The 144,179-nt window shown below is 39.9% G+C and overlaps 1 protein-coding gene across 5 annotated transcripts; it reads right to left on the reverse strand.

Annotated features, from left to right (window-relative positions):
- Window positions 1-18,068: 18,068 nt before the first annotated feature.
- Window positions 18,069-112,064, reverse strand: LOC124717089 (calcium-transporting ATPase sarcoplasmic/endoplasmic reticulum type). Of its 5 annotated transcripts, XR_007005708.1 has the most exons (21): window positions 111,851-112,064; window positions 108,412-108,598; window positions 80,500-80,517; window positions 54,984-55,066; window positions 52,905-53,009; window positions 52,215-52,353; window positions 50,882-51,024; window positions 49,497-49,587; window positions 48,560-48,732; window positions 48,193-48,416; window positions 46,640-47,147; window positions 40,690-40,974; window positions 39,616-39,828; window positions 39,290-39,510; window positions 37,872-38,007; window positions 36,941-37,093; window positions 34,456-34,589; window positions 34,254-34,371; window positions 31,022-31,139; window positions 21,800-21,864; window positions 19,428-19,902 (listed from the first exon to the last, which is right to left on the reverse strand). XR_007005708.1 is itself a non-coding variant. In XM_047243808.1 (20 exons), the coding sequence occupies exons 2-20, from the start codon at window positions 108,527-108,529 to the stop codon at window positions 19,336-19,338; spliced, it is 3,015 nt and encodes a 1,004-aa protein (XP_047099764.1). In that variant the 5' UTR covers window positions 108,530-108,598; window positions 111,851-112,064; the 3' UTR covers window positions 18,069-19,335. The 5 variants fall into 5 exon arrangements, 4 of the variants coding, with proteins under 4 accessions (XP_047099764.1, XP_047099773.1, XP_047099751.1 ...); XM_047243808.1 differs by lacking the exons at window positions 19,428-19,902; window positions 21,800-21,864 and adding an exon at window positions 18,069-19,370; XM_047243817.1 differs by lacking the exon at window positions 21,800-21,864.
- Window positions 112,065-144,179: the final 32,115 nt, after the last annotated feature.

Below are 144,179 nucleotides of genomic sequence, written 5' to 3' on the forward strand. Positions count from 1 at the left end.
GAGACAGTCACTATCTTCAGCCAAGTCTTGATGGTCTTGCACAGGGTTTCTTGAGAGACAGTCGGCATCTTGGTGTTTTCTTCCACTTTTGTACGCTATGGTAATGCCATACTCTTGAAGATGTAGTGCCCACCTGGTGAGTCGTCCTGTTGGAACCTTAAGACCTGTCAACCAACAAAGTGAGTGATGGTCTGTAACAACTGTGAATGGCCTTCCATAGAGATACTGTTGAAATTTGCACATGGCCCAGATCACAGCAAGACATTCTCTTTCTGTAGTTGAGTAGTTTCTCTCAGGTTTTGTAAGTGCCCTAGAAGCATATGCTCTAACCTTCTCTTTTCCATCCGAAACTTGCACCAGAACAGCATCGATCCCATACCCACTGGCACCTGTGTGTAGTTCTGTAGGTGCTCTCTCATCATACAGACTAAGTACAGGGTCAGTCAGCAGAGCTTTTCACAGCAGATTGGAAGAATCTTGTCGAGCACCACCCCAGATAAACTTAGCACCAGCTCTTAACAACTGTTGGAATGGCCTGGCTTTGATACAAAAGTCTTTGATAAAACGACAGGAACAAGAACATAATCTGAGGAAGCTTCTCGCATTCCTAATACTTTTAAGAATAGGAAATTCCGTTATAGATCTCATCTTTTCTGGGTCTGGCCGCATACCTTCATTTGACACAAGATGTCCAAGTATTTTGATTTCTTTTGCTCCAAAGAGACACTTTCTTGGATTAAGTTTCAGTCCGCCTTGTTGGAGACACTTACGCACAGACCTCAGTCTTTTTATGTGTTCATCAAATGTCTCTGAGAACACTATAATGGCATCTAAATAACGAAGACACATCGTCCACATCAGGTGACTTTGAAGATTATCCATCATCGATTCAAAAGTTGCTGGCGCATTACACAAACCAAACAGCATTACCTTAAACTCATACAGGCCCTCAGGGGCAATGAATGCAGTTTTCTCATGATCAGCCTCACCTATTTTGATTTGCCAGTGTCCTGAGTACATCAGACAACCTAGTGTATCGTCAATTTGTGGAAGAGGGTAAATGTCCTTTTTAGTTATCTTATTAAGCTTCCTGTAATCAACACAAAAGTGCCAACTGCCATCCATCTTCCTGATGAGAAGCACTGGTGACGACCATGAGCTCTGTAAAGGCTGAATGTCATTCTTCATCATTTTCTCTATCGCGTTGTGAATTGTTTGACGTTCCGTTGCTGATGCACGGTTTGCTGCTCTCTGGCTTATTGGTTGATGGTCTCCAGTGCTAATACAGTGCTTCGCCTTCAATTTGTCTAATTTGCACTTTACGTGTGGATTGAAGCATCCAGAGAACTCTTGAAGAATGGCAAGTAGCTTTTTCTGTTGTTGCTTAGTGAGATCTGGTGATAGTCGAGCTAGAAGATCTTGTCTCATAGTGGTAGCACTAATTTCGCTCACGGACTTGGCATGGGAGGTTTCTTTGATGCTCAGCTATTCTGCAATTAATGACTCAGCATTTGCTACACACAAGCAACTTGGAAGGATTTGTGGTTCTCGGCAACAGTTAACTATCCACAATTCACTGAATCCTTTCTTAAACGAGTCAACAGAGACTGGGATGACCAAGTTATTCTTCAATGGTATGCTTCTCTTACATTCAACTAGAAGATCCATGGGTTGATGCATGGCATGGCATGGCATATGACAGTTACCTTCCTAGTGCTGACTGCAGGAATGATCACCTCATCCAGCACACACAGTCTCCACAGTGCATCTTCCTGTCCACAGTATCTCATCTCGATTAGCATAATCTTCGAGCAACCACAGTCTATAATTGCCGAGAATGACGTCATGACTACACTCTTGTAAGACAATGAATTCTAAGGGCTGTGTATGGCCACTTACACCTACATGAATGACACATCTTCCTGCAGGTTTTACGATTTTACACTTTTCCCATTAGCCACCTTCAGCAGAGATGTTTTGCTGTCGCCGAATACGGTTTTCTGCAACTGGTGACGGTACTTCTCCAAAATAACTGAATATGATGCTCAAGAGTCCACAAGAGATTGGGTAGATCAGCCATTCATGAGGATATCGACGTTGTTTCCTATCATTTTTGTAGTGATCGATGGCAGAGGATTTTTTCCTTCGGTGGACTCACCTCCAAGGAAAGTCGCACCCTTTAGTTTTCCAGATTGCAGTGGTTAGGTGAGCAACCAGAGCTTCTAAACAGTGATGGAGACCTTAATCGGCACGTTGGGGAGCGTCCTCTCCAGTGGCTAGCTTGCAGCGATGGTGACCTATGTCATCCTGCATTCACATCTTCTTGTTCATCTTCATCCTGGAGTTGGCGTCGGCTAAGATCGGTCTGCTGTCTTCTGGTGCACGCGTCATCAAATATCTGCTGCTTTTCTCAACAATAGTACACCACATGTCCCAGTCATCCACTGTGGAAACATACTGGTTGGTTATCCTGGGTCCTCCAGATGTCAGTCTTCCTTGTTGCCCAAACAGGCTCCTCACGCGGCATTGTGAGAATGTAACTTTGCCTGGGTCTTGACTTTTTTACCATTTTAAAGGGAAATGAAGGACGAGAGATTGGGTTCAATATCTGTTCCAGTTTCTCCCTTATGACCTCTTGAAGTGTCTCGGTTTTTTGCTCGCCGTGCAATCCAAGTGCCTTCTGAACTTCCTCTCTCACTATGTGATGAAGAACACTTGTGAAATCAGTTTCTTCCTTAATCACAGCCATCAATACAACATTTGGAAGCTGTTCAAACTTCTTGCATGTAATTCATTTTTGATGCATTGTCTCAATATACTGGAACCATTTTATGAAGTTGTCTGCTGTCGAAACCTCCTTCAGGAGTAGGGCTTGATACATGTCCTCAGCAACACCCTTCATGAGATGTACAACCTTATCTTCCTCCTTCATTCTAGGATCCACTATTTTACACAGCTCCAAGGTGTCCTGAATGTAGGATGCTGTAGTTTCTCCTGGACACTGTGCCCTTCACTGTAATTTATCTTCAGCCTTGCACTTCTGTCATCGGGTGTCGCCGAAATACTTGCATAGTTCTGCCTGGAATACTTCCCAGCTTGTGAACTTGGCAGTGCCCTCCAAGTAGAAAAATACATTAGCCAAACATACGGTGTCATCCCCATTTCTCAAATTTGGCTAAACGCTCATATATCTTCAGCCACTTGTTTGGATCTTGGCCATTGTCACCAGAGAACCCAGAAGGATGTCTCATGTGGTGGCACACAGTTACTGTCATTGTAACATCCTCTTCTTCTTCTGTCTCCAATAGATTGCGATCTGCTGAATATGGCTTAAAATCAGGTTTCTTGCCACGTAAACGGTGGCTCTGTCGTGGCCTGATGGGAGCCACTGTGTTATCAATAATGTGTGCCATGACAAGTTCCAATACTCAGCGCCTTCACCAGAATGATTTCACATAGAAGAAGTGTAATTAGATGGATGATGAACACTAACTTCACTTAATGAAGGTTTATTCAGCACTTGCACATACAAGAGCGCGGGGCAAGCTGCTTCTGGCCAGAACACATACAATATATATACAGGTACAGAACATTCCAGTACAATGATTCTTGACATTTGTGGATACTTCTAGAATGTACTCAAACTGAATATAGAAATTAAAATTTTACAGTTCAGGTGAATTTTGAACTCACGAGCCTCCATACAACAGTCTAGTATCATAACCACTACACCATGGTTTCTGCAACAATGTTTCTAATCTTAACCCTATGTGAGTGATATGTAGGGGATTGTAGGAAATTCCTAGTCATCATTTAAAGCCAGTTCTTTCAACTTTGTTAACAGACTTCCTCGGGATATTTTACATCTATCTTCAAGAGCATTCAAGTTCAGTTCCTCCAGTATCTCTGTAACACTCTCCCACTTCCTTCAATATCTCTGTTGACACTCTGCCATGGATCAAACAAATCTGTGACCATTAATGCTGCCCTTTTCTGTATACATTCAATATTCTCCGTTAGACCTATTTGGTAGGGGTCTCATAAACTTGAGCAATATTCTAAGATGGGGGTGCACGAGTGATTTGTAAGCAATTTCCTTTGTAAACTAATTGCATTTCCTCAATATTCTATCAATAAATGAAGTCTACCACTTGCTTTACCCACAACTGAGCCTATGTGATCATTCCATTTCATATCGTTAGTGTGTTCTTTCTTTTCTTCTTTGTTTTGCTGGTGCCTTGTCCCGTGGTTTCACAGGGTCGGCACGGTTAGGAATGGATTTGGCAAGGTTAGATTGAAGGGGTGGCCAGATGCCTTTCCTGCCGCTACCTCTTACCCCCCAGGACAGAATTAGTGTACCCCCAGCTGTCTGTGTCTAGCGTAATCCATGGAATAGCGTGAACATGGTCAAATGTCTGCGAGTCGTGTAACTGAGGTGGATCGTTGCGACCAGCCCAGTATTCACCTAGCAGGGTGTGGAAAACTGTCTAAAAACCACATCCAGGGTGGCCCACACACCGGCCGCCATCGGTAATCCGCTGGGCGGATTCGATCCAGGGCCGGCGCACCTACCCGAGTCCAGGAAGCAGCGCATTAGCGCTCTCGGCTAACCTGGTGGGTGCTATCGCTACAGAGTGTTACACCCAGGTATTTGTATGAGTTGGCTGATTACAACAGTGAATCATTGATATTATGGTCATAAGATATTATGTTTTTTCATTTTGTGAAGTGCACAATTTTACATTTCTCAACATGTAAAGCAAGTTGCCAATCTTTGCACCACTTTGAAATCTTATCAAGACCTGACAGAATGTTTATGCAGCTTCTTTCAGACAATACTTTATTATAGATAACTGCATCATCTGCAAAAGGTATGAGGTTTCTATTAATATTGTCTGCAAGGTCATTGATATACAAGAACGGCAAGGGTCTCAACATACTTCCCTGGGGCACACCTGAAGTTACTTCTACATCTGACTACGACTCTCCATCCAAGATAACATGCTGCATTCTCCCTCCCAAAAAGTCCTCAATTCAGTGACAAATTTCACTTAATACCCCGTATGGTCATACTTCTGACAATAGGTGTAGGTGTGATACTGAATCAAATGCTTTTCAGAAACCTAGAAATACTGCATCTACCTTACTGCCTTGATGCAAAGCTTATTGTATGTCATGTGAGAAAAGTTTGAGTAGGGTTTCACATGTTCAATGTTTTCGAAAGCCATGCCAGCTGGCTCTGAGAAGGGCATTTGAGCTCAAGACACTACAACAAATCAATGTCAAGGATAATGGACAGTAGTTTTGTGGATCACTTCTACTACCCTCCTTGTAGATGGGTATGACCTGTCTTTTTTTTGCCAAGAACTGAACACAGCTTTTTGTTCAACGGATCTATGATACATTATAATTAGAAGAGGGGCTAACTCAGCTGCAGATTCAGTACACAATCTGAGAGGGATTCCATCAGACCTTGGAGCTTTGTTCAGTTTTAACAATTTCAGCTGTTTCTCAACACCACTGACAATTATTTCATTCACTTTTTCAGTGGTGTGAGGATTAAATTGGGGCAATTCTCCTGTGTTTTCCTTTGCATAGGAGTATTTGAAAACAGAGTTAGGCTTTTCAGCTTCTGATTTGCTAACCTCAATTTCAGTTCCTTTCCCATTTGCTAGGGACTGTACACTAACTTTGATGCCACCTACATTCTTTACATACACCCAGAGGATTTCTTTGGGATTTGTGAAAATATCATTTGATAATATTCTGCTACAGTAGTCACTGAAGACATCATGCATAGCTCACTTGACAACCAAACAAATTTCATTCGGCATTTCTCTATCTATAGCTTTATGCTTTGTTTTACACATATTATGCAGTAATCTCTATTTCCAGAATGAGATTTTCACTCTGCAGCGGAGTGTGCGCTGATATGAAACTTCCTGGCAGATTAAAACTGTGTGCCCGACCGAGACTCGAACTCGGGACCTTTGCCTTTCCCGGGCAAGTGCTCTACCATCTGAGCTACCGAAAAACGACTCACGCCCGGTCCTCACAGCTTTACTTCTGCCAGTATCTCATCTCCTACCTTCCAAACTTTACAGAAGCTCTCCTGCTCTCAGTTTCTTTAGAAGTTTGTTTACAGTGATTGTATATACCAGTTTTGATGTGGACATCTTCAAAGACGTCAAGTCTATTTGTTGCCATTAGATCCAATATATTTCCATCATGAGTGGGGTTCCTTATGGTATGTTCTAGTAGTTTTCAGAGAAGACATTTAGTAATGTTTAACAGGATATCTTATGCCCACCACTAACAAAACTGATATTGTCCTGATTAATTGTTGGATGATTAAAGTCTCCAATAATGATTGTAGTATGATTGGGGAATTTATGTACAAGTGAACAGAGAGAGCTTTTCTTTAAAGTTTTCGGTTACATTAGCAGATGAGTCTGGAGGGCGACAGAAGGATCCAATTATCATTTTATGCCCACTGAGTCTTGCCCAAGCAATCTCACATTCAGCTTTAGTTTCTATCTCAGCAGATCTGAGTTTCTTGTCTACTATGACAAACAGACCACCTCCATTCATCATTTGGCTACGCTTTCGATATACACTTAGATTTTCCCCAGAAATCCCACTACTATCAACTACAGGTTTCAATCAGCTTTCTGTTCCTAGTATTATGTGAGCTTCACTGTTTTTCAGGAGCACTTTCAACTCTGGCACTTTGTTGTGAACACTTCAATATTTTATCATTAGAATTTTAATACTGTCACCTTTGGGAAGAATTTCTTTCGATATTACACTGATAATTCTGAGTTTCCTATAGCTATATTATCTGGATTGGATGGAGAGTCACCTTATCTAAAAAATCCTTGTGTACCACATACACAGTCAACTACCTGAGTGTGATGCATAGTGATGTGCTTTGATGGGTAGTGCACACCTGACCCATATAGGGGAACCCTACATTTCTCAACCCTATGGCGCGAGTCCAAGACTTCACAGCCTAGCTTGTCACAGAGCCTTCAAAGTCTCTGGCTCAGTCCTTCCACTCAATTCAGAACCAAAGGGCCATGATCAGTTCAAATTGTGAGCTTCATTGAAACTCCATGCACAAGGCTAGTCTCCTGAACCTTCTCTGCTAGTTGCTGGAATGGTTCCATGTATGACCTTTGGGACCAGATGACAGGTATCACTTGTTCCAACATGCGCCACAATCTGCAGTTGGTTGCACCATATTCCCTCAATGGATGCTGGAATACCCTCTTCAACTGTTGAATGAGACGCCTAGGCAAGAACAATGAATGTATCACCTGGTGTCCTCTCCTGTCCCTTGCTGTCATTTCCCTAAGGGGTACTATCATTTGCCATACATTTGAGCTGTTGACAATTAATAGACTCCTATCCTTTTGTGTTTGCCTCCTCTTGATGCTGGACAAAACAGGTTTCCCCAAAAGAGGTGAAGTGTTTGTAAAAACTATTACGATTTAATGAACTCTACAGAATTTAGTCATTGAGCTCAGACAAAACGTGTTGAATACAACTGCATTTTGACTCCTCAAGGTTAAAATTCAAATTTTATTGGACGTCATATTCACAGAAATCTCTATACTTTTACTGATCATGGTTGAGACACATAAACTTTATCTAAAAGCCGTACACTTATACTGGTTTTCAAGGGCCTTAAATTCATTATCAGTTGTATGTAAAATAAATTCCAAAATTTATGTGGCATCCACCTGCTGTTCACCACAGTACATAAAGGTTATAATCACGTATGATGTTACAAGTGTGAGGGTTCTGCTGCAGTTTTCGGCTCAGGTTTTCTCTGGACTTTGCCTGAATATGGGAGCAAACATATTAAATAAGATCCTGAGTGTTGACAAAGTAATCCAGACTTTAACAATAGGCTATGATCTTTAATAACTTGCGTAGACTTGATCAGACTTGTAACTAATTAATGAGGTGTGGCTATGCAAAAGCAAGACAAAAGATAATGTTTGTTTTGTAAATCCACCCTTGAATGATAATCAAAGTAATTCAGTCAAACAGTTCCCTTGTCATGAATACTACATAATCAATTACAATAGCTAAGTGACTAATATTAACGGTACCAGTTTTTGGTAACAACTTAAATGAATAACATGTAGCCAAAAAGTGGAATCCGCATTACTCTAATTAACAGTGCCTTCACCATTTGCGCGATCTATGTAATTATCTTTCAATAAAAATGTGAGGGTGAACTCTTGTGCCTAATTAAATAATTTTGAAGGGGCATGATAATAACAATGTCAAATGATATTCCTACATGTGCATTGCCATATAACAGCAACTAATATTATTTCAGTTAAAATTTTTACAAATTTATGTCAATTCTAAGGAATTAAAAGCAAAAAACTATGTTGCAAAGTCTTGGAAAAAGCAGTATCTTTAATATGCTGATATTATACCAATCTTTGTTCTCTGTTTGTCGTACCTCAGAAATATGTGATACTAGTTCTGGCATCAACGCAATGCAGATGTAAGTTGCACTAGATGTATCTTCTTATCACTAATAAATAGAATAATACATTTTAAGCATGTTTTATTCTGTGAAATGACAAAATTCTGTCCTCATTTTAATTAAATCGGGCTATTAATCTCTAACTGTTTACATTAAGTTGAAAGAAGTTGATTTGGTGATGCTATGATTGAGCACCATAACTGCTCTATTGTTAGTCATTTTAGTATTAAAAAGTGAAGCTTTTATGATAATTCAAAGTTTGATCACCTTTTTACAAAATAACTTCTTTTGTATGAATATTAACTACTTACTTGGTCACTCACCACCATGTGCACTGTTAACCAACAACAGCCTTTTGGCCTGAAGTTAATTTCCATTCAGTATATCAGTCAACTGATATAATTTCTTTTGGCATAAATATGATAATTTCAATTACAAATGAGAATAATTGCACTTCCCATTTTTATCGCCTTTGAAGTGGATCTTTTTGTATGATACTGTATGATAGCTTATAATCTGGAAAATTAATCAGTTTAAATGAATGGAGCCACTTCACATGTTCAGAATAACTCGTATTTTTATTGTGTGTTGAATAAACATCAGGTAAAGCTACCAGTACCCGAACTGTAAACCTAGTATTGTTTATATTATTTAAAGAACCAATTTATTACATAGGATTATTCCAGGCAGCAAACACCTTGTATGATATCCCAAATTAAATATACAGGCATAACATTGCAAAGCACTATGAAGTGGAATGAGCATGTAAGGATTGTAGTAGGGAAGGCGAATGGTCGACATTGTTTGGGAGAGTTTTAGGAAAGTTGGTTCATCTGTAAAGGAGTCTGCATCTAGGACACTAGTGCAACGGGTTCATTTAGTACTGTTCGATTTTTTGGGATCAACACCTTGTTGGATTAAATGAAGACATTGAAGCAATTCAGAAGCTGGCTGCTAGACCTGCTACTGGTTGATTTGAACAACACACATGTATTACAGAGATGCTTGGGAACTAAAATGGAATCACTGAAGCAAAGGCAACATTCTTTTTGAGGAGCATTTTTGAGAACATTTAGAGAACCAGCCATCTGAAGCTGGCTGCAAAACGATTCTACTGCCGCCAATGTACATTTCTTGTAAGGACCATTGTGATAAGATCAGAGAGATTAGAGCTCGTACGGAGGCATATAGTCAGATGTTTTTGCCTCGCTTTATTTACAAATGGAACAGCAAAGGAAATGACTAGTAGTGGTTCAGAGTACCTTCTGCCATGCACCATACAGTGGCTTACAGAGTATATGTAGATGTAGATTGCTGTGGAGGAAAACACCAAAAATCGGGTGAGTAGTTACAACTTGTAAGTTAAAGTTTATTCTACCTTGTTAAAATTTGCTACTTTGTGATATACACCTGTACAAAAAATGTTGGTTGTAGAGTTTTGTACTTTAAATATTGACTGTCATTATAACAACTGGAATATCACAAGAGGAAATAAATGTGTATTGGTCTCTGTAGGCTCTTATAATTGTGACTGATTATGAATTAGTGCAAACATTGAAAGATGAACAAAGCTAGGAAAAAAACAAGGAATTAGGAATCTACCAGCCAGTGCAAAATAAGGAGACATTGAATGGGAAATTGTCTACAAAATGACAAATTTGTAATTTTAGCAAATCTATTTTTCTTCACGGGTGTATTCTGTATTCCTGTAATAAATTATAAATTTTAACAGTGAGAGAGTTTTAAAAACGTGCTGTGTTACTAGACAGTTGAAAGGATAAGAACAATTCAAATGGCTCTGAGCACTATGGGACTTAACATCTTAGGTCATCAGTCCCCTAGAACTTAAACTACTTAAACCTAACTAACTTAAGGACATCACACACATCCATGCCCGAGGCAGGATTCGAACCTGCGACCGTAGCAGCCCCATGGTCCCGGACTGTAGCGCCTACAATCGCACGGCCACCGCGGCCGGCAAGAACAATTCAGTTAAGCAGATAAAGTTGGGCAACCACTCCACTTGTGATGAAATTACTTTCCTTACAAGACCCTTTAAGGAACACAAAGACTACTACTATCCGAACAGTAATAAATTTGATGCCAATGAATTTCACTATCTGGAAGTGGTTATTCAAATTCTAATGCAACATTGTGCTTTCTACTACTGGGTAAAACATGGAAGTCAACTACTAGGATCAAAGGCCATTCTACCGATAGAAAGGCCAATTCTAAGAGTTGAGAGATCTCAAAGAAACCACTGTATTTTTTAAAAATTGGGTGGGATGTCATTCATTTTGTATTTACTATTCAAAAATGGGGACATAAATGCTCATAGTCTTGTTGTCTAGCTAATCCTAATAATAGCTGTTTACTTACACCTGCAAAATTATAAATTAAAGAAGTAGTCAAACAGAATTTGTCATTAATAGTAAGCTTTTGAATAATTTAGATGGGGTCTTTGTCTGTGAATGTAAACTGACACCACCAAAATTTCTGAAATGTGTTGTTGCCATATAGTCTGAATTACTGCACTGCTGGCCACCGTAAATGCAACACCCTGAAGGAAGCATCCGAATCAAGTGAAATTTACACCATGGGTTTGCAGCGATGAGATATGCAACTGATTAGAATTTCAGTGCAGACGCACATCATGCACGCCTGTGGCGCCACCTCATAGCGCAATTTAAGGCTTGGCGATTTCGACGAGTGTACGTTCGGCACGTGTGTTTTTTACCTTGTGGTTGTTTCACAAGACGATCAGTTATGCCTCGTACACAACAGCGAACATCGTTTGATCAAGTATTCGAGTTCGACAGAGGAAGGATAGTGGCTAACCGAGATTGTGGATTATCATACAGAGAAATCGCTAGTCGTGTTGGACGAAACCAAACAACTGTAATGCGGATATGTGACCGTTGGATGCAGGAGGGTACGACGGACTGACGTGGTCGATCGCATTCACCACGGTGCACCACTGCACGTGCTGATAGGCAAATTGTGCGCATGGCAGTGACGGTTCGCTCAGTGACATCCCGAACCATAGCACAGCACATTGCGTCTGTAACGCATCATCCAGTGTCTGCGCGTACCATTCGACGCCGTTTACAGCAGAGTGGTCTGTCCGCAAGACGTCCATTGCTTCGTCTACCATTGACGCAGAACCACAGACGTCTCCGTCGCCAATGGTGTGACGACAGACGAATGTGGATGGCAGAATGGAATGACATTGTCTTTACTGACGAGGCACGCTTCTGTCTGCAGCACCATGATGGTCGGATTCCAGTGTGGAGACACCGTGGAGAGAGGATGCTGGACAGTTGCATTATGCACCGCCACACTGGTCTTGCACTGGGTATTATGGTATGGGGCGGTATTGGATATTACTCTCGCACGCCTCTAGTACGCATTGCCAGTACTTTAAATAGCCGGCGCTACATATCCGAGGTGCTGGAGCCAGTTGTCCTTCCTTACCTTCAGGGCTCGGCCACAGCCATATTTCAACAGGATAATGCGCGACCAGACGTGGCACGCATTGCCCAAAGGTTCTTCGTCAATAACCAGATTGAATTGCTTCCCTGGCCGGCTCGCTCTCCGGATCTTTCGCCGATAGAAAACATGTGGTCCATGGTTGCTCAACGAGTGACCCAGATTACATCCCCAGCTGCCACACCGGATGATCTTTGGCAACGTGTGGAAGCTGCTTGGGCTGCTGTACCACAAGAACACATCCAACGTCTCTTTGACTCAATGCCGAGATGTGTGGCAGCGGTGATCTCCAACAATGGCGGCTACTCTGGCTACTGATTGTGGCAGGAACCACATGTCACAGACGTCTGTAAACGTAATCATTTGATACTTGGTCAACATGTTATCTACAAAATAAATTATGTTGTGCTACCTCTTGTCTTTCTTGGTGTTGCATTTACGGTGGCCAGCAGCGTATGTGCACGCTTTTGCATTAGCCCTCGGTTCCTTGATCCTCAATTACTACGAGTCAGAATTTAGGACGCTGGTGTTTTTTCATTTGCCACTGCCAACCATTGTAATCAGATATTGTAGCATGGGTACAGAAGTAGTTTTAAGCACACTGGACAAAATAAGTCACCCCAAGGGGATATCACACTAGTACCATGCAACACCACCTCTGATCCTAGTAACAGCCTCTGTTCAGCTAGGAAGAATGTCCACAAGTCTCTTCAGATATGCCATGTCCTGCTGAAGCCACTCATTCGTAATTAGATTGTGTAGAATTATCAAATTGTGGTGATGCTGAGACCTACATTTCATACTCTGTTCCATATAACCCTTGGTATTTTCTATGGGATTGAGTGATTTAGTGGGACAGTGGAGGTATAATAATGTGTCTGGGTATTTATTAAGCCAGCCCTGTGAACGTGGTTGTCATCATTGTGGAAGACTGGAGTGTCCAAAGTATACTCATCATGAAGATATAATCTGTTATGCTCTTCACAGTGATCTGCAGAGTATAACTGTAAATGTTGCTAGAATTAAGTGCAACACTTGGTCTCTAAGAATGTTGAATAAACAGTCTGGTTCTTTCTCACAACTACCTGAATGAGGGGTCCCACGTCATGAAATATAAAAAACCACAGAATCACCTCTGGCTTTCAAAATAATGGGACACAGCAATTGGTCATCCTTTTCTCTCGAGTTTTATTAAGCAAATTTAGATTTCAGCTAGTGCCTAGCCATTACCAATGTGCTATTTCATAGTATCAATGCTTGTCCTAGTATGTCAGTCCCCTGTTCTTTGGGTATCTGTCACAGTTTATTCAAGACTACTCCGAGTCGTTGAGTGCATCCACATTCTTAATGTAATGTAACCTGACCACCTCTGGCCCACTACAGCCTCCACACACTGTGGGTTAAATGCCTCATTGGGCTGTCTGTGAAAGCTAATGCTTTTCATCATTTGAATGAAATTTCAATTCTTTGGGCCACACTACATGCTTTAAGACAGCTACCGTTCAATTTGTTTATTGTTTGGGTCACTGAAGGAGTTCATCATTATGTGCCACTGTGGGCAATGACCTTCTGCAAGGTATCAGACTCCAAATCTCCACTACCTGCAGTTCCTTTCACAAAGAAACTGGTTGAAATGCAGCTGCAATCACTGACAGGAGCCGTTCCTATTGTGTTTGAAACCAACTGTAAAGTATGACACTTTCCTCAAGTCACTACTGGTTAGGAATTTTTTTAATGATATTAGCCTTAAGTTATGTGACAAAGCTGCACATGATACACCATTCCTTGTACACACACTGGACAGTCTGCATTCATACACCAACAAATAGCACAACTTCATCCATGGTGTGGTCAAGGGCATTACAGAAATGATAACTAAAAATTATAACGTCTTTCCGCCATCCTGTACAGTCTCCACATCAACTCCTCTTACTGCACTGATTCCATACAACTGACTGACACATACAGGTACACTGTACTTCACTACAATGACTTATGTCAGCAGCAGAGGGTCATTTGGCTGCCTGGTACTTGTTCTACACAACATACAGTGGTCCAAAATGATCAGTGTGCTCTTTTAAGGGTGTGACTAGTATATTATTTGGAAAGCTTATGTATATTGCAGAAACTTCTAGCATTATTGAATATGTGAATGTATAAGGAAATTCTGGTTGAGTGTTACTTATGTCTTAGAAGCATAAAGCATAAGCGGCATTGATGCTTTGGCTACCCTGCGTATGAAATGCGGAGTTTTTGCACTCGATATTTCTCCTCATCCTATGAGGGTATAACTGTGGAGTGGAGTCTACTTGCTAAATTCATCCATTCTCCTCTTAGAAGACCTCCAACTATGTTATGCCACATCCAAGAATGATTTGAAGAGGAAAAAATATACCTTTTACTGTTCCTGTTAAATGTGAAGTGTACCACGGCATAAACAATAATTATTGCTCTTGAAATAGTGAAGCAAATCCTGCACCCCATTGTAAAGTCTGGGACATATTTCATATGATATATTTGCCTTATAAATAGAAATGGTTCAAATGGCTCTGAGCACTATGGGACTTAACAGCTGTGGTCATCAGTCCCCTAGAACTTAGAACTACTTAAACCTAACTAACCTAAGGACACCATACACATCCATGCCCGAGGCAGGATTCGAACCTGCGACCGTAGCAGTCGCGCGGTTATAAATAGAAAGTTCAGTTCTGAGAAAAGTACTAGATGTTACTTTGTATATCACAATGATGAAGTTTCTTTGCACTAAAATCAAAGACACTTGTTTCATTTTTAAACAACATTTGCTGAAACTCATTAATAACATGCATACAAAACAATTTTAACAATTATGATTATATAAGCCTTACACATGAGTGCAACAAAATGCCTATATGGAAATAATTCTTACAAAACATGTCTAAAACATAAGTATCATTTTGGAAAAACTTCATAAAAATATTTTTTGAAACAAAAATTTATTTTTACAAGAAAGACCATTTCTTAAACTATTTTTCTACATACCTGCCACCATTCTTCAGACATTTTTCATAGCAGGAAACTAACTCTTATGCCCTGTTCATAGAAAGATACTGCTGATGAAGGCAGCTACTGCTGAACATTTTTTACATTGTCATCACTGTCAAAATGACATTTCAAGTTTAAGAACAAGTGGTGATCAGGTACAGGTAATGATCGAACTGCTCCCAACTCAATTGTTGAACAAGATTGGGGATGTGTGTTTTCATGAAGCAACACAATGCCCTGACTGAGCATTCCATGCCTTTCAATATGGTTCAAATGACTCTGAGCGCTATGGGACTTAACTTCTGAGGTCATCAGTCCCCTAGAACTTAGAACTACTTAAACCTAACTAACCTAAGGACATCACAAACATCCATGCCCCAGGCAGGATTCGAACCTGCGACCGTACCGCTCGGACACTCAAGCCGTCCATGCCTTTCATTTTGAAAGTTGCACTGAAGAAGTATTGTACCACGCTGGGGAGGAAATCAATCAGCAGTAGCTATTTTCACTGGTGCATCTTTCTCTGAAGAGGTCATAGAGAAATTGGTTTCCAGCTATTACAAATGTCTGAACAGTGGTGGAAACTATATACAAAAATAGTTAAGAAATGCTCTTTCTTGCAAAAATAAATTTTGGTTTAAAAAAAGGATTTTTATGATTTTTTTCCAAAACAGTATTTTGTTTCCAGAGGGGCCTCATAAAGTATCACAATCGTCCAAGCCCCATAGGATTGCCACTGAAGTATAGCTACACTACAATCCAGAAGAGAATGTTTGTCACTGTCCAGCAGTAACCATGATGCAGCATCTGGAGAAATAGTAAATTTCACACACATCACAGTTTCTGGCTGCTGGCACTGGCCCCAGCAGACAGAGTGTGTGGTCATGTGTGTGAGAGTTTCATCTGCGCGCACGTGTGTGTGTGTGTGTGTGTGTGTGTGTGTGTGTGTTTGTGTTTTTTTTTTTTTTTTTTTTTTGAAAGCTTAACTGTCTACCAGTCTTTTCATTGTGCCTGTCTGCAACTCACCACCACCTCTATGTGGTGAGTAGCGATCTATCCTATTCATGTATTATAATCCCATCCCAGCCATTCCATTGTTTGATACCTTAATCTTCATTAGTTTTGGAACTGAATATTACAACACAAATTTTGTGGCATGCATATTTTTAACTAAATAAGATCTCATTTACTTGAAAGGTACAAGAGTGTTGAGTTGGATGGTATTCTCTAAACTGCACGAGATTTCTGTGAGGCAGCTGCTTGTGATCTTCAGTGTCTCACCTGAAGTTGGTGAACAGTTTCCTCATGGAAATATTGTGCAGTTTAAACAATACCATCTGACAGAATGCCTGTGTACCTTTTAAGAAGTTATTACATTGGGAAAGCCTCAAACAGCACATCAAGTTCTCTTTTCAACATTCCTGGTACACTAACACGTTTAGCTAAATGCTATTCAGATACGCATTATTTGCATGTTCTGAGGATGTTAGGCATTTGGTGCAGGTTTCCTCTTTCAGGAGCACTTGAGCAAAATAATTAAAAAAGACAGAAATGTGGAGGGAGTGGAGGTCACTCAGAAGAATAAGAGAGAGGCAGCATCTGCAAAGTTTAGTTTGAGAATGAAATTAGGAAGTCTAAGAACTTGGACACACAACACCAAAGAAAACATGGATAGGCTATTAAAAGGATCACAGATTATAATGATCCAAAAATAAATACAGCAAAACCTATGAATGGCAAAAGATAAATACAAATCTCAAAGAAAACATTGGATAAAAAGGAAATGAGTCCTTTTTAATTATTATTAGCAGCTTTACTATGGGTTTTTAATGAAACGTAACTATTACACATGAGGAGACACTTTTCTGCTTAAGTTTCACAACCTTTTTTTATTTTACACAACTGACTTTTCAGGTCCCAGGTCCAAATTATTGCTTCAGGATAAATACTGTATTTGAAACAGCAACACACCTAAAAACAGGTTTGGATCTTGAGGAAGCCAGATGTGTGAAGTATTTTTCTTGCACAATATAGCTAATGATAAAAATTGCAAATGCAGAATAGCTGATGATTCAAAGTTGCATTGATCAAAGAATGAAATGAAAAACTGCCAGGCAAGGAAAGGCTAATACTGAAAATGAGAACAAAAATAGGAGTTAATGAAGAATGGGGCTAACATAAACATATACTTCTGGAGCAACTCTACAGAGATCGGTAGAGGATTCTTCATTCCAGTATTAACTATTCTCCATCCTATATGTTTTAAAATGGAGGAGGGAAAAAAATGGAAAATCTGATATCACAATTCTTCCAATTCCCATTTAAGTATCGTGAGTACCTGTTATCCTTGTATAACCTAGACTGATTTGTAACAATATTAGCATTGTGTCGCTGAATCCCTTACATCGTACTTCAAGCTTATTTGATATGGACCTCGAAAACACTGGGTTGTGTCCTATAAGAAATGCAAGATAGGGCACCTTGGGGGCAGGGTTAGAAACTGGAAGAGGGAAGGAAAGAAACAGAAAAACTACAGAAGAATCAAGCACACATCTAACAATCTAAGCTGGGACAGGACATGCTGGACTTCCAGAGTGGTGTTCTGGCATGCTTCAACTTTCCTTTCTTCACTACCTTGCCTATATTTTAATTCTCTTGTGTGCTTCAGACAAGGAGCCTTATTGTGAGAGCTGAAGCTTTCAGCAAATGATATTGAATAATATTATTAAAAGAGCGAATGAATCAGTGCATCTCCATTGAAAAAGGTCACTGCTTAGTAACAAGCACATTTTGCATTTTAACCTTCCAAAACTTCCTTTAAATTAGCAGATAATTCTCTTATAATACTCCATTTCAAAATCCAATTGATTAGTATAGTGCTTACTATGGATAACATAGCTTAGCTCAGTCAACAGCAGTGATTTATACATACTGACCTTCTGTGTTGAATCCCTGGAATGAAGTTTTTTCTGCTGTTGGGATGCATGTGTACCATTATATTAAATGGATACGGTACACGGGACAATACAATAAAAAAACTCAAGAGTCTTTATCACTATTATATTTTTTGGATTTTATTGTACAAAACATGAAAATCTCAATGTCACATTATCAAAATGTAACAAAGGGAAACAGACTTTCCATATGATAAAGAATAGTGCGGGTTCTGTCCAGCAGTTTCTTTAACAAGATGAACAAATATTTGTGGAGTGAAGAATGGACAGTATGGGCGAGAAAAATAAACACACTTGTTCCCTAAAATAGTAAAATGGATGATATTTAATGGTTCAATGACATATTTATGATTGTACATAAGTCTTACCTCCCACACATCATCCAACAAGATTTATACTGACACACTCATTCACTCAAAAAAGTGTATACATGTTTGTTATATTTATATACAATATGTCCAACCAGCAGCATGAATACTAATGTAAGTAATGATATGTAAAAATCTGACAACAGTTTGTGTGGTGGTTTTCCCACTCTTATGAAGTTTGCAGTCCACTACAGGCATCTGTGATTCTCGCCCATAGACCAAATTAGCACGAAACTCCACAGGTACTTCGTTCTGGTATAAGTTTACACAATTCATCTTTGGTTTCAAAATATATTTCAGTATTTGTTTATTTACAAACTTTGTTTCTCTGAATTTATACAACCTTAAACACATTAACCCTCCTTTTAAAAAGAACGGTTTTATGATTCATTCACACCATCACAGATTCCAGACGTAGTCTTCGTATGGATTACTTCGTGCAATACAAGGAAGATAATGGAGAATTATTATTTCATCTTCTTCGTGTTGCTGCATTTTCTTCTCTTTGTACAAAATTACACAAAAACCATGGCAGAAGTAATAGGACAATCAGGAAAGTGGCTTCCACGAATGTGACTATGAAATTATGTGAGCGAGCCTGTCCAGGGCTCTCTCACTCTGCACCACCCTTTATGCTCAGTATTTCACTTGTAACTGATGCCGAGGACTGAGAACAACAGGAAGAATGTATAAATTGAATACACAGACAGTGAACCATGTTAGTGTTGTTCCCACAATTAATTGAGGCAGAGCGGATATTAGCATGGTGACTTGAGAAAGCAAATTAGTTTCACAATTACGGAATATTAGTACAGAAACAGAAGAATTAATATGCTGTACTTCCGACATGGTTATAACTTGAGTATGATGGTGAAGGGTTTCCAAAAAAAAATTGTTTTATAATCTACAATGAATATGCTTGTTACAGATCTCTTTAGCAGAAAGCACTGTTTTGCTTAAAGCATGTTTAGACGCTGTATGCACTGCGAATTTAATAGGCCCACTTGTCTACAACAACTTCACCAACTGCAAAAAAATACAGAAATTAAAAGAGTTAGTAAATTTTCTACAAGATATATTAAATTTGAAGGTTTAAGCTAATCATGTATTATGCAAAACTTACAACTAACTATAAGCCATATTATGAAATATTTCAAGTGCAAAAACAAAGCTGTTCTACTCAAGTCATTTTGCTATATTCTTAGCTGCAGCTGCTGCTGAATGCTGAGAAAAGCAAATGCTATTAACAGTTGATAAGAGTATCTACTGCAAAAGCGGAGTAATGGAGAAAATATTAGCTGCAGTTGATTTTTGCTGGCAACACAGAGAGATGCAATTTGAAGAAAGAAATTACATAATATTAATATTCAACAGCATCTCGGGAAACTACTGAAGAGCTTTACAAATGGGAACAACATATCTGGAATATTTTCACTTTCAGTTTCTTATTTTTTGAGGGTTGGTTTTATTTTTTGTGTTTTCATTTGCCAGTGATTTCCATTTTATAGCACTGTTTTACTTAAATCTCACCACTTGTCAGCTACTGCATCTGGGGTTGCTGCGGAACAAGAAAAGTGAATTCTTGAAATGTGCGCAATACAAAGACAAATGAAAATAATTAACACATTACAGATGAATTAGTGACAGTATGACAGAAGCATGATGCTATACACCGACATTAACTGTACAATATGCCTGCTACAGTGATGCAAATCTCCGAAATAATGCCTTTTAGTCATTTTTAAGCGATTAATTTGTTTATATACCCATTACAAGACAAGGTTTACATTCATTTCAAATGGCAAGACACATTTCAAAAGTACATAAACGTAATGAACCACTAGGGGTTGAAACATGAAACTTTCATCTAATACAAAGATGGGTGGTAGGGAGGGGAAAGCTTGTGCTAATCACATGTCACAACTGGCAATAAAAATATGCAGTTGCAGTTACTACTCATACTTTGTGTAAAACATGATAAATGCTATGAGTTTAAAAGTACTAAGAGTTATTTCAGTGTGTTTCTCTCTGTCTGATTTTTAAGAACAAGAAATGAAAGTTGTCATGTTAACACAGGAATAAGAGCAACTGCAGTGTACAGGTCACACAAATTTTAAATTACATCTCAGATAAGCAACAAAGACTTGATCCAAATCTTACTTTTTAGTACAAATATGCAACAATTTTGCCATTTCTCCTTTGGCACACAGCAACACTGCAGTCAGTATCCTGCTTTTAACTTTTATGTAGCACACTGAGACACTGTGTGTGTGTGTGGGGGGGGGGGGGGGGGGGGGAGGGGGGGGGGGGGAGCAGTTATTACGTATACCTAGTGAAATGTGCGCCATTTGATGATGATGTAAGCATAAAGTTGTTTTGAGTATACAAATTACATGCAAAAATGTGATAGTTGCTATTCTTGTTGTCTATAATACATACAACAGCAAGAGTGTTCATACAAATGCATATTAACTAAAATAAGGTTTTCTGCTTGAAACTTTTACTTTAAGATTTCCATGTGAAAGAAGCTTGCATTTATACAGCATTAGTTACAAGAGCTCCTCACTGTTTAACTACAACTCCGAATCATGTTCCTCATGCTTCTAAGCACAAATGTAAAAAATATGACCTTTTTAAACCATTCATCTGTTAATGACACAAACACTAGATTATCTTTGTACATTACTTAGTGTGCAGCAGTAGCAGCATCATAATTAATAAGCACCTGTGTATTATCCCCTGTCACTTAAACCCAATCTTGTACTAGTATTACAAATACCATTTCTCTGCAGTGCTAATAACTGGAATATCCATTACTCTAGCCCATTATTTGCTGAATTATTTTTACATGTGTAAACATGAGTACAACATACTCCATGCAGTGTGTAACAAATTTTGTTATGCTGAATCAACTTCACAGTGCTGCTCTTAATGAAAAGAATTATTTGTATCTACGAAATAATAATATCAAAACTTCCTTGAATAATAGCTGTCTAACTACCTGAACAAGAACTAACAGTGAGAGAAGTTAATGTTCTAAATATATATACCAAACAACAACATAGAAAGCATAATCGAAATCACATAGTAGTACTGAATTAATAGTTCTCTCTCATAGGAACTGCATATTACTTTATGAGGAAAACTGTAAACAGAAAATCAACACCAGTAGTGAGTTATTTTTAATCATATAACACTAAACTATTTCTTCATACACACAAGCTCATTTTCAGTTTAAATGGTCATTGTTTCCATCTCCTCATCCAAGTAAATGCAGATCCCGCTTGAAACAATTATTCCATATTCTTGCAGCCATCACCTGCAGACTGGAAACTGTGCAAAGAAAGCAGTTAGCAGAGTACATAGTACACAATCAAATGAAAATGTTATTTTCCACAGAGCAGACCAGGACGCAGCTGTACAAAACTGGAAACATAAAGGTTGTCTATACTCACACAAGGTTCCATATGAAGGCACTGGGGTGATGAATTTGGGTTAAACTCCTTAGTTTAATGGAGCACTGAATAATGTGGAAAAAAAGAATAATTTTAATTAGAAGAAATTTGGGAAATGAATTATTTTTTAGAGGTAGGTTAAGAATGAAAGAAGAGGCTGGAAGATGGGTTAAGACAGTAGGATGGTACAGAAATTGTGTGTTTGCTTAGGAAGGAAGCTAGGGTATCATAGGAATACACATGACAGTATGTACAGTACAATGGTCTACACTGTAATCATGGATAAACAGACTTTGCATTCTGCTTAAGTAAGTATACCTATCAAGGGTCTCAATTTATGGGGAAGAAAATTGCAATTCATTACACATGACACAAACTAACACCAAATAAAAAAGTAAATGGGAGACAGTCAATATTAAATTTTGTTGTCACAAAAGCACATAGAATACTTCACAAAAATAAAGAAATGATAAACTTACTGTTCTGTCGGTTGAACTTGTTTAAAGTTGAGTTCTCTCTAGTGCCTTAGAACTATGTATTTCTCTAAAATGCATGCTAGGGTGATAAATCAAGGAAATTCTTCAAAAAATTGTCAAACCAATACATGATTCATACTGCTAGTGCTTGTGTTAGTCTATCAGTACCCCTAAAATAAAAGCATGTATCAGTGCCCCAAAAATAAAAACGAACTCTCTGTGAAACTTCAAGATTTATGCATACGTGTTCCAACTATATTCATGTATATGATGTGTTATCCATGAAAAATGTCTTGATAGTTTTCCAATATAGAGCTGGTCAGATAAAATAAAGATTACTGGAGGAAACAGATATATGAACAATGTATAGTCACGTAATTGTTGTTGTTATTATTATTACCATCATTTGAGTTTGGCTGTTACATTACACTAACTCTCTCAGACATTCAGAATATGGTAAGATCATTTTTTAATTCAAGAAAGTTAATTTCTCAGCTTGTATCTTTCTTCCCCAAAGCAAATCTGTGTGTATCAAAACTTGAATAATTCATATTTTATGTTTATACATTAATCTGCTTGTCCATCTGCAGCAAAATACAACAGTTTCTATTCACGATTAAGTAGAACTCATAAATTATGTGATCTGAAATTTGAATATTTGAAGACATTCTCTAAAAATATAATAGTAGCACATTACAGATGTCATGGGCTGGAGTTCACATAGGATGTCCAAAGAGAACATTGAACAAACAAGTGTGAAAGTTAAGATAGTAAGGTTTCATGCAGAAGTATGATTCTACTTAGACTGGCATGTACAAGGTTGTTCTGAAGCACATTCATTTCTGGAAAATGAAAAAAATCAACAGCATTGTCAGTCTGTATACATCATACGACCACATCAGAAAATGGAACACCTGATTAGGACTGCCGTTAGTGCTGTGAGCAGAGAGAAGGCACCATGGATGAGTAACTTCGCTATGTTGAGGCATCATGTGCCATCCACAGTACAATGGAGAGCCATTGGCAGACTGGAAGCATGTGACGCCCATTGAGGTGGTCAGATAAACCACTGTACTTCTGTCTTATCAAAAATTGCGATTAATTTATGTATGACATATCTGTGCACAAAAGACTTCATTTAAGAGCACTACATGTCAGAAGACTAGTCATGTGGATACCCATTACAATTTACCACAGGACAACATTTTGCAGAAAGCATGCCAACATTTACTCTGGAATGTTTGTCTTTCAATGTGATAGAAAATATATTTCAATTTGGTAATAAAAAAGCTCCAGAAGACACTCAAGATGGTGATGTCCATCTGAAGTGGCATCTGATGTGTATGACAAATACAAAGTTTCTCTGTAGTTCAGATTACACATTAACTACAGCAAGTGGTTGGATGAAACAGTTTACAGGTGGGCAGATGGCAAAGGGAATGCCAGCTCCAAAGAGTAAAGGGGGAATGTATTGTGCTGTTTAATGAAAGATTTGGATTAGTCACTGATTGTTCTGTTACAGGTCTCTTACACAACTGTGTGATATCTATTTAAACCCCTAAGTGTCACTGAAGTACTGACACTGTTTCAACTACCCCCAAAGACAAAGAACATGACCTCTGTTTACATTTTTCCCTTATTTCAGAGACTGTTCAGATATTTGAAACTCAACTAAAAATGTCATCTCAATAGTAAGCTATGCACTAAGATGTTGAAATGGAAAGTCACAAAAATTTTATCTATTTTTGAAACAGTCTCCAGAAGAACTAGTGCCGAATCGTTCAAGTTTTATGTTACAAGCATTCTAAAAATATGCATAAATAGCACATAACATCAAAAATGCTATGATCTGTAGCATGACTCACCTGGTTTAAATTATTATTTATAATATATTAAGACACTCACCTGTTTTATGAATGATATTTTATTCTGAGAAGGCAATGAGTAACTCCAAAACTCAGTGATGTCATATAAAGCTGGTCCTGTATTGCCGTTTGATGACAACTTGGGCCGTGTAACATTCAACACCTTTTAACTAAATATATTTGTGGGAAAGGGAAATTACTGCATTACCATGAAATAGGGCACATAAATTGAACAAACATGCAGCTTTAAAGGACTAGTAAAAGTGAGCTGGTGTAATTAGTATAGAGGATCAAAAACTGCTGTTTCCAGTGGATTTTTAGGTTCTCTCGTGATATACTCACTAAAAATCGTTCAGTTTTTTTTTTTTTTTTTTTTTTTTTTTTTAATAAGATCCTTTCTGAACAAGGTCAGAATTACTATTAGAAGAAGTATAACTTCAGTAAGCCAGGTAGACAGTCACCCACCCACCCACCCTCCCACTCACACACTACTTGTTTCTGGGCAGGTTTCTGCAGAGTAAATTACAGTTTCAAAGATAATTTCACAACAGCAAACATTAAAAATTTCGAAATTGATAGCAACAGCACCTTCCCCTAGAAAAAGTTGTAATAGGTTTGTTAAAAACCATAGTAATTATACAGCAGCCTGTTTCTGAATCACAGGCAATCTCCTACTTGCAGAGAAGCCACACCAATATTGGGGACACTTTCTTCATTTTTAAACTGTAACAAGATTAAAAAGTCATTTTTTAATAAATTCAGTATTTTCTGGAAATAACTATTCTGACACCCTACTCTCTCTATAATAAACATATGATGTTTTGGCATTATGATCTAATCATGACATTTTAATGGTGCAGAAAGGTAATATATAACTACTATTTTGCTGTATTTACTAGGCATCAACACACAAATTTTTGAAACAGTACATCTCATTCTACACACAATGTATCCCTTAAGTTTTCTTTGATAATTTAAAACAGATGACAAACATTTTCATGGTTTGTTGATATCTGTGGATTACATAACAGAGAACTCCCAGGAAACATTCACAGCTGCAGGCCAGTACTGCACCTACTATTAAAGTTGTGTCAATAGTCAGGTGCTTGTGTTTGCCTTTGATGTGCAACTCAACGCTTGTACCTCAAAATACAAGCATAATGATACAACTATGCTGTTTCTCTTAATATCACCCACTTATACAGTCTTTTGTTTTGCAAATTTATACATGCTATCTGAATTTTAAAAAAAATTCTATTCCTTCAATATACCGACTATTTGATAAACTATGATGAGATTAACCCATATTCCGATATCATCAAGTTTTTGCAACCCTTAATATTTTGAGCATGTGTATGTATTTTACGGTTAGCTCTTATAAGATGCTTCTCAAATTTTTTGCTAAAATGTTCACAGGTTCCTCCTGAATGGTTCAGTTTTATGTAAAAATTGGTTGTGTGACATTTGGGGTCAGTAGGATAAAGGGAAAGGGTTGTCCTGGGCCTTCAGAACTGGAAAATTAGGGAAAAAATAAAACCATCAACTTCACAAAATATTATTTCTCTTTTATTACTTGATATAGACCTGTTGTTTACTTCATCTAAATTAACTGATTGCATTCTTATCTCGTAGCTCACATCTGTTGAATTACATCAAGGGTCAATGAACACAGGACATGGAGAGAGAGAGAGAGAGAGAGAGAGAGAGAGAGAGAGAGAGAGAGAGAGAGAGAGGGCACTGAAAGTTGTTGCTTTTCACAAACAAAAGTGATTCACCCCAGCCTTCTCACACTTTTGTGGGAATGTAACAATAGTGGCATAAGCAATGTTTTCGTCTTCATGTCTTTTACAGGAGATAACTTGTTTACTTAGGTATTACAGTCTTTTGTTGTGTCTATCTGGGATGCAACATCTCCACTATGTGGTGAAGAAATTATTCTTTTCATAATATTGTCACTATTCCATTCTGGATTTTCCACTGTTTGATCTTTCTTAGGTACTATACACATGAAACAAATGGAGGTGAACAATCATCTGTCAAACAAACATTTAAAATTTGCAAATGTGTAAGTTAACTGTACATCAAAGTACCTCACTGCGTGTGTGAAAAGTGATGATTTTTTTGGAGAAAGTATGCATCTGTAACAGGGGCTGTGAAACTGCATACCAAAATTACAAGCTCTGTATCAACAATGGAAGCAACTGCGAAATTATGCTGGATGGTCACTGGAGGTTCATAAACAAACAGAAACTTGCAGACATAGCACATGGTAAGTTATGAAGTTCATTACTATGCAGATGCTAGATTTTCATCAGTTAACACCTGGAAAAAGGGCCAAAGTTGATGCATGGAACTGATCACCAGTTATTTGAGAAAGCGAGTGAGCAGAAACAGCCATGAAGAGGAAAGAATGAAATGAACATGTGATTCAGCATTCAGTAACATATATGTATGTACTTTTGACATACATCTTATACACAAATGTATTTGAAAATGAAAGGGAAAAAACCACTTGTTTTGGTCATTTAACAGAAAATAGGAGGTATTAGTTTTTGACAACTCAATCAAATGCAGGCACTTTTAGAGGTGTGTGTGTGTGTGTGTGTGTGTGTGTGTGTGTGTGTGTGTGTGTGTGTGTGTGTGTGTGTGTGTTCTGACTGAAAAGCTTTTTGATAAAGACCTCTTGTATTTATTTTGCAGGCATACATTAGATGTAATTATTTTCAGAAATGTTTCATGGAAAGATGGGCTGTGAACACACAGCTCTCACTATATCAATCTTGGGGGAAGTCTGTCTGCAAGCGGTGTTAACGAAATCTCAACCAGAGTTTAGCAGGAAATGGTCAAGCAACATGTGGTGAAAACTGACATGAATGAATCTCAGATTCTGTTTGAGATATTTTCAAAAAACAGCAGCCTAGAAAAGATTATACTAAATTTCTAGAACTGCAGAGTCTCTTGTTGAAGCTTCATTTCATGAAGTATCTTTCCATGACCCAGGAAATATTCATTAAGCAAGATTTTTATTGCTTGAAAACATTTACATTCTGTATCATGGTATATGCCAGAACATCACATTTGAATTTCAGTATCCTTTCAAAACTTTTTAAATATTCTGTTGGTGATCACGATGTCTCTAATGTGAATCAAAAATGAAAATTGTCAGAGCATTGAAAGGATTCATGTAAGAATCAATTAAATCCCAAAAGTTAACAATAATATGACTGAACAGTATATTTTTAATAAAATATGCAACAGAGACATGTGTACAAGGACAGTGTTTCTAGCTACAGAAAGTGGTCTTACGAATGCTGGCCATTGATATTAACAAAATATGATAAAAAGTCTAAGGAAAGATATATTCCTAAATGAAAATCTGCCATCAGACAGCGCCCAAGGTTTATAAAAGCACAAATAATCAGATAGAATCTGGAAACTGCACAGAGTACTGAGCATTTAAAAAACTCAAATATTTCTTAACATTCATCTCTCACTGGAACCTATATTACCCCATACATTTTTATAGTCACATTTCCGATTTTTTAGCCAATAAAATACATATGATAACTGGAAAATTTAAGTGTTTTTTCTTCAAATTCCCTTTGACATAAGTTATTTTTCTACTCTGTAGTGTGAGGAATGTTTTAAAGAACTGCATTAAAATTTGGTAAGGGATGTTGCAGTTCATGCTTATAATTCTACAGGAATAATGAAATGTGTTAAGTAATGTTTTAAAATAATTCAGGATTACATTCAAGTACATGCTTTTTGTTAAAAACTGTGGCAAAAATGATTCACTTCCAGTAATCATATTCTAACTGTATCAGAACCAAATAATTATCAGCTTGAGTTACAATAAAATTGTATTTTTATTGTAATCAAGATCGTTGAAAGTTTTCTTGGCCAATTAAATATTACCACTTGCAACTCGGAGAGAATACAATTTGTAAAACGAATTAAAAGTCCAAATTACATTGTAAGTGTGATGAAAATAGCAGAGAGAAACATACAAGATGCTAGTAATGTAGTAAGTTAGAAGTCTCATACTACACGACAGAATAACTTTTAGAATACAATTCAAATGAAAACCTGCCGAAGACATTTAGATAGGAAGAGAAATTAATTCGTATGGAAGCCCAAGGTAGGCTATAATATAGAAACTGTTGTGTTACCATCTTTTGGTAGCACAAAATCTAAACTTTAAGGAAAACACCAAGGACCAATTAACAGACAGGACTCATAGTATCGAAAATTGACTGCTTCCTCCACTTGATCAGTTCTACAATGAAATGTAAAAGGAAGCTATGATACAATTAACTGCTCAACTTTAGAAAATGAGAACTGTCTTAGACTGGACAGGGGAAGGGGAAGAAAGAGAGAGATGCTGGTTATAATTGTGCTACCTGGTTTTTGGTGGTGATCAAAATTTATCTGTGTGTACAGCATTTTAATGCCGTGTAATTCATTCAACTAATCCCCAAGACTGATACCAAATTCTACTGAGGAATTACTGTAGTAAGCTCTAGTGAGGCAGCAAATATAACAGGCATCAACTTCGAAAAACAGAGAGGAGGAGAAATGTTATATTGAATTGATGGAAATTGCCTACAGCATCACGTATGTTTCTCAGTACCATTTGAATTATTAAGGAGTTCTTTCTTAAGGCAGTGATCATTTTTGCATGGATATTAAAAGGAATGGGAATAGGCACAAAACTAATATAAGGCATTCATCAAACACAACACATTTAAAATATCTGTTTATTAGTAACAGTTTCTTTGTAACAAGGTTCACAATTACATTATGAAATATGTACATGGCATTGGATTCCAATTTCTGATAATTTGTCAACTCGTGTACGGTACACACCAGTTCGAAATGAAGGGAACATACAAACGACAATAAGTCATTTTGCTCTTATGTATACTACTTACAGAAACCATCATACACAACTGGAAGAGATGGAAATGCAACATACTCTACCCATTTAAATTCTCCTTTTTTTCAGTAAAGTAGTTTGTGAGCAGACTGATCACATTTTTAGGACAGGGTCCAGGACACCTCGATCACAAGAATTAATACTATGTTGTCTAGCAAATCCTTTCAAGGACTGCAGATTTAATGTCTTTCTCACACAGATACACACAAAAATCATACTTACAAAAGTCCGAGTCTTGCCCGATGATCAACACCCAAATAACAACCACCTAAACACTTCTTTTCTGATTTCATAAATAATTTAATCATCATGCAGCATAAATAAATTTTGTCTTTCCAAAATTCATAATTCACACTCAAATCACTTGTTACCTGCATTTTTTGGGAGATAAATTGCAAAGAAAACTCAAAATTGATTTTAATATTACCATTTTGTTGCGCTTTAAAAAATCACCATGCACAATAATTAACTGTTCATTAACGTTAAAAGCAAAACAATTTTTTTTTCTTGTAGCACTCAGTCCATACTAGTCTTCAATATAGGAAGAAGTGCCATAGGATTAGCAGGTTTCAGGTGCCGCATGCAAAGGTAAAGGACGCAGAACAAATCAAGCAGCAGTCTGTATTTGCCCCATAACTTAAGTGCTTCTTGCAGGTGGGAAAGATGGTTGTGGATGAAAGCAATAAAACAGGCAAAATGAAGTTTATATGCTGAGGCTTTTGAAAGATCCATGTAGACTTATGCACTTTTACTTTTTGACTTCTTGACCCAAACTAATAAATTCTTGTTCCAATTTGACCTCGATATACCTGCATCATGAAGTAAACAATGATCTCTTGATATAAAACATAAAAGTTATTACTTACTAAATATAAGGCACGGATTTAAACAATGTGTTGACGTAGATTTGCTTTACATAGGTAACCAAGTGACTGATGATCTCCCAATTATTCTAATATTTCCTTTTTTTAAAAAATAACTGCTGCTTCTCAGATACAAACATGAGAAATAAAGTACCCTCTAAGACAATTTCTAAATAAATAAATAATTCTTCATCAGCCAAATCTTATAACTACACAATAAATAAAATTATACTGCAGCACTGATAAGACTATTCACAACGTGTCACGAGATTCTTGGCAACTTAGCAATCAGTGCAATGTTAGTTACCAACTTAAGACCATAAAAAAACTAGGAAGCTCGTTACTGTGCTTATACATACAGATCAAAACAAACGCTCACCACCCTTTCCTGAACAGTAATTATTGTCACAGGTTTAAACCAAGTTCACATATCTGATCCCATTCTTTAAGTACTGCACATAACTTAGCACAAATTAAGAGCTTACAGCAACCTTTTTAAAAAATGGGGAAGCATCCAGATGTAAAAAATACTCTTTCCACAAAAAAGATGCTTGGGTTTTAAAAAAGGCACATATCTACAGTTACAAAAAAAATCCATTACACTTGACAAATGCAACGGGGACAATGTATCAAAAACGCACTTCAGCGATGTCACTACACACTGTACAAAATAACCTACAAAATTCTGGGCTTTTGTACTGTTCACTGTAAGGGCAAAAATGCATTGATCCCAGCTGATTTCACTCTGAGCTTTCAAACTCAGTGGCACAATCTACAGCACACGCTTTCTCCCTAATCTCTTCATCCCCCAACAGCGCAATGGACAATAAACATATTCACTCGACTTCCACCATTTTTCAAAATAACACAGTGAATCACTTTTGCATTCTACATGTCACATGCTTTGTAAATTAGTGTTCAAGCAATCCATGGTGTTGGGGGTAAAGTTGAATAAAAGGGTTTTGGATAGTTAAAAATCAATCACTCAATGGATTTTTAAATCGGGGATATATATAACAAACCAAAGAACACCCCCCACATAAGAACAATCCAGTGCATGGTTAAGAAGGGGTTCTCACCATCTGTGAACTTTCTGGCGACAAACTTGAGCATTTCATCAAGAAGAACGACTGGAATGGAAAACTTCAATACTGTTATCCACTCTTCAACTGACAGTGGCGTCACCTGGAAGACAGTCTAAGAGAAAAAAAAAATTATATATTTAGTGAGTATTTCAATTATATTGATAAATACAGTACATATTTACTGTAGATTTTAATAGTTTTCTTCAATTAAAAAACAACCAACTTGGGTTTGTTCTGAGCTACATAATCTAGATACATAAACTCTGTATCATAATTTTCAACATCATTAATTGTTTCATTAGTTTTCAAACAATTGATTCCATGATTATATTATGCAGTTATGAACTTAATTACTGTTTTCAAGGCAAAATGTTTCCACTACTTTTTTTTTTAAGTCTATGACCCTGCAAAACATTTCCTTGCTGTTTAATTTCTATCAAGTGAAAACCTGTAACATTGTTCCTATGGTTCCCTTGTCTTATATTAGAAGATCTCTTGGCAAAGAAATACAAATTATCTGCGCAGCCAACTCCCCTCTGTTTTTTAACTGCATAAATTAAGAAACAGGATGAGCAGATATTTGTAACTCCACTTGTATTCTGCTTTCTTCAATTTCCACCTGCAGTACGGAATATTGCTTTTGGGTAATTAAACAAGACTTAAATGTATTTTCAGATGGCAGAAGAAAGAGAGCAATCAGATATCTATTAGGATTAGCACCCACCAGGTTCTACAGAAAGTACTTTAAAAGTCTCAGTATGCTAGAGAAAATTTGGAAAAATTCAATATGAGATATGATGTGCACAATACCAGTAACATTTACTTATAGAACTGGCCTTCCTCAAGACTTATTTTAAGCCCTAATAACAATAACTATTTACAAAGGGAAGTTGTCACTAAATTAACATTCCAAGCTCATACAATATCACCAGGGCTCATTTGAGGACATTTTTCCGAACAAGTGACACAATTTGGTGACCCTCCCTCGCGAATTTGTTGCCTTTCATTAGGCTCCTGGTTATCTAACATTGTGAAAAGGGGTTGTGTTTTCTTTTTAAAAATAAGTTATACAGCGGCATTCATCGCAATAGAAATAAATTCTTGAATATTACTGCAATGCTAAATATTACAAGAAAAAATTCGTTTCCATTTCTTGAGACTGAAAACGTTTTCAGTGGAAGCAGAAAGAACTAGAAGTATTACATTGTTATAGCTTTGATAAAAATGTTCTGCTTATTAAACTGAGTGGAAAAAGTGAAAATATAAAATTCCTGTATCTTTTCTTTTCTTTTCTTTTAGCAAAGGGACTTTTTAATTATATAGGTCACAACTTATTTCTCTGACATCAAAAAGTGATAAATACACAAATCTTTTAAATTTATACTGATCTATTCCAATGTCCAGGTTGTAGGTTTTGCAGGAAGAAAACTAATCACTATCTTGTAACACATTAAGTGCTTAAGTATTATTGTACTTCTTGTAGAGGTAGGCCCTGGGTGAAATTTCAGCCCTCTTAAACGAAAATTTAATCAGAAAGTTTACATCTCAAATACACTTATACTAACGAGTACAATATTTCAAACTGAAGTCAGTGGCAGCTCGTATTCACACTATCACAATTATTTTGTAAATAGCTAGTTTGCTGACTCATGTTTACTCTAACCACGCTTCTATTGTTGTATACTTTCACTCATTTCAGTTTTCATTACTAATGATACACCCTATTTACAAATTTTGCACTTGGGCATGATAGGCACACCAAACAGCTGCTTGTATTGTTTGGGCCTTAAACTGTCTCTGCCTATCATGCATATATGCCTAAATTATAATGAATTCAATTCAAATGAATTCCTAGAAACAGATCATTATACATTTTTCCTCAGTGATTAAGAAAACCTTTTGCTTCTTACATAAGCCTGTTATTTTCTGTGACCATGTGTGTAACTCATTATTGTATAAAACTTGACCTACAGTTTATAAACTCTAATGAAGCCAATTCTATGAAAAATACTGAAAGGTGAATAAGCATTCCAGTTCTTTCCACCACTGATATCAAATCATTCGTGTCAATCTGGTTCTTGGATTTCTTTCTAATCTAACTAACTGAGATGAGGATAATCAAAGTGGAGAAGAAAACAGTAATTACTGTGAAGTTTATGCAGTCAAATGCTTTTCAGAGTGTCAATAAAAGGGAAATTTCACTTTTGGTAGAAACTTGATGCGATTCCTCCTATTGTTAAAAACCTCATCTAATTTTTTCTCCAAAGTCTATATTTTTGCTTCATTACACTTCATTACACCTCCATCCGCACTTATCTCTTTACCCAGTATTTTTATAGATCATTATTTTTATTAGCCACTCAAGATTTCTTAGGTTACCATTTCCTCTTAGATAACATTGCTGCCTACAATCTCCTTGTTTCATCTGCGCTAAAGAAGAGTGTCATGCCAATGGACCTCCTGGGTCAGTACTTTGTCTTTCATTCTCCCCAGCTTGTGCCCCATCCTGTATTACATGCTTAAATTCCTTGTGCTTCAAGTTGCACTTCGTCAAAACTATTTGCAATCACTACCGATGCCAGATACACAGCAGTTGTAATTGCAGTTTAGTTCTTGCGATTTTGCTTCACTATGATTTAGTGCAGCCTAAATCTTTCCAATTTTGCAGATGTATTTCCTTCCTGGGACAACTAATAATGTGTGCATTGTTAAACATTAGTCCTATTTTGCATATCCTCAGTTAATTTCACCTGCTGCAGCGGAGGCGATGTGCATCTCAGAATAGCTTTTAAGTCTCACAGCATCATAACACTATCTTAGTCTTTTGTCAACTTCAGCAGTTATTCCATTTCCTCTCCACTTCATCTGGATGGTGGACAATGTCTCTTCTCACTGATTTGCAATTACTTCTCTCAGTTAATGCAAAAAGCTTTTAGTGCCCCAACTCAAACTACTCTTGGCAGTTTACTGTTCTTGCTCTATCCATGAACAATAAGCTATGATTAAGGATAATGTGAGTAACCCTGTCACTTCTAAGCAATAACACCTATGTGGGCCACTATCATCACTTGAAAGCCCTGCCCACCTTTACAACCTCTTATTTCCACAACAATGACATTATGGTAACTGCTAGAATTATTAGTAGTCATGGTAGTTAATCCACTTCATTATTAGGAACAAAGGGTTTTTATTTTATAAACATATGCTAAATATTTATCATACTTACAGACAAAATTTCAACGTAAAGAATGACGAAGTGAAGCGTAAAAGACAGGGCCATGGAAGCCATCAGCCAAATGTTGGACCATGGAGGCATTACGACTAGGGACTGGTTCTCTGATAAACTGCAATTCAAGTAAAGTGTCAAACATCAAAATCTATTTGCCTGTTATATAGGTAACAGAAATAGGAGCTGTAATAAAACATACCTGTTCATTGCGTTGAGCATTTCAATTGTGACAAGAACTGACAAGGCCATTGTCATTGGGTGTGGGTCATTAAAAAGCTTGCAGTCAACACCCTTGAAATCATCACCACCTCCAATGCAAGCCAAATGGTGAGTCTGCAATGGAGTAACACTTGTTTCTGATAGTGATAAACTTCTAAACGCTCTAAGGCTAAACTTCCTCTACATAACATTCATCATTTGAGAACCTGTCTTAAATCCTTTCAGGAAATACACGCACAATTTCTGAAGGGATAAAAAAGATGAAGTTAATGCATTTCAGAAGACAATAAAGAAAATGTACTTCCATTATATTAAACCAAACTCAATTCACAGCTTCAATACAACAAGGTTTCACAACGTGTGCTCTGTGGAACAATCGTGTTCCATAGGAAGTGAATAACTGCTCTGCAAAAAACTTAATATCCTGGCATCTTTTTTTTTTCCTGTGTTGTTACTAATGATTTAAAATTAAAGTCATCACTGAAAACAACAAGTTTTTCTCATTTTTTAAAAGTAGTATTAATCTTCAAAATACACAAAGTATTATATCAGGATTCTCAAAATGGAGTAAATGTTTGGGAACCCCAGCAATATAAGCATGCAGTAGAAATATTTGTCCTTAAGATGTACAGTATAATCCCGCTTTTACGTTCCCAGAATTAACGTTTTCCCGCTGTTTACGGCAATTTTTTATTGTTCCTGTCAAATTTCCTATGTCCACAATGTTAATTTGCACCCGATTTTGCGTCAACGAATTGATCATTCCCGCGATTCATGCGTTACAAAAAATTTTTCATGGAAAAAAAAAAAAAAAAAAAACCACTGGCATAATGTTGGCTGTCCAGGAGTGTTTACAAATATTACGTGGTTGAGTTTCTTGACACCTGGGCACTCTACTCAGTGGATTTTAACTTGTAAACATGTAACAGTTGGGACACTTCATGCCGTATCTCTCGCCGCTGCCTAGCTATACTTGGCGTGGTGGCTGATGGGAGTAGCTAGGTTTGTTCCAATAAGGGTATCATAACCAATCACAAAGATTTCCAAACTCTCTCTACTATGCAAATGCAGTTTCGCGACTGTTGTGATCATTGAGACACCTTTGTCCGTTGTCGAACCATATTTAGCGTGTTTCAGTGTTTAGTGCTAGTTGACGCCATCATTCACTGTGCGTTGCTCAAATGTTTAGTTTAAATACAGCAACTGTTATGTACTTTTATCATGCTGAGCAAAATGTGTTTTGAGAATTTATTCTTCCTGTCAAGTGCAGCATTTACGAATGTATTTTTTTTTGCGATATTACACATACAAACAGTGTGTGTGTGTGTGTGTGTGTGCATTTTCCCACATAACCGAAGAGGCACAGTTCCTGATATCCTCAAAAAGACGACTAGTGCAAGAGATGCAGAATAACGCATTTCAAACCCCTTACAAAATACTTGTATATATATTTGCACTTGACAATGAGAAAAAATTCTCAAAACGTGTCATGCTATGCATGAAAAAAATACATAGCTAGTGCAGTATTTCATTATTTACATAATGAATGACAGCTGCAGAATTTCAGGAACATCGATTATGATGAATGAAATTGAGTCAAATGTTCCTACTTCCCAGACAGTTATCAGTGCCAGTTACATCAGCAGTTTATATTGGATAATAAACCTTTATTAGATAATAAAAAAGTCCCTGACAAGTCTTTTGATGCTTGTTATCTACATATATCACACATAAAATGAAAAAATGTAAGGGGATAACCTGTACATAACTTACGGCTTAAAACGTTATTTACCACATTTTACAACTTTTTTTGAAGTCCCTTTAAAAGTGTAAAAAAGGGGTTTCACTGTATTTATAAATTAATTTATTGCTTGTATCTGCCATTCATTTGTCACCTCTGGCGAACGGTGAGTCAGTGTTGTCTATCCTGGTATTGTGTAACTATGTATCGAGTTTATGGTTATAAAATTAACAAGCACAGCTTCTTATAGAAGAAAATATTGAAAACAAATATTTCATTATCAAACAATATGAGTGAACACTGGATTATTACTTACTTCAGGACCACTTATAACACACTAAAAAAAAAAAAAAAAAAAAAAAAAAAAAAAAAAAAAAAAATAAAAAAAAAAAAAAAAAAAAAATCACAGCTTGGCATTAATTCAAGCCTGGCAAGAATATTGTGAAATTTCTCCAACTGAACTCTTATAATGGTTTGTCAAAACAATTTCACATATATCTCCTCATCATGGTAACATTTACACTTTTCGAAATAGGTTGGAAGTGTCAGCAGAGCAATGACTGAGTAAAAAAAGGTGTGCCTGTTTAGGGAGAATTTTCAGATCATGAACTTCTGTAGATCTTTGCAACCATCACAAGTTATTTATAAGAGAGATTAAGACTGTAAAGAGACAGGTACCCAACACTAACTTGCATGAGATAGAAAGCAAGTAACTTCAACTTACAACTTGGTAGTAAGAGAGCTGGGGGCCATTAGGAGAATACATGAACCACCACGCAGCAGCACCGACAGTCGCAGCACCCACATAGCCACCAATTGCCATGTAGCGGAAGAACAGCCATCCAGAGATCAAACCCTCATCACTCTTGCGAGGTGGCTGTAAAATGGCATTAAACATTTGTAATAATTTGGGTTCATGTTTTGACACACACACACACACACACACACACACACACACACACACAAACAGCTTAACTATAATTAGTAGATATTTTTTCTTTGTTGCTGTTTTAAGGCATTAAACTCCTGATTGTACTTCTGGTTCTCCGTAAAGAAATTAAATGTACGAATCCAAGTCTTTCCAATGCAAGTTACTGCTGTATCTTACTATTAAGTTACACAATAAGCTGCACGAACATGCTGTGATCTCTCGTTACAATGTGTTCTACAAAAACTTATTTCTTACCATGTTTAAGAAGAATGGACATATCATTTCTTAGGACTATTCAGTCTACCCAGAACAGCACGATATTACAAATACCAATTGGATGAGTCTCGAACAGTTTTTTTTAATTTTTTTTATTTATTTATTCTATTTTCATTGTAGAGTGGGGATACAATTTTTACAACAGATCCTATATGTTTATCTGTCTGCATTACAATTATATATCTGAGATGAGCACAGCACAGTTACAATGCTGAGACACTAAATGTCTCAGTGTTTACCAACCGTGGTATGTTTAGTTTATGTAATTCATCAATGACTACTATCAGAGGTTCGTAAATAACCAAAACTTTACATAGTGACTGGTGGCAAATTTGTCATCTGTGACACTACAGATGGCTGTGCTTGTTATATACATACAAGTACATAAATACATATGAGTAACTAACAATAATATAAAAAAAATTATCTCTGCTAGTAATGCCCATACCTTGTTCATGATGTCAAGATCAGGTGGGTTGAATCCCAGTGCTGTAGCTGGAAGACCATCAGTAACCAGATTGACCCACAGCAGCTGAACAGGAATGAGTGCTTCAGGAAGCCCAAGGGCAGCAGTCAAGAAGATACTGTGAATAGATCGGTTTCATTTGTAATCTGAATGCAATGTGGTGATCATTTACAAGCAAACAAAAATACTACAATTTATCCAGCTATAAAAAAACATTCACCTGTAATGAATATCATCATGGTAATGGGATTAGATTTGGTGAAGAGAGATTCCTAGTATGAAAACCAAAAGTAACCATGCAGATTGTAAGTAGTCGTTTATTCTTACAGGTATTGCTCTCTGATTGTGTGTGTATAAAAACAGTGAACTTATTGCGGACAGAAAAAAATGAAATCTGTTAATAAAATAACCTTAAGCTTCTTGAGCGAAGAATTTTTTCTTGAAAAGTTGGTGAGGTGAACAATAATTAATGTACAAAGAAGGATGTTGCTAGCAAGTGTTATCTAATATTCCACGATATTTAATACAGTGAATAACTGAGAGGTTTCATATTATTATGTGCTTGACTATTTGTTTTTAATAGTGAAAACTGTGAGCTTGCTAGCATTTTTTACTTATATTTTTAATTTTTTTACAAAACTGTCTCAGTAAACCCTATTAGGACAGCAGCAAATCTTTCAGCCTGTGGTGTGTTTTATTTACACTTACTTCCTTGCTGTGAATATTTGAAGTCATGGCCCAAATCACTATTAGCTAACATAAATCAATCTGTGCAATGTCACATTTGTTGGCCAATACCAGTGACACAGATAATGAAATCGAAATTAATGCTATAAAGTACTGTTTCACTGTGTGGTAAACATTTCCAATTTCACTTTGGTAGTAATGATGTGTATGATGCTTAATATATGGGTAATTTAATAGAAGACGTCTAATGTTGTAAACATTAGACAATTGTTTGACCTATACGTAGCTAGTTTTCAGTTAATTGGTAGTGAGATATATGAGATGCACTGTGGTTTTGAGTCCATATTAAACTGGGAACCCCCCATCCCACCATAACTGGCTAGGTAAATCAGTTCCGAGGTTGGAGGAATTTAATGTCACACCAGCCCCAACAGGACCACAGTAAAGTACTGAGTTGTTGAAACCAGTCTTCAAATTGATGACAGCTTTACCTCTGTAATTTTGTTAGTGGAAAAACAAAATTAACATTAAAATGTTTTCTTCAAGTTACCTTGCCTTGGTACTGACGTTGTATTCACAAATTTTTCTGATTTTAGAAGTAATTTAGTTTTTTTATAACATAATTAAAAATTATGTTTCGAGGATAAATGAGATCTCTTGAGTTGTTTTACTTCACATTTAAAAAAAAATGTTTATTTTATAAAAGAGCTCACCTGACAACCTCACCAATATTAGAGGAGATGAGGTAACGGATAAACTGTTTCATGTTGTTGTAAATTGCACGACCCTCCTCAACAGCAGCAACAATTGTGGAGAAATTATCATCTGCTAATACCATCTCTGATGCAGATTTGGCTACAGCAGTTCCAGAACCCATGGCAATACCAATTTCAGCCTTTTTCAGTGCTGGAGCATCATTCACACCATCACCTGTCTACAGAGAAGACACATTGTATCAGACAAGCAATTAATGGAGATACAGTGTACTTTTCTTTCAATAACATTTGTTTGCATACCATCTGAAAATAAATTAACATACCATTGCAGAAATTTCATTCATGCTCTGCAAGTATTCCACAATCTTTGACTTGTGGGCAGGTTCAACTCGAGAGAAAAGACGAGCCCTGGCAACAGCAGCTTTTTGTTCAGCTGGTGACAAGTCATCAAATTCACGGCCAGAGTATGATTTGCCAGTTGTGTCTTCCTCCTCAGTAAATACACCAATACGTCGGCAAATTGCTTCAGCTGTGGACTGTAACATATTGAATGTTAGTATGAGTAAAAAACCCAACACACACACACACACACACACACACACACACACACACACACACACAAAACTTCCAAGTTTACGAGTGATAAGTTTATAGAACACTTATGCAGTTTCATACTTAGGATACTTATTATTCATACACCATAGTTCCTTTCAATATTTGATATTCTATCATAATAAACAATTATAGTTCTGATATTAAAATATATAACTTATGAAATCACAAAAGTCAGTAATTATAGATTATTTTGCACTAATTTCACACTGTCTAGCTTCGACTAAAAGAAATATTTTCAACTTGTTTGTCCAATTTCTATAGTTTTCATTTCTAAGTCTTCTGCAGTACCTCATATCACTTACTCTGGCAGTGAAAAATCAAAGTTTTCTACCTTTATATTACAATTTTCTTCTATATTTGTATTTGAAAAAAACTCTATGATCATTTGATGGCATATTTGCTGCAGGAAAGAACATTAGTTTTGATGGTATTATTTATACTGTGTTAACAAAGTTAAACCTGATTCAGCAAACAAGAAAAATCCCAGGAAAAAATATTTTCAAGGCCTGTGGGAATACTTTTCTACAGTTTATTATTTCCTTTTACAGAAAATAAAATTTTATAACAGTTTGACTATTTTATTTAAATAAGACCACAGCATGGTGAGTAATCAAGCAACAGAACTACAGCACTCACAATATAATTCATTTTTCATAACGGTAATGATGATGACAAATAGATTACTACTCAATAATCCAGATATGCAGTATATGTTTATTTAACATGATCAGATTAGGGTGTTCATGTATGAAAAACTATACATAACACATTTTAAATCTTACCTTGTTGTCTCCAGTAATGACGATGACACGAATACCAGCAGCACGACACCTCTGAATAGAATCGAACACTTCCTTCCGTGGAGGGTCCAACATACCCACAACACCTACAAATGTCAAGTTCACCTCATAAGTGTAGAACTTAGTAGAATCCCCAAGATCCATATCCTCAGGCTTCATAGGACTGTCTCCAGTAGCCAGGGCAAGGCAACGGAGGGTGTCACGCCCAGTACCATACTGCCGTGTAAGTTCCAGAATGCGGTTCTTCAGAGTGGCTGTCAAAGGCACCTGCCAAATAAATGTTTTTTTATAAAAATTATACTTTGTATATAGTTCACTACTGTAATTGCTCGAGAGTATTTACATAAAAATGTGGATTCTGTAGCACTTAACAATGGCACATCTTGTAAGGAAATAACTATGTTACATATATATCAGTGTGCAAGTAACACTAAATGTGTCAAACTCAACCATTTAAGGATAAGGTCTAAGGAATTCAAAAACTGATTTACTATTAACAAATAACAACATACTACCCTGATTTGAGGACTTATGTAAACAGATACATATATTCACTTTCTAAAAATAAACAAGTTCTGCATGTGGTACAAGTACGATATATTAGCTACATCAACAGGTCCAATGCAAACATAAGCTCACTAATATGCGTGGAAATAAAATAAAATGTAACAAAGTTAATTCAACAATTTGTTAATATTTTCTTTTAATATAAGTTATGAGATACTCTGTGTTAACCTGTTGAAAGATACTCAATTTTCTTTCAGCAATTTTTTAAGTTAAAATTTCCAAAAAACTGATGCATGCAGTAAAATTTCAGTTATTTAGGAGAAATCTCACTACTATGCAGAAATCACTGTAAGGGCAAAGCCCAAGGTACTCAATGCAACAGTCTATAATGCTGTTTTCACAGTTTGATACTATTATGGACAACCACACTGGTACCATTCAAAACTCTGCATTAAGTACACATACTTTTTTGTGGAGTTTACTTAGCTCTAGTATAAACTAAATTCAAAACTAAAATTTAAATCATGTTCTCAAAGCTATATATTAACTTCTATATTTTATTATAGGATGGAATTGACAAGGGGTTTGGTAGGCTTCCCTTGGTTGTAAGGCTGGAACTGAAAATCCATTCCAAAATATTCTAAACTGAGGCTCACTCTGCCCTCCAACCAGCTTGACGGTATATGGCTGGAAAGACATTACTTCTTTAATGGGACCTCCAGGGATACCCATTTGAATTCCTGAAGCATCTCTGTAAAACTTGCACACTGTTCGAGCTTACCGATAACAAATCTAGCAGGCTGCCTCTGAAATGCTTTGATGTCTTCCTTTAATCCAAACTGGTATGGATCCCGTAACTTCTTCATTGGGCTCTAGAAATCATCATCCATAAATTTCTTTGGATTTGGGAATAAATTTAAAGTCTCAAGGTGTCAAAGTTGATAACAGTGTCCTTGTTGCAACTGTCCCTTGAGTTTTCCGTTGTCAAAGCATCTTCGTGAGCACACAGGATGACGATTCTTTTTCCCTTAATTTTGCAACCTACACTGCTTCTCAGACATTTATTACATCCATTTGGTCTACAAGAATTCATACTTTGATTAATCCTCTACTAAGAAGTCAGCAGGAAAATCCCTGTTGTACCCCAGGAAAAAAAAAAAAAAAAAAAAAAAAGGCCGTAGTTTCTCAGTAACAAATCAACACACAAAATTGGTTAACTTCTTTTTCAGAAACTGAAGAAATACTGCTCAGCAATTGCTTTTCACATTTAAGAAATGTGCTGCAACTTACGTAAGGCCCTGTTATAATTAACTGTTTAAGTAAAATGTACTGCACTTTCCCCTTTCGTACTTTCCGTGGCACCATCTACCTTTAATTACAGCTCACTCAATGACATATTGTGAACCTTCTTGGTGTTTTCATCTGTGGTTCCAGCTTTGGAACACCATCCTCATGTATCATCCCCAACATAGGTACTGCTTCATTTGAACAAGATCAAGCATTTATTAACTACTAAAAATCAAGGACCAGATTTTTTATACAGCTTTACCAAGTTTGACCAAACTTTCATTGGCAATAAGTCATCTAAAATAAAACTTCTTATGTTGGCACCAAAGTCCATTTAAAGAGCCCATCACTTCGCAATTATTTTTAAGGCGGCCAAATTATAGTTTTGTTCGTGGTGGTCACGACAAGACATTCTGCAAAATTTTACTAAATGCCTTCTTTGAAAACTATCTAGAAAAGATAGTTCAGAACTCCGCTCATGTTGGAAAGACATTAAATATAATGGCAACAAACAGTCCTAATCTGTTTGAGGAAGTCCATGTTAAAACTGGTATCAGTCACCAGGAGGCAATTACAGCAACAGTGATTGTCAAAACACAAAAGGTAACTAAATCATGCAGAAAAGTTTGTGTGTTCAGCAAACTACACAGAGGAACTTTAAAGTTTTAGATCAGGACAGGAGCATGTATAGGAACTGTGACTCAAATTTATAAGAATAGTTGCCCATATTCCGGTAGATACATACCCAGTAATAAAATTCATAATGGGACATGTACTCCAAAGTATACATTCATTGTAAACGAACTTCTAAGGAAACAGATACTACTGCATAATAGTTATAAAGCATAGGGCTACAGGAAGAGAGATGCTGAATGAAATGCATTTGGCAATCATGAGAGTAATGTGTGAAGCCTCTGCCGACTACCATAGAAGAATATTGTCAAAAGACCTTTCACAAAACCCAAAGAAATCTGGTCACATTTAAAGGCTATTAGTAGCACACCAGTGTCCAGTCACACATGGACGAGACAGGAAATCAAACAGAGCAGCGAAGCGAGAGCAGCAATGCTTAACTCTGTTTTCAAATGTTATTTACAATGGAAAACCCAAGAGCATTGTTCCAAGTCTCATACCACTTAAAGGACGAGTGAAGCAGATACCAGTGTCAGTGGTGTTGAAACCAGCTGAAACCATTAAAACTGAACAAAGCCCCAGAGCCCCATCAGATTCTATACTCACTCTACAGCCATAATCTATTGTAGATTCCTCAAACGAAAAACTGTGTCCAGTAGCTGGAAGAAAGCACAGACCACACCTGTCTACAAGAAGGGTAACAGAAGTGATAAAAAAAAAACTCCTGTCCCAATATGCTTGGCATGTAATTGTACAATATTCGAACATAATATTGTATATCTCAGAATGACTTTCTCCACACCTGGATTTTGAAAACTTAGGTCATGTGAAACCCAACTGGCACTTTTCTTACTTGATGGGCTGAAAGCCATGTATCAATGCAATCCAGTAGATTCAGCATTTCTATTTCCGAAAAGCATTTGATTCAGTACCACATGCATGCTTATTGTCAAAAGTACGATCATACATGGTATCAGATGAAATATGTGACTGGGTTGAGAATTTCTTGGTAGGAAGGATGCAGCATGTTATCTTGGATGGAGAATCATCAACAGACGTAGAACTAACTTTGGATGTACCCCAAGGAAGTTGGTTGTATTCCTTGCTGTTCATGCTACACATTAATGATCTTACAGATAATATTAATGGTAACATCAGACTTTTTGCAGATGATGCTGTTATCTACAATTAAGTACAATCTGAACAAAGCTGAAAAATACAGGATGAAATAATTACAATATTAGGAGAAAAACAAGTTGTTACCCACCATGTAGTGCAGATGCTGAGTCGCAGATAGGCACAACCAAAAGACTGTCAAACACTTGAGGAGCTTTTGGCCAAAGAGGCCTTCATCAGAATTAGACAACACACACACACACACACACACACACACACACACACACACACACACACACGACCAGTCTCTAGCTGCCCAGTCTGACCTTAACAGCCAGAGACCATGATCGTGTGTGTGTGTGTGTGTGTGTGTGTGTGTGTGTGTGTGTGTGCGTGTGCGTGCGCGTGCGCACGCATGACTGTTGCCTAATTCTGATGAAGGCCTTTTTGGGCAACAGCCTTTCATTGTGCTTATTTGTGACTCAACATCTCTGCTATGTGGCGATTAGCAAACCTATCCTTTTCATAATATTGTACAAATATTCAGTAAGACCCTGATAAGAGTTCAAACTGGTGCAATGACTGGCAACATGCTTCAAATGTTCAAAAAGGTAAAACGATGTCCTTCACAAAACAAAAAGTTAGTTTCCTATGAATATAATATTACTGAATCACAGGTGGAGTCTGTAAGTCTTGCAAGTACTTGGTTATAACACTTACAAGGGAACTCCCCATTGCAATCCCTCAGATTTAGTGCTAAAATGGCTCAATGGATACGCTGTTAAAAACAGAATACAGATCAAGCATGAAAACAGGAAGAAGGTGTACTGAATAGAGGGGGAAAAAGAGCTAAATAGAAACAGTGAATGGTTCAAGCTCAACAGAAGCAACATCAAGCAAATGTCAAGAATCATAGCGTCATGTCATGGTTGTGTGGGCACGCTGTTTGTCTGCAAAGTGGAATTTCCCCCCCCCCTCCCCCCCCCCCCCAATGTTCAAAACTCCCTCTGGCCCTATTTTTTTTCCACCCCCTCGCAACATTGTTAACTTTCTGTCTGGTCACTGACATGTGTGTTCTTCAGTGGTCATACAATACTTTGGTTATAGAATAGGAGTCCTGTGGTAACAATATATTACCATCACAAGTAAATTTGATGAATAGATTGAGATGGCGAGATGCCACATAGACCTCTCACAGAAATGAAGATAGCATATAAACAGGTGCGAACTATTACAAGGGAATTCAAGAGTCACAATTTCCAAAATGGAAAGCAAGATTCATAATGCGGTACATGCGTAGAACAAATAGGAGGTATATATGTGTGTGGACGGACAGTTCATAATTTTGTGGAAAAGAAACAAATAATATGTGGCTCATGGGAGATTTGAACATCAATCTCCCCCTTCCCAGTCCAACACTATGACCACAGAAAGACACAACTGATATTCACAGGCACTCATGTTGCACATGTTACACTTTGACTGTTCTCTGTTTCTATTTTGCTTCTTTTTCACAGTTTAATACACCACCATACTGTTTTCATGCTTTATCTGTGTTTTATTGGTAGAGCAGAAGAGTAATGGAATCAGTCTACAAAGGAGATTGCTCACAAATCATTTATGCAACCAATTCTAGAATAGTGCTGAAGTGTGCAGGACCCATACCAAGCAGGACTCACAGTGGCTACTTAATGTATACAAAGAAGAGCAGCACGAATGGTTACAGGTTTTGTCTGATCCACGGGAGAGTGTCACTGAGATGCTGAAAGAACTGCACTGGCAGACATTTTAAGATAGATGGAAGACATCCCACGAAAGTCTACTGACAAAGTTTGGAGAACTGGTTTTCATTGGTGACTCTAAGACAACGCTGAAACCCCTCATACATCACTCCAACACTCCCCACACATCACACGAACATGGTACCTGAATATAAGATTAGATTAATTACAGCATGCAAAGAGCCATTTAAACAACCATTTTTTCAATGATCTGTATGTGAATGGAATAGGAAAAAGTCCTATTAACTGGTCTAGTGGGATGTACGCTCTGCCATGGATTTCAGAGTGGTTTACAGTGTATATACGTAGAAAAGCAAGTTAGCACTTAACTTACACTCTTGTGCAGCACTGGCGACCAAAGTTAAGTGCTAAGTTTCACTTGTATAAACAACATCTCTGTACCAGACAACAACTTTCCAACTTGCCTCATGCTGTTGTGAATACACTTCACATAAAGCATTATTCACTGAACACACTTTCGCGATACAAATATGAATACAGCTAATGAGCTTTGTGTACAATAACTTAATTTTTAAGATAATTTTATCCATGCAGAAAATAATGTGATGGGACGAACATTTTTACGTCAATCTCTCACTAACACATACCTTCTGAGTGCCGACGCGAGCATGTGTGCAGCGGTCCAAGACACCTTCTGGGGCACCTTTGCAGAAAAGTTTGGGCCCAGATCCAAGGCGAGAAGCTTTTAGAGGAACACAGTAAGATGACATGGATTTGCGATCTCTGGAGAATTCCAGAGTGAATTCTTTCTTCCACTTGGTTTCAATTTCTTGGCGAACACAGATGGCAGCAGCACGACGATCCAGACCAATTTTGCTGACGTTAAAGGGATTAAGTTTCTCTGCCAACACAATTAAGGCAGTTTCTGTGGCCTCTCCAACTTTCTCAAAAGCTTGCTTGAATTCATTGAAATCTATAGCCGAATCATTGCACATAACACAGACAGTAGCCAATTCATGTAATGTGTCATATTCACTGGCCTTTATCTTCTGCCCATGCAGGAAGACATCACCAATGGGTTCATAAGTGGAACCAGTAATTTCAAATTCATGGAATGAGCTATCATTGCCGTCAATCTTCTCAAATATAAACATCCTAAAAAAAGTTAAAAAAATTAGAAATGATAGATGCAGTGAGAAGAACAATTAAATAAAATGCATATCTCTTGTGTTCATAGTACATGTCCTCTTACAGAAAATTTAGTGTTTCAGAAGCAGCAACATATAAAGTTGTTTTTGCTTTACCTTCAGTTAAAATATTTTGCTTTCCAACGATTGAGATGACATGAAATACTAGTTTACTATTATATTTCAATGATAATGAAACTGATAGAGATGACTGTTAGGTGGTGGTGGTGGTGGTGGTGGTGGTGGTGGTGGTAGTGGTGGTAGTAGTAGTAGTAGCAGCAGCAGCAGCAGCAGCAGCAGCACCACTAACGATGACAATAACAACAACTAACTAATGGGCAGTGGCACTTTTGAGTGAACAGAAGTGATTTGGACTAGTAGTAGTGAAATGTGAGAAAAAAAGAGCAAAAGATGGCATTACTAGTAAGTTACATTATGATAATTCATAAAGGGTGAATGGGGAAAAGACAACTGAGAAGTATGTAAATAACATGCATTGCAAATAGGTGTCCCTTTGGTGGTGCAACTTAATATATTTTGCAAAGGAATGTACAGCCTTGCTAGTACATATTTAAGCTTTGTGGTGATCATGTGCAAAAAAGTTAACAATTTATGCAAATGTTTAATAACGCACAGCGACATGCAAGGCAAAAACAATAAGGTTGCAAGTGCTTTCTGTGTAGCCAGCTGAGATCTCAAAACTATGAAACATAGTATGTGTGTAAATGATCCTATAGCATTTATAGATAATGACTGGAGTGACACATAATTACAGACTCCTTGTTTTAAAGGTTTAATTAACCCTACATGTGAACAAACAACTTTTTGTACAAGTAAAAAGGTATTTTAATATTGTTTAGTGTAAACATTGATTTGGTGACAAACTTCACAGAGACCATATCTTTCTGGTTGTTGCTGAACATCCGGAAAAAATCACGATGGTGGTGAGTAGTTGACTACAGAGATGAGGACTCAACCTTTTCATAAAACTTGCTCCTTCTAAGATCAATTACCTGCTGACAGACATCTGATTTGTTGTCAATGTTCCTGTCTTGTCAGAGCAAATGACAGAAGTACAACCCAGGGTCTCCACTGAGGGCAGAGATCGGACAATTGCGTTCTTCTTAGCCATACGCCTTGTGCCCAGGGCCAAACAAGTAGTGATGACAGCTGGGAGACCCTCAGGAATAGCAGCAACGGCCAGCGCTACTGCAATCTTGAAGTAGTAAACTGCACCCTATAAATTTATAAGCTCTATGATACACTCACATTAAAAGCTCAGTGGCCTCTCTTTCTTATAAAAAAATTGGACAAGAGTGCCTTGGCAAAATTTGTAAGCAAAGGTATGACATATAAATAGCAATTAATTAAAAAAGGTACCTTAATCCAGGAGCCCCCATGAGCTGGGTCATTGAAGTGTCCAATGTTGATCGCCCACACAGCAACACATATAACGGATATCACTTTCGACAGTTGTTCACCAAATTCATCCAACTTCTGCTGAAGAGGAGTCTTGATCTCTTCTGTTTCTGACATCTCAGTTCTGATCTTACCTGAAATATCATTGATGTACATGGGTTACAATCTGCATGCCACTCTTAACAACACGAGTTTTGAATCTACAAGTATTAGACGAATCCGTAACATTTCAGCACCACAGAAAGAAAAGAAAGGGAAGTTAGATTTCACATACTGTTAGCATTTGAGTAATTATACATATGAAGCATTAGCTTATTTTAATGTGCCTAAGGAAGACAATGTGCTCTGGTCCTGTTGAACTTACCACAACATTCATCAAAGGTCATCCTTCATACATACTAATTTCATGTCTATTTTACAGCTTGGCAGCATTGTTTTAACCTCATCCACCCCACAAACCCTGTCCCCTGCCCCTTTCATTATTATTGATGTAATAAATTTAAGTTGCTAGATCTATGTGGCCAGAACCAATTTCCATCAAAAAAATCTGAGTTGTTGATCATGTCAGGTTGTAAAATGTAACAACATTTCAATCAATATTGCAAATTGCCTTGATCAGGGTGTGTAATATCACTGCAGCATATTATTGTATAGCTTTTTCACAGTATAAAAGAGCATACCACAATAGCATTATACACACTGAAGAAGATCACTGGCAATATTAGCAAAAACATTGGTACATTTTACAATAGAATGCGATCTACAACCCACAAGAATTTTATGAAAATTGATGGTATAAATATTTGGCTATGGAAATGAGTGTTGTTGAATTTAAAACCGTTTTCAATTAATGTAATGTTTATTAAAAACTAAGATATTTGTATGTAATGTTATATACCAATGGCTGTTGCAAGACCTGTTCCAATCACAACACCACGAGCTTTTCCAGCTGCTACATTAGTACCTGAGAAGAGGATATTCTTCTTGTCCTGTAACAAAGATTTTCAAATTGTAAGCTCTAATTTCAATTTTGTAAAAGTAGATATTGTTATATTTCTGTACATACTTTCCTGTACTGAAGGAGCTGTCAAGAGGCCGGGTACACTACAGGATGCAATGAAGATGGAAAATAGGAAATTTATACTAGTAATTTAATAAGAAAGAGCGACTTCTAATTGAAGATGGTGAAAGAGAAATCAGGCAAAAGCGTGGTGACATTTGCGAACAACAACAATACAAAAACCATGTTCCTGCACACCAAACTTGAAGAAAGTTTTAAGATGAGAGATAATTGTCTGAATAATCATTCAAGCTAACCAAAAGATCAAGTTAGGTGCAGAAATTAAGTGGAGAGACGATAAACAACATAAATCAGACACAGTGGCAAATAATAGACAAACATGAAAACACAAAATCTGTTGGGAGATACGGAGAAAGGGAAGATAAATCAGAAAAAGTGGGGGGGGGATGAAAGTGGAGAAAATGAACAAATTTGCACTGCAACATCCCGAAGAAAAACGTTTGGGAGAGATCAGAAGCAATGCACAGTGTTAAAGAAAGAGAGGTGTGTGATGTGGAATATGTGTTGAATTGTAAAGAGACTACAGAAACAGACCTCTCAGACTAGAGTGTGTCAAGAACAATCACATATCTGCTGAAAAACTAAACAGAGTTTTAAAACTAAGATTTAAAACAGCAGGTAATTGCCAGTTTTGACTTATGGCACTGAGGCATTTTTAACATAAAAACTATTCGTAAATTTACAATTATTCAGTGAGTACTAGTGAGGTGTACTGGGTGAGACTAGTAAACAAACAAATTGATCGGAAAACGAATTGGAGTGGAAGATGTGATTATGACTAAATTAAATAGAGGTGGGCAGCTTATGTAGCCAGGTGAATGGACAAAGAAAGTTCTTTGCCACACACCAAGATATGAGACAAGAAGACAATAAAATGGAAGGTGTGTAGATGATACTAGAAAACTGTAATGCACTGAGTTGACAACTGTAATGCATTGAAAAGTCTAGAGGGGTCCTTGTGCAATGATGATGATGATGATGATGATGATGATGATGATCCTTGTCCAACAGTTACTTAACACTGGCTGAATGCAGAACTAGATCAGTATGTCACAAGGAAACCTATGGCACTAAGACAAGCAACAGACTACATTCTACTCTCATATTATCATCGTATTTTGCACTGTGACCTATGGGTACTATTCCGTAACACTGAAACATGCTAAAAGTATCATACATAATGTATACAGTTCCAATCTAACCTGGTTTACAGCTCGAGGGTCTGGTACTGGGTCTGTATGCTTTATAACTGACACAGATTCCCCAGTCAGAATTGACTGGTCAATCCTCAGAGTAGTGGAGAAAATTTTTACAAGTCGAATGTCAGCTGGAATCTTGTCACCCACTGAGAAAGACAATAGTTACATATTGATTAAATGAGATTTCAGTGGAACACAACATTACTTGATATAATCACACAAAAAATTAAAGTAAACAAAAGTTACAGAATAGCTGTTTTCAGTACTACTGATTCTCATCTTATAAAGTATTACAATCCTGTATATGGAAAAAATTGAGTAGATAATAGTAACATGTTACAGGTTTCATTTGAAAATGTTGCAGCAAGCAGACCCCACTTCACATTTCATAGTCAGGAGTATTCTAGGCCTGCTTTTTGATTTAAAAGTCATTTCAGATAGTATCAGATATCTTTTGGCAAATAATGGTCAGTTACTTACTGAATTCAAACTACATAATCACAAAAATATTGCAGACGATTGTACATCGTTTGGTGAGTTTCTTTAACAAGTCGTATGAACTACAAAGAGGTTATGTCAGGCAGCAAAGTGTTGTGCCGAGAATGAAAAAGAAAGGAAAGAAAAATGTGACAAAACAAAAATCTCTTGAGGGAGTGGAGAAATTCCCATTCTCACATAAACAGCATTTAAGTTAAAGCTTGCAAAACTGAGGTGTGTGTGTTATTTCGTAGTCGCTAGTGATAAGTGGCGTTTTTCTATTAGTTCTGGCTGTTACACTATCAGTAAGTAAGCTCGCTCTTGTTGAAATTGTGTTTTATTTAGAAATATTTAACTTGCTACGAACATATTTTCTTTGAAGTTGCACTCACATAACGCACAAGGGAAGAACAAATACTGTATTGTGATAAAACTTCTTAAAGTTGTTTAAAGACAATTCACTTTTTGCTTACTTTTCATGTAATTAGAAGTAGATAAAATAGGCAAAGGAAATGAAATGCGGATGTTACACACAACCTGACTGATAGAGCAAAATGGGCATTTTCATTAAAATATATTGCTAATCTCTGTGCACCATTTTAGTTTACCAACAATTACATTTTTTGCAACAAACTCGTATTATTAGTTAACAGTTCCAATCAGCAGTGAACTTGTGGGCCATAATCAGCTACTCATGTTCAACAATTTACAAAAGCCAGTCAGACAGAAACCAGTAAGAAATTATGAAACAATTGGTATATCAGAAAAGCCATCTAGATTCCAAGCAGTATTTAAAAGTAAACAAATGCACCTATTAATATAGCTTAACTTCTAAATGAACAAATGAAAATATTGATACCTGAGACCTCCACAATATCTCCTGGAACAATTTCTTTGGCACGGATTTTTTGTACTCCAGATTTATCACCTCTTACTACTTTGCCCATTTCAGGCTCATACTCTTTTAACGCTTCAATTGCAGATTCAGCATTTCGTTCCTGGAGCATACAGAAGTGTGAAATGAGTAAAATGAATTTTTGCTTATCTGTAACTACTATTTCTCTCTCTCCACATGCATTACAATGTTCTTTTAGTTTTAACACAATTTGAAGCCCTACAGGATTCTATCCAAATTTCTCTTCAACCAAACCGACCCACAACTAGATACGAATTCCGCAAATATTAGGGTACATTCAGAAAAGTGTGATCGTGTACAGAATAAAATTTTAGCCTGAAGAATTCAATAACATATTTTTGCAACACAGCAAACAAAGGATGCATCATTACATCAGTCAATTTTAAAAGAGCATTTGATAGCAGAGAGCAAGAATATCCTTTCAGAATACTAGCTGGATTTGGATTCGATCAGGAGGCAACAAACATGCAAAAATTAAAAAACTCAGACATAATCAAAAGTGAAATTTATGCAAGAACTGTGCAAAGGTGCAAAGAATTAAAAAAACCAAACACACACACACACACACACACACACACACACACACACAGTAACATAACGTTATTATCTTTTGACGTTATATAAAATTATTACCTGCCAAACACCAACCACAGCGTTGGCAATGAGAATAAGCAAAATAACAAAAGGTTCAACAAATGCAGTGACTGAATCTTCATGCTCTTCAAACAAGGCAAGAACCTGCAACAGAAACTTTACTTCAGAAATAATAGTGTTGTCAAATTTGAGATATATATTTTAAGAAATGATGCACTCCTTTTATCAATAGATTTCTGATGTTATTAAATATGTAACATCTAAGGCAACAATTTAAGACTAATTTAAATAAACCAAATTTATTTTTCATGGACTGGCAGAAAGCAAGATATAACCAGAATGAAATACAATCAAATGATGAGTGGCTTTGAAAAACTAGACTCCCCTGAATTCTTGATCAGATACTATTTGGTGGTGCTGAAAGGGTTCCCAAACTTCATTTTGTACTGGTAGCCTGAGGGTTAATGTTTAATAATTTTCTTGAAAGCTACTGATATTAACATGGACAACATTACATTTAAATGTTTTTAATGGAAATTGCAAGACCCATGAGCACAGTTTATCCTTTACATATTCGATTATGAAAGACTACACGGAAGCCACCATTCTGATTCAATTTCAACAAATCCATAATTATGCCAGTAGTGTTTTCAGCTGCTAGTTGCAATATTATTAACACAGAACATGAGACTGAGTGAACTCAAAAATGTTATCTTAATACATTCAACTTCAAGATAAATGTACGAGTGTGAAAGTTCCATCTTGCCATTCTAAAAAGTTCTGTAATAATTGGATGGCTGATAAAAAAGTCACGCAAGTCAATGTTTTGCAGTTTTGAGATATCCAGCTGTTCAGAATATACCACGACCTATCTGTTATGGTGCATAGTGGTGTATGGCAATCTCTAAAACTTTCAATAAAGTTACTGTACATGGTTCATTGATTTTTCTGTAGTGTCAAATACAAAACCTTTGTTTTGAATAAGTAGCTATTTTAACTTGCACCACAATGTTTCTCTGCCATCCAGTTGTAATCCATGGTTTACTCACAATTTATCATTTCACCCCATCAACTGAGAGCTCCAGCTATTCCTCCCAACAATTTATTATATTTCAAAATTGATACATGAGAGATGAAATGATCGTATGGCTTTTTTTTTTTTATGACTCCCATAACGTGTGTGTCTATAACAACAGTCCCCTGAGCAGATAACATATCATAACATCTCCATCTCAGCTAGGAATTGAACCCAGGTAAATACGTAAAAATGAGTAAGATTTTAGCTGTTGTAAACATTGATAAGAACACTTTAATAAAACCACATTTTACTTAGAAGTGTATTAAACAATTATTTTAACATGTTATTAATAACAATATTTTAAATATGCCAACACTGTGTAGTATTTGGATGGACGGACAGAAGGGACCTTTTATTGGTGTATTATACACTTTAAATGTCACTGGACATTTACTTACTTTGCAAATGAAAGACAACATTGTTTGTGCCTTCTATTGAACCATGTGATTGTGTAGCTTTCCAGTCTCTTGATTTTATGATCACTAAGAGAATTCTTGTCTGTGAAATTCAGTTTAACTTCCTTCCACAAACATTTAACTTCTTGCTGGCATGTCTGTTTTGACTTGTTATCATGCCATTTCCATATGCATAGCAGAAGTTTTGGTACAAATTCATGTTGAACACAATGACAGTGGTTTCACATGTGTTTCAAAATATCACTAGTGACTCACAGGCAGCGATTTAGATCAGCGTGGCAGATAACTTTATGAATGAAATCTGACACTTGTGTGGCACTTATTCCAAATCGGTGCACACCAAGCCAAGGAGGTAGCCAAAGATGGGGTCCACTGGGTCCGGACCTCCCATCCCCCTCCCCCAATCACCTGAATGAAATTACACGTGACCTAGTTGCCTTTCCTTAGACTCTTGGTAAGACTCTTTAAATTTTATTGTGCTTTGCCACCTCTGGTGCACTTCAGCTTGGCACCGCAAGAGGCCGCTAGAGTAGCTTGTGCTTTAAACTGGCTGTGGATGAACATGTACTATTTCTATATTATAACTAAAGTCGAACTTTTACTTGTGACGAAGTAAATACTTACGAATGATATGATGGCTGCAAGCAGCAAAATTTTAACTAGAAGATCGTCGAATTGCTCTAATACCAACTGCCATATCGACTTGCCTGAAACAAACAAAAAAAATTATGGAGCAAATCACGGAAATAATTGTAATTTCCAAAACTGGATTAACAGTGCCACAACATACTATTTAATCAAAATTAAATTTATGCTGGAGGAAAGACGCTAATGGCCTAAGAAAACAGTAATTACAGGCATGTAAAAAAAAAAAAAAAAAAAAAAAAAAAAAAAAAAAAAAAAAAAAAAAAAAAAGAGAGCTAACGTGCAAGACAACCACTGTGCTGTTCAAAGTATTTGTACAATGAGGTATTGAAATACCTGATATTTTGCATGGGATAGTACTTTAAGCGCTGTACTGATTTCAACTCAAATGACGTAATTTCTGAAGTTCCTCTGCTTTTCGGAAGTGCTACTAATGGGAGGAGGAGGATGACGGCGACAAAGAGGAGGGAGAGGGAGACCTAAGGAAACATTTTATAATCACTGCTGCTCTACTTCTAAAGAACACTAACACTAGACGTTTGGAGCATATGGTTTCTGATTTCCTCATCTCCACTGTGTTACGACTAATACACTAATTACAATATGGTTAACAATTAGAAACTCTACACGAGGGATTTATTATTAGCTCCTACGGCTGCGACAGTAATCAGAATTCATGATTATACTGTTTCAGCCGTCAGAGAAAGCTGAGTATTCCTGCAAAAGATTTAAACAGTACTGTCACTGAAAAATTATGAGTGAGACTTTGTTGCCAGAAGTGATGTATGAAACTACAAAATCTATAGCCTAGATAACAGGCCGCAGCCGCTCTATGTAGGTTTACTCACATACAAATGTGTGAAGTAGTGTCACTTTTCTCTTCAAGCTTGGCTAACAGTTCGATTCAAGAGAGGCGAAGCAGCAGTACAGGTGAAGAAGCGAGGATGAGGGAAGGATAATGGCGTTTTAAGGTTTTTCGTCTACTGGGCTTTAGGGCAACAGCGGCAAATCTAAATGAGGATTATCTCCCCTCGAATAAGAGCGTAAAGTCTTCACCATTCCATCACCTGATCGGTGATTAACAAACAAAGCGCCAATTTCACCAAAATGCACGCTTTCCAATAACAACGGTCGACAATGGTTTCCGCCTTACGAGAATTACTAATAGAACCTCATTTTGTGAAGCACTGATGATGGCATATTTACAAAGCAGAAAGGAATTGGAGGTGTGGGGACGCCAGTACGGTGAGTAACCGATACTGTTTCTTTTTTTTTGTTTTTGAAATTTAGACATCTTAAAATGCTATTTTAATGCTGTTTTTTGTCAGAGGTACAGGTACGGCGTACCAGCGCTTCCCGTCACAAAAAGAGCACTGTATACAGGGTGAATCAACTAAGACTTGCACTGCTAATATTGCGGAAATGGAATGTATAACTGTTGTGCGTTTTTCCCAGCATGCATTGGTAGTCAGGGGCTCATATTGTTAGTCAATCAACAGAATGTAATAATACTTAGAAAGTGTATTTTTTGTGCAATAATACACTTTTTTTATATGGAACAAAGGTTATCGACATTGAAAAATAAAGTCGGGTAAATTAGGATGTCAGTGGTGTTTGCTGCAGGATTCTAGTGCGAGTTTTATGAGAACGTATTTTGCAAAGTTTCCACACCGACACTTGTTTGTGCCAGTCAACCTGCATAGTTGCTAGGTACTATGATGTTATGTTTGCCTTGAGTAGACTGCGACTTGCTGGTCAGAGTGAGACAGTCCAAGCACTAGGTCACGAGTGGACAACAGGATTTACCAATGCTGAAAAAGCCAGACATGCTTATGGTGTACGGTGGGTATAGGAAGAATGCAGTTCATTGTTGCACGGTTTATGCGACATGATATGCCAATAGATATCAACCATCTTTGCAATTATTTATCAACCTCTTCAACCATTAACGTAAAAGTGCTAGCGTATCGACTAGACAATGTAACACACAAAATAAGTTGCAGTTGATCCGCAAGTTAGCACCCTCGCAATCGCACGAGAAAGTGGCATCAGACAGGCCGAGTCCTACACATTCTCTATCGACATAGGCTCCATTCCTGTCATATCGCTCTCCATCAAGAGCTGCATCAAAATGATTATGAGAATCATGTTAACTTCTGCCTGGGCGTTAAGACAGGATACTTCAGACGTATCATGCACTTGTTTAGTAATGAAGCCACATTTACCTATCAGCCAGGAAGCCCACCGCACTATGTGCTACTGGTTTGTCCACAATCCCTGTTGGCTTCGTCAGGTGGAACATCAGTGACCGTGGTGTGTAAATGTGTGGTGTGGGATAGTGAGCCATCAGCTCATATGGAACACTCAAAGCGCTTAACTATCGCAGTCTCCTAACAAACCGCCTTCCACTGATGCTAGAAGACGTTCCTCTGCAGACTGGGAGAACCCTGTGGTACCAACACGGCGTAAATAAAAATGTAGTCTCAGAAAAAGTCCCATAGAGAATGTTGCGTCTCCAATCATGGATGGGAACAATGCTGTTTGTGTACCGAAGTGAGCTCAATACTAGACTGGTGAGTACTAAATGACACCATGCTGTGATGTCCGATGTCACAGTCGCCACGATAAGACAGAGGAAATTGCCAGAATGGTCTGCTAAACATCACTACGTGTTGCTGTATAGGTTTACTTTGTAGTTTACTGAATGAATTACTTAAAAGTCGGCAACTACTTCGAATGCCCAAAGCCAATATGCAGGGTGGTCCATCTGAAGTTTCAGATGAGATTATCTCGAAAACTATACATTGGGTAAAAATAGTGGTTAAGACAAGTTCGTAAGCTCAAGGCGGGACATCAAATGATACTACACATGAACTCCAGCCCCTGCCCCCTTGGGTGGGGCGCAGGCAACTTTTAAATCTTAAATGGAAACACCCATTTTTATTGCAGATTCAGATTATCCATAAAAAAGTAATCAAGTTTTGTCTGAAACATTTTTTTAAACCATTGACAGAAGGCGCTGAAATTGAGAAAAAAGTAAAATTGGGGAAGAACTCTGATATATTTAGAATTATCCAACAAAGAGGCATCAAATCGATGAAAAATGTGCACCAATATTTTCGTTACGCCAAATTAAGCTATTTTTGGACAAAATGTACTGTATCCTACTTTTAGCGTTACCCAGGAACAACGACACTGCCGCAGTAGAATGATGTTCCCATGGGGTGCTTCATTAGTGGGAGTCCCCTTGCCTCTCACAATTTAGGGTGCCTCATTAATGAAATTGGCCACGAAGAAATTGTTCTAAATTATTCCCATTTGCTTCAATGCATAAAGTCAATTGTTTGCGAAAGTTGTCCCCGTTTTGAGTAGCACATCCCGTGGTGTGGCTGCACACACTCTTCGAACGCGATGGTCCATATCATTTCGGGTTGTGGGCTGTCTGTCTAACAATATTTTTTAATTAACCCCACAAGCAAAAATAGTAGATGTTAGGTCTGGTGAACGTGGAAGCCACTGAATTGGTCCGCCGCGTCCTATCCACAGACCAGGGTACAGTAAATTTAAAACGTTCCGCACATATTTACCATAATGGGGAGCTGCTCCGTCCTGTTGGTACCACATTCGTTGCCTAGTTTCTAAATCAACATCTTCCATTAGCTCCAACAAATCATCATGGAGAAGTTGTAAATAAGATTCCCCAGTAACATTTCGGTCAAAAAAATACGGTCCTATCAAGTATCCGTTTAAGTTTCCACATCAGACAATTAACGACCATTTATGTTGATTGTCAACGGGTCTGCGTCAGTGTGGATTGACAGGGGACCAGTAATGACAATCATGACGATTTAATTCGCCATTCCTTTTTAATGTGGCTTCATCAGTGACCATAATGTATCTAAAAAAATCAGTCACCTCTTATCATTTCCAAGGCCCTTTGGCAGAAATGCACGCCTATTTGCTCATCTTTCGGCGTTAATGCCTGTATCAGTGTGATATTGTATGCATGATATTTATGTGCCTTGAAAATCCTCAAAACGGTTGATTTCGGTATTCCTGCTTGTCTCTGAATCGCACAACTACTCATCCAGTTGAACACAGGCGAGAACGGTAAGGGTACGAGCGTCATTTTCATTGCATTCGCGATGACGAGGTGGGCGGGACATGTATCCATTTCGAGCTCGTTGAGGGCAATTACGAATAATGTTTTCGCTTGGATGTTGTCTGTTTGGGAAACGATCCGCATACAATTGCGCAGCTTCAGCGTAATTGTTATGGCATTCACCTAAAATTAACTTCATATCAACATCTGTAGGAGGATAGTGAGCCATGTTTCGCTAAAGAATAATTTACTTTCGTCAATTGAGGTTTACGGTTTACAATCTGAAAGCGAAGTGACGTCTGATTGCATTGCACCGACCTTTATTCTGAGCCATAGTTCGCAGTTTGGCCACGGTAGCGCCACAGTAGGATGAGTAACGCAATTGTGAAGAGTTCCCTAACGAGATTTTAATACCATTCCGCCTCCCTCCATCAAAAACTGTGGCGGGTAGGATACATTTTGCAAAAAAAAAAAATTCTTCCCCAATTTTAATTTTTCTCGATTTCAGCGCCATCTGTCAATGGTTTAAAAAATGTTTCAGGCAAAACTTGATTACTTTTTTATGGAGAATCCGAAAAAAATAAATAGGGGTTTCCATTTCAAATTTAAAAGTTTCCTCTCGCCCCATCCAAGGGAGAAATTTTATTCCCGGTGTATCGTGCGATACGAATTGCGTGGAGCGACCAGCACGTCCTGTTACGGTATGATGCGTATCGGTGTTATATCCCTGTCGTCCTAGCGTGAACCTGTTACGCCGCTTCCATTTTGTTTCCATGCGCTCCACCGATGTGAGTTGCTTCTGCATCGTATCAAGTGTCGCATCGCGTATCGTATCGCCTCAGCTCGAACCGCGCCGTAATGGTCGCTGGCAATTATCGCCAGCTGATGACATAGTTACAAATTATGGCTCGTAGATACACTTGAGGAGACTGCAACAGGTCTGTGCATCGCCTATTGGGGTCAACTGGAGAGTTGTGTTGACAATAATATGGCTCTGAGCACTATGTGACTTAACTTCTGAGGTCATCAGTCGCCTAGAACTTAGAACTAATTAAACCTAACTAACCTAAGGACATCACACACATCCATCCCCGAGGCACGATTCGAACCTGCGACCGTAGCGGTCGCTCGGCTCCAGACTGCAGCGCCCAGAACCGCACGGCCACTCCGGCCGGCTGACAATAATAGTAAATAAATATCTGTACACTGTGAATTTGGCCTTTACGCATCCATTACCAACAACAGTAAAACCTCCCAGCACCGAAGTAGGCAAGAGAACACTTGCTTCGAAACCTGTATTAATGACTGAGGGTTCTATTTATCGGCAAGTTCAGGATTTGTCTGGAACCTGATGATCGACAGCCAGCAATCGGGCAAGCATCCTCACGGTTTAGCAAGGTGCCGCAGTCACAGATGTCGGACGTTGCGCCTGTCATGCCCATCGGTGGTAATTTGAGGACTGTCCAGCTCTACAGTTCACATCGATGATATGTTAGTCTTGCAGGAGAATAAAGCACGACCGTGCAGTCCAAAGCTAGTGATCATTAACACCAGGGGGGCAAGAATCAACAGAATGAAATGGTCTGCTCTATCTGCTGACATGAAGCCGACTGATCACTTTTAACACGTGCTGGGGCTTACAGTGCGTCGACGCAGGAAGCCTGCTCATTCACTGGATTATCTCAGAGGGGCCGCCGACAAAGAGTCCCAGCGAAGAGAATGGCTAGAACTATACAATTCGGTAGTACGGTCAATAGAAGAATCCGTAGTCTTAACAATTGCGGCGGCATTACAGTACGATTACTTTTCCTGAATGTTCAACAAAGTCATCTGACTGTAATTAAATAGTCAACTCCCGAATTCCACCAAAAACAACAGGAAAGAGAATGTGCACGCCTTAAACTGGAAATTCGCTTATTAACAAACGAAAATGTTACAAAGATACATGTATGTGGGTCAGATCGACCGACTGGTATACTTTCAAGCAATAAAGAATAAAGTGGGACGAAGAGGGCTATACAGTACAAGGAACAGCAATTTGTTAATAGGCGTAGTTCCTCGGAAAAAAATCTGAATGGTACATGTCGACTTCAGAAACATATACAGCGAAATATGGAAACCAGAATTTTTAATAACATTTCTCGTTTTGGAGAGCTATTACAGCGACATCTACAATTCTATTAGCATCTCACACGATAATCATGTAGGCATATTACTAACATAAAAGATATCAAACTTGCTTTAAAAAGTTTAACTCTACACGACCTGATCATTCCAGCGGCATGTTTCTTCGCTCCACCTTTTATAATGCTCAGTCTGCAAATTCACTATCATCAGTTGTACACATCATATGGCTATAAGGTGACTTGCGTTCCAGTTTTTTTTCTTTTTTTTGCTGTATAATATGCTGAAGTTTTTCATTGGTCTCTTAGTGCCTTTAGTCAGTCTCTGACAGAAGGCAACCCTCTTAGTCTGGTGCAACGTAACGCTTTAAACTGGGCTCTTTAAGAGAATAAATGCGTGATACGTGCCCAGTTGGAGCCTAGCAGATTCGCTTATCAAACTGTACGGACGCTGCAGTCAGGTGCTAAATGAGAGTGAACGACAAATCTGATGACAGCCACCCCTTTTTTCACGCAGTTACTCGTGGGTAATAAATGTCTCTATTCACCTAGAAAAAATAACAGCGGGCCTATAAAGTGACTCCTACTAATTTACTTAAACTTCTACACATTACAGCAGCAGTTAGAAAAACTGCCAACGAAAATTGTGTCAGTGATTATGTGCTATGTGGTTAGAAAGTGGCTAAGTTGCATGGAAACCGCCGTAGAAATATCTCCGTTCTACGAAATTCGGGAATCATAGCATTATAATATGCAAGAGCATACAAGTGAAAATTTGAGGTGTTTCTATATAACACATAAATGAGTCAAAGTAATATTTAACAAAATATCAAAACTGTGAAAGTTTTCAGCATGTAGCTAAGACAGCAAAGTCCTCGTTTCATTGGATTACTAAATTAAAACATGTATCGAGCTGCATCAAACCAATCTTCAAACTGGAAACCGGCATCAGTTAGCGCCGGTCACGATCGATCAATTCGTTTCTCACGGAAGTTCGTTGTTAAGTACAACGTGTAAGAACAATGTGTATGAAAATAATCCTGGAAATTCTTCACAAATCTAATTCCTAAATATTCGTCACGCTGTTGTGAAGTTGTTCGATCAGTACAGTTGGAAATTAACTCATATATAACTGAAAAAGAGACGGCAAATAGCATCAAAGAGCCACAAGGCACTTTTTGTTAGACATATTATTTGCGAATGTACAGTAACAACGTTATTCTTAAACTCTTAAGTCCACGACGTTAGTAAAAAACTCCTGCCGTTCCTAATCCGCTCACTATTGTCTCTAGCTTACTGTGTCAAACAAAATCTTCCTTTAGTTCCTAATCGTTATGGTCCGCTGGACGTACATCGACCTTTTTTCCTGCAGTACAGTTGTCCTCCAATGAACGAATTTTTGAAACACGTGAGATCATAAAATCTCTAGTAACCGATGAGTAACACACAGTCGCCATCCTAGATCTTTTCTGTCCATTAACGGTACTTGTTTCTTGCAGGTCTCAGTGGTGACAAAATGTAACTGAATGGCCTGCTTTCCCGCTGATTTGTGCAACTACTTTGAATTACCGCTTTAAAAAAAAATAATAATAATAATTCAAGCACAGTTCTTGCTTTGCGTTCAATGGGAAAGATACCTGAAAGGTACGCGAGGAGAGAGAAATTGCCAATGTGCTCCGTGCTGTTTTTCCATCTCTGTTGAGAGCCATAACAGCTCCACAAAATAGATGCAGCAAAGAAAAAATAGAACTACTGTTTACGCCTCTTGTTTTTAAATTAAAACCCTAGTTTAACCGTGTAACTGTATTTGTACGTGCATTGATTTATGTCACAAAAGACAAACAAAAACACTTATCGACGTCAGTCACTCATTTTCTCCCACTACACGTTTCGAGGACTTGTATCATTATCTTCAGTCAGATGATTGGTTTCCAGTTTTGTTTGCTAGCTGCGACCAATTGTTTGTTTTGAACTGTATGTCGTTGGAAGTAAGTTGTAATTCGCACTTGTTATCCTGTTATAGAATTGGAATTATAATTTTTAAACAATAAATAAAGCTACTTAAGATGTTCCAGCTGAAAGAAACCTAAGAGTCGCTGTCAGCATACTTTTCACCAATAAATGGCTCCCGCACAAAAATGTCAGAAACCCGTAGAGAGTAGATCATCGAAGAGGGTAAAATGGCCAGAACAACTGTCGGAAGACGCAAGGAATAGTTTATTACGAGGCCAGGCGTGACCGAAATTTCACGAAGAAGAAGAAGAAGAAGAAGAAGAAGAAGAAGAAGAAGGGAATACCATGAATGTGTCTTCATGGCAGATGAAGAATCAAAGTCGTCACAAGCTTCTTTTTCTAGCCCTCAAGACTTTCCACAGGTGTCTGCCGACGTCATACGTTGGTTCTAACAAATGAGCCTGGTGAAGTGGTACCATCAAAGCAAAAATCTACTCAAAAACACATTTTGAAAACTTGCTGAATCATGACATTCCAAGAGCGATGACAACTCAGATGCAAGCCCAATTTCATACAGTGAAAGTCCCTGAACCATCAGAGGATGAAAACAGTGTTGCGTAAAGGCCCTCAAAACAACAAGATTCCGGGTGTATTGGTATCACAGCTGGGATACTCCGCTTGGGAGATGAAATTCTGGCGGATGCCTTGACGCTATTAATATCTATCATTTGGTCGGCAGAAATAATTCTCGCAGAATGGAAGGCAGCAATTATATGTCCCATCTTCAAGAAGCGTGGTGCTACACAAGTATCCAAGTTTTTCATTACTTGAAATTGTTTATTAAGTCTTTACAACGCTGCTCCTCGACCACATGAAACCACTGGCTGAAGGAACTGTATGGCCCCATCAATCTGGCTTCGCCTCTGGACGGTCGACTCTTTATCACATAAGTACTTTGAGGCAGCTGATAGGTCGATCGAAAATTACACATCTTCACTGATTTTCGACATGCTTATGAGAGCGTTGGTCGCTCCATGTTATGGAAAACGTCAAAAGAAATTTGACATCCCATCGAAATATATCCGACATATTGCAGCTTGCTACTCTCAATCGACTTGTCATGTGCGGTTCGGCAACCTACTATCGCTATCATTCAGTATTCGAAATGGATTGAGATAAGAAGAACATTGGCGCCATTATTATTAAAATTGGCCTTGGAAAAAGTAAGCCGTAACAGCTGTCGAATCAGAGAAACTGAGAAGGTGGAAACAAATATGCTGACGATGCTGTCATTCTTGGCGACACCCTGGAGCAAGCATAGGATGATACGTCCCGATTTGTCAGCAATGCGGAGTAAATTGAGCTCGTAGTGAACGATGATAAAATATTTCGATGTTACATGCCATCAAGCTCTCCTACCCTCCACTGATGATGTCAGGCATACGAGTACAATTGAACGACTTCAAGAATTCAAGTGCCTGCGATCCACACTGACTAATAAAATAGAAGCGACGAAAGAAGTGAATCACCAAATAAAAAATAAAATTAAATTAAATTAAAATAAAAACGCTAATAGCATATTTTTAGTGTGAATAATTTATTGTCTAATATCACAGAAGAATAAGATTCAGCAGCATATTACACTAGCAGGGCCGATACTTCTATATGGGTGTGAAACCTGGGCGACGTTATCAACAACTCAAGAAGCAATCTGTACCTTCGAAAAGAAGGCACTTCGAAAGATCTGTGGGCACGTCTACGATACAATGGAAGGTAAATGGGAACGAAGAACGGAAGAAGACCTATAGCAGTGGTTTAGAAGGTCACACATTGGCTCAGGAGGCTACAGTAGTTTTGTCGCATCTTTCGAGCTGATGGATCGTTCCCTAACCGAGTTCTCCATTCTCAACCCGCTGGACGTCCAACGACGTGACGGAATGATCGACTACTAACAATCTTTAAACAAGTGGAGCTGACAGCTGTGGAGGATGAAGCTAGAGATCGGCACCGACGGACTACTATCGGCAGTTGATATCTCCTCCGTTGTGGCTGACATCCCGTTTTTTATTGTGCTTTGCTTAATATGTTCTTTTACAATTGTTTTCCACATAATTGCATAGGTTTCCGCGGCCAGAGTCAGTCGACATAAAAGTTTTCTGGTTATGGTACAGCGTCATAATGTATAAAATTACTGCTGATGGAGGAAAACCAACGTTTCGAAACCAATAGCTCCAGAAGAAGGCCGCTGCAACCGTGGCCGAAACGGTAGTTGTTCTCCGGCAGCAGTAGTTTTATACATTATGATGCGGTACCATACCCAGAAAACTTTTACGTCAATTGTTTTACAGTGTGTTCTTTTTATTTTCGTTCTGTAATATTTTTTATTTTTGTTTTCTGATGTATGTCTTAAGGACGACAAACAGTACAGGGATTCTACAGATGTAGAAATATAGTGCCTTGTTGTCCAAAGAACAGTACCAGCTTACAAAGCATATTAAAGATGCAAATAACGCGTATATAAGTGTTTAAATCTTTCCAGTCTCATCACTTAAAAATATTGATGAACATATGTACTTACAGCGACCCTCAGAGCTCTTTCTGCTGAACCATCTTTTAAGTAGCTTTATTTACAGTTTACAATTAGTAATTCCACTGCCCTATGACGAAAATAACTAAGTTATACCTCATTTCTAGAACAAGGCAGTTCAAAACAGACAAGCGGCCAAGTCAAGCAAACAAAACTGTAACGTAAACCACAGATCCACCTGCAAATGTAGGTGAGAGTCCTCGAAACGCTTCGTGGGGAAAAATAAAAGTGACTGACACGTAACTGCAGTAGTTTAGCTTTTTTGTCATAGAAAATATCAGTTTGCAAACCACAGTCTGACAAAACATTGGTTATGTTTGATGGTTTTTATCTGAACCTGGAATCACACAGTCCTAGCAGAGAGATTTTTCACTGATAGTTCAAGGATGTGTGTCCCATGACTTCGTCTTTTAATGCAAAGTGCGTTAGATGTATTTCGCACATCTCTTGGGCCACCGAATATAGATGTAACGTAATCCATCTACGTCATTTTAAGAAATTTTTTTCCATGTTACAAAGACGAAGCGGCCAATGTTCTTGTCTTTCGGAAAAAAGGCACAAATCGTTGGTCCCATGTTATTCACTTTATATGAAGTTGATTGGATCCTGATGATTTTCACCACCCAGAGAACTTCGACGCATCTATTCAATAATTTGTTTATGTCTGGTTCTACTATAAACGAAGAGTGACTACCATTACTAAAACGTTGATAACGCCCGGGTAAAGAAATGATAATCCGCTTTTAGTAACAGCAACAAGTACAGAAAAGACATTAAGGAATGGAGCACTACGTATTTGTATTCTTTTGATTAATAATTTTCGTATACGTCGCTTTACAAAGTAATGCTTTGTGTTACTGAACTGATTAATCGCCGCCAATGTAAACATCGCAAGACGAAAACGAAATTAAAACACGATTACCACTAAGGAAGTCACTGATTAGATTATTCTTAGAGAAGCTGAGCAATTCAACCCATTTCGCGGAGCACAGTAGTCTCAATGCATAACTTGTTAGCTACAGTAAAGTCCGTGAGACCAAAGGAAGGCCATTCGTCAGAAGTTCCTAACTAAACATGCGCATATTGCTTCAACGTCGCGCTGAAGCAAAATCTGCGAAAACCACAAGACATCAGAACATTCCAGGACAAAGCAGAAGTTAAAACAACCCGCAGAAGGGCACGTGTACGCACCGAAGAACTGATTTTATTATACATTATCGATGACAAATTATCATGATGCAATTTCAGATATTTTGCATTCCTACCAAATTTAATATGCCCTCGGCAGCCACGTGCAATAGTAATCCCTAATCGACAAATAACCTCATCTGCTGGGAAATCCTTTCCCTGTAAGTAAACAACAACGGACTTCGTAACGATACAATATTCAATGAGTGTTGGTCAATGGATACTCGTGAGCAAATTGAGTTGTCAGAAATGTGATTTTGGACATTTCAGTGGCAGCACAAGTGCTCTTTCTTGAAAATATTATGGTAATTAAAAATTTGTTAAGAAACTTTTTTTTTTTTTTTTTTTTTTTTTTTTTTTTTACAGTTCCCTCGTATCGTGTCATATGCTCACGGGAATGACTGAGTGCCTTGTCTGAACGTAACATCGGTTGGAACCACCCGACTTCCAGTCACTGACAATAAATAGAAGGAAAAATTTGATTTACTGCTGGTGCAAATTTTAATCCATTGGATTTACTGTTTCATGATCTTTCTCGACGCATGTTTCTCCTTATACCACAATCGTCTCAAATTTCCAGGAAGTCTCTTCCAGTTTTAATTTATGAGAAAAAATTCCAAGTTCTTATACTTATTTAGAAAGTTTATAAAGGCTAACGAGAATTTTCTGCAATAACAACAAAACAAAAACTTGCAGCTATCACTGACCGTGAAATAAAATAATTGACAGTATCTCTTGAGATTCCACAAAACTGCTCCCCCTGAAGAGATGCACAAACAGTCTACGCAGAATCAGAGGTGGCCCTCCACGCTCCCCAAAACATATTTGGACTCTTCTCCTCAACGGATACGAATTAACTCTAATTCAAACTCCCGACTGGATATCCATCTCGTCGATTGGACGTTCCTAATCTTACTTATTATCATTTCATAGCTCGCACGTTTGCAGATGTTCAGCGAAACAATATCAACTCGAGAATGCTCATTTAGGTGGCCCTGAAATTAAAAAGCAAATGCTTCGAACATTTACTCCCATTCACGAGAAAATGTGCAGTTATTAGCAACATTTAAAGCCAACTCTGTGCCGATATATTAAATCGAGGTACAACATTTGGAGTTCCATTCATACAAAGCAGAAACGCGAACGCGAGGCTCACAGCAGCCGGACACGGACAGTTACAGCGGGACAGGAAACGTTACATGGCACCAGCTACAGCGCACTGCAAACGCCGTTTGCTATGAGCGAGGGCTTCATTAACAATAACTACCGGTTTCCGAGACGTAAACTTTCATTTGCTTTCGAATGAAAATTCACCGTGTATTTATAAAAAAAATGTAATTATCTTTCAACGACATCCTTGAAGAGATACCCGAAAAGACAAATAATTCAATTTTGTGTAGAGAGGCAGTCGGTAGTCAGTTGTTAAAGATCCACCACTACTGGAAATAACAGCAGCAAAATACGCTCGCATTCATATACAGACTACAGCTACTTTGACCTTTACGCTTAAGCCACCCATTCGTACAGTGACAGCACTTAGAGCGTTTCAATTCTGACACATTTTTCATCCACGCATTACCGATTCACGGGCTGATAAACAACAAAATATGTCCTCAATTAAACAATATAAAACAGTCACTGTATTACAGAATGATTATTTCCTGTTATGTTCTATTCACAGTTGCTAAAAACTTTAGCGACGATACCAAAATGTCAAAATGGGTTCCCTTAGACAGCACCTACGAAAACTCCGTTCAGCTACAAGCTGAGGAAAAAGAAAATAATTTTAGTATATTTCGTTAGGGCAGCAACCTTTAGTAGAAATTAGTTTTCTTGTTTTCTTTACAAGGAAACAATTCGCCTGTCAAAATTTATCAAGGACCTTGGTAGAGGAAATAAACTGTTCAATAACAATCAATCAATTGTAAAATTAGCACATAATCCTGTTTTTCATTCGAAGACTAAGCGCACACACACATAAAATATCACTTAATACTACATGTCTACAAGAGTATCTGCTGAAACTGGAGTGTCAGCCAACAGAAAATAACAGATGTACTGAAGAAGGCTCTTCCTCCACCACAGCACGAGAAATGTGTCGAAAGACTTGGACTTCAATCCTAAAGCCACGAACTTTAGACTCAGTTCTTGATTTGTAATTGTAAAAATTGAGGGGGATTGTTGAGATTCAAATTTTACTGCCATGTGATATCTTTGGTGTCTATAGATGTAGCTATGAGCATGTTTTCAAGTCAGTTGTTGCCCACCTCGGTAGCTGCGCGGCTGATTGCTAACCGAAAGGGACTGGGTTCGATTTCCGGCCGATTGGAGATTTTCTCCGCTCGGGGACTGGGTGTTGTGTTGTCCTTACGCTCGTATCATCGTAACTTACAAGAAAATCGTCTCAAATACGGTATCGTATCGTCTTTCAATTACTGAGATGGCTGATTGGGCACGACCCAGAAGCCAATACATCGAAATAAAAAGAAGGTCGATTAATAGTAGTTCTGAGTTATCGTCCGTACAGTGACTTGCGAATTAAGTTGTTCGATAATTACGTGTCGTTTCTGTCTCATCAAAACACATCGTAACATGTACAAATGGACTGTATATGCATAACAATTTGATTTGGAAATCACAGAAATTGAAATTATGTACATAAAGAGATACAAGTTAGTGTCAAATCACCGCAGTAATAATATAATGAAAGCGATACTGGCTGTATACCAAAAAGTAACCAAAGACAGAAAATTTTTATTACTTTGCTGACTTATGTTTGCGACAGTATTTAGCAGAAGCTGATCCACTAAGAGACCTTAATAATACAAAAAGCAGTAACGAATACCACCTCTTTTCAATGTTACTGATCTTTATGATAACACTGTGCTTACGTGTGGGAGCAGTAAAGCAGCTTATTTTTCATAAAATAACTGCAGCGACTACGGTGATAAATATCTACACCAAAGAGTTTCTCACAAACTACTAGGAATTCGCAACAATATGACGGAACTGAACTTGAAATTACAGGTGAAACATCCATTAAACGACTTCTTGTAATAAAAAAAGTTTTTAAAATAATGACCATATATCTGTAAAGACACGCTCGATATTTCTTGAAGTTCTTACAGAGGCTCAAGTCAAATTTTAGACGGCATGTAAAGCAGCTATCTAACGATTCCGATAGTTTTTTTGACTAGAATTCTATGGACAATGTAGTGTAGAAGGGGTGGCAGAATACATATGTAGACGTAATTGTATACCGACTCAGGGTGAAACGAAGGAAGGAAGAAAGGAAGGTTAGGGATTGACCCACAGACGTGGACGTCATTAGAGACGGAGCACGAAAGCCCGGAATGTTTGAAGGATGGGTAAGGAAGTCGGGCTTGCCCTTTCAAAGATGCCATCCCGGCAGCTACCTGGAGCTATTTTAGAAAATAATAGAAATCGTAAATCTGGATAGACGGAATCGGATTTAAACCGTCGTCGTCCCGAAGCAAGTCTAGTGTGCTCAGCACCGCGCCACCTCGCTCGGTCTCAGCTTCTTGTTCAACCAGAAAATTTTCGTTCAGGCAGCTACATTTCATTTTGTTAACTACCACGCCGATTCAAATTATCCCCGTAAACATAGCTACTTATGGGCAAATTAAACAGGCTTTTTAAGAGTGCTTCAGGCAAAGAAATATAATCGCCACTTTGTCATAGCACACCATCCTATATTCAATGAAGGAGTGAAAATAACAAAAAAAAAGGGGAGAGCAGAGAGAACAACCGTATTTTAAAGTTACAGTTTTCCAAGAAAACTATGTCGAAGAGGGGTATCTGGTGCAGCATGTCCATTAACGTATTGAAGAAATACGAGAACAAAACGCATCAAATACAGATGAACCAAAACATTATGACCACCTGCTTAAAACGATATTGGGTCCACCACTGTAACGCAATACAGTAACGGTTCTGTGTTCCACGGATTAAACAAGCCCTTGGTAGGTTTCCTGAGATATGTGGCACCAGATGTCTACGTACGAGTATATCCAAGCAATTCCCGTAAATTAAAGGTGGTGTATCGGCTCGCCCACAGCTGGCGCCTACTACTTCCCAGATATATTCAACCGGGCTTAGATCACGAAATTAGTAGCGAGACGTCAACATGAGTTCATTACCATGCTACTCAGACCACTGTAATACGATTCTGGCCTTGTGACACTGCCATTTATCTTACTGGAAGATTCCCTCGCCATAATTAGGACAACTACGTACATACTACGCAAGCCATCAAAGATGCGTGGCGGAGGGTAGTTTTCACCAGTACTAGCCATTCCCTTCCCTGTTCCTCTCGCAAATGGAGCGAGGGAAAAACGACTGTGTCTAAATGCCTCCGTACAAGCCCTGATTTCTCCCGTCTTCGTGATCCTCACGTGAAATGTAAGCTAGCGGCTGTAGAATCGTTCTTCAGTCAGCCTCAAACGTAGGTTCTCTAAATTTTCTCAACAGCGTTCCCCACTTGAGTTTACTAAAAATCTCCGTAATAATCGCGTGTTGCTCGAACCAACTTATGATAAAGCTAGCAGCACGCCTCTGAATTGCTTCACCGTATTTATTTAATCCGACCAGGTGGGGATCCCAACATAACGGCAGTACTTAATTAAAACAGTCTCCCTCCTATTCTATACACAATGTCTTTTACAGATGAGCCACACTGTCCCAATATTCTCCCAATACCCAAAAATTACCACTCGCCTTCCCTAGTACCGACCTAACGTGCTAGTTCCATTTCTTGTCGCTTTGAAACGTCACTCCTGGATATTTAACTGTCGTGAATGTGTCAAGGAGTACACCACCAAAACTGTATTCTAAAGTTACGCGTTTCTTCCCGTATACATATCTATTAACTTACATTTTCCTATCATTTACAGCAAGCTGCCATTCATCACACCAAATGGAAAATTTGTCTACATCATTCTGTATCATCCAACAGCCACACACCGACGAGACTTCCCTGCAGACTACAGCGACATTAGCAAACGGTCAGAGCGCTGCTCGCCCACATCCGTCAGACCATTTATGTATACAGATAACAAGAGCGGTCCTATCACTCTTCCACGGAGCACTCTTGACGATACCCAGGTCTGACAAAGCATGAAAGGATGAAGGTGGTCGTCAATAATGAGCACGTAGTCCACAGCTGTTACAGTGCCTTCAATTACTACCACAGGTACCATGGAAGACCAGGTGACTGTCACTCGTAGTATAATACTGCCCTCCTCCTCCTTCCCCCCCTCCCCCCCCCCCCGGTCTTATCCCGTGGCGTTTCGAACAGTCGTTGGCGTGAATGACAGCGCATGCGGTCACGAACGTCGGCCTGGGGCAATAAACTTGAGTCATCCGATCAGGTGACAGGTATACACTGATTCAGTGTCCAATCTCCACGATCCCATGCCCCCTGCCACCATAACCGACATGAGAACATGCGAGGGTCGTATGCTCCGGAGCCTAGGGACAGCGGTTATTACTGAAACAAACCTTTTTCATGCTAGTTTAACATATTAACACTGCCCAAAATAACCTGTTTCTGAACCAACCGATTTTCGGCTTTTTTTTATTCCTTTTACTTCCTGCAGTGAACGTAGAAATCTAACAAAGATTGGAATATTCAATGTCAGGAAACATAGGATAAAAATTGTAAATTAAGTAGGCAAATAGAAAAAAACTTTGTTCATACAACGTTCGTTGTTTTTCACGAAATGTAATGTAGTCCCATTTTTCGAAACTTAGTTCAAAACTCATGATTAAATTTGAGCATTACGAATAGTCAGCGCTAACGGGTGTCGAAGAACTCTGTTTTTCGTGTTAATTTGTCCGTTTTCAAGGGCTATAAGCAGATAAAGGCATGTTATGTAGACACAGGCAGCAGATCAGCCACTTTCTATTTTTATCGTACACTATGAATGAACTGTTAAGTTTTTAATTTATTATTGATCCCTTAATTTCCTTCACCTTCTATTATTTAATTAAAATGGAAGCAAAGTCTTTACTCTTTTAAAGGAAATGGAGCATTGTACTTCACTGCTACGTCACTATATAAAAATATTTCCAGATTGGGTGGGTGCCATTCTTCAATAGAACGATGTCCGGCGACGACAGCGAGAAACTACCATATAGGCCAAGTGAGAGCAAGCCTTGCACACTGTCCTTACACGCATACCTTAAGCCACGACACAACCAGGGACATTACTGTGTCAGCAATGCTGTACCAATTCTTATATCATGTGCTTGTTGCTCGTTTCTGTCGGCATTGTTATAAAAATATCAATACCCGCTTTTCCCAGTAACGCAATATTTCCAACCAATGCAAACTTTACGAATAAAAATTACTCCTAAACGGTTTATTGAAAAACGAAAAATTTTAGCACTGATGGCTAACTGATACTTCGTTTTTTTTTTTTACTAGGTCATTAGTAAAAAATAAACACCTGTTGTAGCCGAGATCAAAAAATAGAGAAAATACTAGTTATTTAGAACTGAAATATTGGTATCTATTTTAACCAGTCGGTTTTTTACATCGCTATCAGAGCCCCATGTTCAAATACATGAGCTGAATAGTGTGCTTCTAAAATTTATGGCTCCACCAGCATGTACTCTGCCGTCAAACCTGCAACAGATGGCCGCCTGCCTTGCTTTCAAGAGCGGGGAAACCTCCGACCTTCGCATTCTGTGACGAGTCTGGACGTCCAACACAATGTGGGGTAGTTGTTTCACTGTCCTTCCACCACTGAACGTATGTGAGGATGACGGTAGTATGCCAACTGCCGATCAGTTTCGAAGTTTTCGACATGCTCTTTCCCAGGCGTCGGCATAAATATCTGCCGTTTGTCAAGGTCGCTTCGTCGGTATATAAGCCACCACAGTCTACAATGCTTAAGTATCCTCAAACATTCTCTACACCACGTCAACACATCTTTGGTTACTTTAAACCTGAACGCAAAAAAGTTTCTCCAGGCACCATTCACCGCAAGCTGCTGTTTTCATATGGCGCATTTTATCGCAAATTGGTCGCATACAACTGCGTTAAACTTTACTCTTAGTTCTTCACAACAAAACTTCCCACAATGTCTTCTTTAATCAGAAAGCAATGATATGTACTCTATATACGGTAATGCACGTTTTGCTATTTGAAAATCTTAGTCCAAAAAAATGTTACAGCTGTAGGCTAACACAATGCCCAAATATAAATAAAAATAATGAATTTAACTTTAAGATATGTACTTCTCAGAAGTCATTTTTTGAGCCGCTACGGCATTTTTTCATATGTAAACTCAAGAAGAAAATTAGTTGCACCCATTTGTTAAATGAATTAGTAGGGCCATAAGAGAGAGTTTGGCATCTACACAACATAAATTCCGTTGTACGATTGCTGTTCTTCGCGTCAAGGGTGTTACTACTGAAAAGTAAGCAATAGTATTTATGCCTGGACTCGCCTTTAAGACAATGCACATTTAAGCCAGCGCTAAAAGCGAACAGAAAATATGCACAATAATAAACATCCTTGAACAATCCATGTCGGAGTACACCTAAGAATCAAGCAAAGCGGCCAATTTTCTTTCAACAAGCACTAAACTACTTCGCCAATGAACATCGGCATAATGATGGACACTAACAAGGGGACCGTACGATCTTCCGCTTACCACTTTGATTCACGTCGGCTGGGTGTGTAGGGCACGTCAAGGCCCCACAACATATGCAAACAAGAAGATGCAACTGTCACCCCTTCTCGAGGAAATCGAGTTCGAAAATTTTAGGGGTGCTTACGTATAAGGAGTCCGAAGCCGAGAGCGTAGGCCCTTAGGTTTATTAGCGCGATGTCTCTGGATCGAATCTCGTTGCCGTATTTCTTTTTCATTCCTATTTAATTCTAACAACAAATTTATTATGCGTTCATTTATTAATTTCATACTCTTTGCCCTGATAAATCGGACTTCCTCAAAAGTTGAAAGCAGTTTCCCACTGTAACCGAGCAGCTTTTTTTTTTGCAAGGGAAAGTGAAAAAACCACCCACATACAAAAATTTGGCTTTGATTACATGTGCTGCATGTCGAAATAATTATTGTGCCTCATGTTTCAACAATCAGTATCATTCTGATTCGTGCAATGGTCCGTGGGCTACACGTTGTAATGGATACAAGTATAGATACAATAATAAAAAATATATGACTATAATGATTTGATTGAATGCTGTCGTGTACCCTTTTTATTTACAATTTCTTTACGAAAAGTTCTCTTTTTCAGGATAAATATTATAAAAAATAATAAGCATTAAATATTGATTACTTACACATTGAGAATGGCTCTGAGCACTATGGGACTTAACATCTATGGTCACCAGTCCCCTAGAACTTAGAACTACTAAAACCTAATTAACCTAAGGACATCACACAAAACCCAGCCATCACGAGGCAGAGAAAATCCCTGACCCCGCCGGGAATCGAACCCGGGAACCCGGGCGTGGGAAGCGAGAACGCTACCGCACGAACACGAGATGCGGGCCACATTGAGAATAAAAGAAATACCGGCAAGGAGATTCGATTCAGAGACATCGAGTTTATGACTTAAAACGCTGCTAGGCTGCGGAAACCAGAGACCATACAAAGCACACAGCACGACAAACATTTTCAAACTATTTTCTCGAAAACATTTGAGAGTTGCGAATTCTTGTTTACTTGCGTCGAAGTTCTCATCGTACCCTACACAGTCACTGTGAATCAAATCGGGGAGGGAAATTCGTACCGTCCCCTTGTTAGCGGGCCTTTTTGGGTAAGTTTTCAACGATATATACATACGAGGTGCGGCTAGAAAAAAACCGGACTGATGCTGGAAAAAACATTTATTTACAATTATTTACAATTTCATGTTATCTCCTTCAATGTACTCTCCTCCTCGGTCTCTACACCGCTCCATACGAATTTTCCACTGTTCATAGCAATGCTGCAGATCATTTTCGGTAAGTCCATACATTACTTCCGTCGCCTTTTCTTTTACTGCTTCAACAGTCTCAAATCTAGTTCCTTTCAAAGCTGACTTGACTTTAGGGAAAAGAAAAAAGTCACAGGGGGCCAAATCAGGTGAGTAGGGTGGATGATCTAAGATGGGAATGTTGTGTTTTGCCAAAAACGTCTTCACTGACGACGCACTGTGAGCTGGGGCATTGTCTTGGTGAAGGATCCATGACTTTTTTCTCCACAAATCGTTCCGTTTTCTCCGTACTCGCTCACGTAGGGTAGCCAGGACGCTAATGTAGTAATGCTGATTCACTGTTTGTCCCTCTAGTACCCAATCAATGTGCACAATCCCTTTGATGTTAAAAAAAAACAATCATCATTGCCTTGAATTTCGATTTTGACATTCGTGCTTTTTTTGTCGTGGAGAACCAGGAGTTTTCCAATGCATCGATTGGCGTTTAGTTTCGGGATCGTAAGTAAAAAACCACGATTCATCGCAAGTAATAACATTTTGTAAGAAGGTGGGATCACTTTCAATGTTTTCCAGGATGTCAGAACAAATCATTCTTCGGCGTTCCTTCTGTTCAATTGTGAGACACTTTGGAACCATTTTTGAACACACTTTGTTCATGTTGAAACTTTCATGAAGAATCTGCCTAACACTTTCCTTGTCAACTCCTGTTAACTCAGACACTGCTCTGATTGTTAAACGGCGATCTTGTCGAACAAGTTTACCGATTTTTTCAATGTTTGCATCAGTTTTTGCTGACAATGGTCTGCCAGTGCGAGTGTCATCACTGGTGTCTTCGCGGCCATCTTTAAATCGTTTAAACCACTCAAACACTTGTGTTCGCGATAAACAATCATCGCCGTACACATGTTGTAACATTACAAACGTTTCACTTGCAGATTTTCCTAGTTTGAAACACAATTTGATGTTAACACGCTGTTCTTTCTGTACACTCAACATTTTCCGACGCACAGACAAAACGTCAACTACTTAAAACAGACGCCACGGGCAGACTGAGTGCAGGAGGCAGATGAAACTCGAGCAGTAGGCGGAGCGAGAGTCACGTGACAGGCCACGCGACTTTCAGCCTTATTGCATTCGTTTTATTGTTTCACCAGTACTAGTCCGGTTTGTTTCTAGCCACACTTCGTATATTTTATCTAAACCGGTAGTGATCACGCAAAACAACAGGACTACACGGTCGATATCTAATCCTCAGCAAGCTCAGGGTCGTCCGATCTCAAGGCTAATGTAGTGAGTGCGGCGTAAAAGCAGCAGGAATGACGTTAGCGCTGGAGATCGTCCAGGGCCACCCGAGCTACGAGCAGGGACTGCGTTGCCAACAGCCACTCCCGTGCAACAGAGAGCCGGCTACGCTTGCCGACGTCTTGCTGGTTGGCCTGCGGAGTTTTTTCACTTTTCTTCCGACAAAACCATTCCTGTTGGCTACCTTGTCAGCTATTGAGAGTTCAGCTCATTATTTTGTGGGACTTGCTTTACGGAAACAGGCAATTTTCTTGACACTGAAGATTGGTTCCTTATTCGTCAACAGGAGATTAACATGCAGCAGTAGGTGAAGGGTTTTGTTCTATGAAAATTAAGTCGCGCTAGTGTTATCGCACATAATGGCAATGTTAATCATAAACATCAATTGCATTTAATATGAGCTTCAGGTTCTTTTATTAACTACACTGGTGTGCAAAACTTAAGGACGAAAGTAACTTTCGCATGACGTGTTGCTGCCGAGTAGCAGAGATCGATGGAACTTGAACACACATACAAAGAAGTGCTATAGTACTGTAGGTAAGTTAAAGGAATATGCAATAAGACGAACAGAAATGACACACTTATTCACAGACAATATTACAATGAAGCCACCGTGATTTAAGACGATACCCTGGACATTATAAAACGCGGAACTTGGTTCTTAATACGGAGTGAAACCACTCCAGACAACAGAGTATGCTCCGCTACGTGCACACATGCTGGCCACAAGGATAGTAAGGAGTTCTTGTAGGACGTTCCAATCCACCAATATGGTTGACAAATGCTGGATGGTCGTCGGTGCACGTGGACGCGCTGAAATACGTCTCCCCAACGCATCCCACACGCGCTCGATGGGGTTGAAGTAGGTGGAACGGGCACGCCAATCTATTCGCTGAATGTCCTTTCGTTCCAAGAGCTCCCGCACCTGTGTATTAGATGCAGTCACGCATTGGTATCAATAAAAATAAAGTCAGGGCCGACTGCACCCCCGAAGAACTTCACACGGAGGAATAGTAAAGTGTCGCAATAACATTGACCGGTGAGTATATCGTGTTCAGAGATTTGGAAGTCAGTAAGCACAAGTAACTTTATGCCTCTCTACTTTGGTCCATGTTCGATAATATTCCTGTATGCACTACGTACCCTCATATGACGAGAGGTGGGAACATTTAATGCACTTACGAAGTTATTTGATGTGTGTGTGTGTGTGTGTGTGTGTGTGTGTGTGTGTGTGTGTGGGCGCGCGCGCTGGGGGGAGGGGTGGGGGAAAAGAGGAAATCATAATGTCGCATGGGTGTACAGCTTTCCACATCTTTGAACACGGTACATTCACTGGTCGTCGTCATTGTCGCACTGCACTCCTCCTCCATCTGCGTCTTTTCAGTGGTGCATTCAGCCCTGAATTTATTTTTATGAATGACAATTCGCGACCGCATCGAACTGTGAATGTGGTGGAGCTATTGGAACGAAAGGATATTCAGCGAACGGATTGGCCTGTCCGTTTCACCGACTTAAATCCCATCGAGTACTTGTGGGATGCGTTGGGGAGACAGCCACGTGCACCGACTGTCATCCAGCAACTGTCAACCACGCTGTTGGAGTAATGGTAGGTCCTCCCACAACTCTTTATCAACATTGTGGCCAGCATGGGAGCACATCACAGAGCATGCATTGCCTTCTGGTAGTGGCCACACGCCCTATTATGAACCAAGTCCCGTCTAATGTAATGTTGCAGGGACTATCTAAATCGCAGTGGCTTCAGTGTAATTATTGTTCGTGAGACCAAGTGTAATTTCTGTTCGCCTCATTGGGTATTCCTTTCAGTTACCTTATGTAAATCCTGTGGCAGTTCTTTCTATATATGGTCCAAGTTTCGTCGAGGTATCTTACTTGGCAGCCGTACATCAAGTGTGAGTTACTTTCATCTGAAAGGTTTGTACACCAGTGTAATTTGTCGAACACAATTGATCTTCAAAACTGAATTTAGATTTTGTTTCACTATGTTCGTCAATCATTTAATACAGTATATTTACAAGAGTGTCTGACGATAGTATTTCTCGCATTCTGATACGCCGTTTTCAGTTTGGAGCTTTAGGATTCACGGACCTTTATGTACTCTTTAATCGCTACCTTTTGTTGCTGATACCTATTACACGAGATAAATAATCACCTACTTGAATGCGCTTCACATATACCGCGTCATTTGTTTTGGAGGAAGAAAGGTGCCTCTACTGCAGAGAATCAGTCAATGCTTCATATCTGTGAAACACCTGGGCACAGATGCGACAGCTTACACAACCGGCTGTATAGGGACTGTCAATGCATTTACCGCACACTAAGAAGAAAAACTACCAGATGACAAGCGCTGATCTGCACATTGTCGCCAATCGCTGACAAACTGGATATTGTCTTTCTTACCCTCGTCTTTCTTACCCACTGCCTTTCACCATGGCTAGACTATTCTAGGGCCAATGAAGTTTCAAAAATATGATGCACTGAGACCGATAATCTGCAATGAATTGGGGGCCTCTCTCTCCTCCAAAACGAGTCTTGTTCTGAGGAACGCCATTTAATACATTCTAAACATTGATTTAATAGCTTTTACAAAATATTTTAATTATAATGACGCGGTACAACACCAAGAAGAACTTGCGTCGTCACTATAATCGTCACTAATCACATTGGCCAGATTAAGATTGGACGAACAGGAATGAAAGACGTTGTAGTCGTGCGCTGCCACTGAGAGCTGTTCTGTTTATGTATAGATGCGCGGCTGCACCCACACCGTTCCCACTGCAACACAACCCCTAGTACAATTGAGCATTAAGACTGTAATTCTCACAATTCATCGTCAGTTCAAGCATCACAAACTAGTCAACACAGTCCATGAATAATGTCACAAAACATGCAATCTTTGTCACAAACTGTGATTTGGCGTTCGCGTAATAGAAGGCCTTCGGTTGTGAATTAATTATTGATTCTTCATAACAGAAGCAACGTTATATTGTATAATGACTACTTCGAACAGAAAGATCTGCCTTAGGTAAGTTTCCCTTCATTCCATAAATGTTTAAGATGCTCTGTCTATGCTGCAAGCTACTTGCTTGTGGCACATTAAACGCAATGGTTTCGGAAAGTGAACGGCATTTTCGCTCTTTTGAGTAAGCGCCAGAGTCTAAGGCATTTCCCGACGAGTAAAAGATACGCCTTCTATCCAACTGTGCTCAGTAAATTATATTCTACGTGAAAGTGATCTGATGGGTGTGTACTTACCCTCTTCGGCGGGCAGTTCTGAAACAAAGAAAACATGGAAATTAATTACATAGAACAAATTTATCTGCATTCATTAACAATAATTTCACAAGCTCTATTATGAAAATCTGTACTGCAGAAAAAAATAGAAGTACACGTAAGATACATGAAAGTTTTAGAAACATCAAAGTTTCCTTACAGTTATTTTAATATGGATTGTCCATGTTATGCCGATTACCTCCCAATTACTAAGCTGCATTATAATGACATATCGGACAATTAATTTATAGAAAAAATCATCACATGCGACGAGATTGTATCAATACTAACCTACCACAAAACGACACAGAGTAGAAATTCATAAGAATCTGACGACATAATCAGCATTTAAGCCAATATGACAAGAGAGTTGAACAACCAAAAGAATTACTTTTTGTGACAGTTGTACCTGGTTTTATGAACGTTCTGTGCTTTGTACTGAAGTGAGGGACAGACTATGAAGAACAAGCGAAGAATTAAAAGCACCACCTTAACTACTGTTCTGTTTTTATTTATTTATTTATTACTCTAGTCTCGAAACTGTTTGGACTGACGGAGTTGTGTGCGTATGTGATACTCACTTGGTGAGCGAGCATTCCATGTGACATTCGTATTCTTCAACACAAAATCGATCAATCTAATTACGAAATACTGATGATCCCACGTCACTTTAAAACATGTTGAATGAGGCGTATTTTTTTTTCTCTCGGCACTGTATTAGACCTCTGCGCACTGACTTGGCCAACGGAGTCGCAAGACAAAGAATAAACGTAGAGTTGTGAATGACTACAAAGCACACTGGCCCCGTGACGTGCTGCCTCAAGTGGACAAGCAACAAGTGACGGACCGCGTTACGTGCACAGACCTTATCGACGACAACATTACGAATAAATTGTCGGTAAAAGGCGCGCTGCCTCGTAGCGTGCGTCAACAGGCTGTTCTGGGCCCCGTTAGGGGAAGTGCGGCACGCAATCGCCTGAGCAGCGCCTGTCCCACATACTAGCAGGCTTCGATGAGCCACAGTAATGCTTCCACCACCTGTTACACTCTCCACGCGCACCAATCAGAAGTATACTGGGAGCGATACTTTTCTATTTATAAATTTCCAGGCTGCTTGGAATATATCGCGGACGAGGAAAACAGGAAACGTGTAGGAACACTTAGGAACACGCTGCTAACTGAATTCTTACAAAATTTATTACTGTTCGCACTAAGTACAAATAAAACTAACCGTCGTTGAGTAAACGTCAACTCAGATTTGAAAAGGTACCACGTAGAGCTGGACTAGAACAATTTAGGTAACTTAAAATACAATCAACGCGTCTTATGATTGCAAATTACTGTTTAAGCGATTCTGTTCTACTTCACTCATTACCAATGGGAATACTGCTATCCTCAGATGAACTTGTGTCATGCAAGACGTTAAAGGGCAAAATAGACGATTTGAATCAGTTCACAAATTACGGGCATTTGACTTAATGACAGTTCTCCGACAATGGGATGAGGACTCAATTCCTAATGAAGATATCGTTAGATCTGTCGTTCCCATACTTACATACTGGAAGGTGAAGTTCATTAGTAACAGTATCGTGTGCTCAGCGCGAACACGCTCAAATTAGTTGTCTTCTCTGGGGCATCCACAATTTCTCAAAGATCCAAAGTGAGTTAATCAAGTAATGTGGGCATTCTTTCCAATTACAGGAACGTCGTTCTACCATATGAACAAATGAGTTACAAGGCTATCTGTCCTTTTGTACTGGATCTGTTATCTCACCCTGCACTTTGATAAGGTTCACAAACACAGTGGCAATCGTCTACTGAGGCCCTCGCCAGACTTTCAAGACTTTGTCTCTTCATAGTTAATGAACACGTTAGCCATCGTTTACATGGTGTGTATTTCTGACGTTTTACGAGTAGCAATGGGAGGGAACGACTTTCGAAATTTACCATTTTCGCATATAGATTTATTCAGTTCCAGGAAATATTCACTAAGTAACTGATAGGTTGGATGACAATGCGAACAGTTCGGCATAAAACACAGCATATTTTGAAGAAGAGAATTCGCTGTGCTATAGGATTTAGAGCGAGATACGTAGTGCGTGACAATGAACACAAGGATGCCCTTTGTAATATCACGGGATTTAGAGGATAATTTTGGGCTTCACGTTACTTTCACTTGTAGGTACTTTTGCAAGTGAATGAACTGACGTTAACAGGTTCGTTACCCATCGTCCGTTCCATTCAAAACAGATGGAACCACAAATTTAAAGAAGCTACAACCTTATGTCTGAAGAGTTGTTTCAATAAACACAGTATAGGCCGTGCCCAAAATTGAGGTGACTTGTTTACAGACTGAAGTCCGAATTGCTAAACAATAAATCGATCTAATTCAGCCAGTCAGAGTGTTAATAGCATCAAACATGAGTTATCTGCAACCACAGCGTCGTTGAATAATTTGGAGAAACCTAGGGCAGGATTGAAGAACATAACGCTGGTCCACGTAGTAAGTTGTGACACTCTCCGCTCCTTTTGGAGAATGTGGTGAAACTATTGCAGGATCGGGGGCTCTTCTGTTCATACGTGTTCAGCAGACCGTCAACGACTGTGAAATCTGCTTCCGGTCAGATCAGAGCACATTATTAGAACGAGGCCAAACACGCTTGCTTTTTGCTGTAAAATTATCAGGCCGACTAGGTGCAAAAAACAGCTTACAGAAGGCGGCTGCAATAATCTACAGAGGATCTTACGGCGAGCAGGTTACAGAGGATCATAATTTTGGTACTGCTGGCAGTTTGCGTAATTATTTGCGAACTATTTCATAAAAGTGGACCGCTTATTGTAATGAAAGTCTGATTATGTGACGAAACGAAGTAGTTAGGGTCTCCCACATGTCTTTCCCTGATTACAAATATTTACAAGGCACAAAATATGACACACAGACAAGTACTTTTATCTTGAATTGCGTATAACATATTCATGTTCTTGTGTATATATACATACTTAATGTCACTTTGTTTGCTACAATTCACCGTGACGTAATAACAATGGATAGGGCACTATTTATAAGCAACAGATACTCAAACCACGAGAATGTCCAGTGTGTCGTCTGGTACACGGAGAAACGGCTACCAAAAACAGCTCACAGAAAATTCCAGACGGCACAACAGACAGCCGCCATATGTTAAAGGCATAAAGATGTGATCTGCTAAGTATAAGGGAACAGGAAGCGTCTGTGATCTCCCTAGGAAAGGCAGGCCTGGACCTAGTGCGCAAACAATTCAGACAGAGACGCCTTTATGAGGTTTCACGAAGACAGTCCGCAGACTCACGTGGGTTGTAGATTACGAAGACATCAGTGCACCACATCCTACATAAACAACTTCTTTTGCGTGCGTACGAAATCCAGAGCGTGCAGTCCCTCGAACCAACAGATTTCAGCGCTCGTTATGACTTTTCTGTTGAAATGCAGGATGAGATTGAGGAAGATGATGCCTATATGAAACGCGTCCTTTTTTCAGGTGAGGCCACATTTCATTTGAACGGTATTGTCAACCGACACGTCGGGGAAAGGTACATACGTCGAAACTTATTAACGGTGTGTGTGAGTACACAAAAACTTGAATATGTTATCTGCACTTCAACATAAAAGATATGTCATTTCCTGCCTTATACATGTCTGTAAATCAAGGAAAGACTTCTGCAACATCTTGTATTTTAAGAATGACTATGCCCAATGTGTGACGCTGGCTTACAGATCAGTTTTTAATGAAGAATTGAGGTAACAAATACCATATAATATCTATTATAGCGCTTTTTTTGCCTCAGATTTTGAAAGTTCGGATTTTTTGTAAAATTATAGAAAGCGAGGTACACATCTATTGTGGAAAATTAACACAGTGACTATTGGATGGTTTGTAACTAAGTTGGCCATTACAAAACGCAATAAAACAAAATTAATTAATAATAGTCTATAAATCAAAATTTTACACCAGTAATTTCACAACCTGGGGATACTTGCTGGGAGGAATGCTCCATAGATCACCTACGATTGTGTAAATTATCAATCGTGAAACTATATTATTTAAAAAACTGCACAGACCATTTTAGTTCCAGGTCATCCAATTATGGAACATAATGCATCCCTTTTTCAGCGTGTACAGAGAGTAAGAAGCCTAGCGAACCAAAACCAAACAAGATCCGATGTCATCAGGAAGCGCTGCTGTAGCAATGAAAACTGTCAGTTGCAGAAATACCACGCATGACTATCTGAGACGATCAACAAGTCAAAATTCTTATTCATTTTTCCATTGTTTGCACGTGTGTAATTACAAATACTCTTGCAAAACCGACCTGTAAAATAAAGCCTGAGACTTTTCGACAGTCCGGCAGCGCAAATGTCACCGCTCTTCTTTTATCACATTGGGATGGAAGGAGGATGCTACTAGTGGTGTACAATATTTTACGTGCAAGTGTCTCCTGCTGATATCTGCATGATCAGAAGCCATCCAGTGCCACAGGTAGGCCGACTGCCCTACACAAGGCAGAGAGCACGCGATGATAGGCAGCGTGCCTCGAGCTGCGGAGCGCACCGCCTAAAAATAAAGGTCGTGGCGAGGAGCGCCAGCCAGCGGAGTGAACGGTTCACGATCGATGGCACGGGGCGCGCGGCCTACACAAGGCGGCGAACCGCTGCCCATACTGCCGACGCGATACGTCATTTTCCCTTATCACGGCCATCAATTAACTTTGCGCTCAGACGCACGGATATCAGTGCTATAGCAATAGCGATAACGTGACGCGCTCCCCACGCAATCATCTTAAATAAGGCATAACGCTTAGTAAGTAGATGCTCAAGTTTCCATTAACCGACTGGAAAATAAATCTGCTTAGATCATTTTATTCACACACACACACACACACACACACACACACACACACACACACAAGAAGCGCACATACAAATGAAGCACCAGTAACTAGGGCGAAGAGTTATTCGAGAAAATGGCTCTGCAGTGTGTATACAGGGTGTTTCAAAAATGACCGGTATATTTGAAACGGCAATAAAAACTAAACGAGCAGCGATAGAAATACACCGTTTGTTGCAATATGCTTGGGACAACAGTACATTTTCAGGCAGACAAACTTTCGAAATTACAGTAGTTACAATTTTCAACAACAGATGGCGCTGCAAGTGATGTGAAAGATATAGAAAACAACGCAGTCTGTGGGTGCGCCATTCTGTACGTCGTCTTTCTGCTGTAAGCGTGTGCTGTTCACAACGTGCAAGTGTGCTGTAGACAACATGGTTTATTCCTTAGAACAGAGGATTTTTCTGGTGTTGGAATTCCACCGCCTAGAACACAGTGTTGTTGCAACAAGACAAAGTTTTTCAACGGAGGTTTAATGTAACCAAAGGACCGAAAAGCGATACAATAAAGGATCTGTTTGAAAAATTTCAACGGACTGGGAACGTGACGGATGAACGTGCTGGAAAGGTAGGGCGACCGCGTACGGCAACCACAGAGGGCAACGCGCAGCTAGTGCAGCAGGTGATCCAACAGCGGCCTCGGGTTTCCGTTCGCCGTGTTGCAGCTGCGGTCCAAATGACGCCAACGTCCACGTTTCGTCTCATGCGCCAGAGTTTACACCTCTATCCATACAAAATTCAAACGCGGCAACCCCTCAGCGTCGCTACCATTGCTGCACGAGAGACATTGGCTAACGATATAGTGCACAGGATTGATGACGGAGATATGTATGTGGGCAGCATTTGGTTTACTGACGAAGATTATTTTTACCTGGACGGCTTCGTCAATAAACAGAACTGGCGCATATGGGGAACCGAAAAGCCCTATGTTGCAGTCCCATCGTCCCTGCATCCTCAAAAAGTACTGGTCTGGGCCGCCATTTCTTCCAAAGGAATCATTGGCCCATTTTTCAGATCCGAAACGATTACTGCATCACGCTATCTGGACATTCTTCGTGAATTTGTGGCGGTACAAACTGCCTTAGACGACACTGCGAACACCTCGTGGTTTATGCGAGATGGTGCCCGGCCACATCGCACGGCCGACGTCTTTAATTTCCTGAATGAATATTTCGATGATCGTGTGATTGATTTGGGCTATCCGAAACATACAGGAGGCGGCGTGGATTGGCCTCCCTATTCGCCAGACATGAACCCCTGTGACTTCTTTCTGTGGGGACACTTGAAAGACCAGGTGTACCGCCAGAATCCAGAAACAATTGAACAGCTGAAGCAGTACATCTCGTCTGCATGTGAAGCCATTCCGCCAGACACGTTGTCAAAGGTTTCGGGTAATTTCATTCAGAGACTACGCCATATTATTGCTACGCATGGTGGATATGTGGAAAATATCGTACTATAGCGTTTCCCAGACCGCAGCGCCATCTGTTGTTGAAAATTGTAACTACTGTAATTTCGAAAGTTTGTCTGCCTGAAAATGTACTGTTGTCCCAAGCATATTGCAACAAACGGTGTATTTCTATCGCTGCTCGTTTAGTTTTTATTGCCGTTTCAAATATACCGGTCATTTTTGAAACACCCTGTACATGCAGTGACAAAATCGGTTGATTAGGAAACAACACCGAATCCTACGAGCAACCGCGAGCCAGCAATCAAGCTTTCAAAGTGACGGGTCACTGGGGGACCGTTCTAAACCAGTCATCAACAAAATAAGATAACTTCAGCGTAAATTATACAACCGTTTTGTTAGCAGGGGCGCCTTTTAACCCTTTCGTGGTAGATGGGTTTCATAAGTTCCACCAAAGTCATATGTACTTTTCAATTTTGAGACGTCTATATCTCTTATCCGTCTAGTGCTAGCACGTAGCGAGATGCTTTCGGAACCTGAAGAAGCAAAAAAAAAAAAAGTACTATGAGCCGAGGCGGATATACACTGAAGAGCCACAGAAACTGGTACAACTGCCTAATATCGTGTAGGGCCCCCGCGAGCACGCAAAAGTGCCGCAACAAGACGACGCCTGAACTCTACTAATGTAGTGCTGGAGGGGACTGACACCATGAATCTTACAGGTCTGTCCATAAATTCATAAGAGAACGAAGGGGTGGAGATCTCTTCTTAACAGCACGTTCCCCACATCCCAGATATGCTCAATAATGTTCATGCCTGGGAAGTTTGGTAGCTAGCAGACGCGTTTAAACTCAGAAATGTGTATCTCGAGCCACTCTGTAGCAATTCTGGACGTGTGGGGTGTCGCATTGTCCTGTTGGAACTGCCCAAGTCCATCGGAATGCACAATCGACATGAATGGATGCAAGTGATCAGAAAGGATGCTTACGTACGTATCACCTGTCAGAGTCGTATTTAGACGTATTAGGGGTCTCACATCACTCCAACTACACACGCCCACACCATTACAGAGCCTCCACCGGCTTGAACAGCCCCTGCTGGATTCATGAGGTTGTCTCCATACCCGTACAGGACCCGTACACGTCCATCCTCTTGATACAATTTGAAACGAGACTAGTCCGACTAGACACGTTTCCAGTGCAGTGCCGGAGTCGAGGGCCCAGGCGAGGCGTAAAGCTTTGTGTCGTGCGGTCGTCAAGGGAACAAAAGTGGGCTTTCGGAACCGAGAGCTCACATCGAAGATGTTTCGTTAAATGGTTCGCACGCTGGCACTTTATGATCCAGCATTGAAATCTGCACAATTTGAGGAAGGGTTGCACTTCTGTCACGTTTAACGATTCTCTTAACTCGCCATTGGTCCCGTTCTTGCACGATCTTTTTCTGGCCGCAGCGGTGTCCGAGATTTGCTGTTTTACCGCATTCCTGATATCACAGTGCACCCGTGAAATGGTCGTACGGGAAGATGGCTCTGAGCACTATGGGACTCAACTGCTAAGGTCATTAGTACCCTAGAACTTTGAACTAGTTAAACCTAACTAACCTAAGGAGATCACGAACATCCATGCCCGAGGCAGGATTCGAACCTGCGACCGTAGCGGTCTTGCGGTTCCAGACTGCAGCGCCTTTAACCGCGCGGCCACTTCGGCCGGCGGTCGTACGGGAAGATACCCAATTTATCGCTACCTCGGAAATGTGTGTGTTCCATCGCTCTTGCGCCGACTAAAGCACCACGTTCAAACTCACTTAAATCTTGATAACCTGCCATTGTAGCAGCAGTAACCGATTTAACAACTGCGCCAGACACTTTTCGTCTTATATAGGCGTTGCCGACCGCAGTGTCGTTTTATGGCTGTTTACATATCTCTGTAGTTGAAAAAGCATGTCTATACCGGTTTCTTTGGCGCTTCAGTGTATGTAAGACTGAGCGAGCGAATGGGGCAGCGCATGTTTGAAGGTGGCACAGTGCGTTTGTTTCACGAAAATTAGATCGAATCACCATCTTCTCCATTCTATGAACATCTGAAGTATCTGTGCTGTCTGATTCATCGTAGACATTATCCTGAAACATTACTACACATCTCAGTAATTCTGCTGGTTTGTAAATAATTTGCAATTAGAAAACTTCATAGAATGTAGAAAACATTGGTGTGTGTGTGTGTGTGTGTGTGTGTGTGTGTGTGTGTGTCAGACCCATCTTCAATTGTTATGGCTTTCATTGTCAGGAGAATAAATGTGTTTCCATGCAATCTAATACAATAATTCTAAAATTAAAAAACAGAATATCTGGTGGTGAATAATGATGCTAAATCTGAAGTACACATCAATGGCAAAGCATTTACGAGGCAAGAGAGAAATTTAAATAAGAGGCGTGTTTTTTTTTTTTTTTAAAGTAAGGTCCGTTTTGTTGTAGACAGTAGTTCGCGCGCATACCGCAACGAGCGCGTGTGTCGTGTACCGGCTTTACAACATTGTTTCTGAAAACCTAAAGTTTAGGAAACTGTGCTCCCGTTGGGTCCCTCCTAACAGAGGGCCACAAAAACCAAAGATTTGAGTGTGCGATGAAGTTCTTGACGCATTATCACGAAGAAGGTGACGGCTTCTTGAGTCAGATTGTAACTGGAGACGAAACATGGGTTTCGCATATCACGCCCGAATCGAAGCAACAGAGCATGGAATGGAGATAGGCATGGCGTTTTGTTGGTCGACTTCATGCAACGAGGAACCACTATCAATGCAGAAGCATTCTGCCAAACCCTGAGAAAGCTACGCAGAGCGATTCAAAACAAAAGACGCAGCATGCTGACAAAGGGAATTGTCCTCCTCCATGACAAACAAGACCTCACACTGCAAGTCAGACCCGCGATTATTTGTTGGACATTTTGGCTAGGAAGTTTTAGACCACCCACCCTACAGTCCTGATCTGGCGTCAAGCGATTACCATTTGTTCCTCCACCTCAAACAACTCTTCAGTGGCAATCGTTACAATGATGATGACGACGTGAAAACGGCAGTGAACTCTTATCGGAGCACGCGGCAAGTTTTTATGAAGAGGGTATTTTAAAATTGGTTGAGAGGTATGATACGTGTTTGAACAAACTTGGCAACTATGTCGAAAAATAGAGTGAAGTATGTACTTTCTGAAAATACTTTTTTGAAATAACCTTTCGTTGTGTACTTATGTTCAAACGGCCCTTACTTAAGAAACACGCTTCATATCTCGGGGGCACATACTGATAAAAATGGATTGGGCCACACAGAAGTTAAATATAGAATACAGAAAAACAGAAAAATGTTAGGGTGCATGAATTCTTTTTGGTTGGAAAAGAATATTTCCAACAGCAATAAGAAAAGAGTAGGTAAGATAATGGTTGAATCAGTGCTATTCTATGGATCAGAACTATGGATCTTAAATGCAGTTCTCAAAAGAACTTGCGTAGGAGGGCCAAAATATCAAAAATTGAAAGGAAAACTAATGAAGTAAGAGCTGGAATGAAAGCAAATGATACAATGATTGATACAACTGAAAGAAAATCATTAAACTGTATGGGCATACGATGAGAATGCCAGATCATCGGTGGCCAAAGAAGGTTTATGAATGGCAACCACCCGGCAGACCATGACGTTCTGGGACAGACCACATAAATGGAGTAACGGAACATCGCAGCATCGACAAGTAAGATGCGCTGGATAAAGAGGCTTGGTGAAGGATGACAGGAACACAAGATGTTATTAATTAATCATTGTACTGCATAATCCTGTAATAATAATAGTAAATTAAAAATCTAACCCTAAAAATCCTAGGTTCACATGACAACATGATATAGTTAGGTTCATGTCCCACTTGATCGATTTTCAAAATTTGTCAGCTTAAAATTTTTTGTAATGACCTTTTATTTTCCAAATATATGCAATATAAATTTAGCAGTGAAGAGGTTAAGGAAAGTGCATCTCACTTATTTAAATTTTCTCTGGTTAATTATGCACTAATAAATAAGAGAAATAATTATCTGACAACGAAAATGACATATTTAAATCACTAAACTAACACACTGTAGGGCCGCTCCAGTCAACAAACGATCGGCCTGTCCCAAGCCATTTCCGCCAATAAATGCGTCATATGATAAGCCTAATTTCAAAATCGAATTTAAACGTAGAATACACGAGATTCGAGGAAAAATTTGCCTTAAGCATCTCGTTAGATATTCTCAACGCTACGAATTATTCACGGAATGGTATTCAGGCACTATCGATTAGCATGCGAAACAGTAATGAACTCAGTACGTTCAGATCCAGAGTTGACGCGATCCTACCCATTAAAGGTCTGTGTTTTACTACAGAGCTCTCTGAAATGATGATTCTTGCATATATTTCATGATTAAAAACGGCTTTAATAAACAACTCGGTACGTGATGTGTCAGTGCTGTAACCTCCCTCCCCCCCCCCCCCCCCCACAAACACAAACACACACACAAACACAAACACACACACAAACACAAACACAAGTTAAGTTTGAACTGGTACTAAATGTCGCATTTTGCTACCCTGTTAGAATAGATTGGCGGTACAAGAAGGTTGGAACGGAACGGAAAAACCAAATTGCTAACTGCGAGAATCGGAGTAACATTTGATTCACAACTTCATCCTTACTAAGAATCTTGTTTCTTTCGTGTGACATGTCAAGAATCTGAAAGGAATGCGCTGTTTTTTAAGCGTCACAAAGACTTTATACAACTAAAATAAGTGTACCTCAATTTCAGCGGCTACAGAAGCGAAAGCCATTAAGAATGATTTCTACGAAAGCCGCGCACTGCCATCCATCCAACGTCTAGAGCGTTTGGATAGTAAAGACATCTAAACGAACACAGCAGCCGATCTTTCCGAGGGAGCAGACAACAGACGAGCGCATCGCTTAACCTGCCTGGGGAGGAAAAGTGTATATTCTTGTATGTTCATTGTGGTATATAAACAACGTTTTTGATGGCTTTGTTGTTTATGGCATGTCGACCCGCGTGCACAAAAAGCTGTAATACAAGGAAGATAGTGTGCAAGCATTTTAACAGCTTTACGGTGTGTGTCAAACACTTGACAAATTTTGGGGTGGGAATATCACATAAAAAGGTAAAAAACGCGTATAAACACATTTTCGAAATATTTCGCTTTTTAGTCAAAGGACATTTAACTAAGTTCTTGAGTCAGAAACTCACAACGAAGGTGTAAGTGTCTTTCGCTTTCGCCTGTACATGTATGCATTAGCACATCTGAGGACGGAGGAAAGTTCTACGGGTAAAATCAGAGAATGGCCGTTTAAGACTAACGTGTATGCTGGGATTTTTGCTATCTGGAACGTTCACGCGTTCTTCCACTATGTCTTACACGTGCTGTCGACATGGAAGTCAATCGGAATAACACTGCGGGTTAGCTACACAACTTGGTTGTTCATATAAGAGAAAGCGTGTTTCTCATGAGTGAGAGGCTCAAATACATTTCCGTCTCACTCTTCGATATACACTGAATAGTGTTATTTTGACAGGCAGATAGGAAAGAAAAAGTTTCATGTCTTGCACGTTTCACAATTTTTTGAAATATTACCCATGGTGCATTCAGCAAATGCTTTAGAGCAGGCGTGTCCAACCCGCGATCCGCATGCGGCCCAAAGAGTAAGTATCAATGCAATCCAGGAAGACCGTATCTATCACGGGATCGGGGAAAAGAGCAATGAAATTCCGTTTACATAAAGTTATGATGAACTGAATATTTTCAATTTGAAACTCTCACCACACGATGCTAGTCTCTCATTGGTCTACCCCGTTCTCTCTCTCTTTCTCAGTGATCATCGTTAGTGTTAACTATATTATGTGCAGCCCAAAAATACTTTTCTTCCAATTTGGCTCAGGTAAACATCCCTGCTGTAGATGATTCCAACATTCCTTGGTAGAGTCGCTTCTCGTAGATGTCATCAAGGTGTACGAAACTATTCGAAAGCGTCTGCGGGCAGTTGAAAGTTCCCGACAGTGCACGCCAATATGTCGAAGCGGATGGCGATCTGAACATTCGTTATGAATGTCCGACTTCAGAAGTTTTCAAAAGTGTTCCATCACCAATAACCCAAACTGATGGATCTTCAGGCCCACATTTGTATAGGATTCTTGATTTGGTGTCAGGTATATGCATTCCTGACATCTTAAATCATTCGAGCAATTTTTTTTTAACTTTTGACAACATTTCAAACAGGTACTGTCGAGCAACTGCGAGTAGCCTCTACCGTTTTAACTGGGCAGAGTACGTATATACACAAGACTCTCGCGTGGCACGTGCACGCTCTTGGCCTTCAGACACATGGTACAGTATGGGCGACGAGAAGCCCCCCGGGCAGGGCGTGCCATTCATTCCTGGACGGCTAAGCGAGTTTCTAGGTCAGAGCCGTGCCACGCTGGACGCTCGCAGCTGGCATTGGTGCTGGGCTGCGCAGGTAGTGTGGCCCAACCGGCCGTGGAGGGTCGTAAGCGCCAAGACCAGCCCATGCCGCACATCCTGCATACATTATATTTCGTCGTATCAATAATTTGCAATCAAGCAATTTCGTTACTATAAGTTCAGTGACAAGAGAGTGCTCCGGTCCGAATGGATTCCAGTATAATATTGGTAAAAGTCGAATATCAAAACCTAATTTTTTTATAAAAAAAAAGCGATCCGACCTAAGGTGAGTCCGAATCACGAACTTCAGAGTTCGTGAAGGAAGCGACAACGAGTCTTAGCGCCCGAGTTGCTGCTACTTAAGCAAGGGCACAGGGCGACATTCAAGATAGTGACGAAAGTAAATAAGAGTGCCACAGCGTATTAAAGTCTCAATTATCTCAGCCGCCTGGTAGTTGAACAACCGTACGTGGTTTACCTCGCCTAATTTAGGAATATTTGTATTACTGTCTGAAAGCTTCCGCAAACAACAATTTATATTACTTTTTAAAGAAAGTCTCCCAGATACTGCTCGGCTCACGTCATGTCCAGGACCGACTAACTCGTCACTCGCCATACTTAAGTGGAATTAATATGAAAATTTTCATCTGTCAGAAACATATCATCACATGGTTGGTATAAGAGCTTTGTTACCACTGCACTTCGTACGAAAGTTGCTTTCTGTTTTTACGGACGGCCACATGATGGGGCCATTAGGTGTAGCATTAACATTGGTTTAAATTTTGACATTTATGTTTAAAACAATGGCTGCTCAGAAATTGACTGAGTAGTCTGCTTACATTGAGGATTTAAAGAAAGTGTTGGGGAAAAAACCGAACTTTAACATGAAGGCTCTCGTTGGGTGATTTTTACGATTTTTTGTAACGGCGTATCTCAACGACAATGTCTCTAATTGCTTCGTTCAAATATTGGTAATCAATCACATTCAGAAAAGACGGTTTACAATTGGCTTTCAGCGATTCATCAGGGTCAGCGACGAATTTCGTCGATGCCGACCAAAATAGGCTGCTGTTCCAAAAAAACACAATGCTGCTGTGCACAACATGACTGAAAATATTCGGCATGTAACTTACAGTGAGATAGGGACATCGCTGGGCGTTCCCAACATTTTTAAGTACACAGAAGATCTGCTCCTGATGGATCGCGAACAATTTGACAGAAGACCAAATACAGGTTCGTGTCGATTGGTGTGAGGAAATACTCAAAAAAATTCGACCGTGGAAATGCAAATACGTATACATCTTAACAGGAGCCAAACCTTCAATACAATCATACGAGTCACAAACTAATCAGCAATAAAGAGTTTTTATGTTTCACGATGAAACAAAAAGATAGAGGTTCGTTCAGGGAGGACTAAGAAAATAACAGCACTTTTCTTTGGTTACAGTTGACATGTTGTGACCGTAGCTTTAGACGTTATTTAACTTGTTAACGACAATAAAAGAAAAATAATTCGTTCAAATAAACTTAAAACAGTCATCACTGCTGAAGGAACATTATACTACCAAGTAGAGGTGTGAATTGGAGACTTTTCTAGTTCTCACATAAACAACCCACACGTGAAATTACCAACCAGTTTCGTCCAGCCTTCAGTAAGAAGTTGTCACAAAATATACAATTAATATAAAAGCTAATCACGGATTAACACTGTAGAAGAGATTGTGAACCAAATGACTGCAATCGCGTGCACAATCAATGAGTGGGTAAATTTGACAGGCAAATTACTCCCACAAAAGCAACTTTTCCCAAAATTACGAACTAAGGGTAAGAACCAGGGATGAGAAGACTGGGTTGATTTTCAGACTACTGGAAATCAATTTACTAAAATAATCCCAGGACTGTGTGTTATTAAAAAGAAGAAAGGAGCCATTGCATTCTAACCTACTTCTCGGTCGCACCGTCGAGCAAGACCACCTTTTTTCTCGCGCCTGTGTATAGATGCAACTCTGGCTTAGCTACTGTGCCCCATGCCGCACAGCAATAAAACAGCAGAATAAGTTGGCGCATTCCCTGTAAAGTTGACAGCGCAATGGAAACACACAAAATAACGATATAAAACCGATGGAGATACGCTCTCCAGCCCACTCAAATAGTATCCATCCAGTAGGGATTCTTAGGTTTCGATTCATCGTGAAGAGTGGCCTGCAAGCATCTCAGTTGCGATATATTCTGAACTTCACTATCTGGCGGTCAGATGCGTACTGAAACTCACGATAGTAATCCAGTCGTATCGCAAAAAGACGCGCGAGATTTCTGCGATCGCTATACCAACAAGGGCTCAATCCGGGTTTTGCAAGCAACCTACCATGTCGTAGGCCACGCATGAGTACGCGCCCTCGTTCTCATATCTATTACTCACGTGGCTCGTAAACTTCTTATTTCCAATATAATGAAAAAGATAGGTTCTTCACTAACTGACACGACGAATTGCAGATAGGCACAATGGAAAACATTGTTACACACAGATTTAGATCACGCACACATTCACACAAGAAATTCAACGTGTCGTCATTACGGTGCGTAGCAATCTCTCTTTTTCAGAACGTTGATATTCCAACCTGGACTTTCCGTTGTCTGATCATACTTATTCCCTTTAGATTAGTTTTCACTTGATACGCTTGTGATCAACAGGAATCAACCAATCTATTTCCATTTTAATTTAGAGTTGTCACATTAACGATCGTAACCCCGCTTTCTCAATTATTAGTTTCGTCACGATTGATGATGAATCAACGCGAGACAATTTTCCTGTACCACTACGAGATTCAACGATGTGTAGAAACGGTGTATTTTATAAGAACACAATGTTTACACATTAAAGACTGCATTCGCAACGAGTTGAAGTTGCATATGAGCTGGAAGCATTGGGTTTTCCATCCCAGTGACATCAGCTTATTCGAGAACGTGTGCTTCGCGGTGACACCCTCGGCGACCCACATGCCCATGGAAGGCGACTAGAGCCAGTTCAAGTGAGCCATCTCCGACGCGGATCGAGAGGGGCCGGCCAAAATAGCTTGCGGCACGTTTGTCTGCTATCGCTCAGACGTCAGAAGCTTCAATAGCGCCTGGCCAGGCGAGCGGCAGCCGACGTCGGGTCACGGGCCTGCAGCACACTACTGCCGGAAGGCAGCTGCAACACCTGTACGCCACTTACGCTGTTCAACTGAGCTATTTTAGCTTTGTGTTCAAGTCGCGCCTTACAATACTGAAATATATGTGCTGCAATAGTCATTAGTCCCTTTTGCCGTATGATTCTATATACTATTACGCATTTTTCATAAGCACTAAAATTAGTATTATGGCATTATATACGTTTGAAACACAGGTAATTTTATAAATACCAATTTTGTGGGAACCCTAACGCAGCTACTGTACAAGCTGCGCACCAAATCTCCGTAAACCAAGTAAAATGAAAGTGTTTTTAAAACCAGTTAGAGAGAGAGAGAGAGAGAGAGAGAGAGGGGAGAGAGAGGGGGGAGAGAGAGGGGGGGAGAGAGAGGGGGGAGAGAGAGAGGGGGAGAGAGAGGGGGGGGGGTGTTCGGGGGGGAGAGGGAGAGGGGAAGATCCAAATTGAAAGCTACAGAATCAAGAGTGTCCTGAGAAAACACGGGAAGTAGTTAATTTCAAAACGTTCTTCGGGAGAAAACGATTCTTAGATACGTTTCAATATTCCTGCAGCGATGATTTAATAACATTATTCTGATCACCGCAAAACTAGAGAATCTACGGCAAGTACCTTAATTCGTGAATGAAAATCGATTGAAATATTTTCTTAAAGCTAAACAGTAGCTTCGTCACCCACTAAATGAAGGCTCTAGTGCAATACTCGGTGGAATTCCACTGAAAACAGCCGATACGTTATACTCCAGAAATTACGGTCTAACGCCATTCACCAGTCCAAAATGCTACCGGCGTTGGGAAGAGGCGCGAAACACGAACACATATATCTAACGAAGCTTGTGCCAAACAGTAAATACCTACAGGATACAGTTATTGGATTACATCATTATACTCAAAAATGAAGAAAACAAAACTTACAACTTCTGTAGTCTTAAAATTTTCTTCATTTCTTGCCCGCAATTCCTATTTACAGACATCAGTTTTCAATTTCGTGCTCAAATTCCTTATCACTTGACAGTGTCGTAAATGATACGAGCTTCTGACGTACGACAGATAACGTACACCTGACACTACCAGGTCTGTGGATAGGTGATTAGCTGTCTTCCCTGTGCTGTTGCGACAAACATAGTTCCTCGTTTTCTCTTTTGTGCCACGATTGTTTCGAAAAAGCTGTCTTTCTTTTGCCCTAAAAGCAACATGTAAGAACACGCAAAAGAGACTCAACGCTTGAAGAAAAAGCTACCACGTGTAACTGCACCCCCGATATAATTGCGAAGTAACAATGCTTACTACGGCAGGCAACAGCAGTGAACACTGCAGAAACAGGAATGTATTAAAAGTATAAAAATAAAATTACCAAGAGACATCGACTATGACAGAATTCGATTGTACTGTTAACACACTAAGCCTGTAACACGGATCAATACCAGAAGGTCATTTGCTATATAAATGGGCACATTTTCTTAGAGTGTTATAAAGAAAGTAGATCGACAGTATCAACTAAGTTAATTATATGTCGCTAATTTTGGTACTGTGGAATACAACTGGTCACTATGGGGTTTATGAACTATGTGGGGCAAACACAACGAGGCAAATGAACCAGCAAATCAATGTACAGAATGATCGCCTGGAGGAGGAGCTTGTCATTTTCACAATAGGAAAAATAATCGTTCAAGTATGAAACGACAACTCAATCACGAATGGAAGAGCTACATTTCGGAAAATCTACTGGCTGCTTCAAAAGAGACCCACGATTTCACCGTTATATCACTAACGGATGGCAACTCAAAATACAATGGCAAAGGCAGAGATGAACAGCGTGACTAGCAAGTACACACAAAGCTGGTGGCAAAGCATGGTGCCAAATGGCACAGATTCGTTTAAAACTAGTTAATGCGTAAATCTAAAGGAGCAGAAAAATTTGTCGAGTATAAGATGAAGAAAATAAATCAGGTGAACGTAGATGAAGTATAACTTCCGCGAGTAAATTTTCGTTCGATAACTTGGGGCCCGGAAGCTATGCGACCACTGCTTTAGATAGTCCCTATGGCAAGGCGTCATTTTATCGCAGCGCACAAAGCTGCTGATAAACGCGCCTTTAAGAAATAATAACTTCCTGCAGATAAGGGGATACGATGGCTTTTAACATTAACGCTATACTGGATCTAGACCGGTTTATTACGTATGAATTAATAAATAGAGACGCGTTCGGCACACGGATCGTCCGTGACAAACCAAGCAGACATGACAAGCGAATTTTGGTCCGTATTTGCGGATTGTTAAAAAAAAAAACGTTAAGGTGACCTTAAACTGATAAGTTTTTCATCATTAGAAGCAGAAAGTCCACGAAATGATAGGGCGGATACAGCTGATTACGAGCGACGCTTCTTCCGCGAAGGACAGGCGTCATTTTTGACGTTATTTGCTCGTCTCTTTGCCCAAGGTCTTCTCATATCACCGCTTGCTGCTTTCACTTCCTCCGTGACGCATGTTCTGTAGCTTTTCTGTGCCGACTACCACGTCTCGTTAACAAAGAGAAGAACGATCGGTGGAAGGCCAAATATCCACCATCGAATGTGATTGCTAGTGACCGACATACAAAAGACAAGTACACAGATGTTTAGGTTAAAATTTCATCACAGCCTTGTCCGCTCTTTGCCGTTCTCAACACGAGTGACGTTAGTGACATTCATAATTGTCTACGACTTGCGTAGCAATTACTCCCACAGCATACGCAGATGTTTATTACGCCGATTTATTCTCTATAGGCTATTAAATACGTGGAAAATCGCGTTTCTTTAGTTTACGGCCTTCATCCTATGAATTTATTTACTACACTACAAATGCTATTTTAAACGAATTCCTTTATAGCATGATATTAATTTTTCCATTGGTCTCAGTTTAGAAGCACTGTCAATACATGGGGAAGGAACCGAATAGTTTGCACTATTCTTCTCAAGTAATATAGAAATACTACATGTCCCCCATCCGGCAAAACGAACTATACTACAATACCTAAAATGTTAAGACATCTGTGAATACAATGTGGTCAGTGTATATGACAGGTGTTTAAGGCAATAGTTCAAAGGTCTAACTGCGTAGATCATCTAAGAAGTCATAAAACATCTACTTGTTGCTTACAAAAAATTATTTCTTCAATGTGTACAAAATTCTTTGGAAAAGTACCCCAGCATCGTCGCGGAAAAGTTAAACACAGCAGGAAACATGCGTCAATAAAGTAACAAATTAACGTGGTTTGACATATTATCTGAACACTGTCTGAATACGGAAACGGTAAAAACAACAAATCAAGTTCGTGAATCAGAACGATTCATTTCTATTACAATCTTACTACACATTATTGTACTTTACACGGGAAAATAAAAGGTAGGAAAAAGGAATATCAGTGTTTAACGCTTCATCGCCGTATCTTTCTCGAAGGAATCATCTTAGCATTTCCCTGGAAACGAATGGTGTGTTATTATGATGCAGGAGAGAGTTGAATGTGACATTCTTGACGGAACTTTCCGCCTGGAGTAATTTTTTGGAGGCATTGGCTTGGGAAGAGCACCCGTCTGTTGCATTTATGATTATTTATTCGACTTTCAACTTGCACTAGGTTTAGTTAAAACAAGAAGTTAAGAAATGAAGCGCAGTATAAGACTCAGCATGTTCAGTTTATATCATCGTGAAAACAGACGAACGACTATATAGTTTTACGCGTTTTGTGTTTTATCTAAACATCACTCTTCCTTATTGTAATGATGTGGTGAAACTGCCTTAGGCTTACCATTCTCGTACATTTTTGGTGTATTAATTACTGCCCAAATAATCTCTCTTCCATGCGAAAGTACTTTTTTCACATGTATACCTTATGGTTATTCACGGATACTGTCGAAACTGAGAACGTCAATCTTACGAAAACTAGTAAGTCTTAAATTTTGACACAACTATATGCGCAACGAGTTAGGTAGCGCATTTAAGACACCACCCTCATTCACTGAAAGAGCGAGACATTTCTTGATATGTTGCTTAAATCACTAAGGTCCTTGTCGATTCGTCTCCCCGCTCACCCCCTCCCACTATGTTCTCCGCCCCCTAGTGACATCGCTAATCCTTTAAAATTAGCTTATAAGAAGTTACTCTGGAGTAAGAACACTTGTGTGCACAGTAATTAGAAATTAGGGAGGTTGTAAAATGTGCACACGATACATACAACTGATTTAGCATGAAATCGATCCCAACGAGTCAACATCTGAAATTACGACACATCGAAACATTGTCCATAAGCTTTAGTTACGCATATGAATTGGTAAACAGTCGATTTAAATTTCTGGTGAGTTCTCAATGAGTATAGAAACGATACCGCTCAAGTGTACGCGTACATATACTTACATTATTGTGTGTGCGTGCGTGTGTGTGTGTGTGTGTGTGTGTGTGTGTGTGGAGAGAGAGAGAGAGAGAGAGAGAGAGAGAGAGAGAGAGAGAGAGAGAACTACTGCACTCATAGGACGGCTGAAGCTGCCGCAGGGGTTGGCTGGTATTTGTGCGGCTCGCGTAGTGGCTAGCGCGCAGATAACGGAGACCTGGCTGGCAGGCGCGCGTCCCGTTCATGCCTTGAAATAACTCCGACGGCCTGACGTGCGCCGCCACCGGCGACGGTAAACATAGAAAGTAGACCACACATCGGCCGGTCCGCACTTATCACAGCCATCTGCTGCTCGCCAAAGAGATGTGCAATATCAAGGCCTCGATCAATTCCCGATACAGTAAAATACATACAAATTATTATACGCGACCCCTATTCGCTCGTAAAGCTGCTAAAAAATAGTTCATTCGCGAAAATGCAATACTTTGCAACAATTAACACCCCTCCACCCAACAGGTATCGCAGATCTTAAAATAACTGCTATCCTACATGCTGTTGATCTTGTCCAAAGCAACTGCAGTCTACTCCTTCAAGATGAAAACATCCCTTACATTTCATGGATGTATGCATAATGCCAACTGTATGCCCTTTCAGTTGATCAGTATTTTTGATTAGCAAAATATCAATGTCATGTTAACTTTCTTACACTCCCACTGGTGAAATAAAATTATTCTCTGAGCATTCTGGATGACCATTGTTCCTCTCTATCTCATGATAACCAACATGGCACAAGGGACAGAACTTTTTCACACAAATCTGAAAGTGCACAGTAGTGATAACATATGTTTCATAATAGTTGCATAATACATTTTCTCAGTAGGCCTACTGACAGGTCTTTGAACAGTATTAAATATCTTTAGGCACATATGTGGTGGATATGGAAATTAACTAGGTAAATTCATTTGTTAGCAGCCACTTCACATATTGGAACTCTAATAAGTGATTTCAACACCACACATGAATTGTCTGTCAATGGCAACATACTCCAACCAGGTTAGATGACTTGTAATGTGGCATACACACATGATCCGAATTGGATACTGACAGTCAACTTAATTGTCACGAGTCAAACACTTTCTTCCCACATTGGAAACCAGCAGTTTCCTTATGTTTCAGCATAAACCAAGGCGCAGCAACAGATTTGGTAATGCTGCAGGACAAGGTGATATAAGGCCACACAAAAAGTAGGTTTAATTTGCATGTAGATGAGATTTTACATCTTAGTCAAGCCTCTACATCAGTTGGTCACCATTAAAAGCATTTGAAACTACAAAATAAGAGCACTGCGTTCAAAAATTTAAAAAAAGAGTCCATTTAATGTTTGAAGTGTCCTCATTGTAATCAGAATGATACCATTAGATTAAACATCAAAATGAAATGAAATTTATTCTTTTGAATGAGAAAGACCTATTAAAGAGAACTTGCCATATGAAAAAATGTTCCATAAATTTCAAGCAACTCCCATATCTACTCTTACATTTTTGAAAACTACATCTTCCAGTCAGTCTCTCCCCCCCCCCCCCCCCCCACTTCGACAAACACACACACACACACACACACACACACACACACACACACATTTAGAAGCACCTGAAAGAATCTGAATGGAGTCCCAGTGCAGGCTTCCATTTGGTTGTCCAGGCAAACCATGCAACGTTAGAATTTGAGGCATTCAGATGTGACAGTGGGCTAATGCTGGACTGCATAGTTGGTTCCAGTTGAGCATGCCTGACTATGACGAACTAGGATCACAGTATTGTGCTCCATACACATCACAACCACTTCACATCTGTACCTGCCATCCAAGACCAAGTAACTGATTTCCTGCAACATTCTGTGTCACCATGCACCATACGTCGGAAACTAGCGGCAGCTGGACTAGAGAATTACAATCTTATGCGTAAGATGCCATTAACACAACAATACAAATGGCTATCTTTACAGTGGTGCCATGGCTGAGAAGCATGAACTGATGATAATGTTGGATTGTGTTCAGCAATGAATTGTGGTTCTGCACTGTGCCAAATGATCACAGTCAGCAAGTATGACCTCAACAGTATAGAGTATGATCCTTCCAATGTTTTGGAGGGTCAACAGAAGCGTCCGATCCCACGCGTCGGCTTTGACCAGTGACGTAAGGGTGTTGTGTGTGACGTCACGACGGCGCGGAGTTTGGTTTGAGTGTGGCTGTCTCCAGTTCTGTTTTATCTTATTTTATTTACTTTTCTGATCTGTTCGTACTATCTCGTGAGTTTTTTTTTAAATTTAAAAACACTTATTACTTATTTTAATTATCTGTTTCCTCGAATTTCTGTTTTAGTTTATTATATTTATCTTTCTGATCTGTTCGTTCTATCCCGTGAGATTTTTTTTTTTTTAAAATGACAAAAAACACTAATCAGCTACTGAAGCATTTTTATCTTCTATGGGTTGCATGGGCTACGACCCCTGGGGAGGTGGGTGGGTATTCATGCATGGCTGTCTTCACTTACACGTTGTAGCTACGCAAGGCGTCTAAATTTGTTTATATTTAGTTTGCCCCCCAACCAAAACACCCAATTCCCGCGCTTGTCCCGTTAGTGTCATTAGGCTTCTTGTGGAAAGTGTGTGTGTGTGTTTTTGTTTCCGCCATATTTGTGACGTAATGGGTCAAAGCAGACGGGTGGGATCGGACACTTCCGTATTTCCGTTTTGGAGAGGGGAAAGTGGTACTATTCCTGGCGTCATCGCATGGAGAGCCATCTGGTAGGACTTCAGGTTACTGCTGGCTGTAACTGAGGGAACTCTGACAACACAACGATACGTCAAGGGCATCTTACATTGTAAAATCTTACCTCTCAAGAGACGGTTTCATGGTGCCCTTTCTCAGCTAGCAAGAAGATCAAAATAAGAAAATTCCTATAGTGCTCCATGTGCCAGACATAATGTACACCATAAAATACAAAATATACCACAGATGAAGAAATAGAGACTAAAAAAATCCCATCTTTTCTAAGTTACATATTCACTTGCAGCCCTTTTCCAGTATCTATACAGCCCCATTCACTTTTTAACTATCAATGATATAGATGAAATGTGATCCACATCTGGATGAAAGTATGAAATGATTAACTAAGATGTTCAATCTTTAGTAAGCATAAAATATGGTATTAATTATTTTGTGTACTTAAAAGGGCAAGTAACAAAACCCTGATATTAAAAAACTCAACACAAGAATTAAGTCCACTAGTCTACTGTACTAAAAAATTATTTTGCAGAATTTATGCTGAAATACCATCACAGACCCAATAAAATAGTGATAGCAGAAAAGAAACTGGTAACTTTTTATAAAATCTCAGAAAATATTCATAAGTATAACAACTGAATCTTAAATCTCAGAAGAAACTACACAACTTGCAATGATGGGAAATGGATCCTGAATGTAGAAGTTCCCTTTTGACATGAATAGTATACAGTGTGATTGAATGGTTTTGATATGCTATTCAGAAGAATGACAACAGATGGAAGAATGTAGAGATGTGTCACTACTAGCAATTCAACAAAAACGCAAAAATGTATTAAATTTCCAATATATGTATTTCTCATGAGTAAGTAACTACTCACATAATGTAAATTGCATAATATGGTACTCATTCAGACATTCACTTGCTGTTATCTGGAAAAACCAATGCTAACAAGCAACAAAGAATCTTCAGATGTTTTGTGAACGAAACCAGTGACTCCCCACCCCGAAGTAATTTAGGAAATAATGGAAAACCTAAACCAGGATGACTGAATGAGATCTTGAACCCCATTTCTTCCCATATAATCAATTGGGTAGCTGTACCACAGCACTATTTTTTATACCAATTACTTAGAATTAGGGTGCAAACTACTCTGAGTTTAATTACTACTCGATGTTTAATTTGTATTAGTGAATTTTCTGTTGAATACCATGGTATTTAATAAAGATGCAAAAAAGAATTGGCTGTGGCCTTTTTAGCTCTTTCTACTCTAGACTGCAGTGGTTTTCCTCTGACAAATCTTGAATTTTACCTCATCTGATATCACAATGAAAACAGAAAACTGAAACTTTCATGTACACAACTGTAAATGTGAATACAGAAAATTAATATTCTGACTGACAGAATACGAAAATCATGTTACAGCAAAAGCAGGACAAACTTGCAACTGGAAGAAACAACAGACAACATAAGGGGTTAAGAATTTTATTCTATGGGTCAGTGTTGAAACAAGAACACTGGGATATCTCACGTGACTGTCTCTACTGTTACACAAACAATTCCCTTTTTTTTTGCATTTTATAAAAACAGTAGATTAAATCACTAATTAGGGATTAACAAAGTGAAACTACAGCCATCAGTGTATAATTTAGAGCCGTTTTCTGCAACTATGCATTTTCAATCAACTGAACTTTTAAGAGATTTTTGTAGAATTGGTGCCCAATATTCATTTTTTGTCATCTGCATAAAAAATCCAAACCCAAAGAATAATTTAAGAAATTTTTCACCCTTGCTTTGAATATGTACCACAATCAATTTATATGATATAGTAAAATTTTTGAGGCAGTGAAAATATAAATTAAAAATACTGTTCTATGATTAATGGCCATGACTACTTAACAACAACTAGCAGACTGACTCAAAGCTACAATATGGGCCTATTGCATTCCTGCTCAGTCAAAGTACCTCAATGATTCGAACAGGTTAGTGCAGCGTCAGTGCAAAAGAACAGGAGGCTAATCTTAACTTTTTCATCACTGAGAGATATGTATTCATGTTTCGTGAACTGAATTCAATGTGTTGGGATAGGAAAATTATGTGGGGAGGGAGGGAGGTTTCTGCACTAGCTATACCACAAAATATTTACTGAAAAACATAACGAGAAACATTGCTCAGCCTCTGTTATTTCTCTCTATTTCAAACTACATTCAGTTTGTTTCATAAGACTGTCTAGTGTGATTGAGTGGACTGCCAGGCTACAAATCCAAGGGTCTAGGGTTCAATCCCAGTTGGCCCTGTGATTTTTTTGTCACTTGCTGTGTATTTTACTGTAAGCAGCAATTTGTCAATGTGAACATTGTTATGTTGCACTGCAGTTTGGAGTCCACTTCAATCTGTGGACTCCCCTATAACTGACTGGCTATGCCAGTTTGAAGGTGGGTGAAAGGTAAGGGCATAGTGTCTCCATTAGGACCATGTATTATATAGCACTGCAACCTTGGGGTTGTAACCATTAAATTTCAGTTAAATGATAAACTAGACAAATGTTCAAGGCTGTCAGTTCGACTAAACACTTAGGAATCACAATTACAGACAATTTGAATTGTGGGAAGGTAAACTAAAGATTGTGTTGTTGGCAGAACACTGAGAACATGCAACAGGACCACAAAAAGAGACTGCCAACACTACACTTATTCAGCCTCTGCTAGAGTACTGCTGTGCTGTATGGGACTGATAGAAGACATCAGAAAAGTCCAAAGAAGGGCAGCCCATTTTGTATTACCACAAAATAGGGGAGAAAATGACACAGATACGATAAGCATGTTGGTGTGGCAATCGTTAAAACAAAGGCATTTTGTGTTGCTGCGATATCTTTTCATGATATTTCAGCCACCACCTTTATCCTCTGAATGTGGAAATACTGTACTGTTGTCAACCTACGAAGCAAGAAATGATAATCATAATAAAATAGGAGAAATCAAAGCTCATACACAAACATTTACACTTTTGTTTTTCCCCTTCCACTGTTAAGGAGTGGAATGGTAGAAAAATAGTCTGGAGCTGGTGCAAAAATCCTCTGCCAAGCACATAAGTATGAAATGCACAGTACAGTTGTGGATCTTAGGCTTAATAGAAGCATCTTGTCATGACTTACTAGTAAGCTGAATTAACAGTTAAGAGCTGTTATCCTGTACAAACAATTTTTAATAGATGGCTATTTACTAAATCCAACAGTGAATAGTGCAATGGAATGATGATACTTGTGTTAAAAATTAGTTAGTTAATAGAAAATTAAAGAGAGCTAAGTGTATTCACAAGGCAGAGCACTAACTTTCAGTCACACAGTTGCATCATAATATGAGATTATTCTTTCTGTTTCATTCACAGGCAGGCATTTTAAACAATTCTATTTCAAGCAGCAAGCTCTTAATGACATTTTTCTATCAAGACGATTGGATGATGAAAGTAACGGAGTCTGTAGGCATTCCGAGTTAATAAGGATTCTCTAAACTTGCTCATGAAAAGGAACGTCCTAAAGTGTGTTTCTAGCACACTAACTCCATGATCCATCTGGTTACAAATCTAACAAAACATGTCAGAAACCCTTTCATTGCCTCTAAGCTGACCTGCTGAGGATCCTCAATACAGGAAACGCACAGAAGGACAAGTCACACAAGAAAGGTGTATCCAGCCTCCCTTTGCAAATGAATTGCACCTCAGCATATTAATGTTATTACAGTGGCAAACAACCAATGACCACCAAAGGTGTAGTGTATCTACCAAAACTACCAAACCAAGTCAATTTAAAATAAACTGAAAAGCACAGCTACTGGTGGAGAATTCTTCAAGTTGTCTACTAAAATACACATTATTACCCTGAATAATTAGCAGCAATCACACCAGCAACTGCTTTTCTGTCAGAGACGCAAGACATAAGTAACCTTTCTCCTTTCCTGTTACTGACACAGCAGACAAAGCAAATTAATGATGCCTAAATAAGTATCATCATAAACTATACTCATATGAACAATACGAAAGTGATCATCTTTGCAGAAATAGAACGATCAGAGCAAGAAGAAAGTTCATAGTTTAACATTTGATTAACAATGATAAAATGAGGGATGGAGGATAATCTCAAATTAAAAAATATATAAGGAAATCAGCACAGACCCTTTCAGAGTAACCACAATGACTTCTGTTGCAAATGATTTTGAAAAATCACAGAAAACCTAAACAGGAGTGGCTGGAAAGTGGTATTAACCCTGCACCTTCCTAATGATTGTTTAGTGCCGCAATTAATGAACTATCCCACTTGATATGAGGCACAAAATCAAAATTAACAAAGCAAATTACAGTGCAGTGCTTTACTTTTTCTTGCATTGATAAAACTTAACTCTGCTATTTGTAAAAGATTAACTGAAACAAAGGTAGCCAGTAAATCTCAGAATAAATGTGTAAGTAGTAGGAAAGCGAACCTACGGTTTACCTACACTACAGCTGCAGTGATTTGTTTCAGTATAGTCATAACACGGTAAGTCTGTTCAAGTAACGTCAGAAGTGCCTGTTATCGACACATATTTACCAAAGTTGGAAAAACACTTACACTGGATCTTGACACTAGGAATTCATCTACATATACATGGGTATGCGAATGTCATTGTTTACCCAATATGATGAAAACAATCCCAATCTCTAGAATAGAAGTTTAACACAATTTTCTGGTTATGTTTGGAAAGAAATATCAGCCACTTACCATTAGGGCCATACTTCTCCTGGTACTTCTTCACTTGATCTAGCGTGAGGCCTCTATCTATATCAACATTGAAGTAATTTACTACCTCCTCCACAGTCTTCACGTGAGCGTCCTCCATGGCCACTCAGTTTCTAGTGCACTTCACGAGCTATTTCTTGTGTTCATTAACGCACTTGCAGCAATAGTTCTGTAAGACATGAGGAAAAAGACCCATCATTAGTTACATCATAATAATTATTCCAGGAATCTATTTGAGAATGTAAGCTATGTTTACACTACACAGATAACAGCATGTATTTCCTTTTGTTTATAATGCCCGATAATAATACGCAGGAAATGATACATAAAGTGCCTATTCCACTAACCGGACTGTTCGGTTAGATGACAAAAAAAACTAAACAATATCGTTCAAGTTTATCGCTGCACAAGGACTGATTTCGCAAGTTAAGGATAGAGGCAATGACTGAACTTCAGTGTTATTTTCATCTGCGTACTGCCAGATCAACATTTTCTCAAGAAGTCAGCATGTCTAACTTTCTAAGGTGGCAGGCGCAACGGACGCTTTCAGATTCGCATACTATAAAATAATAATCACGAAAACAATATGCTACGAAGCTTCCTTTGTAATGACAAACAGAAACATGCTGCGCTCCTAAAACCGGAAATGAGATTGTAGAAACTTACCCGTATTACCTCTTTTGCAAGAAACTTGGCACAGAACAACTCTTTAACTAGACCTTCAAAGCACTGAAGGAGCACTCAAAAACACAAAAATTGGGAAGAACTGATATAATTAATATCATAAATAAACACAACTAAAAACTGACGCAGACCCTCTCAAAAAACCACGTCATGTTAGCACATTTTGCTCACAGCATCACTGCCTTACGGTAGGCCCAGCAGTTGGCTCTGCTGTCTGGTGGCCGCTTTCGGCACTACCACTACGTTACTCAACTGTTCTGAATTATTCCGAAACCGCAAACGTCGTTAGTTAGTACATCTGGTTCCCTCAAACAAAATCAAAATGATTTTACGTCCTCACAAACTTACGCCTGAACTCTAAGGTTGCATAACAGATGCTGCGCTAAATGAGTGTTTCGAAACCGGTGTGTCTCATGTGGTCGAACCTGATTGGCGCGCTGCTTCTGTCGTTTCTAGCTGTTGCTACGGCGGAGCTTTCAAATGTGTTATCGTAGCGACTATGTCATTTATGTGCTACGTGTATGTACTCTTTGGTATTTCAGTTTGCAGAGAGCAATCGATAAAACACGAATCTCTAGAAACTATATTGCGAACTGCAAATACCATTTTTGAAACTTGCTATTCACCTATGGTCAATAAATCTTGGGTAGTCGTAATATAATGTAACATCGTCTACTGGTCGTAATTATTCGCAAATATCGAACTCACACTCTACAATTCCTACAACTGCGTTGACTGAAGATAAATTTTCCAACGAGTAATCATTCTATTGAATGATCCTAAAAGCAACACATTTGCAAATATACATCATGGCTGGGTTTAATGAAAATTCTTAACTACCATAATTCCATGGGTATAAAGTATCACCTGTGCTATGTGCTGAACCGGCGGCCAACTTAAAATCCGAGCACAGTCTGCAGATGTCCGCTTGGACCGCCTCATCATTTCCCCCGGGAAAGAGCCATGCTGCCAAATCGCTTGCCAGGAGCGAACACTTTTAGCGCATTGGGATGGCTTTCTTAATTATTTTGGCAAGTGTAGCTAGAACACGATGTGCCAATAGACAAGGTAGGAGGGGAAAATGGGGGAGGGGGGGAGGGGACGAAGAGCGAGGTAGACCATTTTTAACTTAGGCTTCCCATGAACTATTTGGTCCCAGGCGAGTGACATATTCGCTAAGCCCTGCCAAAACATTCCCGAGCGCTGTTTCGTGGTTGGCATTAACGGAGCACCACACAATATTACGCAAGGAAGGTTCACACAGTATACAATGGACAATACACAGGGCTACAAACACTTTCTTAAAGGTAGCAGCCGTTTCGTTTTATAGAGCATTTTCATGACTTTGTACGGTACTAAACTAGAAAAGCTGCATATTCGGCTGAAAGGTTCTGACAAACCATATTATTTTCCTTTCTTTTGTAATTTATAACGCAGTCATTTAATATTAGCTTCATATTGCTCATATTCCTACAGAAAATCTTACGATATAAAGTCTACAAATAACTCACATTTTGATTCGTGCAGCATGCAAATGAATGATTTCATTCAGGTCTTCTAATCTTATATTCAACAAAAATATTGGCAGTAAACCAGAAGAGTGGAATTTCATTAGCATTGCTTCAACTGGGGGAGTCAAACCAATAACATCGAAACGATTCATTCATCTTTCCATAAGCAGACGTGAGCACGAAAAACGCGTTTAAAAATTAGCTGTAATTTTTTACAAACGAACGAAAATGTTTCTGACCACTGCACAACATTCACTGAGTCCAAAGGAATGAAAAAACTTATGCAGAAGATTTCAGAGATGAAATCACAATGATTGTCAAGGAGAACGAAGTTTGGCAGCTTACAGGTAAGTGCCTTGGCATGCGCAAAGCGCTTTTTGTAATGTCGATGCGGTGATATAACGGGAATTAAACATCAAAAGTGTTCGTCTTTAAGCTAGTGAAAGCACTGAAGCATTTTTGGCAAGGATTCACTGACCATACGCATTTTTTTAACAGAACCTTCCGTAACTTAATTAGGCTTTAGTTAATTAAAAAAAAGCTTTATTCTGCCAAATCTTTCACAGCGTTGTTGTGATACTCTTTGTTGAATCAGGCTAGAGACAATACTTAAAAACGATTCGCCTGCTGTCCTTTGGAAATGGGTCATTTCAAATGGCGCCACTATTTAATTACGAACAAATTTGAAGACAGCTCAGTGAATTGTTGGTAGATTCGGATGAAGAACAACTAGAGACTAGGCATGAAAGTCCTCTACATTTCCAGACAATCAGGAAGAAAATTTCAGATATCCTACATAAACTGTCAATTCCCTTTTATCTTTCTCCATTTCGTCCTGATTCCTCTGTTTCAGCAACAGTCTGGAGAACAGGAACTAGGAATACGAAATAGACACCGCCAGATCGCAGGAACTTGACAGTGTTGCCAACTTAAACGCTTGCACAGCATACTTGTTGATGCACGTATCCAGCGCGTTGAAATGTCGTATAAGAAAGGCGGCCGCACTGACGGACTATCGATGTCAGAGCCAGAGGTTGTGGCACTTCCCTTCGTGTCGCGTCCGCTCTCCGCACTCGACGCCCAATGTTAACGGCACACTCCACGTACATAGACCGCGCACTTTATCTTCACCGCTACAATCCTCGTTGGCTTCATTTCATCACTCCGCGTCGTTGGTGTAGGATCTCTTAACATAGTAAGTCACCTATAAAGGACACTGAACTTACCTATAAACACTTGAGAGTTAGTGTGGTCCCTGTTGCACTTGTTTCGGCAAGATTTTTGATCACAATAAAAAGGGTTACTTAAACTCACTCAGGGGCCCCTAGTTCCTGGGTTTGCGCTAAACCCCTTTTATCATAACACTCAAAAACTCCCGAAATATGTATATAAAAAAAGGCAACGCCTGCGCTGCTGGACGAAACGGGGCACCATTACAAGGCGGTCCGCACTTAAATAAGCTCCGCACGCGCGCCATCTGTCGCGAAACTCTAAAAGCTCGAGGGGCATCTGCCAAAAACCCCTTCCACCGAGTAGCCGCACTTCACTCCGAGCCGTGAGCGGCCAGGACGCTCGCGTATTTTTGATTAGCCAACAAATAACTCGCAAGGCGAAGCCTTTCTTTCTTCTCAGAATCCACCCTTAATTGCGTCCGGCTGATAATAAATGGTTGCCGGGCGGCGTGAATTGGCAGCTGTTTGTTTCTCATATTGCACAATGTCTTGGGGTAATTTGCTAGGCTGCTCATGATTTCAGCGAAGTCTTATGAGCATATTGCCTTTTCTACGGAAGGGACCGAGCATATGTAGCACTAGTTGGAGAAGAATGTCATTACCAGTTGGTAGACATAACACGTATGGCCTTGCAAACACTGTCGCCATCCTCACAGCAACGCAAGCTTCACACGTGCCGTTTACTTCTGTCCTTCGACGGGAAATTGAAGGGTTTAATCCAAGAAGAGGATTTTTTTGCGTATTATTTCGTATTTATCTTATGAAGTCTCCCCATCTGTCTGAACGGACCCAAGACTCCCAGTCCCCTTATTGTTGTACTCCAATTTCAACCTCAAAAATTGTTACCGTGAAATTTGTTTACATGACAATCCTAGTTACATACCAAATGAAAATCATATTATGGTTTGACGATTCAAAACAGCAGTGGAATGGTACGACATCGTGCAAGATTGCGAACTATTACAAATTTTAAAAAGTGAAAATAAGTAGCATTGAACATATTCATTACCTGACATTGTCATTTCTACTGTTAGGGGCAAATACCAACTGTTCATCATTGATGATGGTCTCAGCCACTACATAAGTTTCTTTTTCGCCGTCCGAATGTGTTGCATCTCTGTATACCACCTGATCAACAAAATCTGCAGAAATCGCCATTCATCACAAAAAAAAAAAAACCGAGCAGTGCAAAAGGGTACTCTCAAATTGCAAATGAATGTGCTCAGACCTAAACTAGTACGACACTACAGTACTACTACAAATCTGCTTGTCACAAATTGCAACGATTAAACTATAAAGACAACGAAAAGACAAATTTGCTAATTACATAAGTCATAAAAAAAATCTGGCAGGTAGGTTATCTAAGACACATGTGTACACACCCGCAGCATAGATGACACTACGCAGATAAAGAAAGTGGGGCGAGACGACACACCATTGACAACGATGAAGAAAACGATCTGCACTGTTCTATTTTTTCCTTACGTTATAAGCCAAGATGTAGAGTTCCCATACCAACAAAAGAAATTATGCAGACGGTAATTATCTGAATTGTAACTACAAAACTACGAAAATAGTCCGAGACTACACTATCCCAGCTCGGGTTTCCTGCAGTCGTAAAGGAAAACATAGTTCAACGTTTCACGATGAAACAAAACAGCAATAACGAAGGTACAGGAAAATAAACAAAACCACAAGAACCAAATACAGTTCAATAGATATTTTCACGCAATCAGAAACGTATTTCTAAACTACGGCTGGAAACACACACATCAGTCTTTTCCTTATCCTCTCTTCCAGTAGTAGGCCATAATAAAAAAAGGAGTATCAGATTTACCAGGAACGGAAAGTATATGGACATAAATAAACACGTAAAATTAAAATTAAAACATAAAGAGAAAATATAAATAAAACATTATCGAGCATTGGTACGAGAATTGACGCCCGTAGAAAGGACGGGAATATCAATCGTCACAACTGTCAGAGAGTGTTCATGCCGAAAGTCAAAATAGCCATAAATCATCAAGTAAACAACAGCATGTAGAGGTGTTTCAGAATACATAAAATCCTACAGACTATATGATGCCGGAATTTAGCACACCTCGCATCTATTTGTGATGTGCACACGAGAGACAAATGATTTATGTAACTGTAAAAAAACTAAAAAAAGAACTGTGAGTTAATTACGTGGTTTATTTTTACTTATCAAATCTTATTCTGCAACTGTCTTCTATTCCACTGTTAAGAGTTACATTTTGTAACTGCAGTTAGTATTTTCCCATTGATGGATACGGGGAATTTGTTCGAAATAGTTGGTTATAATGATGAAGTGACGTATTTGTGTGATGAAAATATTTTATTAATGTGTCTCCAGTGAAGCTCATTAGATATATAGGGAACTAGGGCCTGATGCATGAAAGAGGACAAGTGAAGCTCATTAGGTATATAGGCAATTAGTGCCTGATGCATGAAGGAGGAAGGTAGCTGCCATTAAAGAAAATCTGACAGCTGTCTCCAGTAAGAAAGCGATTGAATAGCAGTATTCGCTGAATAGCTATTATGTAAAAATGAAATGAGCAGTAATGTTAAAACGACGTTACGCAACCTAACCAACAATGCGTGACTGTGGAAACACAATCATTCTCACAATTCGAGCTACATCATATAACAGGAGGAAATGAAACTTGCTGTAACTTACTTTATATGCGTATGTGAAGAGCAAAACGTATTGAATGCTATCAGTGTAACAGCTGCAGACGTACAGTTTGGAAGAACGTCTCGCTTTAGAACACCTGTAGCAGAAAGATGCTATTATGTAATTTACTATCTTATCACGTTACAAATACCTACTGTCACGTGATCTAATCGCCGCGTGTGCAGTCTACATGTGGAGCTACCGAGAACATACAGACTTCCAAGAGATCCAGAATTATTGCATCACACGAGAACACACGCACAGCGTCGGCTGACCTGCAGAAAAACGCTGATTTCACTAAAAGACTACCATTTAACATAACTTTTGCCAACAATGTTTGCTGAAATGCTTTTTAAGCATGTAGGCTGAAGTGTCTACTAGAGCAAACGCAAATGAAATATGTTTTTATTTTATGGTGGAGGAATTTCTTGTACACTGTTTTCATGTACTAACCTACACATATACGAACGTCGCTTGACTATACGAATTTTTTTTCACACATTCTTGCATTTTACGTTAGTTTTACACCAATGTTGACAAACTAAACTTTGCAGCGCCGGGAATGTTTCATGTTCATAAAATTATGTTTGAGGATAGTGTTTGTATTATCTCACTTCTGTATCTTTTTACTGATGTTGCCATTTTCATGTTCCAGTTTAGACCTAAAGATGATCTGCAGCGCAGAGAGAGAAAGGTATTCGGTAGTAAAAAGTTGTGATCCAGACGTTGTTTTTTATTACTCCGAATGTAAACTGAATATTTTGAGGTAGGGAGGCAAGATTGGAAGTGAATATTCCAGACGATACGGGTTTTTGAAAACGGGACGCATGTCAGGCGCGTATGAGTAAACTGTCTATGTATCACGACCAATGAGTGCCTGACGTGCCGACTTTGGCTATTTTCCTCATTAGAAGACATTTATCGTCAGGGTAGATGCTTAAGAGTAACGTCGGCGTCCAAGCCGCTGAGAGCTGGCTAACGTTCACAATAAAGTCGGTGTGTAAAGCTTACGGATGAAAGTAACTTTCGTATGATGTATCACTGCTATGTAACATAAGTCGATGGAACTTGGGCCACACGCAGAAAGAACTGTTGCAGTATAGTACAGTAGGCAATAAAGAAATACGCAATAGGACGAACAGAAATGACACTTTTATTCAAAGACGATAATTATGTTGATCTCACTGCGGTTTATGAAGATCCCCTGGACAATACAGAAGGTGGGAGACGGTTCATAATACGGCGTGTGATTGCACAAAATCAAATGGTTCAAATGGCTCTGACTACTATGGGACTTAACATCTGAGGTCATCAGTCCCCTAGAACTTAGAACTACTTAAACCTAAGGACATCACACACATCCATGCCCGAGGCAGGATTCGAACCTGCGACCGTAGCAGTCGCACGGTTCCGGACTGAAGCGCCTAGAACCGCTCGGTCACAGCGGCCGGCTGTGTGATTGCCATGAACGGTAATGTATGCTCTGCAATGTGCTTCCGTGCTGGCCCCAAGGTTGATAAGGAGTCCTTGTGTTAGTATCTTCCCATCCTCCACCAACGTTGTAAGAACTACTGGATGGTCGGTGGTGCATGTGGACAGAACGTTTTCCCAACGTATCACACAAGTGTTCGACGGGAGTTAAGTCGCTGGAACGGCCAGTCCAGTCCAGTCACCGAAAATCCTTTCGTTCCAAGAGCTCCTCCACTTGCTCTGTTGGACGCCGTCGTGCATTGTCATTCATAAAAATGAAGTCACGGCTGAATGTAACCCTGAAAAGACGCAAATGGGGAAGGCGTTTCCATACTGGAGATGCTGTCTGCTTTTCTGTACAACGCCCGGACTTCTGCGACGCCTCTGCACGGCAACAGTCTCTGTCCGGTGCTCAGTGGCCCCTTTTCATCACCCCTTATGGCCTCTCTGAGAACTTATCCGAGGGGTGCGACTCTTTTGTGGCTTGGCCGGTGCATGCCCCTGCGCACCGCCACTGCTGCTTTCAACCTTTCCTACCGCTACATCCCATCAAACATGGTTCAAATGGCTCTGAGCACTACGGTACTTAACTTCTGAGGTCATAAGTCCCCTAGAACTTAGAACTACTTAAACCTAACTAACCTAAGGACATCACACACATCCATGCCCGAGGCAGGATTCGAACCTGCGACCGTAGCGCATCAAACATGAATTAAAGGTAAGAGAACAGCAAGACTGCACGAGTTATCTACTGACGATCACTAGTACTGTCGTTTATCAATTTTATCGACGTAAATTAAGTATCCCGATTAAATGGGAATTTCATTGCTGATCTGCATATCTGGCAAGACTGAATCCGAAGAACTGTCCCGTCGCACTGCACGCAAACAGTGAAACAAATTGGCTCTAAGCACTATGGGAATTAATATCTGTCATCAGTCCCCTAGACTTAGAACTACTTAAACCTAACTAACCTAAGGACAGCATACACATCCATGCCCGAGGCAGGATTCGAACCTGCGACCGTAGCAGGCGCTCGGTTCCGGATTAATTAAATATGTCTGTATCACAGTTTTTATTGCATGTGCCACTCCTTTGGCAGTGTTGCGAAACTTAAAGAGAAAACTCTAAAAAATAGACGACAAAGCAAGTGAGCGTTAGTTCGGATTGCTCTGCATCTGGACATCGTCTACGCAGCTCAGAGTCCTGTAACTGATTAGCCAATCACACATACATCTTATACAAAATTTCAGTTTTCTTGTTTAGTGTATTACTTATTTGCTTTAATAAGTGTTGGTATAAAAGTTCTATCTTCATCTACATATGCGTCTGTCGGCGCACGTACGGGTTGGTATGCGTCAAGAGTGAGGTTTAGTGTATTTCACACAGACTGAACGAAAAAGAGAAATATGCAATTTTAAGAAATTTCTATTTTTTATTTATTTACACTTCAAGTTCCGTAGGACCAAATTGATGAGCAAATCTCCAAGGTCATGGAACGTGTCAGTACGTTAAATTACAACACAAAAGTAATAACAGAAAAAAATAAAATGTTTGTGAACCCGAAAAAAGTCAGTCCATAAGTTTAAGTAAACGCAATCAATAATACAACAAGAATCACATTAATTTTTTAAGGAACTCCTCGACAGAATAGAAGGAGTGACCCATGATGAAACTTTTCAGTTTCGATTTGAAGGCGCGTGAACTACTGCTAAGATTTTTGAATTCGAGTGGTAGCTTACTGAAAATGGACGCAGCAGTATACTGTACAACTTTCTGCACAAGAGTTAAGGAAGTCCGATCCAAATCCAGGTTTGATTTCTGCTGAGTATTAACTGAGTCAAAGCTGCTTATTCTTGGGAACAAGCTAATACTGTTAACAAGAAATGACAGTAAGGAATGTATGTATTGAGAGACCAATGTCAAAATACGCAGACTCGTGAACAGGGGTCGACAAGAGGTTCCTGAACTTACACCACTTGTTGCCCGAACCGCCCGTTTCTGAGCCAAAAATATCATTTTAGAATGGGAAGAATTACACCAAAAATATAATACCATACGACATAGGTGAATGAAAATAAGCAAAGTAGACTAATTTTTGTGTCGAACGATCACTCACTTCAGATACCGTTCGAATAGTAAAAATGGCAACATTAAGTCTTCGAACAAGATCTTGTGCGTGGGCTTTCCATGACAGTTTACTGTGTATCCGAACACCTATAAATTTTAACTGTTTAGTTTCACTAATCACATGTCCATTCTGTGAAATTAAAACGTCAGGTTTTGTTGAATTGTGTGTAAGAAACTGTAAAAACTGAGTCTTACTGGGATTTAGCGTTAGTTTAATTTCTACAGGCCTTGAACTTAGGTCATGAACTGCGCTATTTGAAACCGAGCCAATGTTGCACACAACATTCTTTACTACATCAGAAAACAGAAATATTTTAGAGTTATCAGTAATACTAGAGGGCATATCATTTATATAAATAATGAACAAGAATGGCCCCAACACTGATCTCTGGGGCACCCCCCACTTGACTGTACCCCACTCAGACCCCACATCACAGCCATTCTCAACATTGTGAATGAATGACCTTTTTCTGTCTGTTGCTAAAGTAAGAGGTGAACCAATCGTGAGCTACTCCCCGTATTCTGTAAAGGTCCAACTTCTGGAGCAATATTTTGTGATCAACGCAATCAAACGCCTTAGTTAAATCAAAAAATATGCCTAGCGTTCGAAACCTTTTGTTTAACCCATCCAGTACCTCACAGAGAAAAGAGAATATAGCATTTTCAGTTGTTAAACGACTTTCGTAGCCGAACTGTACAGTTGATAGCAAATCGTGTGATATAAAATGATCAATTATCCTTACATACACAGTCTTTTGAATAACTTTAGCAAACGCTGATGGCATAGAAATAGGTCTAAAATTCTCTACATCATCCCTTTCTCCTTTTTATAAAGCGGCTTTACTACTGAGTACTTTAATCGTTCAGGAAACTGACCATTCCTAAGGGAAAAATTACAAATATGGCTAAATACAGGGCTAACATGTGCAGCACAGTACTTCAATATTCTGCTAGGCACTCCATCATTACCATGAAGTCCTCAGTCTTCAGTGATTTAATTGTTGACTCAATCTCCCCCTTTTCTGTATCACAGAGGAGCATTTCAAACATCAATCTTGGAAAGGCATTTGCCAAGAAAGTTATGTTATTCCCTGTAGAAAGTAAATTTTTGTTTAATTCACCAGCAGAGCTCAGAAAATGATTGTTAAATACCGTACATGTATCTGATTTATCAGTAACAGAAGTATTTTTACTACGAACTGACTTTATATCGTCGACCTTGTGCTGCTGACCAGACACTTCCTTCATCACTAACCATGTGGTTTTAATTCCCTCTTTGTTCTACCAGATATCCTTATCCCACTAGTCAGCCACCCGGGCTGCCTATTACTGCTAGTACCCCATTTAGAACGTTCTAATGGATAGCAACACTCAAAGACCTTGAGAAATGTGTTAAGGAAAGCATTATATTTATCATCTATGTTATCGGCACTATAAACATCCTGCCACTCTTGTTTCATGACAAGGTTTAAAAAACTCTCTGTTGCTGCTGGATTAACTTTCCTACATAGTTTCTAATTACATGTGACAGTTGCTTGAGTACAAAAGCCTCTTAGTGTTAAAATTTGTACATCTTTGTCTGAAAGGCCATTCACCCTTTTACTAACAGAATGCCCATCTAGTATTGAAGAATGAATAAAAATATTGTCTATGGTTGTGCTACAGTTCCCCTGCACCCTAGTTGAAAAAAAACACAGTCTGCATCAGATCATATGAATTTAGGAGATCTACCAACAGCCTTTTTCTTGCACTGTCATATACAAAATTTATATTGAAGTCACCACATATAAGTAATTTCTGGTACTTCCTATAAAGTGAATCAAGAACACATTCTAGCTTTAGCAGACATGCTCTGCAGTCAGAATTAGGGGACCTATAAACAACAACAACTAGAAGTTTAATTTCACTAAATTCAACTGCCCTGCACAACATTCAAATATCTGTTCAGTGCAGTGTTCTGATAGGTCTATGGACTCAAATGGAATACTGTTTTTTACGTACGTGGCCACTTCTCCACACCGCAAACAACTCCTTGAAAAACAGTCAGCCAATCTGTATCCCGGTAAAGGAAGCATCTAAATTGTCAAATTATTTAAGTGGTGCTCCGACATACGAATAATTTCAGAGTGAACATCTATAAGCAGTTCACTAACTTTATCTCTAATACCTTTTATATTTTGATGAAATATTCTAATTCCTTCTCTTCTTGGAAACATGACGTGCTATGAAGATGAGACCTTAGTTAGAGGCACTTTCTTTAAGCAGGTATACCTATCAGCTGACTTCAGTATAAAATAGGTGCAGTTCTAACACCAACTACTACAGGAATTTTTCCATGAGTGATCCCACCACCACCCACTACGCTGTCACTTAGAAGCCTCCCCTTCCCATACCTATTGAGGTGCAGGCTATGCCTAGTGAAATACGATCTTCTGATAGACACAACTGGCACCACTGAAATGTGAGCCATGCCCTCTGCCATCAGCGCCCTCTCCAGTCCCATGTTAATGCGCCTAACAGCCGCATTAAGATGAGGCCGATCATGACGCTGAAATAGTTGCACGAAATGCACACTAGCGCCACCAGTTTGAGTAGCTATCTTTACCAGGTAACCACGTACATCATATTCTCCGTCCCTATCAAGACTGTTCCCTGCTCCACCCACTATCACTACCTGATCCTCCTCCGTAAAATTCCTACATAACTCCCCTATGCTGTCAGACACCCGAGCCAACTAGGTTAAAAAAAATGGCTCTGAGCACTATGGGACTTAACATCCGAGGTCATTAGTCCCCTAGACTTAGAACTACCTAAACCTAACTAACCTAAGGACATCACACACATCCATGCCCAAGGCAGGATTCGAACCTGCGACCGCAGCAGCAGCGCAATTGGGCGGACTGAAGCGCCTAGAACCGTTCGTCCACAGCGGCCGGCCCTGCAGTAGGCTTGACAATGTTGGTGACCTGCAGGGGCGGTTCTAGAAGTCGGTCAGGGGGGTGGGTGCTAATGGAGGGGGGAGGGGGTTTGGTGGAAAGGAATAACGCTTAACAAAAGGAGAGGAGAGTTGGGGTCCTCCACCGACAAACTGGTAAAATTTGGTGTTGCTTAAAGTAGTTTTAGGTAACTGTTTTGGAGTTCAGGGTAAAAACGTGTCTACAGTATGTGTGTGTCCGGGAAAATAATACGATTTGACCCAGATGTCCGGCGATTTTGAAGTTTTTGTCTGGAGTCAGCAATTTAAGTGTTGGTAGGTATACCTGGCATATTTAGCTTTCTTGATTATTGTAAGTGGTACTTGTACATTACTATACTTCCAGTGTAAATTAATAAATAATAAGACGCCCATTTTAAGTTAAATGATATTTATTGGTTTAGATATTAAGAAATTTGCCGCTCTTATTCTTTTGTTAAAATGTGTTTGAAATACATTGCAACCTTCGAGTATATTGCTACATAATTATAAAAAAAATGATTGAATCTGTTGAAGTAATATATTTGTTGTTTACTGAAGTCACTTTATCCAGTGTAATATGATATTCCATTGGGGGGGGGGGGAGGCTATAGCCCCATAGCCCCCCCCCTTTCCACCGCCGCTGATGACCTGGTACTCACTCCCCAACACTTCCTGCAACTGCTGGCCCACCTCTACCGTGCGAACGAACTAGCAGCAGAACCTTATTCTTTCTGTTAGACTTTGCAGCTGACTTAGGCCTCCTAACTGCTGAGGACTGCTGCATGTTCCCTACACCTACAGCTATAAGAGGGTCCTCTCTACTCAACTCTGACAGTTGGTCAAATCTACACTCCTGGAAATTGAAATAAGAACACCGTGAATTCATTGTCCCAGGAAGGGGAAACTTTATTGGCACATTCCTGGGGTCAGATACATCACATGATCACACTGACAGAACCACAGGCACATAGACACAGGCAACAGAGCATGCACAATGTCGGCACTAGTACAGTGTATATCCACCTTTCGCAGCAATGCAGGCTGCTATTCTCCCATGGAGACGATCGTAGAGGTGCTGGATGTAGTCCTGTGGAACGGCTTGTCATGCCAATTCCACCTGGCGCCTCAGCTGGACCAGCGTTCGTGCTGGACGTGCAGACCGCGTGAGACGACGCTTCATCCAGTCCCAAACATGCTCAATGGGGGACAGATCCGGAGATCTTGCTGGCCAGGGTAGTTGACTTACACCTTCTAGAGCACGTTGGGTGGCACGGGATACATGCGGACGTGCATTGTCCTGTTGGAACAGCAAGTTCCCTTGCCGGTCTAGGAATGATAGAACGATGGGTTCGATGACGGTTTGGATGTACTGTGCACTATTCAGTGTCCCCTCGACGATCACCAGTGGTGTACGGCCAGTGTAGGAGATCGCTCCCCACACCATGATGCCGGGTGTTGGCCCTGTGTGCCTCGGTCGTATGCAGTCCTGATTGTGGCGCTCACCTGCACGGCGCCAAACACGCATACGACCATCATTGGCACCAAGGCAGAAGCGACTCTCATCGCTGAAGACGACACGTCTCCATTCGTCCCTCCATTCACGCCTGTCGCGACACCACTGGAGGCGGGCTGCACGATGTTGGGGCGTGAGCGGAAGACGGCCTTACGGTGTGCGGGACCGTAGCCCAGCTTCATGGAGACGGTTGCCAATGGTCCTCGCCGATACTCTAGGAGCAACAGTGTCCCTAATTTGCTGGGAAGTGGCGGTGCGGTCCCCTACGGCACTGCGTAGGATCCTACGGTCTTGGCGTGCATCCGTGCGTCGCTGCAGTCCGGTCCCAGGTCGACGGGCACGTGCACCTTCCGCCGACCACTGGCGACAACATCGATGTACTGTGGAGATCTCACGCCCCACGTGTTGAGCAATTCGGCGGTACGTCCACCCGGCCTCCCGCATGCCCACTATACGCCCTCGCTCAAAGTCCGTCAACTGCACATACGGTTCACGTCCACGCTGTCGCGGCATGCTACCAGTGTTAAAGACTGCGATGGAGCTCCGTATGCCACGGCAAACTGGCTGACACTGACGGCGGCGGTGCACAAATGCTGCGCAGCTAGCGCCATTCGACGGCCAACATCGCGGTTCCTGGTGTGTCCGCTGTGCCGTGCGTGTGATCATTGCTTGTACAGCCCTCTCGCAGTGTCCGGAGCAAGTATGGTGGGTCTGACACACCGGTGTCAATGTGTTCTTTTTTCCATTTCCAGGAGTGTATTACATATACGCAAAGTATAAGTGTCTGAATACCTCCTCCTAGCTGCTTTCTCACCAACTGCCAGTTCCCATTCCCCTCCACCCTTTGCCCTCCTCAACCCATCTAGTTCCTCCTTTGCGCTTTGTAACTGCACCTGGAGGGCACAGATCTTACTCTCCTCCTCCACTATCAACTGCTACAAATTCTGCATTTCCAGGAGAGGATCTCGCTAGATTGTCCACTTGCTTCCACATTGCATTCCTCCAATGAAAATACTTTGAACAAATCCCACACCACAACCCACTACTCACAAACCTAAGACAGAATCCACACTTCTAACTCATGGTAATATTTTACAGTACTGAAAAAAACTATACGTCTGCGTTACCTAAGTTCATTTATACCAGTAGAACTATTTACAGAACTAACAATAGCGGTCTCGAAATTCTCTGTCTACTAAGAAAGCAACTACTTGTATTAGTACTGCTATACCACAGCTAATACCATTACCAACAAAAGTTCACAAAATTATTGGCTAAAACCAAAAATTCAAGCGGCCACTGGAACACTCAACGAAGTTAAAACACTGTATGAAAATTTTGCTGAAAGATTTCACTAGAAACAATAAGAAACGTTATGTGTAAAATAAAGCACGAAATTTACGAAACGACCTCAACGCACAGGAAACTCTAAAAAACACAGCGAGCGAACGTTTCCAAAAGTTCATTAAATCGTTATTTCGCCACAAACAGCACGAAACACCGTTGAAAACTATTAAATTTAATAACTTTATAACAGTGCACAAATAACTTTGTCAGTACTTAGCTTTAAAACCGCTACAGCTGCAACTGCACGCCGCAAAATATAAACACACTACTCGTTATCAGTTATATACTTTCGTCCTATGTCACATAGAAATTCTGTTGGTCGCTGATTGTTTCCTTAAGATGGATGTTACCCCCAAAATAATCACCGTCAAACCATGCAACCAAGTGTTAATTCTCGTTTCTCTGGTTGGCATACAGTGGAGAGCGCACAAATTTTGCCACATACAGAATCTCGAAGTAAGCAACAGCATTTTCCTCTGCAGAACAGTTACGTTCAAGGTGTCATAACCATATAGTACGAGGCGCTTATAAGTGTTCACGGTGTATGAAAATGAGAGTAGATTACTGTCAGGCGAAGTCCGCTGGTAAGGTAGGAATGGCTACTAATAATGCAAATCAGTCCCTTAAAAACGCTCCTACTGTTAAGAGGTTTAGGTTTGGAATGTATAGTCAAACGGAGCAACGGATTAAGCGTCCCTGAGACGGAGAAAGAAGTCAACGCTCCGCTCATTCTACAAAGCTAGCGCCACCAAGGTGTGGAGCATGTCCTGCCACAATTTGTTGGTGAAGTCCACTGAAGCCGTCAGCTGTGATATGATGTGCGTCTGCTGTCGAGCGAGCTAGCCACACACGGTAAGTGTTACTGAATTCTTCAGTGCCCAAGTTGTTAACGTGAGCGACGAAAGAAAACTTTCCTGTTTCCCAGACAACAACGCCACAATACTTTAATCTTTTTCAAAAATTATTATGAGAGTTCAAAACTACGTATAAATGAATGACATACACCGTAAATCATCTAAGACTTGCACCGCAAATGTTTCGGAAGTGGAAAACGCTATTGATGTGCGGTTTTCACAGAATGAACTGGTAGTCGGGAACTCGTACTGTTGCCCAATAAACAGATGGTAACAGTTCTTAGAAAGTGTATTTTTTGAGCGAACATACACATTTTTAAATGGAACAGTGCCTACTGACATTAAAAAACTAAAATTAGCGTAAATTAGAATGTCAATGGTGTTTGCTGCAGGATTCTGGTGTGGGTCGTTTACGAGATATAGTATTTTGAAAAGTTTTCACACCGACTCTTGTGCAGTACCTGTGATGACACACACTAACGAACAACACAAGTGCAAACACTAGTTACGTGGATTCTGACCAGTAACGAGACAGTCGACCATCACAGGTTGTGTTAAAAATGACCACTGCCAGCGGCAATAAACGCTGCCAGTCTGGTATGGAACGACTGCTGCACACGTGCTAGCATTTCAGCGGAAATGTCCGAGCAAGCAGCAGTAATGCGTCGTTGCATATCATCGCGTGTAGTTGGTATGTCCTTGCAGGCAGCGTCTTTTAGCTTTCCCCACAGAAAAAAATCAATCCTACCACCGGGCCGGCAAAGGTACGGGTCCTCCGCTCCCAATCCAACGATTTGGAAACAACTCGTGAAGACATACTGTAGTACTTAGTGCATTGTAGACTGGACAGCCATCATATTGGTGCCACAGGTACCTCATAGTCTGCAGAGGAACGTCTTGTTGCATCAGTGGGAGATGGTTTGTTAGGAGGCTGCAATAGTTGCGCGTTCAGTGTTCCGTCTATGAAAAACGAGCCTATGAGCTGATGGTTCTCTATCCTACGTCGCACGTGTACACTTCATGGACGCTGACGCCCCACCTGACGAAGTCAACGGGGATTGTCAAGAGACCAGTAGTGCATGTTTCGGCGGTTTAAATTGCCATGATTGGTAAATGTGGCTTCATCTCTAAACAAGATACATGATACATCTGGAGTATCCTGTCTTAATGCCCATTTACAGAAGTTAACACGATTCTCACAATCGATTCCATCAGCTCTTGATTGAGAGAGATGTAACAGGGATGAAATCAGTATCGATGGAGACAGTTGTCTGACTTATGCCACTTCCTCGAGTGATTGCGCGGGAGCTAACGTGCAGATCAATTGCAACAGCAACATGAACATTAATTTCCCCTTCTTCTATCTTCACTTTTTTCTTCCCTTATGTTGTCTACGTGTTACACTACCCCTTTCACGCAGCTGGTTTTTGTAGCTAAAAGAGTAGGGAATAATATGGTGTATCGGAATCTTGAATAAATCCAACCTGCTTTCAGACAAAAAATGTGTTGCATCTCTCACTGAACGCCCCTCGTGCTTTAATAAAAAAGCAGTTCAGATCGCAATAAATAAATTATTTTTAATTCGTTCTGTACGACCATCTTCAGATCAGAGGCTCCAGATGAAGTGAGGCCGCCTCACGGAGCTGCTGTGAGCACCGACTCGTACCTGCCACCAACATACGAACTTAGTTGGTGACAGGTGACAGTCGGTACTCACAGCAGCTCCGTGAGGCGGCCTCACTTCATCTGGAGCCTCTGATCTGAAGATGGTCGTACAGAACGAATTAAAAATAATTTATTTATTGCGATCCGGATAGCGTTTTTATTAAAATATTCTGTGCAGATTGGCGCAGCTCTCTTGGAGCATTTCCGAATGAACTTGTGCCAGCACATTTTCAACACTCTCTCGTGGATTACGAACGCTCGAGACGACCTATGTTCCCCTTCTTTTAACGCAGTCTCATCTTCTGTTACTTGAACGTGGCGTGGATACCACATACTGGAGCAGCATTCCATTACATGCCGTCCAAATGTTTCATTAGCAATTTTTGATGTCGACTTCAGTTTTCTGGTATACTACCAATGAATGGAAACATTTAATCTACTTCAGTACTCCGCAAGCCACCTGGCGGCGTGTGGCGGAGTGCATTTCTGGTATTACTAACTGATACTCCCTTTCTTGTTCCACTCGCGGATGTTGTGTGGAAAGAATTATTATCGGTAAGCCTCTGTATTAGCTATAATTTTCTAATTTTCTTGTTGGCCACTTCGCGAGATGTATGTGGGACGAAGTAATATGTTGCTCGAACAGTCCACGGGCGTACTGCTGGTTCATAGTGTCCAACGGGCACCTTCTTCATGCTGCGATACATCTCCTCCCCAAAAGTAGTAACCCTCTCTGTGATTCACAACCCTCTCTTGCATGGTCTGCAACTGGAGTTGGTTGAGCATGTCCGTGACGTTCTCGTACCGATTAAACGATCCCGTTTAGAAACCTTCTCTATCTCTCCTGAGTCCTACCTGTTAAGAGCGCCATATTGATGAACTGTACTCAAGAATTGGTCGAACAAGCGCCTTGTAAGCCACTTCTTTCGTGGATGAATTACGCCTCGTTAAGATTCGTTTTACGAATCCCAGTCTGATATCTTCTTTTTCTCCAATACATTTTATTTGGTCATTACACTTAAGGTCGCTCTGCATAGTTACTCCTAGATCTATACAGTAAATACTGTTTCCAGCAGTTTGTTATTAACAGTGTAGTTGTATAGTAGTGGATTTCTTTTCGTATATATGCGCAACATATTACTTCCTTTAAAGGCATTATTCTTGCCTGGCACCACAGGGTTCCATCCATCAGTCTAAACTCTTTCCATTTTGCACTATGTTGACACAGCGCCTTAACCTGCAATCGAAAGATGCTTCGTTCCCTACATCAGGTGTCATTGCACAGCAGTTTGTAGGGTGTCACGTATTCTGCACACTGATCTCCCGGTCGTTGATGGTGCTATTACTTTATAATAGTAGCTGCTCAGTGGTCTTTTAAGTGGGGCTTGTGCTTTTGTAGAAGGTGACAGACTTATACTGCTGCCAACTTGCACCACTGCACGGATAGAAACTTCCGCTCCAAGAATAGTATTTTGCGATAGGACCGTTATTTACACAAGAAGCCGTCTGAGAACATTACGACGTACGCTGGTTGAAGTCCTGGACCTACAGGAATCGATGACATATCATTGAATGCCATCTTTAGAGCACACAAAAGACATCGCGGTAATTTATAGGAATTGCTTGATCTGTGGGGTGGAAGTGTGGTGGTACCTGCTTCTTTTTACGTACCAAGACCTCCAGGTAAAATAATCTCTCCAGGAACTGGAGATGTTTGTGCACAAAAGATGTACTTACGCCCATTAAAAGGTAAGTAGCCGTTAGGGATTGGTACGTATGTACCGCACATAAATACAAAATATTGATTACACTATTAATACCGAATATACTCGCTGCATCGGAGGAGCAAACATGGGAAAGTTTTTCTTATGCTGTAAGAGACTGGCTTGTGGAGCGTTAGTATTTCAGCTTACTCCGAGCAGGGCGAGCCTTTTGTGAGCGAGGACGGCAGTTCGCAGAGATGTCTGCATTCTTGTGGGATTAGCGGCACCTAATCCGGGGTTCCCATTCTGGTCAACACGCCTTTGTACGGCAGGCAGCTGTGAAAACACTTCGCTGAATGACGTCAGGCTTGTGATGTCCAGGGAGAGGTTCAGAGGTATGATGCGTTGCAAGCTCTACAGTTACACTTGGCGATCATTGTAAATTAGTGGGTTGGTACGTAAGTTCGTAGGGTTTATTCATAAGTTTAATAAAGACTACAGATACACATAACAGAGACTTTAGTCATCAATAATATATTCTCCTTCACTATATAGATCAGTCTGCCAACGCTGGGATAAGGTTTCGATTCCACGGCGGTAGAAATCACCAGGTTTTGAGGCGAAGAACTCACTGAGCAATCTTCTGAGCGCATTTCCATCCTGAAAAGAAGTTCTTTGAAGGTTGTTCGACGGAGAGCAGAAAAGCTGAAAATCTGAGGGCGCAAGATCAGCTGAATATGGTAGGTGCGGAATGTCTTCCCAACTCAACAGTTTCTTTGTCAGTGTTACAGACTGACATTATCGAGTGGTAGACTTCACACAGTCTTCCTGGCCACTGTTCTTCGACTGCGTCTCCAAGGCGTTTCCGTTGTTGACAGCTAATGTCAGCAGTGATGGTTACAGCTCGTGGAAGCAATTCGTAGTACAACAAACAGTCGCTGTTCCATCAGATGCATAACATATCTTTTGTTGATGTGCACAGATCTTTGTACGGGGAGTTGCTGTTTTGTTTGCGCTCAGCGTGGAGAGTCACTAATGTCAATACGATCTTTCTTAAAACCAGAAAACCATTTTCTTGCTGTGCTCTGTCCAATGGCATTATTCTCATACATGACGCAAATGTTTCTGGCTGGTTTCGCTGCTGTCATCCATCTGCTGAACTCAAACAGAAGAAAATGTCGGAGAGGCTCTTAATGCTTCACTTGGCCTCCATTTTCTATCGTCTCCACTCACTATCCCCAAATGATAAAATGACAGTATGTAAAGTCAAATAGCAACAGCGAATCACAAATAAAAAATGATACTCGAGAAATAAACCCATAGCAACCGGAACACCATCATGCTAAACAAAAACGCTACGAACTTATGCAGCAACCTAACACGTAGCGGAGAGTATTGAACTATTAAATAGTTCACACGATGACCAAGGGAAGAACGACTATTTATACGCGTTTGTGGACGTTTTCATCTTGAACGTCGTTACAGGACATCTGGTCAGCTATTACAGTATATTTTCTGATTCTTCATACAATAAACATGTCTTGAGGTTTTCTAAATACGTTTCCATGATGTGCTCGACGTTCTTCGTCGAGCATTTGTTCTTCAGCGTTTCTCCAATGAGTCCAGTATATCAACTACGGTTCTGCTACTGTTCTTTGTCGATGTCTTCTAATTGCCTAAGGCAACATACATTTCACAAACTTAGCAACACTCCAGCATAGGGGAAGAGGGGGAAGAGGGGGGTGTCATGTATTTTGCAAACAATCTCCTTCTTCGTAAACCTACTGCCTCGTACAGGCGCCAGCTGGTTGGTACCTGTGACTGAATCCGCACATTCTTCCCAAATGTAGTTCCTAGGTCGCAGATGTATGAAAATGCACTATCTTCCGATGGGTTTAGTTGCCCTCAATGTAAAATACGAGAGAGACAAAATGTGCTCCACTGCGGCCTTCTTCATGATCTTGCGTGTATGAGATCTAAATTATACTCATGAAATAACAAAACCTGCTCAGAACAACAGAAATATTCCCTCTGGAAATACATTTATGCACGTCCAGCCAGGCTGACGATTTCAATCCTCTGCATAATATTTAGCCAAGTGACCTCGCCAACAAAATAATCAAGGGTCAAGGTGGAATTGACCATTTTGGTAGATGCGAATAACAGCATCTCCCCGGCCGTTGTGGCCGAGCGGTTCTAGGCGCTTCAGTCCGGAACCGCGCTGCTGCTACGGTTGCAGATTCGAGTCCTGCTCGGGCATGGATGTGTGTGTGATGTCCTTAGGTTAGTTAGGGTTAAATAGTTCTAAGTCTAGGGGACTGAAGACCTTAGATGTTAAGTCCCATAGTGCTTAGAGCCATTTGAACAACATCTCCTTCCTTGTTCTGGAGGGGGTTATCAGAAACTGCTTCTTCAGTGTGGTTCGCTTAATGCTAATCTTTCACGTTGCTGTTCTCTGTTATTGATGATGAAGTCCCATACTCCTTGACAGAGCGTAAGGGAATGATGCTGAAGACGCTCTCCGGCGTACTAGGCACGGTCCTAGTGGAGGTGGTTTGCCATTGCCTTCCTCCGACCGTAATAGGGATCAATGATGATAATGAATACGACACAACAACACCCAGTCATCTCAAGGTTGGTAAAAATCCCTGACCCCGCTGGGAATCGAACCCGGGACGCCGTGCTCGGGAAGCGAGAAGGCGACCGCGAGACTACGAGCTGCGGACTCACTGTTATTGAGCAACTATTAATTGTGGATACATGTTATTACGTACGTCACGACGCAGTATGCTGCCGTCAAGCTGACAATCGGCTGCAACACCACAGTGCTGTACTAGGCACGGCCCTGCTGCCTTCCTCCGACCTTTTAAGAGGGCTACCAGCCAGTTACAGGGGTGACCTACAGTTTATCTGGGAATATCTGATCCACGGGGCAACTTGGATTTTTTTGGAATTTGTTGGCTGCCACTCATCCAGCCATAGGCTAATTGGTCATGAAGCCTGATTCAAATTAAATCCAGGGTTGCGAAAGAAAGTGACCTAAAAGTCCCAATTTCCTACAAAAATCAGGTAAATTTTTTTTTAAATTTACGTATAATGAACGGTAGTTGAGCCAGCTAGACAGAAAACTACAGTGAGATGACAAAAGTCATGGGATACCTCCTACTATCGGACCTCCTTTTGCCCGGTGTAGGGCAGCAACTCGACGTGGGGTGGACTCAGCAAGACACTGGAAGTCTCCTGAAGGAATATTGAGCCATGCTGCTTCTATAGCCGTCCATAATTACGAAAGTGTTGCCGGTGCAAAATTTAGTGCGCGAACTGACCTATTATGTCCCATAAATGTTCGATGGGATTCATGGTGGGCGGTCTAGATGGCCAAATCATTCGCTCGAATTGTCCAGAATGTTCTTCAATCCAGTTGCCAACAACTGTGGCCCAGTGACATGGCGCATTGTCATCCATAAAAATTACATCGTTGTTTAGGAACATGAAGTCCATGAATAGCTGCAGATCGTCTCCTGTAGCCAAACATAATCATTTCCAGTCAATAATCACTTCAGCTGGACCACAGGGCCCAGTCCATTCCATCTAAACAGAGCCCACACCATTACCGAGCTACCACAAGCTTGCACAGTGCCTTGTTGACAACATGGGCCCATGGCTTCGTGGGGTCTGTTCTACACTCGAACCCTTCCTCTTACCAACGGAAATCAGGACTCATCTGACAAGGCCACGGTTTTCCAGTCGCCTAGGGTCCGAACGGCGTGGTCACGACGCCAGTAGAGTTGCTGCAGACTATATCATGCTGTTAGCAAAGGCATTCGCGTCGGTCGTCTGCTGCCATAGCTCACTGACGCCAAATTTCGCCGCATCGTCTTAAAGGATAAGTTCGTCGCATGTCCCACATTGGTTTCTACGGTTATTTCACGCAGTGTTACTTGTCTGTTAGCAATGAAAACGCTACGCAAATGCTGCTGTTCTCGGTCGTTAAGTGAAGGCCGTCGGCCACTGCGTTGTCGGCTTTGAGAGATAATGCCTGAAATTTGGTGATGTCTGCATACTCTTGACACTGTGGATCTCAGAATATTGAATTCCCTAACGATATCCGAAGCCGTATGTCTCATGCGTCTATCTACAAATACGATTCCGCGTTCAAAGTCTGTTAATTTCCGTTGTTTGGCCATAATCACGTCTGAATCTTTTTACATGAATCAGCTGAGCACAAATAACAGCTCCACCCGCCTACTGCCGTTTTATACCTCGAGTACGCGATACTATCGCCTTCTGTGTATGGGCATAACGCTATCCCATGAGTTTGTCACCTCACTGTAATTACCGTATGGGTACGCAACTTTATAGGAACGATGTTCAGACTGTGTGCTGCAGGCTTTGCTTTGTTAGTAGTGTTAGTGTCATGCCTTGCCTTTACAGTGCGCATTACTGTTGCACATAGTCAACATGCGTCTGGACAGGGTGAGCAGCGCTTTACTAATAAAGCTATGTTATCAAAAAAAAAAAAAAAAGTCTTCCAGGCTGTCGTGGATGCAGGTTTTAGTCACGGTGACCAACGTTTGTATCCTGGAACGTAAACATGGTACGCTGTTAACAAAATTTGTTAATGTTGTCCTGTCATATGGAAACTAAAACTGTGCCGTATCTCCTTTACAAATGTTTCCACGAAGTTTCATTGCCCTACGATCACTTGTTTTTCATGTCAAGTAACGAAAGGTTAACCATAACCACCCTGTAGTTTTCTGTGGTGTATGGGCGAAATTTTTGCGTCTAGAAATGTTTCCTACTTCAGAGCTAGAAGGTACAGCGCTTTGCGCAGAAGAAGTGGCAACGCAGTGGTTAACCCGATAACGCCAAATTGCTATATTCGATCGGACTAAAGCTTACACGAGTTCCAACACTTCGGACTTGTTCCGTGTACTGACGAATCGCTTGCAGACAGTGTAAGGTAGAACGAGGCAGCAGAGCGCTCGTCGCCCGCATGTAGACGGGGGCTCTCTGGTTGCATGTTAACGCCAGCAGTCCAGCCATAAGCGGCCCCCAGGGAGCGCTCGCGTGCCTGGAATGCAACAGGTGGTGGTGGTGGTGGCGGCGAGGGTGGCGGGCCGACCCTTCGATCCGCCAGGCAGCTCAGCGCAACCCAGCTGTTCCGCCTGGCCGCTGCTGTAATAGTCGCCACACGGCACACGACGGCTGCCGCGTGACCAGCTTCACCTGGCACCAGACTCGGATCTAAAGGGGTGGGGGAGGAAGAGGAGGACATTATAGCGTAATGTCTCCCACCCCCCCTCCTCATTTCGTTCGGAAGAAAAGCTTACTAAAGCCATTTATATCTTAAAATATTTCAACAAACTGTAAAAGAATAAAAGTGCACAAAAACTAAGTCTCCTGCAAATGACCAGAAATTCTAGAAAATTACAATAGCACGGAAAAAACTTCAGTAGTCAATTTCACAGGTATTTTTATTTATCTTTGCCTGTTTCATTGGATGACTCTGTTATCTTCAGAACCTTATAAATCATTAGACCTTCCCCACACACTTACGTAAAGTATATTTATTAAAGTATAATAAGAAAACAAAACAACATGTTTTTGATGAATCTTCTGTGTGCCGTTGCCTTAAAACTGCGTACTTTCGTAACACGAAAATAACTAAATACGAAACTTCTTTACCACTTTGGCATTTCCCGTCATTTTGTTAGGACAAACCGTACCAATAACAACGCGTTCTCAAGGGATTAAATGTGCTGGTGCTTAGCAAAAGCATATATTCATACAGTCCAAATATGGGATTCAACGGAACAAGACAAACACAATATGGCGTTTTCGTCTCGCAAGTTCTATTGTTATGTAGCGAGCGTTCTTGCTTCTTATTGGTTCTACTAAACGTGGCACATTGCCGAAATATAGCAGAATTTACACTACTGGCCGTTAAAACTGCTACACCACGAAGATGACGTGCTACAGACGCGAAATTTAACCGACAGCAAGAAGATGCTGTGATATGCAAATGATTAGCTTTTCAGAGCATTCACACAAGGTTGGCGCCGGTGGCGACACCTACAACGTGCTGACATGAGGAAAGTTTCCAACCGATTTCTCATACACAAACAGCAGTTCACCGGCGTTGCCTGGTGAAACGTTGTTGTGATGCCTCGTGTAAGGAGGAGAAATGCGGACCATCACGTTTCCGACTTTGATAAAGGTCGGATTGTAGCCTATCGCGATTGCTGTTTATCGTATCGCGACATTGCTGCTCGCCTTGGTCGTGATCCAGTGACTGTTAGCAGAATATGGAATCGGTGGGTTCAGGAGGGTAATACGGAACGCCGTGCTGGATCCCAATGGCCTCGTATCACTAGCAGTCGAGATGACAGGCATCTTATCCGCATGGCTGTAACGGATCGTGCAGCCATGTCTCGATCCCTGAGCCAACAGATGGGGACGTTTGCAAGACAACAACCATCTGCACGAACAGTTCGACGACGTTTGCAACAGCATGGACTATCAGCTCGCATCACGATGGTCGCATCCGTGTTGGGCGACATCGTGGTGAACGCACATTGGAAGCGTGTATTCGTCATTGCCATACTGGCGTATCACCCGGCGTGATGGTATGATGCCATTGGTTACACGTCTCGGTCACCTCTTGTTCGCATTGACGCCACTTTGAACAGTGGACGTTACATTTCAGATGTGTTACGACCCGTGGCTCTACCCTTCATTCGATCCCTGCGAAACCCTACATTTCAGCAGGATAATGCACGACCGCATGTTGCAGGTCGTGTACGGGCCTTTCTGGATACAGAAAAGTTCGACTGCTGCCCTGACCAGCACATTCTCCAGATCTCTCACAAATTGAAAACGCCTGGTCAATGGTGGCGGAACAACTGGCTCGTCACAATACGCCAGTCACTACTCGTGGTGAACTGTGGTATCGTGTTGAAGCTACTTGGGCAGCTGTACCTGTACACGCCATCCAAGCTCTGTTTCACTCAATGCCCAAGCGTATCAAGGCCGTTATTACGGCCAGAGGTGGTTGTTCTGGGTACTGGTTTCTCACGATCTATGCACACAAATTGCGTGAAAATGTAATCACATGTCAGTTCTAGTCTAATATATTTGTCCAATGAATACCCTTTTATCATCTGCATTTCTTCTTGGTGTAGCAATTTTAATGGCCAGTAGTGTATTTTGTGCTTCACGGGTCGGAAAGACTCCTCCACGTGAAATAGCATGAAGTGACGGCACAAAAATCGTAGGGCGCCACACCAATGTTAGCTAACTCGTACCGTGCGACGACGGTTTCAGAGATTTTAGTCAGTTCGACTGACAAAATTTTACTTTCAAAGTCACTGAAAGTTTTCTCATTCCTCTCCTTAGTCTCATATTCGCTTCGTTTATCTTTTGTTTACCAGCTAACTTTCGACTGGAATCAGTTTTCTAGCACAGCTATTAAATCACGGTTGGTCTTTCCTTTGTAATGACACATTCCGACGCAGAGACATACAATACCTTAAAGGCTGCGCCAAAGATTAAATTGAGAGGCATGTAGATTATAATCTTTGTAATGTTCACATTGGATTCTCTTTTGTTTCATACTCCAAGAAGGAGCTAAGAGACACTTTCGATTGTTGCCTTGTGGAGGATGGACGTGATTTTTGGACTGTGCGGAAAGGCAGCCATATAGTTAGTAATTATGGTTTGTGCGACGAGCACAGCAAGTCTTATTGTGTTGTGAATAAAATGTAGTGAAAAGTATCGAAGTGTTACGAAAATTATTTAAAGTGACGTAGCATTGTATTCCTTGGTTTCCACCATCTTCGTGAAGTGAACCGATGCTGACTCATGATGGTACACACGGTCAACAAAGAGAAGAACATCGATGGCTACTGATGAATTAATATTGTGGCAGAAGGACTAATTCTACGTCTAAGGTGAGAACTCTGATTAAATCAACAATGACGTAGAATTCAAAATGCAATTAATCGGAATGGTAAATTATATTACAGGCATATTTCACGCAGCACTGAATTTGTCCGTAGTCAAGCCGGTCAATACAGTCCGTAAAAAAGCCCTTCAAAAATTCTAAAGTTACAGTTCCATGTCCGTAATTTTTCCTCTTTTCAAAAAACCAATAAAATTAATTTTTTTATTTATTTCACCACACCTTTAAGACCTTGTTCGGAACGTACTTGTCTAAGATACATTGAACGACTCTGTTGAATTTTTTCACTTGTGCTCCACATCTTCGCCTCCGGTACTGAATATTTGATATTGCAATTGTATTTTGTCATTCTTGCTAGGTAAAAATAATTTACTACCTTTCCTTACATTCTTTATGATGCCCACAATCATAGGTGCTAAATGATAATTTTTATTACTTTCCAAATAACAATAATTTTTCATATTTTGGATTTATTTTAAAGTTCGGTTATCCAGTTATAATAACACTTGAAGTCACTGACATTAAAATTGTTAATTTTTAATTTTAAAATTAACTTCATAGAAGATTATCGATATGTAACGCAGTTGTTATGTAAAAGATTCTTTGTAAAAAATGGGTCAAATGGCTCTGAGCACTATGCGACTTAACTTCTGAGGTCATCAGTCGCCTAGAACTTAGAACTAATTAAACCTAACTAACCTAAGGACATCACACGCATCCATGCCCGAGGCAGGATTCGAACCTGCGACCGTAGCGGTCGCCCGGCTCCAGACTGTAGCGCCTAGAACCGCACGGCCACGCCGGCCGTCAGATTCTTTGTAGTTAGTTGGAAGTTGTTGCTTGGATTTGGCTAGAAGTTGCTGCACTGTCTATATCATGTCATATTCTGACATTCAGGCATTTTTGAATCTTGATACTGTTCTCTATCAAAAAATATGAGAATTAAAAGTTCAGTGTGAAAGATAAAGTGCCTGCAACGAGTTACGTCACATACATACTTTAAACAAAAACCTAAATATCCTCCTGCGAGGAAAAATATCATACTTCTAGATACAGAGCCAACAAATAAATCGAATGAATACAACAAGTTAAGTAAAAGCCTAATAAATTTTTATAGCCGCCACTATTTTATGAGTAATTCTACCTGTATTCGTATTTGCTCTCAGTGGCAAAACACATTACACAAACATAAGCAAACAAGTAGTTTGCGAGGTTTGTGATAAAATTATATTTTGATTAGTTATGGATTATATTAAAATTATATTTTGACAATGTAATAGATGAGAGTATAAAGGTCTGAACATGCACACCATCGATGTTAGAGTTGCAATTATCTGTGATAGATGGTACGGACGCAAGAGTGTGTTAGTGTTGTTCGTGTGTCTGTAGTTACCAGGCCTGGCAGAATACGTAAAGGGCTTGAATAGCGTCGGATGATGAGTGACCATAGTGAAGGACATGCAGTTGGCGCGAACTTGTATGAGACATCGTTATCAGCAATCGAGTCCGCCCTGGTAGCTGAGTGGTCAGCGTGACAGACTGTCAATCCTAAGGGCCCGGGTTCGATTCCCGGCTGGGTCGGAAATTTTCTCCGCTCAGGGACTGGGTGTTGTGTTGTCCTAATCATCATCATTTCATCCCCATCGACGCGCAGGTCGCCGAAGTGGCGTCAAATCGAAAGACCTGCACCAGGCGAACGGTCTACCCGACGGGAGGCCCTAGCCACACGACATTTCCATTTCCATCAGCAATCGACATAGTCTGAAAAAATGCTTCGTTGAGGACTCCATTGATGTGGCTGGTCGAATCGCACAATACCCAGGTTTATGGGGTATTCTAATGTGACAGTGGCTTGCTGTTTGATTGCATGGTAACGTGAGAGAAAATATACTCGTCGCCAAGGTTTTGGTAACCACGTCTGACCACAACGAGAGAAAATCGCCATATTGTGAACCGAGCACATCGTAACTGATTCACATCTGCGCCTGCCATCCGAGAACAAATAATAAACTCCTTGCTACATTCCGTGTGATTCTGGATCTTTGGTCGGTTACTAGCAGCGGCTGGACTACCACCCCCTGCGTAGGCTTGTGACCGAGCAAGCTGGGATATTTTCAACAAGTTTGTTTGTGTGGCCATCCTCCGCAGCAAGCATATAAATACTTGTTTTGCAAATCAAACTGCCTTTTCCTGCTGCTATTTATTTTATTTAATCCATACCCGTTTCGCCTTCTACTGTTTTAAGGCATCATCAGTGGGATGATTTGCTGATCTGCGTTTCCTCATATCTGGTCTGGAGGTCGCACTACCCCTTTTATCACTGTTCTATATTCACCTCTTCGTGTTTTCGCCATATCCACACACTCTTCAGCATGTTTCTCACTCTTTTTTGTGATGGACTATCGTTCTTCTGTCACTCGATACAACTATTTCGTCGTACATTTCTTTTCACAGCGAAATATTGCGACTTGGAAACACGTAATGGAGTTTTGTTATTTGGGGAGCAAAATAACTGATGTTGGTCGAAGCAGAGAGGATATAAAATGTAGACTGGCTATGGCTAGGAACGCTTTTCTGAAGAAGAGCCTTCGAAATCTGGTGCTACAGAAGAGTGCTGAAGATTAGATGGGTAATCACCTAACTAAAAAGGAGGTACTGAATAGAATTGGGAGAAGAGGAATTTGTGGCATAGATCGACTAGAAGACGAAATCGGTTGGTAGAACACGTTCTGAGATTTCAAGGGATCACCAATTTAGTACTGGAGGGAAGCGTGGAGGGTAAAAATCGTAGAGGGAGACCAAGAGACGAATACGCTAAGCAGATTCAGAAGGATGTAGGTTGCAGTAGTTATTCGGAGATAAAGAGGCTTGCACAGGATAGAGTAGCAAGAAGAGCTGCATCAAACCAGTCTCTGGACCGAAGACCACAACAACAACGAAATACCCTTAAACTAGTTTTTTGCAGTTTTCAAAATGACTAAGATGTCAGATATGGAAAACGGAAGAAAGAGAATTTGCAGCGAACACTTGATGCTCTGCGAAATGGTGATCTCGGTTTGAATGCTGTTGGAAAGCTGTATTTTGTTCCCAAAGCAACTCTCAAACGGCTGTGGACGATAAAAAAGTAATCGGCAGCGCTAGTGACTTGGCTTCTGAAGCGGAGCAAGAGATACGTCAACTAGTGCCGCAGTTAAAAAGTGCATGTTTGGCATCACATCTAAGGACTTAACGAATGACAGAATTCAAAGTAGCCGAAAGAAACAATATACCGCTCAGATTCAGCTGTGAGAAAAAGGTGGGCGGCAAGAAGTGGTACTACAGTTTTATGAAGAGGTATAAAGAACTCTCGTTGAGAGCACAAGAGGCCGGCCACACCCATGGCTCGTGCCACTGTTTTCGACAAAGAGAGAGTTGCAGAGTTTTTTGAGCTTCTCACAAAGACAGTCGGTGAGAACATGTTGGAACCATCTGCAGTTTTTAATGCCGGTGGAACTGGGCTTTCCACCGCATAGAAAAAGACAAGGAAAGTAATTGCTAAGAAGGAGAGACAAGTTGGATCCATCTCGAGTGGAGAGCATAGTGTTACAACTATTGTTTGACGCGTCAGTGCTGCTGGACAATACGCACCACCGATTCTAATCTTCAAGCGTGCTCGTGCTAAAGATGATCTGAAACATGGAGTACCTACTGGGACAGTCTTCGCTTTGTATTCAGATAGCGGATACACAAATACAGAATTATTTGTGAAATATCTGGTACATTTTATTGCTCATGTAAAACGTTCGAAGTAGTATAGGATTTTTCTTCTCCTCGATGGTCATACACCCCACACAAAAAACCCGGATGCACTGCATCTGGCTCGAGAGAATGGAGTGATATTGCTGTTTCTTCCCAGTCACACCAGGCATAGACTGTAGCTTTTAGATGTGTGTTACTACGATCCTTTAAGCAGTTACTACGCAGACGAAATGGAAAAATGGCTACGAGCCCATCCAGGACGTGTAATGACCCATTCCAAGTTCCAGCGACTTTTGGGAAAGCATATGGGAGAGCAGCAAGTATAGAGACGCAATGGATTTGCTCGTTCTGGAGTCTGGTCGGTGGATAGAGATGTCTTTAAGGACCATCACTTTTCTGCCTATAATGCAGTTCATTCTGATCCATCCAATGAAGAGTTACCAGTAGTGACAGAGGCAACACCATTATCACCAACAGCGACGGAAGGGGCCTTAGGTTCAATATCTTGCTTAGAAATTTCAACAAGACCGCCAGCAGCCGCCAAGGACATCGACAAAAATTCTGCCGGACCCAGTCATTTGGCTGTTCCTTCAGCAAACATTTCTCCTGTTCCCTAATCATCCTTTTAGTTTCTTGATTATACTTTGTGACCATATTCAAATCCACCCAGTCGTTGTATACTGAAATAAGAGATGTTTAATTACGAAATTTCGGATATACGTCTCATGGTCCATTCACGGAACTGAACAGCCCCGATGATGGAAACGGTTGGCCATGAATGGACCTTTACCGATGGTGTTAAAGGTATTTCTGGAATAACCGTTATACACTGCAATGTAGGTTACCGAAAGAATTCTGACATTCAGTTTCACTTCTTTCAGATTTATTTCAAAGTTTATTTTTTCAATTTTAATTCTATTCGAAGCCATAGACATTGAAATTGGTAGTCACAAACTTTTAAAATCACTCCAAACGAAAGAATGTCGACAAGTAACTGATTTGTTACACAAGAAATTTCTTTGATACATATAAGAGCTTTGTTTTCTTTAGTTGGTTGTGAGGTGGATGGCGTATGTTGGCTTATAGGCAGCATGACCCAGGCTTTGATTTTCGTTTAAGAATCTGCGTACTTAAAATGCATTAATCTGTTAACGGCGTGTGTTGTTGTTGGCGACGTGGTTTCTGGCGTTTACTGTCATGTTGAACAGATCTGATTCATGATTTCATACTTGGAAGATAATTGAAATGATTCAGTATGGTGCAAATAGCGAGTGTAATATACTTATGTAAATCTCTTTTTGAAGAGAAAGTGTAATTTTTGATCTGTGGAACCATTGTTACTGAGTATATCGAAAAACTTCTGAATCTGAAGACAATGTGGAAATATGAAAACTACCGTATGTGAAACGAAGGAAATAAATCAACAGTTGAATGCATCTTAAGCACACAGGTTCTTATCCGAAAATCAAAGCCTGGGTCATGCTACCTAGAAGGCACATTTTCTTCTGGACGCCACAAAAAACAGATGAGTAGTAATTTTTTTTTACTGTGCAGCCTTCTTTTTCACAATTTTGGCTGCATTACTCTAGCGTTGTCATTGCTAAAAAGTGCATTTGACTTAAACAATAACTAATTTCTCAAGTCTGTACATTGCATTATTTTATGTATTAAGGGAGGAGAGTGTCGTTGCAGGGTGCACAGATTGTTACTTTGTCCTACTCCGCCCGTCCCCCAAATAGAACTTACTGTCGCCCCACTAATAGCTTGCCACAGACGTCTAGCATTTTAATAATAATAATAATAACAGCGGAACGTATAGAACAGCTTAATGTAACAATAATAATAATAATTTGTTTGCGTCAGTGTTTAGTACATTGTGTTAGCATACCTCCCCAATAAACTGCAGACCAAAAAAATACATAATTTGAAAAGCGTACGACCAATAATCTGAGAAGCATATGTGTTACGGAATTGATTGAAGAGCTTAATTAACAGGAAACTCTCAGAACTTTCATAATATCATAATTTACACGATATAAAATAGAAGGGTTTGGTCAGCATTACCAGTTTTTCAGTTACAGCAAAGACTGTGAACATAGATCTGCAGACATTTAAAAAAAAAACCTTTCATTGCCCTTTTCACCCCCTTAGTTTTGGAATTTCGAAAAATCCTTCTTAAGCGACGTGTACAGTATAAGATCCACACCTTCTCCAAGTTTCAGGTTTCCACCCTTAGCGATATGGACTGGGCGGGGATGGGTCAGTCAGTCATTCAGTCAGTCAGTCAGTTCCTTTTATACGATGGCTGAGCCCAAACGAAGTAGCAAATCCCCGTAGAAAGACCTACGCTCATTAACAAAAGATAATGTTATGCATCTGGTGGGACAGCGAAGGTGTGGTCTACTACGAATTGCTTCCTCGATGTGTAACCATCACTACTAACTTTTATTGTCAACAACTGAGACGTCTTGCAGACGCAGTCCAAGAACAACGACCAAGAAGATTGCCTGAAGTGATGGTACTTCACGATAACGCCCACTCGCATTCTATTAGACTGAGTAAAAACACTGTACAGGAGGTGAGTTGGGAAGTCATTGTGCACCCAACTAATTCTCCTGATCTTGTGCCCTCAGATTTTCATCTTTCCCGCTCTCTATCGATTAATCTCCAAGGAGTTTTGTTTCCGGATGAAAATGCTCTCCGAACACGGTTCGACGACTTTTTTCTCAAAAGCGCGTGATTTATACAGTCGCGGAATCGTAAAGGTGCTCCAGCTTTGGCAGATTGATGTAAATAGTGAAGGAGAATACATTAATTATGACTAAACTCTCTGTTACGTTTACCTGTTGTGTTTATTAAGCTTATGGAAAAACGCCAAGAACTTATGGACGAACCTAATGCATCGTGACACAAAATAAAAACACCTACAGCCGTCCTTGTGATTTTAATTTATTTTGTCGCTACCAGTTTCAACGCTTCATGGCGTCATCTTCAGGCTGTCTTTGATGCGGTACAGGTTGATATGATCCCGATGCATAACCCATCAGTTGCCAGTATTACTGGATACGCAGATAATGCTGGCAACTGATGGGTTACGTATGGGGATTCTCATAAGACACTGTGTGGTGTCCCAGACGAGGGTTGCGGTTTTGAGAGCGTACGCCAGTTCAGTATGTAGGGACAGCGTATTAAATGACGCAGTCAGTAACTAACTGGGAGGCGTGGTTTGATAAAATGATGGACTTTGCCATGTTTAGTTGAAGCCACAGAAACCCGAAGTGCGTGGTTTTGACCTGTTGACCTCCAACTATTTCCTATTTCGTGGTGGAAACTATCAGCATCTGTTGTTACGAGCCAGCTGCAGGTGCTCTGTGAACTCTTACCGATTTGCATTTTCCAGCTCTGTGTAGCAACTCGGAATCTTTCTGCATGTAAAAATGAAGTGAAGTGATCGTATGGCTTTATTGGCCGGGCTTGTTCGGCGACTTGCACATCTTTGTGAAGAACATGAGACGAAATGATTAAGACAACGCAAACATCCCGTCCTTGCGCGAAGAAAATCTGCGTTCCTCCCGGGAATCTCTAGCATATCGCTAGAGCTTTTGCTTTTTCGTGGCTGTTATTGGAACTTCGCCGACATCATGGTAGCTCTGAGGTTGGACGAAAGCAGCGTTTCGCGCCACTAATTCAAAAGGGCGTTTAAACAAAACTTTTCAGTGCACCAACTTTAAACTTGACTTATCTTGTTGTACAGCATGTACCAAGACAACAAAAACAAAGTTTTTTGGATGCCAATATCATCTCTGTGCTTTTCAAGAATTGTTCTCTTTGTCCTCGAACTCCATCGGTTGATGGAAAGTTAATGTTTGAAAGAAAAAGCGAAGCAGTTGATTAACACAGTGAAAAAAATGTCCTTGAGAGAAGAAAGCAAAGATTACAAACAATTTAGTAAGAGTTTTCCAAGGAGGTAAGCAGGATTAGAGGTCAACGGCGTCGAGGGCGTAGATTTTTTAATTTTATTTCATTACGAAACTCTGCTTCTTCCGTTGACTGTCCCCTTCAGTGGTTTTGTTTGTCATCCATTTGAGACAGTATACAAATATGTTTCCTTGCACAGCAGCGCACATTTGTTTTTAGGGTTCTGTGCGTCAGTCCGTAAAAATGAAACCCTTACAGGATCACTTCGTTGTCCCTCTGTCTGTCTGTCTGTCAGATTGTTAGAAACCTTTTTAATAGGAACAAATAGATGTGTTAAGTTGAAATTCATGTCGCATGCTAGGATCAATGCA

The sequence above is a fragment of the Schistocerca piceifrons genome, chromosome 1, assembly GCF_021461385.2.
Source record: "Schistocerca piceifrons isolate TAMUIC-IGC-003096 chromosome 1, iqSchPice1.1, whole genome shotgun sequence".
NCBI lineage: Eukaryota > Metazoa > Arthropoda > Insecta > Orthoptera > Acrididae > Schistocerca > Schistocerca piceifrons.

Coding starts and splice junctions, on each gene's coding strand:
- LOC124717089 (XM_047243795.1), bottom strand. CDS start 108,529: ATGGAGGACGCTCACGTGAAGACTGTGGAGGAGGTAGTAAATTACTTC. Junction 49,588..50,881: donor ACCCTCGAGCTGTAAACCAG/GTTAGATTGGAA, acceptor TCTTTGTTACAG/GACAAGAAGAATATCCTCTT. Junction 39,511..39,615: donor TGAATGAAATTTCTGCAATG/GTATGTTAATTT, acceptor TCTTCTCTGTAG/ACAGGTGATGGTGTGAATGA.